At 51.9% G+C, this 144,179-nt stretch overlaps 3 protein-coding genes and 1 long non-coding RNA gene across 25 annotated transcripts; 2 read left to right on the top strand and 2 right to left on the bottom strand.

Moving 5' to 3' along the window:
• Window positions 1-10: 10 nt before the first annotated feature.
• On the bottom strand, window positions 11-25,815 carry LOC142908413 (derlin-2-like). Of its 2 annotated transcripts, XM_076059108.1 has the most exons (7): window positions 25,258-25,815; window positions 21,716-21,781; window positions 15,894-15,967; window positions 12,857-12,950; window positions 10,786-10,981; window positions 4,818-4,908; window positions 11-913 (listed from the first exon to the last, which is right to left on the bottom strand). In XM_076059108.1, the coding sequence occupies exons 1-7, from the start codon at window positions 25,348-25,350 to the stop codon at window positions 739-741; spliced, it is 789 nt and encodes a 262-aa protein (XP_075915223.1). In that variant the 5' UTR covers window positions 25,351-25,815; the 3' UTR covers window positions 11-738. The 2 variants fall into 2 exon arrangements, with proteins under 2 accessions (XP_075915223.1, XP_075915222.1); XM_076059107.1 differs by lacking the exons at window positions 11-913; window positions 4,818-4,908; window positions 15,894-15,967; window positions 21,716-21,781; window positions 25,258-25,815 and adding exons at window positions 4,915-5,007; window positions 15,101-15,876.
• Window positions 25,816-36,632: 10,817 nt separating this feature from the next.
• Window positions 36,633-82,031, bottom strand: LOC142908412 (T-complex protein 1 subunit zeta-like). 2 transcript variants are annotated; one of them, XM_076059105.1, is made up of 14 exons: window positions 81,709-82,021; window positions 74,826-74,889; window positions 72,486-72,620; window positions 70,857-71,030; window positions 69,880-69,983; window positions 66,669-66,779; window positions 63,105-63,264; window positions 61,408-61,490; window positions 60,064-60,160; window positions 56,801-56,948; window positions 54,417-54,550; window positions 53,672-53,774; window positions 50,077-50,149; window positions 36,633-46,793 (listed from the first exon to the last, which is right to left on the bottom strand). In XM_076059105.1, the coding sequence occupies exons 1-14, from the start codon at window positions 81,843-81,845 to the stop codon at window positions 46,721-46,723; spliced, it is 1,596 nt and encodes a 531-aa protein (XP_075915220.1). In that variant the 5' UTR covers window positions 81,846-82,021; the 3' UTR covers window positions 36,633-46,720. The 2 variants fall into 2 exon arrangements, with proteins under 2 accessions (XP_075915220.1, XP_075915221.1); XM_076059106.1 differs by lacking the exons at window positions 36,633-46,793; window positions 50,077-50,149; window positions 53,672-53,774; ... (3 more) ...; window positions 61,408-61,490; window positions 63,105-63,264 and adding an exon at window positions 63,618-64,215 and having other exon boundaries at window positions 81,709-82,031.
• A 2,023-nt stretch (window positions 82,032-84,054) lies between these two features.
• On the top strand, window positions 84,055-126,085 carry LOC116936869 (dynein light chain Tctex-type 5-B-like). Of its 20 annotated transcripts, none has more exons than XM_076059101.1 (6): window positions 88,566-88,735; window positions 90,558-90,614; window positions 92,218-92,347; window positions 98,754-98,845; window positions 115,093-115,217; window positions 125,602-126,084. In XM_076059101.1, exons 3-6 carry the CDS (start codon window positions 92,220-92,222, stop codon window positions 126,046-126,048), a joined length of 792 nt encoding a protein of 263 aa, XP_075915216.1. In that variant the 5' UTR covers window positions 88,566-88,735; window positions 90,558-90,614; window positions 92,218-92,219; the 3' UTR covers window positions 126,049-126,084. The 20 variants fall into 20 exon arrangements, with proteins under 20 accessions (XP_075915206.1, XP_075915199.1, XP_075915201.1 ...); XM_076059103.1 differs by lacking the exon at window positions 88,566-88,735 and adding an exon at window positions 90,402-90,418; XM_076059091.1 differs by lacking the exons at window positions 88,566-88,735; window positions 90,558-90,614 and adding an exon at window positions 84,055-84,181 and having other exon boundaries at window positions 125,602-126,085.
• Window positions 126,086-126,603: 518 nt separating this feature from the next.
• On the top strand, window positions 126,604-132,384 carry LOC142908411 (uncharacterized). The gene is made up of 2 exons (XR_012931736.1): window positions 126,604-129,567; window positions 129,642-132,384. It is a non-coding gene; the product is annotated as an uncharacterized LOC142908411 (long non-coding RNA).
• Window positions 132,385-144,179: the final 11,795 nt, after the last annotated feature.

Raw genomic sequence — 144,179 nt, 5'->3', positions numbered from 1 at the left:
GATGTTGACGGTGTTGATGTTGTTGTCAATGCTGATGGTGTTCATGTTGTTGTCGTTGTTGACGATGTTGTTAATGTTGATATTGTTGACAATGTAGATGTTGTTGACGGTGATGTTGTTGTTGTTGACGATGTTAAGATGTCGCTGTCTGTCGCCGTGTCTGCGAGAGGCCCCTTGGCCCCGCTAGGCGAGGCCTAGGCCCCGCTAGGCAAGGCCTAGGCCCACTAGGCGAGGTCTTAGCCCCGCTAGGCGAGGCCTAGTGGGGCCTATGCCCCTGCTAGGCGAGGCCTAGCCCCGCTAGGCGAGGCCTTGACCCCGCTAGGCGAGGCCTTGACCCCGCTAGGCGAGGCCTTGACCCCGCTAGGCGAGGCCTAGGCCCCGCTAGGCGAGGCCTTGACCCCGCTAGGCGAGGCCTTGGCCCCGCTAGGCGAAGCCTTGGCCCCGCTAGGCGAGGCCTTGGCCCCGCTAGGCGAGGCCTTGGCCCCGCTAGGCGAGGCCTAGGCCCCGCTAGGCGAGGCCTAGGCCCCGCTAGGCGAGGCCTAGGCCCCGCTAGGCGAGGCCTAGGCCCCGCTAGGCGAGGCCTTGGCCCAGCTAGGCGAGGCCTAGGCTCCACTAGGTGAGGCCTTAGCCCCGCTAGGCGAGGCCTAGCCCAGCTAGGCGAGGCCTTTAGCCCCACTAGGCGAGGCCTTAGCCCCGCTAGGCGAGGCCTAGCGGGGCCTAGGCCTCGCTAGGCGAGGCCTAGGCCCCGCCGTTCTCCTCCCCGTCGCCTGGCCGCCCTCCCCCATTGGGCGCCCCTGCGGGGGGGGGGCGCTGTGCCGCCGCCCCCCCCCCGCCCCAGCGGTACCCCCCCGGCGCGTCCTCCGGTAGGGGGGTGTAGTCCGGCTCCTCCTCAGGGGGGTCAAACAGCAGGTGCCTGGGGGGGGTAGGGGAGGGGGGTGAGAGGGGGGGGTAGGGGAGGGGGTGAGAGGGGGGAGAGATGGGGTGAGAGGGGGTAAATCTCTATGCATCATTTCCATGCATCTCTCGGACGGGCAACTCTGTCGTGGACAGTGCTGTGGGGGGAGGTGCCAATTTTGATTGGCTCCTCCCCTCATGGCGTCTGTGTCCACCACAGGGGCTACACGGGGGCTCTGGACGGGTGCGAGGGGCTGGTAACCCCTCCACCTTCAATTAATTACCACTAAACCGCGAGTTAAACTGAAATATGTAACTAATAAGCTTGTGCCGGAGGCCCCGGGGGGCCAGGCGTCTATGACGTCTCCTGGCCAAACCCCAATTGGCGGAGCCAGGGGATTGAATCTCTACCCTCGGGGCTCCTCCAGAAACAACGAAAAACCACTACGGGTGGCCACGTGGAATGTTCGAACGCTCACTGCGGAGGAGAGGCTGCCACTCCTCTGTCGGGAGCTGGACCAGTACCGCCTGGATCTATGTGGCATTCAGGAGGTCCGGTGGACCGGTTCTGGCTCCTGCCACCGAGAGGTGTGGACAGTCCTCTACTCGGGGCAGCAGACTGCCAAACAACAGGGTGTGGCTCTTCTTTTGAACAAAAGAATGAAGGGGGCGTGGGAGCGTGGCGGTGAGGTGTGGGAAGCTGTAAGCCCCAGGCTACTTTGAGCTCGCCTTCCCATCAACCGGAGGCGAGGAATGGTGGTCGTGGTTACTTATGCCCCCACCGAAGATGAACATCTGTGGAGGGATGCAGGCAAAGCCGATGAGTCAGATGCCTTCTATGACCTCCTGTCACAGGTGCTGGCTAAAGTGGCCCCTCGGGATAGAGTCATCATGTTGGGTGACTTCAATGCCGGAGTTGGTCTTGATGCTGGCACCTGGTCCGGAGTGCTTGGAGGGCATGGGCCAGATCAGCTCAATAACAACGGTAGGAGGCTGCTAGATTTTTGTGCAGCCCATGGGCTTGTAATTACCAACACGCTGTTCCGGCATCGGCGCATCCACACAACATCATGGATGCATGCCGGGTCCAAGCAAGAACATCTGCTGGACTACATAGTGACGGACCAGCAGATGCGAGCCCATGTCCTTGACACCAGGACCTACCGTGGAGCTGATCTGCCATTCTTCCACTCCGGTGGTGGGTGTACACCCAGGACCCCATTCCAACCTAAAGTGGCCTGGTCTCAGTTATCTGATGAAAGTTGCAAGCGAGAATTTCATCATCGCTTGCGGCTGGGATTGGCATCGTCCCCGACTCCTCCTGATGTCGAGGGTAAACGGGCGAGGTTTAGGACTGTGACTCATGCAGCTGCAATGGCTGCTGTGGGTACGCGGTCCAGACCTCCCCAGAGACCCTGGCTGACAGAGGTGTTCAGGATGGTTGAGAAAAAGCGACAGGCCCACTGTCATCGGCTACAGAATCCCACGTCAAAGAATGAGGAGGCTTACCGCAGCCTTCGCTCGGAGGTTCGGAGAGCCGTGAGGCGCTGCAAGGATGGGTGGTGGTCGCAGGTTGCTGAGGAGATGGAGTCTGCCTCAGTGGCCCGTGATCACAAATCTCTCTTTAACTCCATAAAAAAAGTAACCTGCAGCGCCACACCTATTATCATCATTAGGCGAAAAAACGGTGATCCAATCTCCGACCCCCAGGAACAGGTTTGCAGATTTGCTGAGCATTTCTGTGAGGTCCTGGGGGAGGGGAAATCCCTCAGCCAGGAAAACATCGTGGCACAAAGTGGGGATGACCCTGCTGAGGCTGCGGTGCCTCAAATATTGGAAGAAGTCACCCCCTGTGAGTGGCTGGCTGAGGTGCCATCTGTTGAGGAAGTACTAAAGGCGATCCGGAGTCTGAGACCAGGAAAGGCAGCGGGCAGAGATGATCTCCCAAGCGAAATGCTGAGGGAGGGTGGCGTTTGTGCACAGACTGCCCTATATGACATCATAACAACAGTCTGGACCACTGGACGGGTTCCGCAGGATTGGAAGGATGCCCTGGTGGTCCCCCTCTTAAAGAAGGGGGACCGCACAGACTGTAACAACTACAGGGGCATCTCACTCCTCAGTGTGCCGGGAAAGGTCCTGGCAAGGATTATTCAACATCGCCTTGCCAGGCACGCTGAGGAGAGGCTTGTGGAGCCCCAATGCGGTTTCAGGAAAGGGCGGTCCTGCACAGATGCCATATTTTCTGTCCGTCTGCTACAGCAGAGGTGTAGGGAATTCCAACAAGACCTACATCTCTGCTTTATTGACCTGGTCAAGGCCTATGATACCATCAGTAGGCCTGGGCACTGGGTTGTTCTTCGTGCTTTTGGAGTACCTGACCCTCTGCTCACGATCATTAAGGACCTTCATGATGGTGAGCGGGCCCGGGTAAAACTACGTGGCCGGGAGTCAGAGCCATTCCCTGTACACCTTGGGGTGCGACAGGGATGTCCTCTGGCTCCCACATTATTTAACATCTATTTTGACCACGTAGTTCGTGAAGCCTTCAATAGCTGTACCGGGGGAATCTCCAAATGGTACAGATATAATGGGAGGCTGATCGATGCCCGGGTGCGGTCAAGGGATAGCTCCCTATTGCTCAACCACGTTATGTATGCAGATGATTTGGTAATAGCTGCTCATTCAGAGGAGGAGTTGGAGATGCTGTTGCTGAGACTGGAGCGTGCCACTAAGAGGTGGGGCCTTACCATCAGCCCCACCAAAACTAAGCACCTGCCTGGGTATTTTGTACCATCGGACACTCCACCCCCACAACTCCCAATCGGTGATAGGGCAGTTGTGGGCAAGGCTGCGATGGATGGGTCATGTAGCCCGCATGCCCAGCCACCGCATGCCGAAACAGCTTTTGTTCGGCCGGATTGAGGGGGCTAAATGGGCGCGGCACGGGCTAGAGAAGAGATGGAGTGATGTGGTACAGGAGGACGTGGAGCTGAGTGGACTTGCCGATGACTGGTACCAGCGGTGTCAAGATCGGCCTCTGTGGAGGAGGCTCGTGAAGGACGCTACTGGGCAATTGGAGGCAATCGCCCTCCAACAACAACGGAGGGCGGAGGAGCGACGCTCAGAACAACGAGCGGAGCGCCGGGTGGCTAAAGCACAGCAGGTTGGCACAGTAGGGGGCACAGGTGGTGCATCAGCCAGTCATCTCAGTCAGTCGACCCGTGGCACCTGGGTCTGCCCAGTGACCTCCTGCCAGCGGGCGTTCGACACTTCACGTGGCCTCACGGTGCACATAGCCTGGCACAAGCGTCGTGGTGACGTCACCGCCACTTAGTGGCGAATGGCGGTTGTTGTTGTTGTGTCTGTGTGTGTCTGTGTGTGTGTGTGTCTGTGTGTGTCTCTGTGTGTGTCTGTATGTGTCAGTCTGTGTGTCTGTGTGTGCGTGTCTGTGTGTGTGTGTGTCTGTGTGTGTGTCTCTGTGTGTGTGTGTCTGTGTGTCTGTGTGTGTGTGTCTGTGTGTGTGTGTGTGTCTGTGTGTGTGTCTCTGTGTGTGTGTGTCTGTGTGTGTGTGTCTGTGTGTGTGTGTCTGTGTGTGTGTGTGTCTCTGTGTGTGTCTCTGTGTGTGTGTGTCTGTGTGTCTGTGTGTGTGTGTCTGTGTGTGTGTGTCTGTGTGTGTGTGTGTCTCTGTGTGTGTCTATGTGTGTGTGTGTCTCTGTGTGTTTCTGTGTGTGCCTGTGTGTGTGTGTCTGTGTGTGTGTGACTGTGTGTGTGTGTGACTGTGTGTGTGTGTGACTGTATGTGTGTCTCTGTCTGTGTGTCTGTGTGTGTGACTGTGTGTGTGTGACTGTGTGTGTGTGTGTCTGTGTGTGTGTGTCTCTGTGTGTGTGTCTCTGTGTGTGTGTGTCTCTGCCGCGTCTCACAGGAGGTGCGGTGTCTTGAGGAGGCGAGTCCCTCCGGGCTGCGTGGGGAAGACGTCCTCCAAGAAGTAGTACACGTGACCCACCGCTATACCTACACACATGTAACACGCGTGTCACACACACGTAACACGTGACCCACCGCTACACCTACACACATGTAACACGTGTAACACGTGACCCACCGCTATACCTACACACATGTAACACACATGTAACACGTGTGTCACACACACGTAACACGTGACCCACCGCTACACCTACACACATGTAACACGTAACACGCGTGTCACACCATCACACAACACCACCATCACAACACCACCATCACAATACCACCATCACAATACCACGCCCACAACACCACCCTCACAATACCACCATCACAACACCACCATCACAACACCACCATCACAATACCACACCCACAATACCACCATCACAATACCACCATCACAACACCACCATCACAACACCACCATCACAATACCACCATCACAACACCACCATCACAATACCACGCCCACAACACCACCCTCACAATACCACCATCAAAACACCACCCTCACAATACCACCATCACAATACCACCATCACAACACCACCATCACAACACCACCATCACAATACCACACCCACAATTCCACCATCACAATACCACCATCACAACACCACCATCACAATACCACCATCACAACACCACCATCACAATACCACCATCACAATACCACCATCACAACACCACTATCACAACACCACTCTCACAACACCACCATCACAATACCACCATCACAATAGCACGCTCACAATACCACCCTCACAACACCACCATCACAATACCACGCTCACAACACCACCCTCACAACACCACCATCACAATACCACGCTCACAATACCACCATCACAACACCACCATCACAACACCACGCTCACAATACCACGCCCACAACACCACCCTCACAATACCACCATCACAACACCACCATCACAACACCACCATCACAACACCACCATCACAACACCACCATCACAACACCACCATCACAATACCACCATCACAACACCACCCTCACAACACCACCCCCACAACACCACCATCACAACAACACCACCATCACAACACCACCATCACAACACCACCACCACAACACCACCAACACAACACCACCATCACAACACCACCATCACAATACCACGCCCACAACACCACCCTCACAATACCACCATCACAACACCACCATCACAACACCACCATCACAACACCACCATCACAATACCACACCCACAATACCACCATCACAATACCACCATCACAACACCACCATCACAACACCACCATCACAATACCACCATCACAACACCACCATCACAATACCACGCCCACAACACCACCCTCACAATACCACACCCACAATTCCACCATCACAATACCACCATCACAACACCACCATCACAATACCACCATCACAACACCACCATCACAATACCACCATCACAATACCACCATCACAACACCACTATCACAACACCACTCTCACAACACCACCATCACAATACCACCATCACAATAGCACGCTCACAATACCACCCTCACAACACCACCATCACAATACCACGCTCACAACACCACCCTCACAATACCACCCTCACAACACCACGCTCACAATACCACCATCACAACACCACCATCACAACACCACCATCACAACACCACGCTCACAATACCACCCTCACAACACCACCATCACAACACCACCATCACAACACCACCATCACAACACCACCATCACAACACCACCATCACAACACCACCATCACAACACCACCATCACAATACCACCATCACAACACCACCCTCACAACACCACCCCCACAACACCACCATCACAACAACACCACCATCACAACACCACCATCACAACACCACCACCACAACACCACCAACACAACACCACCATCACAACACCACCATCACAATACCACGCCCACAACACCACCCTCACAATACCACCATCACAACACCACCATCACAACACCACCATCACAACACCACCATCACAATACCACACCCACAATACCACCATCACAACACCACCATCACAACACCACCATCACAATACCACCATCACAACACCACCATCACAATACCACGCCCACAACACCACCCTCACAATACCACCATCACAACACCACCCTCACAATACCACCATCACAATACCACCATCACAACACCACCATCACAACACCACCATCACAATACCACCATCACAACACCACCATCACAATACCACCATCACAATACCACCATCACAACACCACTATCACAACACCACTCTCACAACACCACCATCACAATACCACCATCACAATAGCACGCTCACAATACCACCCTCACAACACCACCATCACAATACCACGCTCACAATACCACCATCACAACACCACCATCACAACACCTCCCTCACAACACCACCATCACAACACCTCCCTCACAACACCACCATCACAATACCACCATCACAATAGCACGCTCACAATACCACCCTCACAACACCACCATCACAATACCACGCTCACAACACCACCCTCACAATACCACCCTCACAACACCACCATCACAATACCACGCTCACAATACCACCATCACAACACCACCATCACAACACCACCATCACAACACCACGCTCACAATACCACGCCCACAACACCACCCTCACAATACCACCATCACAACACCTCCCTCACAACACCACCGTCACAACACCTCCCTCACAATACCACCCTCACAACACCACCATCACAACACCACCAACACAACACCACCCTCACAACACCACCAACACAACACCACCATCACAACACCACCATCACAACACCACCATCACAATACCACCATCACAACACCACCATCACAACACCACCCTCACAACACCACCATCACAACACCACCATCACAACACCACCCTCACAACACCACCATCACAACACCACCAACACAACACCACCATCACAACACCACCATCACAACACCACGCTCACAACACCACGCTCACAACACCACCATCACAACACCACCATCACAACACCACCCTCACAACACCACCACCACAACACCACCATCACAACACCACCATCACAATACCACCATCACAACACCACCCTCACAATACCACGCTCACAACACCACCATCACAACACCACCCTCACAACACCACCATCACAATACCACCATCACAACACCATCCCCAGAACACCACCATCACAACACCACCCTCACAACACCACCCCCACAACACCACCAACACAACACCACCATCACAACACCACCATCACAACACCACCATCACAACACCACCATCACAACACCACCATCACAATACCACGCCCACAACACCACCCTCACAATACCACCATCACAACACCTCCCTCACAACACCACCGTCACAACACCTCCCTCACAATACCACCCTCACAACACCACCATCACAACACCACCATCACAACACCACCAACACAACACCACCATCACAACACCACCATCACAACACCTCCCTCACAACACCACCATCACAACACCTCCCTCACAACACCACCATCACAATACCACCATCACAATAGCACGCTCACAATACCACCCTCACAACACTACCATCACAATACCACGCTCACAACACCACCCTCACAATACCATCCTCACAACACCACCATCACAATACCACGCTCACAATACCACCATCACAACACCACCATCACAACACCACCATCACAACACCACGCTCACAATACCACGCCCACAACACCACCCTCACAATACCACCATCACAACACCTCCCTCACAACACCACCGTCACAACACCTCCCTCACAATACCACCCTCACAACACCACCATCACAACACCACCAACACAACACCACCCTCACAACACCACCAACACAACACCACCATCACAACACCACCATCACAACACCACCATCACAATACCACCATCACAACACCACCATCACAACACCACCCTCACAACACCACCAACACAACACCACCATCACAACACCACCATCACAACACCACCCTCACAACACCACCATCACAACACCACCAACACAACACCACCATCACAACACCACCATCACAACACCACGCTCACAACACCACGCTCACAACACCACCATCACAACACCACCATCACAACACCACCCTCACAACACCACCACCACAACACCACCATCACAACACCACCATCACAATACCACCATCACAACACCACCCTCACAATACCACGCTCACAACACCACCATCACAACACCACCCTCACAACACCACCATCACAATACCACCATCACAACACCATCCCCAGAACACCACCATCACAACACCACCCTCACAACACCACCCCCACAACACCACCAACACAACACCACCATCACAACACCACCATCACAACACCACCATCACAACACCACCATCACAACACCACCATCACAATACCACGCCCACAACACCACCCTCACAATACCACCATCACAACACCTCCCTCACAACACCACCGTCACAACACCTCCCTCACAATACCACCCTCACAACACCACCAACACAACACCACCATCACAACACCACCATCACAACACCACCAACACAACACCACCATCACAACACCACCATCACAACACCACGCTCACAACACCACCATCACAACACCACCATCACAACACCACCCTCACAACACCACCACCACAACACCACCATCACAATACCACCATCACAACACCACCATCACAACACCACCACCACAACACCACCACCACAACACCACCATCACAACACCACCATCACAATACCACCATCACAACACCACCCTCACAATACCACGCTCACAACACCACCATCACAACACCACCCTCACAACACCACCATCACAACACCACCATCACAACACCATCCCCAGAACACCACCATCACAACACCACCCTCACAACACCACCCCCACAACACCACCAACACAACACCACCATCACAACACCACCCTCACAATACCACGCTCACAACACCACCATCACAACACCACCATCACAACACCACCATCACAACACCACCATCACAATACCACCACCATCACAACACCACTCCCACAACACCACCACCACAACACCACCAACACAAAACCACCATCACAACAACACCAACACCACCATCACAACAACACCACCATCACAACACCACCATCACAACACCACCATCACAACACCACCCTCACAACACCACCACCACAACACCACCATCACAACGCCACCCTCACAACACCACCATCACAACACCACCACCATCACAACAACACCACCATCACAACACCACCATCACAACACCACCATCACAGCAACACCACCATCACAACACCACCATCACAACACCACCATCACAACACCACCATCACAATACCACCACCATCACAACACCACCCCCACAACACCACCACCACAACACCACCAACACAACACCACCATCACAACAACACCAACACCACCATCACAACAACACCACCATCACAACACCACCATCACAACACCACCATCACAACACCACCCTCACAACACCACCACCACAACACCACCACCACAACGCCACCCTCACAACACCACCATCACAACACCACCACCATCACAACAACACCATCACAACACCACCATCACAACACCACCATCACAACACCACCATCACAACAACACCACCATCACAACACCACCATCACAACACCACCATCACAACACCACCATCACAATACCACCACCATCACAACACCACCCCCACAACACCACCACCACAACACCACCAACACAACACCACCCTCACAACACCACCACCACAACACCACCATCACAACGCCACCCTCACAACACCACCATCACAACACCACCACCATCACAACAACACCACCTCCTCCACCCCCACAATGCCCTGCTGGTGTCCCACATGTACCGAGCAGGTCCACAATGACGGAGTTCCCCAGCAGGAGGGAGAATCCCATGAGCACCCACGGCAGGAAGGGCGCCTGGAAGTTGAGAAGGCCGAAGAAGTTCATCCGCACGTAAGGGTTCCGTCGGCTCCACACATACACCAGCATGATGGTGAACGCCTGGCCCAGGAACACGAGGTTCACACACAGGCCGCACAGCTGTGTCGTGGTGTGTGGTGTGTGTGGTGTGTGACCAACGTGGGGATGGATTGTCAAGGTTTAGACAACGTGGTGATTGTGTGGTGTGGTGTGTGTGGTGTGTGTGGTGTGTGGTGTGTGTGTGTTGTGTGTAATGTGGTGAGTGTGTGTGTGTGTGTGTGGTGTGTGTAGTGTATAGTGTAGTAGTGTATAGTGTAGTAGTGTAATAGTGTAGTAGTGTAATAGTGTAGTAGTGTATAGTGTAGTAGTGTATAGTGTAGTAGTGTATAGTGTAGTAGTGTATAGTGTAGTAGTGTATAGTGTAGTAGTGTATAGTGTAGTAGTGTATAGTGTAGTAGTGTATAGTGTAGTAGTGTATAGTGTAGTAGTGTATAGTGTAGTAGTGTATAGTGTAGTAGTGTATAGTGTAGTAGTGTATAGTGTAGTAGTGTATAGTGTAGTAGTGTATAGTGTAGTAGTGTATAGTGTAGTAGTGTATAGTGTAGTAGTGTATAGTGTAGTAGTGTATAGTGTAGTAGTGTATAGTGTAGTAGTGTATAGTGTAGTAGTGTATAGTGTAGTAGTGTATAGTGTAGTAGTGTATAGTGTAGTAGTGTATAGTGTAGTAGTGTATAGTGTAGTAGTGTATAGTGTAGTAGTGTATAGTGTAGTAGTGTATAGTGTAGTAGTGTATAGTGTAGTAGTGTATAGTGTAGTAGTGTATAGTGTAGTAGTGTATAGTGTAGTAGTGTATAGTGTAGTAGTGTATAGTGTAGTAGTGTATAGTGTAGTAGTGTATAGTGTAGTAGTGTAATAGTGTAGTAGTGTAATAGTGTAGTAGTGTAATAGTGTAGTAGTGTATAGTGTAGTAGTGTATAGTGTAGTAGTGTATAGTGTAGTAGTGTATAGTGTAGTAGTGTATAGTGTAGTAGTGTATAGTGTAGTAGTGTATAGTGTAGTAGTGTATAGTGTAGTAGTGTATAGTGTAGTAGTGTATAGTGTAGTAGTGTATAGTGTAGTAGTGTATAGTATAGTAGTGTATAGTGTAGTAGTGTATAGTGTAGTAGTGTATAGTGTAGTAGTGTATAGTGTAGTAGTGTATAGTGTAATAGTGTATAGTGTAGTAGTATAGTAGTGTATATAATAGTATTATATGTAAGAGAGGATACGCTCATGAGCAGTAGTATAGTAGTGTATATAGTGTAGTGTATAGTAGTATATAGTATATATAGTGTAGTGTATAGTGTAGTATATATAGTATAGTATTATATGTAAAAGAGGATACGCTCATGAGCAGTAGTTTAGTAGTGTATATAGTAGTGTGTATAGTAGTATATAGTATATATAGTAGTGTGTATATAGTGTAGTGTATAGTAGTATATAGTGTAGTATATATAGTGTAGTGTATTATATGTAAAAGAGGATACGCTCATGAGCAGTAGTTTAGTAGTGTATATAGTAGTGTGTATAGTAGTATATAGTATATATAGTAGTGTGTATATAGTGTAGTGTATAGTAGTATATAGTGTAGTGTATAGTGTAGTATATATAGTGTAGTGTATTATATGTAAAAGAGGATATGCTCATGAGCAGTAGTATAGTAGTGTATATAGTAGTGTGTATAGTAGTATATAGTATATATAGTAGTGTGTATATAGTGTAGTGTATAGTAGTATATAGTATATAGTGTAGTGTATAGTGTAGTATATATAGTGTAGTGTATTATATGTAAAAGAGGATACGCTCATGAGCAGTAGTTTAGTAGTGTATATAGTAGTGTGTATAGTAGTATATAGTATATATAGTAGTGTGTATATAGTGTAGTGTATAGTAGTATATAGTGTAGTGTATAGTGTAGTATATATAGTGTAGTGTATTATATGTAAGAGAGGATACGCTCATGAGCAGGCCGCCGAACAGGAACATGAAGACAAAGTCGGCCGTCCGTCCACGGAACGACCCCTCCTCCAACATCCGGCAGTAGCGGTAACTATGGCAACGTTAAGTCAACAACAACCACAACAACAGCCACAACAACAACAACCACAACAACAACCACAACAACAACAACAACCACAACAACAACAACCACAACAACCCCTCCTCCAACATCCGGCAGTAGCGGTAACTATGGCAACGTTAAGTCAACAACAACCACAACAACAGCCACAACAACAACAACCACAACAACAACCACAACAACAACCACAACAACAACAGCCACCACAACCACAACAACCACTCCTCCAACATCCGGCAGTAGCGGTAACTATGGCAACGTCAAGTCAACAACAACCACAACAACAGCCACAACAACAACAACCACAACAACAACCACAACAACCACAACAACAACCACAACAACAACAGCCACCACAACCACAACAACACCTCCTCCAACATCCGGCAGTAGCGGTAACTATGGCAACGTCAAGTCAACAACAACAACAGCCACAACAACAACAACAACCACCACAACAACAACCACAACAACCACCACCACGACCCCTCCTCCAACATGCGGCAGTAGCGGTAACTATGGCAACGTTAAGTCAACAACAACAACCACAACAACAACCACAACAACAACCACAACAATAGCCACAACAACAACAACCACAACAACAACCACCACAACCCCTCCTCCAGCATCCGGCAGTAGCGGTAACTATGGCAACGTCAAGTCAACAACAACCACAACAACAACAACAACCACAACAACAACAACCACAACAACAACCACAACAACAACAGCCACCACAACCACAACAACCCCTCCTCCAACATCCGGCAGTAGCGGTAACTATGGCAACATCAAGTCAACAACAACAACAGCCACAACAACAACAACCACAACAACCACCACAACAACAACCACAACAACCACCACCACGACCCCTCCTCCAACATGCGGCAGTAGCGGTAACTATGGCAACGTTAAGTCAACAACAACCACAACAACAACCACAACAACAACCACAACAACAACAACCACAACAACCACAACCACAACAACAATCACAACAACAACCACCACAACCCCTCCTCCAGCATGCGGCAGTAGCGGTAACTATGGCAACGTAAAGTCAACAACAACAACAACCACAACAACAACAACCACAACAACAACAATCACAATAACAACCACCACGACCCCTCCTCCAGCATGCGGCAGTAGCGGTAACTATGGCAACGTTAAGTCAACAACAACCACAACAACCACCACCACAACAACCCCCACCGACTCATGCATGATCACTCACGATGAGGCTGATGATGATGATTGATGATGTTGATGATGATGTTGATGATGACGATGCTGCTGATGATGCTGCTGATGACGATGCCATTGATGACGATGTTGATGATGTTGATGATGATGATGTTGATGATGTTGATGATGATGCTGCTGATGATGATGTTGTTGATGATGATGCTGCTGATGATGATGTTAATGATGTTGATGTTGATGATGATTCTGTTGATGATGCTGTTGATGATGCTGCTGCTGCTGATGCTGTTGATGATGCTGTTGATGATGTGGCTGATGATGCTGCTGCTGATGATGCTGCTGATGCTGCTGATGATGCTGCTGATGATGATGCTGAGGCTGATGATGCTGCTGCTGATGATGCTGATGATGATGTTGATGATGATGTTGATGATGTTGATGATGATGTTGTTTATGATGTTGATGATGCTGCTGATGATGTTGATGATAATGTTGATGATGATGTTGATGATGTTGATGTTGATGCTGCTGCTGATGATGATGCTGCTGATGTTGATGATGTTGATGATGATGATGTTGTTGATGATGTTGATGATGTTGATGATGTTAATGATGATGATGATGTAGGATACAGGAAGACCATGATGATGTTGATGATGTTGATGATGATGATGATGTTGATGATGATGTTAATGATGATGTTGTTAAGGATGATGATGTTGATGCTGTTGATGATGTTGATGATGATGTAGGATACAGGATGACCATGATGATGATGTTGATGATGTTGATGATGATGATGCTGCTGCTCCTGATGATGATGCTGATGTTGATGATGTAGGATACAGGAAGACCATGTTAAAGATGCTGCTGATGATGATGATGATGCTGATGATGATGTAGGATACAGGAAGACCATGTTGATGATGATGTAGGATACAGGAAGACCATGTTGATGATGATGATGTTGATGTAGGATACAGGAAGACCATGTTGATGATGATGATGTTGATGTAGGATACAGGAAGACCATGTTGATGATGATGATGTTGATGTAGGATACAGGAAGACCATGTTGATGATGATGATGCTGATGATGATGTAGGATACAGGGAGACCATGTTGATGATGATGCTGATGATGATGTAGGATACAGGAAGACCATGTTGATGATGATGTTGATGATGTTGATGCTGATGATGATGTTGATGTAGGATACAGGAAGACCATGTTGATGATGATGTAGGATACAGGAAGACCATGTTGATGATGATGATGCTGATGATGATGTAGGATACAGGAAGACCATGTTGATGATTATGATGTTGATGATGTTGATGCTGATGATGATGTAGGATACAGGAAGACCATGTTGATGATGATGATGTTGATGATGTTGATGATGTAGGATACAGGAAGACCATGTTGATGATGATGTTGATGATGTAGGATACAGGAAGACCATGATGTTGATGATGATGCTGATGAAGGATACAGGAAGACCATGATGTTGATGATGATGCTGATGAAGGATACAGGAAGACCATGATGATGATGCTGATGATGTAGGATACAGGAAGACCATGTTGATGATGATGATGATGCTGATGATGTTGATGTAGGATACAGGAAGACCATGATGATGATGTTGATGATGATGTTGTTAATGATTATGTTGTTAATGATGTTGATGTAGGATACAGGAAGACCATGTTGAAGAGGAAGTTGAATCCCACCGGTCCAAAGAAAAGAAAATTGGTGATCAACCTCCAGACCTGCACACAAAGACACACAGACACACACACAGTCACACACACAGACACACACACAGTCACACACACACAGTCACACACACACAGTCACACACAGTCACACACACAGACACACACACAGTCACACACACACACAGTCACACACACACAGTCACACACAGACACACACACAGTCACACACACAGTCACACACAGTCACACACAGTCACACAGTCACAGTCACACACAGTCACACACACAGACACACACACAGTCACACACACAGACACACACACAGACACACACACAGTCACACACACAGTCACACACACACAGTCACACACACACAGTCACACACACAGTCACACACAGTCACACACACAGTCACACACACACACACAGTCACACAGTCACACACACAGTCACACACACACAGTCACACACACACAGACACACACACAGTCACACACACAGTCACACACAGACACACACACAGTCACACACACAGTCACACACACAGTCACACACACAGTCACACACACAGTCACACACACAGTCACACACACAGTCACACACACAGTCACACACAGTCACACACAGTCACACACACAGTCACACACACAGTCACACACAGTCACACACACACAGTCACACACACAGTCACACACACAGTCACACACACAGTCACACACAGACACACAGACACACACACACAGACACACACACACAGACACACACACACAGACACACACACACAGACACACACACAGTCACACACACAGTCACACACAGACACACACACACAGTCACACACACAGTCACACACAGACACACACACACAGACTCACTCTCAGACACACACACACACAGACACAGACACACACACAGACACACAGACACACACACACAGACACAGACACACAGACACACACAGTCACACACACACACAGACACACACACACACACAGTCACACACAGACACACACACACAGACACACACACACAGACACACACACACACAGACACACACACACAGACACACACACAGTCACACACACACAGTCACACACAGATACACACACACACAGACACACACACACAGACTCACTCTCAGACACACACACTAGGACAACAACAACAAACGCCATTCGCCACTAAGTGGCGGTGACATCACCACGACGCTTGTGCCAGGCCATGTGCACCCTGAGGCCAGGTGAAGTGTCGAACGCCTGCTGGCAGGAGGTCACGGGGCAGACCCAGGTGCCACGGGTCGACTGACTGAGATGACTGGCTGGTGCACCACCTGTGCCCCCTACTGTGCCAACCTGCTGTGCTTCAGCCACCCGGCGCTCCGCTCGTTGTTCTGAGCGTCGCTCCTCCGCCCTCCGTTGTTGTTGGAGGGCGACTGCCTCCAACTGCCCAGTAGCGTCCTTCACGAGCCTCCTCCACAGAGGCCGATCTTGACACCGCTGGTACCAGTCATTGGCAAGTCCACTCAACTCCACGTCCTCCTGTACCACATCACTCCATCTCTTCTATAGCCCGTGCCGCGCCCGCTTAGCCCCCTCAATCCGGCCGAACAAAAGCTGTTTCGGCATGCGGTGGCTGGGCATGCGGGCTACATGACCCAGCCATCGCAGCCTTCCCCGCCGGAGGAGCTCACCGATGGGACCTTGCCCAGATCTTTCAAGGATTTTTGAGCTCCTCACACAATCCAGTCTGGTTAAACCCAGGATGGATCGTAGGCAGGCAAGCCTAAATGTTTCTAACCGGCGAAGATGTTCCATTAGGGGGGTCCACGTTTCGCAAGTGTAGAGAAGGGAGGGAATGACCGTGGCCGAGAAGACCTGAAGCTTAGTGCGGAGCGACAGACCAGGTAGCTTCCACACAGCGTTACGCAACCGATGAAAAGATATTGCCGCTCGACTGATTCGGAGTGAGACCTCTGCTGTTAAACTGGAGCCAGTCATAAGCACACTGCCCAGGTATGGGAAACTCTCCACTCTCTCCACAACTGCCCCATCACCAATTGGGAGTTGTGGGGGTGGAGTGTCCGATGGTACAAAATACCCAGGCAGGTGCTTAGTTTTGGTGGGGCTGATGGTAAGGCCCCACCTCTTAGTGGCACGCTCCAGTCTCAGCAGCAGCGTCTCCAACTCCTCCTCCGAATGTGCAGCTATTACCAAATCATCAGCATACATAACATGGTTGAGCAATAGAGAGCCATCCCTTGACCGCACCCGGGCATCGATCAGCCTCCCATTATATCTGTACTATATGGAGATTCCCCCGGTACAGCTATTGAAGGCTTCACGAACTACGTGGTCAAAATAGATGTTAAATAATGTGGGAGCCAGAGGACATCCCTGTCGCACCCCAAGGTGTACAGGGAATGGCTCTGACTCCCGGCCACGTAGTTTTACCCGGGCCCGCTCACCATCATGAAGGTCCTTAATGATCGTGAGCAGAGGGTCAGGTACTCCAAAAGCACGAAGAACAACCCAGAGCCCAGGCCTACTGATGGTATCATAGGCCTTGACCAGGTCAATAAAGCAGAGATGTAGGTCTTGTTGGAATTCCCTACACCTCTGCTGTAGCAGACTGACAGAAAAAATGGCATCTGTGCAGGACCGCCCTTTCCTGAAACCGCATTGGGGCTCCGCAAGCCTCTCCTCAGCGTGCCTGGCAAGGCGATGTTGAATAATCCTTGCCAGGACCTTTCCTGGCACACTGAGGAGTGAGATGCCCCTGTAGTTGTTACAGTCTGTGCGGTCCCCCTTCTTAAAAAGGGGGACCACCAGGGAATCCTTCCAATCCTGTGGAACCCGTCCAGTGGTCCAGACTGTTGTTATGATGTCACACACACACAGACACACACAGACACACACACACACACACAGACACGCACGCAGAAACACACACACAGACAGACACACAGACAGACACAGTAAAACACACACACAGACACACACACACAGACACACACACACACCGTGAACCCAGTCATGGTGAGTCTATGGGTCTCTGTGTGGTGAGTCTGTGGGTCTCTGTGGGTGAGTCTGTGGGTCTTTGTGTGGTGAGTCTGTGGGTCTCTGTGTGGTGAGTCTGTGGGTCTCTGTGTGGTGAGTCTGTGGGTCTCTGTGGGTGAGTCTGTGGGTCTATGTGTGGTGAGTCTATGGGTCTCTGTGTAGTGAGTCTATGGGTCTCTGCGTGTTGAGTCTCTGTGTGGTGAGTCTGTGGGTCTCTGTGTGGTGAGTCTGTGGGTCTATGTGTGGTGAGTCTATGGGTCTCTGTGTGGTGAGTCTATGAGTCTCTGTGTGGTGAGTCTATGGGTCTCTGTGTGGTGAGTCTATGGGTCTCTGTGTGATGAGTCTATGGGTCTCTGTGTGGTGAGTCTATGGGTCTCTGTGTGGTGAGTCTGTGAGTCTCTGTGTGATGAGTCTGTGGGTCTCTGTGTGGTGAGTCTATGGGTGTCTGTGTGGTGAGTCTGTGGGTCTCTGTGTGGTGAGTCTGTGGGTCTCTGTGTGGTGAGTCTGTGGGTCTCTGTGTAGTGAGTCTGTGGGTCTCTGTGTGGTGAGTCTGTGGGTCTCTGTGTGGTGAGTCTGTGGGTCTCTGTGTGGTGAGTCTGTCGGTCTCTGTGTGGTGAGTCTGTGGGTCTCTGTGTGGTGAGTCTGTGGGTCTCTGTGTGGTGAGTCTGTGGGTCTCTGTGTGGTGAGTCTGTGGGTCTCTGTGTGGTGAGTCTGTGGGTCTCTGTGTGGTGAGTCTGTGGGTCTCTGTGTGGTGAGTCTGTGGGTCTCTGTGTGGTGAGTCTGTGGGTCTCTGTGTGGTGAGTCTGTGGGTCTCTGTGTGGTGAGTCTGTGGGTCTCTGTGTGGTGAGTCTGTGGGTCTCTGTGTGGTGAGTCTATGGGTCTCTGTGTAGTGAGTCTGTGGGTCTCTGTGTGGTGAGTCTATGGGTATCTGTGTGGTGAGTCTGTGGGTCTCTGTGTGGTGAGTCTGTGGGTCTCTGTGTGATGAGTCTGTGGGTCTCTGTGTGGTGAGTCTGTGGGTCTCTGTGTGGTGGGTCTATGGGTCTCTGTGTGGTGAGTCTGTGGGTCTCTGTGTGGTGAGTCTGTGGGTTTCTGTGTGGTGAGTCTGTGGGTCTTTGTGTGGTGAGTCTGTGGGTCTCTGTGTGGTGAGTCTATGGGTATCTGTGTGGTGAGTCTGTGGGTCTCTGTGTTGTGAGTCTGTGGGTCTCTGTGTGGTGAGTCTGTGGGTCTCTGTGTGGTGAGTCTGTGGGTCTCTGTGTGGTGAGTCTGTGGGTCTCTGTGTGGTGAGTCTGTGGGTCTCTGTGTGGTGAGTCTGTGGGTCTCTGTATGGTGAGTCTGTGGGTCTCTGTGGAGAGTCTGTGGGTCTCTGTGTGGTGAGTATGTGGGTCACTGTGTGGTGAGTCTATGGGTCTCTGTGTGGTGAGTCTGTGGGTCTCTGTGTGGTGAGTCTATGGGTATCTGTGTGGTGAGTCTGTGGGTCTCTGTGTGGTGAGTCTGTGGGTCTCTATGTGGTGAGTCTGTGGGTCTCTGTGGTGAGTCTGTGGGTCTCTGTGTGGTGAGTCTGTGGGTTTCTGTGTGGTGAGTCTGTGGGTCTTTGTGTGGTGAGTCTGTGGGTCTCTGTGTGGTGAGTCTGTGGCTATCTGTGTGGTGAGTCTGTGGGTCTCTGTGTGGTGAGTCTGTGGGTCTCTGTGTGGTGAGTCTGTGGGTCTCTGTGTGGTGAGTCTGTGGGTTTCTGTATGGTGAGTCTGTGGGTCTTTGTGTGGTGAGTCTGTGGGTCTCTGTGTGGTGAGTCTGTGGGTCTCTGTGTGGTGAGTCTGTGGGTCTCTGTGTGGTGAGTCTGTGGGTTTCTGTGTGGTGAGTCTGTGGGTCTCTGTGTGGTGAGTCTGTGGGTCTCTGTGGTGAGTCTGTGGGTCTCTGTGTGGTGAGTCTGTGGGTCTCTGTGTGGTGAGTCTGTGGGTCTCTGTGTGGTGAGTCTATGGGTCTCTGTGTGGTGAGTCTGTGGGTCTCTGTGTGGTGAGTCTATGGGTATCTGTGTGGTGAGTCTGTGGGTCTCTGTGTGGTGAGTCTGTGGGTCTCTGTGGTGAGTCTGTGGGTCTCTGTGTGGTGAGTCTGTGGGTTTCTGTGTGGTGAGTCTGTGGGTCTTTGTGTGGTGAGTCTGTGGGTCTCTGTGTGGTGAGTCTGTGGCTATCTGTGTGGTGAGTCTGTGGGTCTCTGTGTGGTGAGTCTGTGGGTCTCTGTGTGGTGAGTCTGTGGGTCTCTGTGTGGTGAGTCTGTGGGTTTCTGTATGGTGAGTCTGTGGGTCTTTGTGTGGTGAGTCTGTGGGTCTCTGTGTGGTGAGTCTGTGGGTCTCTGTGTGGTGAGTCTGTGGGTCTCTGTGTGGTGAGTCTGTGGGTTTCTGTGTGGTGAGTCTGTGGGTCTCTGTGTGGTGAGTCTATGGGTCTCTGTGTGGTGAGTCTATGGGTCTCTGTGTGGTGAGTCTGTGGGTCTCTGTGTGGTGAGTCTGTGGGTTTCTGTGTGGTGAGTCTGTGGGTCTCTGTGTGGTGAGTCTGTGGGTCTCTGTGTGGTGAGTCTATGGGTCTCTGTGTGGTGAGTCTGTGGGTTTCTGTGTGGTGAGTCTGTGGGTCTCTGTGTGGTGAGTCTGTGGGTCTCTGTGTGGTGAGTCTATGGGTCTCTGTGTGGTGAGTCTGTGGGTCTCTGTGTGGTGAGTCTATGGGTCTCTGTGTGGTGAGTTTATGAATCGACTCACCTGAAAGTGCCTGAATATGAGGTCTGGGTTGTAGTACAGCTGGAATGGGGTTATGATCTCCAGCTGCTGCTCACACACACACAGACACACACACACAGACACACACACACAGACACACACACACACAGAGACACACACACAGACACACACACAGACACACACACACAAGGACACACACACACAAGGACACACACACACAGGACTAGTAATGGTAGCGATGATGGGAGCGATAGTGGTGGTGATAGTGATGATGGTGGTGACAGTGATGGTGGTGGTGACAGTGATGATGGTGGTGGTGACAGTGATGATGGTGGTGATAGTGATGATGGTGGTGACAGTGATGATGGTGGTGACAGTGATGATGGTGGTGGTGGTGATAGTGATGATGGTGGTGGTGATAGTGATGATGGTGGTGGTGATAGTGATGATGGTGGTGGTGATAGTGATGATGGTGGTGGTGACAGTGATGATGGTGGTGGTGACAGTGATGATGGTGGTGGTGACAGTGATGATGGTGGTGGTGATAGTGATGTAGTAGTGATGTAGTAGTGATGGTAGTAGTGATGTAAGTGATGTAATAGTGATGTAGTAGTGATGTAGTAGTGATGGTGATGTAGTAGTGATGGTGATGTAATAGTGATGTAGTAGTGATGGTGATGTAATAGTGATGTAGTAGTGATGGTGATGTAATAGTGATGTAGTAGTGATGGTGATGTAATAGTGATGTAGTAGTGATGGTGATGTAATAGTGATGTAGTAGTGATGTAGTAGTGATGTAATAGTGATGGTGATGTAATAGTGATGTAATAGTGATGTAGTAGTGATGTAGTAGTGATGGTGATGTAATAGTGATGTAGTAGTGATGGTGATGTAGTAGTGATGGTGATGTAGTAGTGATGGTGATGTAGTAGTGATGGTGATGTAGTAGTGATGTAGTAGTGATGTAGTAGTGATGGTGATGTAGTAGTGATGGTGATGTAGTAGTGATGTAGTAGTGATGTAGTAGTGATGGTGATGTAGTAGTGATGGTGATGTAGTAGTGTAATAATGATGTAGTAGTGATGTAGTAGTGATGTAGTAGTGATGGTGATGTAGTAGTGATGGCGATGTAGTAGTGATGTAGTAGTGATGTAGTAGTGATGTAATAGTGATGTAGTAGTGATGTAATAGTGATGGTGATGTAGTAGTGATGTAATAGTGATGGTGATGTAGTAGTGATGGTGATGTAGTAGTGATGGTGATGTAGTAGTGATGTAGTAGTGATGGTGATGTAGTAGTGTAGGTGATGTAGTAGTGATGTAGTAGTGATGTAGTAGTGATGTAATAGTGATGGTGATGTAATAGTGATGTAATAGTGATGTAGTAGTGATGTAGTAGTGATGTAATAGTGATGTAGTAGTGATGGTGATGTAGTAGTGATGGTGATGTAGTAGTGATGGTGATGTAATAGTGATGTAGTAGTGATGTAGTAGTGATGGTGATGTAATAGTGATGTAATAGTGATGTAGTAGTGTAGTAGTGATGTAATAGTGATGTAGTAGTGATGTAATAGTGATGTAGTAGTGATAGTGATGTAATAGTAATGTAGTATTGATGTAGTAGTGATGGAGATGTAGTAGTGATGTAGTAGTGATGGTGTTGTAATAGTGATGTAATAGTGATGTAGTAGTGTAGTAGTGATGTAATAGTGATGTAGTAGTGATGTAGTAGTGATGTAGTAGTGATGGTGATGTATTAGTGGTGGTGATGTAGTAGTGATGTAGTAGTGATGGTGATGTAGTAGTGGTGGTGATGTAATAGTGATGGTGATGTAGTAGTGATGTAATAGTGATGTAGTAGTGATGTAATAGTGATGGTGATGTAATAGTGATGTAGTAGTGATGGTGATGTAGTAGTGATGTAGTAGTGACGTAATAGTGATGTAATAGTGATGTAGTAGTGATGGTGATGTAGTAGTGATGTAGTAGTGATGTAGTAGTGATGGTGATGTAGTAGTGATGTAGTAGTGATGTAGTAGTGATGGTGATGTAGTAGTGATGGTAGTAGTGATGTAGTAGTGATGGTGATGTAGTAGTGATGGTGATGTAGTAGTGATGTAGTAGTGATGTAATAGTGATGTAGTAGTGATGTAATAGTGATGTAGTAGTAGTGTAGTAGTGATGGTGATGTAGTAGTGATGGTGATGTAGTAGTGATGATGATGTAGTAGTGATGGTGATGTAGTAGTGATGGTGATGTAGTAGTGGTGGTGATGTAGTAGTGATGTAGTAGTGATGTAGTAGTGATGGTGATGTAGTAGTGATGGTGATGTAGTAGTGATGTAATAGTGATGGTGATGTAGTAGTGATGTAGTACTGATGTAATAGTGATGTAATAGTGATGTAGTAGTGATGTAGTAGTGATGTAGTAGTGATGGTGATGTAGTAGTGATGTAGTAGTGATGGTGATGTAGTAGTGATGTAGTAGTGATGTAGTAGTGATGGTGATGTAATAGTGATGGTGATGTAGTAGTGATGTAGTAGTGATGGTGATGTAGTAGTGATGGTGATGTAGTAGTGATGGTGATGTAGTAGTGATGGTGATGTAGTAGTGATGTAATAGTGATGGTGATGTAGTAGTGATGTAGTACTGATGTAATAGTGATGTAATAGTGATGTAGTAGTGATGTAGTAGTGATGTAGTAGTGATGGTGATGTAGTAGTGATGTAATAGTAGTGATGTAGTAGTGATGTAGTAGTGATGTAGTAGTGATGTAGTAGTGATGGTGATGTAGTAGTGATGGTGATGTAGTAGTGATGTAATAGTGATGTAGTAGTAGTGTAGTAGTGATGTAGTAGTGATGGTGATGTAGTAGTGGTGGTGATGTAGTAGTGATGGTGATGTAGTAGTGATGTAGTAGTGATGTAGTAGTGGTGGTGATGTAGTAGTGATGGTGATGTAGTAGTGACGTAGTAGTGATGGTGATGTAGTAGTGATGTAGTAGTGATGTAGTAGTGATGGTGATGTAGTAGTGATGTAGTAGTGATGTAGTAGTGATGGTGATGTAGTAGTGATGTAACAGTGATGTAATAGTGATGTAATAGTGATGTAGTAGTAGTGATGGTGATAGTGATGTAGTAGTGATAGTGATGTAGTAGTGATGGTGATAGTGATGTAGTAGTGATGGTGATGTAATAGTGATGGTGATGTAGTAGTGATGGTGATAGTGATGTAGTAGTGATGGTGATGTAGTAGTGATGTAACAGTGATGTAATAGTGATGTAGTAGTTATGTAGTAGTGATGGTGATGTAGTAGTGTAGTAGTGATGTAGTAGTGATGGTGATGTAGTAGTGATGGTGATGTAGTAGTGATGGTGATGTAGTAGTGATGGTGATGTAGTAGTGATGGTGATGTAGTAGTGATGTAGTAGTGATGGTGATGTAGTAGTGATGTAGTAGTGATGGTGATGTAGTAGTGATGGTGATGTAGTAGTGATGTAATAGTGATGTAGTAGTGATGTAGTAGTGATAGTGATGTAATAGTGGTGGTGATGTAGTATTCACCACGGCAGCTGTAGTGATGACACAGGCACTGGTGTAAACCCTGGTGACAGGAGGCATCACGAGGTATTCGTGCTGCAGCGGCTGAAAGGCCATGGCGTGGCGATAGGGGAAGCCACCACCACAACAACTACCACAACAACAACCACAACAACTACCACCACCACAACAACCACAACAACTACCACCACTACTACAACCACCACAACAACCACAACGACTACAACCACACCACCACAACAACCACACCACAACAACAACCACACCACTACAACAACCACACCACAACAACCACCACCACAACAACCACCACCACAACAACCACAACAACAACTACCACCACACCACCACCACTACTACAACAACCACCACTACTACAACAACAACCACGTCAACCACCACGACAACAACCACCACCACCACTCCCCGTTACGCTGTCAGAGCCTTGTCAACTGTCAACTCCTCCTCCTCAGCGAGGCCCCGTGCCCGGATCGTCGTCTTCTCCCCAAAGCGCCGTGGCCGCTTTATTGGCAACGTCTCTACCGATTACGGTAGACATCTTCCGGAAGATCGGTAGCAGGCGTAACAGGTCTACCGATTACGGAAGATGTCTTCCGGAAGATCGGTAGTAGGGTGACGGGTCTACCGATTACGGTAGACAACTTCTGGAAGATCGGTAGCAGGCGTAACAGGTCTACCGATTACGGAAGATGTCTTCCGGAAGATCGGTAGTGGGGTGATGGGTCTACCGATTACGGTAGATATCTTCCGGAAGATCGGTAGCAGGCGTAACAGGTCTACCGATTACGGAAGATCTCTTGCGGAAGATCGGTTGATAGGGTGAAATGTCTACCGAATACGGAAGATACCTTCCGGAAGATCGGTAGCAGGCGTAACAGGTCTATCGGTTACGGAAGATGTCTTCCGGACGATCGGTAGATAGGTGACAGGACTACCGAATACGGAAGATGTCTTCCGGAAGATCAGTAGTAGGGTGATGGGTCTACCGATTACGAAAGGTCTCTTCCGGATGATCGGTAGATGGGGTGAAGGGTCTACCGATTACGGTAGACATCTTCCGGAAGATCGGTAGCGGGCGTAACAGGTCTACCGATTACGGAAGATGTCTTCCGGAAGATCGGTAGATGGGGTGACGGGTCGCCCGATTACGGGAGACGTCTTCCGGAAGATCAGTAGATAGGCGACAGATCTACCGAATACGGAAGATATCTTCCGGAAGATCAGTAGCTGGGGCCACGGATCTACCGATTACGGAAGATGTCTTCCGGAAGATCTGTAGATGGGTGACGGGTCTACCGATTACGGAAGACGTCTTCCGGAAGAGTGGTAGAAGGCGTGAGAGTCTACCGAATACGGAAGACGTCTTCCGGAAGACGCAAGTCCCCACGCTGAGCAATATTTGAGTTTGTGTTTTATTGGTGGGCAGGAAGGCTTCTTCCGGAATAAGGGCACGCGTTTAGCAGCTTCCGCAAGATGGAGTGGTGGGTAGAGATCTTCCGGAAGATCTCCTCCGCTTCTAGCAGAGGTGTGCCCTGTTCATAAATCCGTTTAACAATCTTCTGCTTCTGGAAGATGACGTCGTCAAAGCCACGTGGTGGAGATATCGATTACGTCGTGGCCAGCCCTTATTGGTCCGCTCGACGTCACGTGATCGCTTAGAACAGCCTTTATGTCGTCACAGAAAACTCGGTTGGCCACGTGGAGGTGACTCGGAAGCTCGTTGCAGTTAAATGATTCACTCATTCATTCACTCAATCATTCATTCACTCATTCACTCACTCATTCACTCACTCGTTCACTCATTCATTAATTCACTCACTCATTCATTCACTCACTCATTCAATCATTCACTCAGTCATTAATTCACTCACTCATTCAATCATTCACTCAGTCATTAATTCACTCATTCATTCACTAATTCATTCACTCACTCATTCATTCACTCACTCATTCACTCACTCGTTCACTCATTCATTCACTCACTCATTCACTCATTCACTCACTCATTCATTCACTCACTCGTTCATTCAATAATTCACTCATTAATTCATTCAATCATTCACTCATTCAATTGTTCACTCATTCATTCACTCAATCGTTCATTCATTCACTCATTCATTCACTCATTCACGCATTCATTCACTCATTCATTCACTCATTCACTCCGCTTGTAAGGTTTTGCCATATCAATGATAAGCGAATTCAATCAGGAATTTGATATTTCCGGCAATTGAACAGCATGTTTTATCGGGGGGCCTTGTTTAAGAACCTTCAAACACTCCACCGCTATCCGCCCACCCACCACTACCACTGGCCTTGTTTACATGAATATATATGTGGGGTGGGTGATTGATTCAAAACAAGGGATAACATTGACCGACACACAGACAACGAATCAATTCGGACCAGGCACTTTCATTGAATAAAGGGCCCTCAGTCAAACCCTCAATCCTGACATCGGACCCCTGTTTAGTACGGCCTGTCTTTACAAGATGCAGCCCGGCCTGACATCGACAATAACACTCCCAGCAAGGCTGCGAATTCTATTTGACCATACTTCACCACGGCTGGCCACTAACGCGTTTGTAAAGGCGTGGGAGCATAGATCGGGGCGGGGAGGGGGCATAGAAGTGCAGAGAGGTACAGCACAACGTGCATTCTGCTGCACTGACGATACTCAACGTCGTAATGGCGACCGCACGTGGGATGGTGTGAGTCTGAGTGTGTGTGGGTCTGAGTGTGTGTGAGTGTGTCTGAGTGTGTGTGGGTCTGAGTGTGTGTGAGTGTGTCTGAGTGTGTGTGGGTCTGAGTGTGTGTGTGTCTGAGTGTGTGTCTGAGTGTGTGTGGGTCTGAGTGTGTGTAGGTCTGAGTGTGTGTGTCTGAGTGTGTGTGTCTGAGTGTGTGTGGGTCTGAGTGTGTGTAGGTCTGAGTGTGTGTGTCTGAGTGTGTGTGTCTGAGTGTGTGTGGGTCTGAGTGTGTGTAGGTCTGAGTGTGTCTGAGTGTGTGTGGGTCTGAGTGTGTGTGAGTGTGTCTGAGTGTGTGTGTGTGTCTGAGTGTGTGTGTGTCTGAGTGTGTGTAGGTCTGAGTGTGTGTGGGTCTGAGTGTGTGTGTGTGTCTGAGTGTGTGTGTCTGAGTGTGTGTGGGTCTGAGTGTGTGTAGGCCTGAGTGTGTGTGGGTCTGAGTGTGTGTCTGAGTGTGTGTGTGAGTGTGTGTGGGTCTGAGTGTGTGTGTGTCTGAGTGTGTGTGTGAGTGTGTGTGGGTCTGAGTGTGTGTGGGTCTGAGTGTGTGTGGGTCTGAGTGTGTCTGAGTGTGTGTGGGTCTGAGTGTGTGTGAGTGTGTCTGAGTGTGTGTGTGTGTCTGAGTGTGTGTGTGTCTGAGTGTGTGTAGGTCTGAGTGTGTGTGGGTCTGAGTGTGTGTGTGTGTCTGAGTGTGTGTGTCTGAGTGTGTGTGGGTCTGAGTGTGTGTAGGCCTGAGTGTGTGTGGGTCTGAGTGTGTGTCTGAGTGTGTGTGTGAGTGTGTGTGGGTCTGAGTGTGTGTGTGTCTGAGTGTGTGTGTGAGTGTGTGTGGGTCTGAGTGTGTGTGGGTCTGAGTGTGTGTGGGTCTGAGTGTGTGTGTGGGTCTGAGTGTGTGTCTGAGTGTGTGAGTGTGTCTGAGTGTGTGTATCTGAGTGTGTGTGCGGAGCCCCAATGCGGTTTCAGGAAAGGGCGGTCCTGCACAGATGCCATATTTTCTGTCCGTCTGCTACAGCAGAGGTGTAGGGAATTCCAACAAGACCTACATCTCTGCTTTATTGACCTGGTCAAGGCCTATGATGTCATCAGTAGGCCTGGGCTCTGGGTCGTTCTTCGTGCTTTTGGAGTACCTGACCCTCTGCTCACGATCATTAAGGACCTTCATGATGGTGAGCGGGCCCGGGTAAAACTACGTGGCCGGGAGTCAGAGCCATTCCCTGTACACCTTGGGGTGCGACAGGGATGTCCTCTGGCTCCCACATTATTTAACATCTATTTTGACCACGTAGTTCGTGAAGCCTTCAATAGCTGTACCGGGGGAATCTCCATATGGTACAGATTTAATGGGAGGCTAATCGATGCCCGGGTGCGGTCAAGGGATGGCTCCCTATTGCTCAACCACGTTATGTATGCTGATGATTTGGTAATAGCTGCTCAGTCAGAGGAGGAGTTGGAGACGCTGCTGCTGAGACTGGAGCGTGCCACTAAGAGGTGGGGCCTTACCATCAGCCCCACCAAAACTAAGCACCTGCCTGGGTATTTTGTACCATCGGACACTCCACCCCCACAACTCCCAATCGGTGATGGGGCAGTTGTGGAGAGAGTGGAGAGTTTCCCATACCTGGGCAGGGTGCTTATGACTGGCTCCAGTTTAACAGCAGAGGTCTCCGAATCAGTCGAGCGGCAATATCTTTTCATCGGTTGCGTAACGCTGTGTGGAAGCTACCTGGTCTGTCGCTCCGCACTGAGCTTCAGGTCTTCTCGGCCATGGTCATTCCATCCCTTCTCTACGCTTGCGAAACGTGGACCCCCCTAATGGAACATCTTCGCCGGTTAGAAACATTTAGGCTGGCCTGCCTACGATCCATCCTGGGTTTAACCACACTGGATTGTGTGAGGAGCTCACAAATCCTTGAAAGATCTGGGCAGGGTCCCATCGGTGAGCTCCTCCGGCAGGCAAGGCTGCGATGGCTGGGTCATGTAGCCCGCATGCCCAGCCACCGCATGCCGAAACAGCTTTTGTTCGGCCGGATTGAGGGGGCTAAACGGGCGCGGCACGGGCTAGATAAGAGATGGAGTGATGTGGTACAGGAGGACGTGGAGCTGAGTGGACTTGCCGATGACTGGTACCAGCGGTGTCAAGATCGGCCTCTGTGGAGGAGGCTCGTGAAGGATGCTACTGGGCAGTTGGAGGCAGTCGCCCTCCAACAACAACGGAGGGCGGAGGAGCGACGCTCACAACAACGAGCGGAGCGCCGGGTGGCTAAAGCACAGCAGATTGGCACAGTAGGGGGCACAGGTGGTGCATCAGCCAGTCATCTCAGTCAGTCGACCCGTGGCACCTGGGTCTGCCCCGTGACCTCCTGCCAGCGGGCGTTCGACACTTCACGTGGCCTCAGGGTGCACATAGCCTGGCACAAGCGTCGTGGTGACGTCACCGCCACTTAGTGGCGAATGGCGGTTGTTGTGGGTGTCTGAGAGAGTGTAAGGTAATAATCAATAAATGTTCTCATGGAACATTCTTAATCTATAAGTAAATTAAACGTTATTAAGGATTCAGGCTTTGCCTAGAAACAGGTTAGTAGGCCTCAAGCCTTAGGCCTAACGGTTTAAACTTTAATTTGGTTACTCGACTAAGGTGTTTAATAACTTAACAATTACAGAGATCGTTAGATGGCAGATCTTCAGTCACCCCTATATCTCTCAGTGCATTTTTAACTCATTTGAGGATTAATTCTAACGCCACAGGCTTCGTCTAATAACAGGTTATTAGGCCTCAGGCCTAAAGATTTAGACTTTAATTTAGTGCCCCATCTAAGGTATTTAATAACTTAATTTTACAGGAACAGAGGTCCTTCGATGGAAAATTATCAGTCACCTCTTAATCTATAGGTATTTTAAAAACAAATTCAGGATCAATTATCTTGCCGCAGGCTTCGCCTAGTACCAGATGAGTAGGCCTAAATGTATAAACTTTAAATCTGTTTACTCATAGGTGTTTAATAACTTAACAATTTTTTTACCGAGATCCATAAATTGCAGATTATAAGTCACCCCTTAAAATCTATAAGAAATCATGTTAAATGTAATTTGGGGATAAATTATCCGTCGTGTTATTTGTTATTACGGCTGTTTATGAATGTTGCAGAGGTAAAGGCGCAGCCCTGCAACTGCCGGCAGGAGAGGAAGCTCTCGAAAGCCTGAGGAGATATTCCTCAAATCACTGCTGTGTTTGTGTATAGCACGTAACATCCTCTCGGCCTTCACGGGGTTAACCAACAAGGTAACATGATTACACTCAACTTGGATATGAAGGAACAAGACATTATGACTCTTCAATGAGCAGCTCATAACATCTGTGGCTATCACATGCAGTATTTTTTTTTTATAAAATAGAGCGTCATTCATGCGAATAGCAATCCCATAAGGCAGTCTATGTCTGAACTGTTACTCCCTGTGTCTGTCTGAGCTGTAACTCCCTGTGTCTACCTGAGCTGTTACTCCCTGTGTCTGTCTGAGCTGTTACTCCCTGTGTCTGAGCTGTTACTCCCTGTGTCTACCTGAGCTGTTACTCCCTGTCTGAGCTGTTACTCCCTGTCTGTCTGAGCTGTTACTCCCTGTGTCTGAGCTGTAACTCCCTGTGTCTACCTGAGCTGTTACTCCCTGTGTCTGTCTGAGCTGTTACTCCCTGTGTCTGTCTGAGCTGTTACTCCCTGTGTCTACCTGAGCTGTTACTACCTGTGTCTGAGCTGTTACTCCCTGTGTCTGTCTGAGCTGTTACTCCCTGTGTCTGAGCTGTTACTCCCTGTGTCTGCCTGAGCTGTTACTCCCTGTCTGTCTGAGCTGTTACTACCTGTGTCTGAGCTGTTACTCCCTGTGTCTGTCTGAGCTGTTACTCCCTGTGTCTGTCTGAGCTGTTACTCCCTGTGTCTGTCTGAGCTGTTACTACCTGTGTCTACCTGAGCTGTTACTCCCTGTGTCTGTCTGAGCTGTTACTCCCTGATGTCTGAGCTGTTACTCCCTGTGTCTGTCTGAGCTGTTACTCCCTGTGTCTGAGCTGTTACTCCCTGTGTCTGTCTGAGCTGCTACTCCCTGCGTCTGCCTTAATCTGCTGCCGCCTGGTTTGCTCAGAAACGCCCTCCGTCATCAAGGAGCCGAAGCTTCTGCAGGAAGCCATCGACCGTCTTGACCCGCTCCCGTTGAGGGTTTTACCCTTCACCTGCGTGATCAGGTTATTGCCCTGTTCGCGAAGATGCCCCTTGAAAACAAAACAAAAAGACTTATTACGTCACATGCACGCTAGCGTAGAGAAACGGCAACGCACCAGGGTGTGCTTTACACACTTGAGCAAGAACTTGAACGGCTAGTCAACTCCGTGACCGGGAGCTGACCGCCGCCAGAAACTCGAGCACGCGGGCGAGAAGCCGTACACGGGGCCACGAGTACGGCAAGACGACATCTTCTTTGGTTCTCTCGGTAGAGTCACCGGGTAGGATGAGAAGAAAATAATACATTGATGAAATAAAATAACACGGTGAAATTCTCACGACGTTTCGGCCACAACACAAGCGGCCTTCATCCGGTGAAGGGACGAGACCGTCTGGAGGACAGCGCTGGAGCGAAAAAAAGACACGCTCAGATCGCGACCTTTACCGAAAGAACCAAAGAAGATGAATCCTTGCAGTCACGAAAGCTTTAAATCGAAATTTAACTGCATCTACGGAGAGGGATTTCACACAACCTTAAGATCATTCAACAGACTCCGGGATAAGAAGGCTCAACTAATCGAGTCTCTCACCTTTCTGAAGAGATGCCGCGACTCTAAGGCGCTTTGTTCCTCTCACACAGCTTAAAGGTCGTGATCTGAGCGTGGCTTTTTCGCTCCAGCGCTGTCCTCCAGACGGTCTCGTCCCTTCACCTGATGAAGGCCGCTTGTGTTGTGGCCGAAACGCCGTGAGAATTTTTATCGTGTTATTTTATCAATTGATTATTTTATTCTCATTATACCTACGTGACTTTACCGAAAGAACCAAAGAGGACGAATCCTTGCAGTCACGAAAGCTTTCAATCAAGGCAAGACATCGCTCGCGCTCGGCCTACCGGTACGTGTTTCACTTGTGTGTATCTTAAAGATGGCAATTCTCCCGCTGTGTATCATACTGCCGTCCCTCCCGGCCATATCTCGTGCCACACTCAACTCTACAAACGGCTACCCCCGTTACTTTGCGTCAATAGCTGTTGCTCGATTTGCCACTACAACCTGCAAATGAAACACAGCTCATGGACACTTCTACACTCCATCATTGTATCCTTTTAAACCATATCTTCGTCCCATTGCTTCACCAGCACTCCTTCCAAACTTCATTCTGCTCTTAAAAATAACACCATCTGCGAGCTGCTATTCGTCCAAGGTTCGCCGCTCTTCATCCTTTCACAGAAAATACTTGTGCAAACCGTTAATTCTACTTTTCTTATTTCTGGGCGGTATTGAGCTTCATCCTGGCCCAAACATAAAGAACTCGTATAATTCTGTAGATTTTTCGGGCAGGAAAGGTGTTGGCGTTCTACGCGTCAACATCAGAGGGCTTGTGATTAAATTAAGTCGACTAAAACTAGAGGTGGCAAATCTTGACCCGGACATTTTTTGCCTAACATAAACATTTCTCACTCCTGCCGTCAATGACTTGCAGATTACGATTGACAACTACAACCTTTTTCGGCTTGACCGAGGATCTAAAGGAGGTGGAATTGCCATCTATGTTCGGAACACTATTGCATGTTCACCAGCTCACTCCTTGTTTAAAAAATGTTGCTTTGAAGGTTTTGGCTCTCAGAATAACTCTCCCAAATAACCAACAGATATTGGTAGTGTGCTGCTATAGACCGCCTAGTGGGAAGGATGTTGAAGCTGCATCTGCACTGAGAGGGCTTTTTGAGGGCCTCCCTAAAGGTGAAATAATTTTAGTGGGTGATCTAAATTGGAATTGGCTAAACCCGCCGGCCGTGGCCACACATTTTTTACAGATGAATTTAACCTGTTTCAATTAATGTCCCCACAAGACCCAACCTAAAAAATCCGGGACAGTCATCTCTGCTTGACGTCCTATTGACAAATGCCCCTCACAATTTCACACCGACTGGTGTTCTGAGTAATAACCTTACTGATCACTCCTTCATTTTTGGTGTGAGATCATCAGCCAGACCCAAAGTCCCCCCCCAAAATTGGTTGAGAAGCACTCTATGAGACACTTCAGCACTCAGGCATTTACTAATGATGTGCTTCACTCGGATATTGACAAGGTCTGTGATATCCCCAACCTAAGGCTTGGGAGACCTTCAGATACACGTTTCTCCAAATTCTTAACAAACATGCTCCATTGGTTAGATTTAAAACTAAAGGCAAGCGCCCACCATGGTTTGATCCTTTGATTACAAAGCTCATGAAAACTAGGGACAAGGCTTGGGCATGTGCTCAGAAAAGTAATTTGGTCAATAACTGGCTAAAATACAGGATTTTAAGGAATAGATGCGTCAAAAAAATACGGCATGCAAAAAATGCCTATTTCAATTCCACTCTTCCTGGAATCACATGGAAATGCCAGGATGTTCTGGAAAACAATCAAATCTATCGAAAAGGCATCCAAAACAGACAATCTGCCCATTGAGCTTAACCAAAATGGGGAACATTTTTCAGATCCCAAAGAAATAGTTGACAATTTTAACCTTCATTTTTCTGAAGCCGGTAATCTTCTTGATAATGTATTGGGAGTCACCCCTGCTCATGCAAATCCCTACACCCCTGTCCAAACATTACACGAATTTAGTTTGCAGCCAATCCACGAAAGTAATGTTCTGAAACAGCTATCCTACCTCAAAGGGTCCTCCTCTGCCGGAGCGGATAGTTTTCCCGTCTTTGCTCTACTAACTGTTAGTCACCTAATATACAAACCTATAGCCCATATTTTCAACCTGTCCATCAAAGAAGCATCAGTTCCTCGAGAATGGAAACATTCCTATGTCCGTCCACTTCACTAAGGGGGCCCTAAAGATGACCCAAATAACTACAGACCTATCTCAATTTTGTCCCCGTTGATGAACATTTTTGAAAAATTATTGAACTGCCAAATTAGCAGTTTTCTGTCCACCAACAATCTACTACATCCAAAACAATCTGGGTTCCGGAAAAAATACAGCACCACATTTGCTGCATTAGACTCTCTGAATCACATTTACAATAGCCTTGATAATAAGCAGTACTGTGCCTGTCTTTTTCTTGACCTGTCCAAAGCTTTTGATACAGTAGACCACAACACCCTGCTTAGTAAACTAAGTTGCCTCGGTTTTTCCGAGAACACAGCAAAATGGTTAAAAAATTACCTCTTTTCTCGCACCCAAACTGTATTCACAGATGGTTGGAGGTCAAACAGCGTTAAGATAACAAAAGGGGTTCCACAGGGTTCCATCCTCGGCCCCCTCTTGTTCTCTCTTTACGTCAATGACTTGGGCACTGACCCGGATCATTCCAGGGTAAATCTTTTTGCAGATGACACGATACTGGTTACCGCTGGCCGCTCTCCGGATGACGTGATTGCTAAGCTCCAGGGTGATTTCAACAAACTACAACATCAGCTAGTTGCTCTTAAACTAGTCCTGAATACCTCCAAAACCAAGGTGCTATGCTTCTCACCGGGACTAAAGCAGGAAATTATTTTTCCCCAATTACATTCCTTAAATAATTGTCAAATAGAGCACGTCAAGATCTATAAGTATCTTGGGGTCATCCTGGATTCAAAACTGAATTTTGAAGATCACATTGAATATATTGGTAAAAAGACAAAAATAAAAATTGGTTTTCTGTATCAACACAAGCACTGCTTCCCCCAAATGTTCCGTTTGGAATTGATAAAAGCTACCATACTGCCTCTACTTGACTCCTGTGACATCGTGTATAAATCAGCCCCAAGTACTATACTGAAGAAGCTTGATTCCATCTATCACTCGGCGTTAAGATTTGCAATGAACTGCCCATATAGGACTCACCACTGTGATCTCTACATTGGGTCAAACTTAACATCTCTTAATGTTCGACGGCTTGTGCACCGGATCTTATTGATTCACGATGTACTTACAGACTACCTACTGGATCTCCTCTCTGTTTCAAAGAACTCACTCACTCAATCATTCACTCACTCAATCACTCACTCATTCAGACATTCCAGACGATCCTGAACACGTGACGGGTTCCAGCTTAAATACCCCAGGGCGACATGACATCACCGTCCCGCCCCCTGTGAACGACGTCACAAGGTGTGACGTCATCACACCAGAGGGCAAGCGTGACATGACATCACTAACTACTCTACAATTTGTGTTGATACTCTGGTGATTTTCGGTAAAGTCACGACGTAGGTAAAATGAAAACAATTAAATCACGACGTTTCGGAGGCAACACCAAGCTTCCGTCTTCAGATGGAACAGTCACAGCAAAAGAGCTGTATCAAGTGTGGTGAGTCTATGGGTCTCTGTGTGGTGAGTTTGTGGGTCTCTGTGTGGTGAGTCTGTGGGTCTCTGTCTCTGTGATCTTGGAAGAAGCAAGCAAGATCATCACCATCACCACCACCACCATCAGGTTGCTGTGTTTATTGTCGTCATCGCTCGCCCTGCCACACCCAGCGCACTCAGCTGCTACAGCAACAACAACACCACCAACAACACCACCAGTGGTGGGGCACCACCACCAACAACAACACGAGTGGTGGGGCACCACCAACAACACCACCACCACTGGTGGAGCACCACCAACACCAACAACACGAGTGGTGGTTAGTGGGTGGGGGGTAGGGGGTAGTGGGTGGTGGTGTGGGGTAGTGGGTGGCTGGTGTGGGGTAGTGGGTGGGTGGTGGGGGGTAGTGGGTGGGTGGTGGGGGGTAGTGGGTGGGTGGTGGGGGGTAGTGGGTGGGTGGTAGTGGGGGATGGTGGTGGGTAGTGGGTGGTGGTGGGGGGTAGTGGGTGGTGGGGGGGGGTAGTGGGTGGTGGTGGGTGGTAGTGGCTGGTGTGGGGTAGTGGGTGGTGGTAGTGGGTGGTGGGGGGTAGTGGGTGGGTGGTAGTAGGGGATGGTGGTGGGGGGTAGTGGGTGGGTGGTAGTGGGTGGGTGGTGGGGGGTAGTGGGTGGGTGGTGGTAGGTGGAAGAGCCCCATACACGTTGGAGACAGCTTGGGATGGGGGTCTAGGGGTGGGGGTCTAGGGGTGGGGGTCTAGGGGTGGGGGTCTAGGGGTGTAGGGTCTAGGGTCTAAGGGTCTAGGGGTTTAGGGGTGTAGGGTCTAGGGGTGTAGGGTCTAGGGGTGTAGGGTCTAGGGGTGTAGGGTCTAGGGGTGTAGGGTCTAGGGGTGTAGGGTCTAGGGGTTTAGGGTCTAGGGGTGTAGGGTCTAGGGGTGTAGGGTCTCGGGGTGTAGGGTCTCGGGGTGTAGGGTCTCGGGGTTTAGGACGAGGGTTGTGTATGTTAGGGGTTGAGGGTTATAGGTGACAGGTATGGGAGGGATTTATGGTCTCTCCCCTAAGCCCCTACACACGGGGTGTGACAGGTGCATTGCCGATGGCTGGGGGTGTTGTGAGTGGTTGAGGGTTAGGGGGTTGGTGTACATATGTGTGTGTGTATGTGTGTGTGTACGTGTGTGTGTACGTGTGTGTGTCACTGTGTGTGTCACTGTGTGTGTGTCACTGTGTGTGTGTCACTGTCTGTGTGTCACTGTGTGTGTCACTGTGTGTCACTGTGTGTGTGTGTCACTGTGTATCACTGTGTGTGTGTCACTGTGTCACTGTGTGTGTGTCACTGTGTGTGTGTCACTGTGTGTGTGTGTCACTGTGTGTGTGTAGCGGTTAGCGCGCTGCGCTATGAACCTGGCGACCCGGGTTCGATTCCCGCTCACGGCCAACACCAGTGACGATTATCTGAACCGGTACCGGGCCTCCCCTAGGTCGACTCAGCCTCAAATGAGTACCTGGTGCGGTGTGTAAACATTGCCACTAGGGAGACAAAGGCGGTCGGGCGTGGTGCTGGCCACCCACCCCCTCGTGTACCGTTCCGGCCTTCATAGGTGCTCGCTAACAGCACTTGCCCCTACAGTCTGTTAAGGCTATATGGGGGATCTTTGTCACTGTGTGTGTCACTGTGTGTGTGTGTCACTGTGTGTGTGTCACTGTGTGTGTGTGTCACTGTGTGTGTCACTGTGTGTGTCACTGTGTATGTGTGTGTCACTGTGTGTGTGTCACTGTCTGTGTGTCACTGTGTGTGTGTCACTGTGTGTCACTGTGTGTGTGTGTCACTGTGTATCACTGTGTGTGTCACTATGTCACTGTGTGTGTCACTGTGTGTGTGTCACTGTGTGTCACTGTGTGTGTGTGTCACTGTGTGTGTGTGTCACTGTGTGTGTGTGTCACTGTGTGTGTCACTGTGTGTGTGTCACTGTGTATGTGTGTGTCACTGTGTGTGTCACTGTGTGTGTGTCACTGTGTCACTGTGTGTGTGTCACTGTGTGTGTCACTGTGTGTGTCACTGTGTGTGTGTCACTGTGTATGTGTGTGTGTCACTGTGTGTATCACTGTGTGTGTGTCACTGTGTGTATCACTGTGTGTGTGTCACTGTGTGTGTCACTGTGTGTGTGTCACTGTGTCACTGTGTGTGTGTCACTGTGTGTGTGTGTCACTGTGTGTGTGTCACTGTGTGTGTGTCACTGTGTGTGTCACTGTGTGTGTGTCACTGTGTATGTGTGTGTGTCACTGTGTGTATCACTGTGTGTGTGTCACTGTGTGTATCACTGTGTGTGTGTCACTGTGTGTGTCACTGTGTGTGTGTCAGTGTGTGTGTGTCACTGTGTGTGTGTGTCACTGTGTCACTGTGTGTGTCACTGTGTGTGTCACTGTGTGTGTCACTGTGTGTGTGTCACTGTGTCACTGTGTGTGTGTGTCACTGTGTCACTGTGTGTGTGTCACTGTGTGTGTCACTGTGTGTGTGTCACTGTGTGTGTCACTGTGTGTGTCACTGTGTGTGTGTGTCACTGTGTGTGTCACTGTGTGTGTGACACTGTGTGTCACTGTGTGTGTCACTGTGTGTGTCACTGTGTGTGTGTCACTGTGTGTGTGTCACTGTGTGTGTGACACTGTGTGTCACTGTGTGTGTGTCACTGTGTGTGTGACACTGTGTGTCACTGTGTGTGTGTGTCACTGTGTGTGTGTCACTGTGTGTGTCACTGTGTGTGTGTCACTGTGTATGTGTGTGTGTCACTGTGTGTGTGTGTGTCACTGTGTGTATCACTGTGTGTGTGTCACTGTGTGTGTGTGTCACTGTGTGTGTGTCACTGTGTGTATCACTGTGTGTGTGTCACTGTGTCACTGTGTGTATCACTGTGTGTGTGTCACTGTGTCACTGTGTGTGTCACTGTGTGTGTGTCACTGTGTCACTGTGTGTGTCACTGTGTGTGTCACTGTGTCACTGTGTGTGTCACTGTGTGTGTCACTGTGTGTGTGTGTCACTGTGTGTGTGTGTCACTGTGTGTGTCACTGTGTGTGTCACTGTGTGTGTGACACTGTGTGTCACTGTGTGTGTCACTGTGTGTGTCACTGTGTGTGTGTCACTGTGTGTGTGTCACTGTGTGTGTGACACTGTGTGTGTCACTGTGTGTGTGACACTGTGTGTGTCACTGTGTGTGTGTGTGTGTCACTGTGTGTGTGTCACTGTGTGTGTGTGACACTGTGTGTGTGTCACTGTGTGTGTCACTGTGTGTGTCACTGTGTGTCTCACTGTGTGTGTGTCACTGTGTGTGTCACTGTGTCACTGTGTGTGTCACTGTGTGTGTCACTGTGTGTGTGACACTGTGTGTGTGACACTGTGTGTCACTGTGTGTGTCACTGTGTGTGTGACACTGTGTGTGTCACTGTGTGTGACACTGTGTGTGTGTGTCACTATGTGTGTGTGACACTGTGTGTGTGTCACTGTGTGTGTGACACTGTGTGTGTGTGTCACTGTGTGTGTGTCACTGTGTGTGTGTCACTGTGTGTGTCACTGTGTGTGTGTCACTGTGTGTGTGTGTCACTGTGTGTGTGTCACTGTGTGTGTCACTGTGTGTGTCACTGTGTGTGTGTGTCACTGTGTGTGTGTGTCACTGTGTGTGTCACTGTTTCACTGTGTGTGTGTCACTGTGTGTGTGACACTGTGTGTGTCACTGTGTGTGTGACACTGTGTGTCACTGTGTGTGTCACTGTGTGTGTCACTGTGTGTGTGTGTCACTGTGTGTGTGTGTCACTGTGTGTCACTGTGTGTCACTGTGTGTGTGTCACTGTGTGACACTGTGTGTGTGACACTGTGTGTCACTGTGTGTGTGTGTCACTGTGTGTGTGTCACTGTGTGTCACTGTGTGTGTGTGTCACTGTGTGTGTGTCACTGTGACACTGTGTGTGTCACTGTGTGTGACACTGTGTGTGTGTCACTGTGTGTGTCACTGTGTGTGTGTCACTGTGTGTGTCACTGTGTGTGTCACTGTGTGTGTGTGTCACTGTGTGTCACTGTGTGTCACTGTGTGTGTGTCACTGTGTGACACTGTGTGTGTGACACTGTGTGTCACTGTGTGTGTGTGTCACTGTGTGTGTGTCACTGTGTGTCACTGTGTGTGTGTGTCACTGTGTGTGTGTCACTGTGACACTGTGTGTGTCACTGTGTGTGACACTGTGTGTGTGTCACTGTGTGTGTCACTGTGTGTGTCACTGTGTGTGTGTGACACTGTGTGTGACACTGTGTGTGACACTGTGTGTGTGACACTGTGTGTGTCACTGTGTGTGTGTGTGTCACTGTGTGTGTCACTGTGTGTGACACTGTGTGTGTCACTGTGTGTGTGTGTCACTGTGTGTGTGTCACTGTGACACTGTGTGTGACACTGTGTGTGTCACTGTGTGTGTGACACTGTGTGTCACTGTGTGTGTGTGTCACTGTGTGTGACACTGTGTGTGTCACTGTGTGTGTGACACTGTGTGTGTCACTGTGTGTGTGTCACTGTGTGTGTCACTGTGTGTGTCACTGTGTGTGACACTGTGTGTCACTGTGTGTGTCACTGTGTGTGTGTGACACTGTGTGTGTCACTGTGTGTGTGTGTCACTGTGTGTGTCACTGTGTGTGTGACACTGTGTGTGTGTCACTGTGTGTCACTGTGACACTGTGTGTGTCACTGTGTGTGTCACTGTGTGTGACACTGTGTGTGTGAGTGTCACTGTGTGTGACACTGTGTGTCACTGTGTGTGTCACTGTGTGTGTGTCACTGTGTGTGTGTGTCACTGTGTGTGACACTGTGTGTGTGAGTGTCACTGTGTGTGACACTGTGTGTCACTGTGTGTGTCACTGTGTGTGTCACTGTGTGTGTGTGTGTGTGTCACTGTGTGTGACACTGTGTGTGTCACTGTGTGTGTGTGTGTCACTGTGTGTGACACTGTGTGTGTGTGTGTCACTGTGTGTGACACTGTGTGTGTGTGTCACTGTGTGTGACACTGTGTGTGTCACTGTGTGTGTGTGTCACTGTGTGTGACACTGTGTGTGTGAGTGTCACTGTGTGTGACACTGTGTGTGTGAGTGTCACTGTGTGTGACACTGTGTGTCACTGTGTGTGTCACTGTGTGTGTGTGTCACTGTGTGTGTCACTGTGTGTGTGTGTGTCACTGTGTGTGACACTGTGTGTGTCACTGTGTGTGTGTGTGTCACTGTGTGTGACACTGTGTGTGTGTCACTGTGTGTGACACTGTGTGTGTGTGTCACTGTGTGTGACACTGTGTGTGTCACTGTGTGTGTGTGTCACTGTGTGTGACACTGTGTGTGTGAGTGTCACTGTGTGTGACACTGTGTGTGTGAGTGTCACTGTGTGTGACACTGTGTGTCACTGTGTGTGTCACTGTGTGTGTGTGTCACTGTGTGTGTCACTGTGTGTGTGTGTGTCACTGTGTGTGACACTGTGTGTGTCACTGTGTGTGTGTGTGTCACTGTGTGTGACACTGTGTGTGTGTGTGTCACTGTGTGTGACACTGTGTGTGTGTGTCACTGTGTGTGACACTGTGTGTGTCACTGTGTGTGTGTGTCACTGTGTGTGACACTGTGTGTGTGAGTGTCACTGTGTGTGACACTGTGTGTGTGTCACTGTGTGTGTCACTGTGTGTGACACTGTGTGTGTCACTGTGTGTGTGTGTCACTGTGTGTGACACTGTGTGTGTGAGTGTCACTGTGTGTGACACTGTGTGTGTGTCACTGTGTGTGTCACTGTGTGTGACACTGTGTGTGTCACTGTGTGTGTGTGTCACTGTGTGTGACACTGTGTGTGTGAGTGTCACTGTGTGTGACACTGTGTGTGTGAGTGTCACTGTGTGTGACACTGTGTGTGACACTGTGTGTGTCACTGTGTGTGTGACACTGTGTGTGTCACTGTGTGTCACTGTGTGTGTGTGTCACTGTGTGTGTGTCACTGTGTGTGTGACACTGTGTGTGTGACACTGTGTGTGTGACACTGTGTGTGACACTGTGTGTGTGTGACACTGTGACACTGTGTGTGTCACTGTGTGACACTGTGTGTGTGACACTGTGTGTGTGACACTGTGTGTGACACTGTGTGTGTGTGACACTGTGACACTGTGTGTGTCACTGTGTGTGTCACTGTGTGTGTGTCACTGTGTGTGTGTCACTGTGTGTGTGACACTGTGTGTCACTGTGTGTGTGTCACTGTGTGTGTGACACTGTGTGTCACTGTGTGTGTGTGTCACTGTGTGTGTGTCACTGTGTGTGTCACTGTGTGTGTGTCACTGTGTATGTGTGTGTGTCACTGTGTGTGTGTGTGTCACTGTGTGTATCACTGTGTGTGTGTCACTGTGTGTGTGTGTCACTGTGTGTGTGTCACTGTGTGTATCACTGTGTGTGTGTCACTGTGTCACTGTGTGTATCACTGTGTGTGTGTCACTGTGTCACTGTGTGTGTCACTGTGTGTGTGTCACTGTGTCACTGTGTGTGTCACTGTGTGTGTCACTGTGTCACTGTGTGTGTCACTGTGTGTGTCACTGTGTGTGTGTGTCACTGTGTGTGTGTGTCACTGTGTGTGTCACTGTGTGTGTCACTGTGTGTGTGACACTGTGTGTCACTGTGTGTGTCACTGTGTGTGTCACTGTGTGTGTGTCACTGTGTGTGTGTCACTGTGTGTGTGACACTGTGTGTGTCACTGTGTGTGTGACACTGTGTGTGTCACTGTGTGTGTGTGTGTGTCACTGTGTGTGTGTCACTGTGTGTGTGTGACACTGTGTGTGTGTCACTGTGTGTGTCACTGTGTGTGTCACTGTGTGTCTCACTGTGTGTGTGTCACTGTGTGTGTCACTGTGTCACTGTGTGTGTCACTGTGTGTGTCACTGTGTGTGTGACACTGTGTGTGTGACACTGTGTGTCACTGTGTGTGTCACTGTGTGTGTGACACTGTGTGTGTCACTGTGTGTGACACTGTGTGTGTGTGTCACTATGTGTGTGTGACACTGTGTGTGTGTCACTGTGTGTGTGACACTGTGTGTGTGTGTCACTGTGTGTGTGTCACTGTGTGTGTGTCACTGTGTGTGTCACTGTGTGTGTGTCACTGTGTGTGTGTGTCACTGTGTGTGTGTCACTGTGTGTGTCACTGTGTGTGTCACTGTGTGTGTGTGTCACTGTGTGTGTGTGTCACTGTGTGTGTCACTGTTTCACTGTGTGTGTGTCACTGTGTGTGTGACACTGTGTGTGTCACTGTGTGTGTGACACTGTGTGTCACTGTGTGTGTCACTGTGTGTGTCACTGTGTGTGTGTGTCACTGTGTGTGTGTGTCACTGTGTGTCACTGTGTGTCACTGTGTGTGTGTCACTGTGTGACACTGTGTGTGTGACACTGTGTGTCACTGTGTGTGTGTGTCACTGTGTGTGTGTCACTGTGTGTCACTGTGTGTGTGTGTCACTGTGTGTGTGTCACTGTGACACTGTGTGTGTCACTGTGTGTGACACTGTGTGTGTGTCACTGTGTGTGTCACTGTGTGTGTGTCACTGTGTGTGTCACTGTGTGTGTCACTGTGTGTGTGTGTCACTGTGTGTCACTGTGTGTCACTGTGTGTGTGTCACTGTGTGACACTGTGTGTGTGACACTGTGTGTCACTGTGTGTGTGTGTCACTGTGTGTGTGTCACTGTGTGTCACTGTGTGTGTGTGTCACTGTGTGTGTGTCACTGTGACACTGTGTGTGTCACTGTGTGTGACACTGTGTGTGTGTCACTGTGTGTGTCACTGTGTGTGTCACTGTGTGTGTGTGACACTGTGTGTGACACTGTGTGTGACACTGTGTGTGTGACACTGTGTGTGTCACTGTGTGTGTGTGTGTCACTGTGTGTGTCACTGTGTGTGACACTGTGTGTGTCACTGTGTGTGTGTGTCACTGTGTGTGTGTCACTGTGACACTGTGTGTGACACTGTGTGTGTCACTGTGTGTGTGACACTGTGTGTCACTGTGTGTGTGTGTCACTGTGTGTGACACTGTGTGTGTCACTGTGTGTGTGACACTGTGTGTGTCACTGTGTGTGTGTCACTGTGTGTGTCACTGTGTGTGTCACTGTGTGTGACACTGTGTGTCACTGTGTGTGTCACTGTGTGTGTGTGACACTGTGTGTGTCACTGTGTGTGTGTGTCACTGTGTGTGTCACTGTGTGTGTGACACTGTGTGTGTGTCACTGTGTGTCACTGTGACACTGTGTGTGTCACTGTGTGTGTCACTGTGTGTGACACTGTGTGTGTGAGTGTCACTGTGTGTGACACTGTGTGTCACTGTGTGTGTCACTGTGTGTGTGTCACTGTGTGTGTGTGTCACTGTGTGTGACACTGTGTGTGTGAGTGTCACTGTGTGTGACACTGTGTGTCACTGTGTGTGTCACTGTGTGTGTCACTGTGTGTGTGTGTGTGTGTCACTGTGTGTGACACTGTGTGTGTCACTGTGTGTGTGTGTGTCACTGTGTGTGACACTGTGTGTGTGTGTGTCACTGTGTGTGACACTGTGTGTGTGTGTCACTGTGTGTGACACTGTGTGTGTCACTGTGTGTGTGTGTCACTGTGTGTGACACTGTGTGTGTGAGTGTCACTGTGTGTGACACTGTGTGTGTGAGTGTCACTGTGTGTGACACTGTGTGTCACTGTGTGTGTCACTGTGTGTGTGTGTCACTGTGTGTGTCACTGTGTGTGTGTGTGTCACTGTGTGTGACACTGTGTGTGTCACTGTGTGTGTGTGTGTCACTGTGTGTGACACTGTGTGTGTGTCACTGTGTGTGACACTGTGTGTGTGTGTCACTGTGTGTGACACTGTGTGTGTCACTGTGTGTGTGTGTCACTGTGTGTGACACTGTGTGTGTGAGTGTCACTGTGTGTGACACTGTGTGTGTGAGTGTCACTGTGTGTGACACTGTGTGTCACTGTGTGTGTCACTGTGTGTGTGTGTCACTGTGTGTGTCACTGTGTGTGTGTGTGTCACTGTGTGTGACACTGTGTGTGTCACTGTGTGTGTGTGTGTCACTGTGTGTGACACTGTGTGTGTGTGTGTCACTGTGTGTGACACTGTGTGTGTGTGTCACTGTGTGTGACACTGTGTGTGTCACTGTGTGTGTGTGTCACTGTGTGTGACACTGTGTGTGTGAGTGTCACTGTGTGTGACACTGTGTGTGTGTCACTGTGTGTGTCACTGTGTGTGACACTGTGTGTGTCACTGTGTGTGTGTGTCACTGTGTGTGACACTGTGTGTGTGAGTGTCACTGTGTGTGACACTGTGTGTGTGTCACTGTGTGTGTCACTGTGTGTGACACTGTGTGTGTCACTGTGTGTGTGTGTCACTGTGTGTGACACTGTGTGTGTGAGTGTCACTGTGTGTGACACTGTGTGTGTGAGTGTCACTGTGTGTGACACTGTGTGTGACACTGTGTGTGTCACTGTGTGTGTGACACTGTGTGTGTCACTGTGTGTCACTGTGTGTGTGTGTCACTGTGTGTGTGTCACTGTGTGTGTGACACTGTGTGTGTGACACTGTGTGTGTGACACTGTGTGTGACACTGTGTGTGTGTGACACTGTGACACTGTGTGTGTCACTGTGTGACACTGTGTGTGTGACACTGTGTGTGTGACACTGTGTGTGACACTGTGTGTGTGTGACACTGTGACACTGTGTGTGTCACTGTGTGACACTGTGTGTGTGTCACTGTGTGTGTGTCACTGTGTGTGTGTCACTGTGTGTGTGTGTCACTGTGTGTGTGTCACTGTGTGTGTGACACTGTGTGTGTGACACTGTGTGTGTGACACTGTGTGTGACACTGTGTGTGTGTGACACTGTGACACTGTGTGTGTCACTGTGTGACACTGTGTGTGTGACACTGTGTGTGTGACACTGTGTGTGACACTGTGTGTGTGTGACACTGTGACACTGTGTGTGTCACTGTGTGACACTGTGTGTGTGTCACTGTGTGTGTGTCACTGTGTGTGTCACTGTGTGTGACACTGTGTGTGTGTCACTGTGTGTGTGTCACTGTGTGTGTGTCACTGTGTGTGTGTCACTGTGTGTGTGTCACTGTGTGACACTGTGTGTGTGTCACTGTGTGTGTGTCACTGTGTGTGTGTCACTGTGTGTGTGACACTCGAGTTGGAGGCTGCTGTGCTCAGCCCTTGAGTGACGACATCCCGGCCCTCATGATCTCATCCACCAACAGCAGGTTACTGGCGATGGACGTGCTGCATCACACACACAGGCATCACACACACAGGCATCACACACAGGCATCACACACAGGCATCACACACAATCACACACAGGCATCACACACACAGGCATCACACACACAGGCATCACACACACAGGCATCACACACACAGGCATCACACACAATCACACACAGGCATTACACACATCACACACACAGGGATCACACACACAGGCATCACACACACAGGCATTACACACACAGGCATTACACACATCACACACACAGGGATCACACACATCACACACAGGCATTACACACATCACACACACAGGCATCACACACACAGGCATCACACACACAGGCATTACACACATCACACACACAGGGATCACACACATCACACACAGGCATTACACACATCACACACACAGGCATCACACACACAGGCATCACACACAATCACACACAGGCATTACACACATCACACACACAGGGATCACACACAATCACACACACAGGCATCACACACAATCACACACAGGCATTACACACATCACACACACAGGGATCACACACAATCACACACACAGGCATCACACACAATCACACACAGGCATTACACACATCACACACACAGGCATCACACACAATCACACACACAGGCATCACACACAATCACACACAGGCATTACACACATCACACACACAGGCATCACACACATCACACACAGGCATCACACACATCACACACACAGGGATCACACACATCACACACAGGCATCACACACAATCATACACACAGGCATCACACACATCACACACACAGGCATCACACACATCACACACAGGCATTACACACATCACACACACAGGCATCACACACATCACACACAGGCATCACACACATCACACACACAGGCATCACACACATCACACACAGGCATCACACACATCACACACACAGGCATCACACACACAGGGATCACACACAGACACACACAACAACAACAACCGCCATTCGCCACTAAGTGGCGGTGACGTCACCACGACGCTTGTGCCAGGCTATGTGCACCCTGAGGCCACGTGAAGTGTCGAACGCCCGCTGGCAGGAGGTCACGGGGCAGACCCAGGTGCCACGGGTCAGCAAAAACAACCCCCTACCTCCTCGCGGTGCCGGACGGGCAACTCTGTCGTGGACAGTGCTGTGGGGGGAGGTCTAATTCCGATTGGCTCCTCCCCTCATGGCGTCTGTGTCCACCACAGTGGCTAAACGGGGGCTCTGGACGGGTGCCAGGGGCTGGTAACCCCTCCACCTTCAATAAATTACCACTAAACTACGACTGAAATATGTAACACAGGCATCACACACACACACATCACACACACAGGCATCACACAGCCACGTAGTTTTACCCGGGCCCGCTCATGTGAAGGTCCTTAATGATCATGAGCAGAGGGTCAGGGACTCCAAAAGCACGAAGAACAACCCAGAGCCCAGGCCTACTGATGGTATCATAGGCCTTGACCAGGTCAATAAAGCAGAGATGTAGGTCTTGCTGGAATTCCCTACACCTCTGCTGTAGCAGACGGACAGCAAATATGGCATCTGTGCAGGACCGCCCTTTCCTGAAACCGCATTGGGGCTCCGCAAGCCTCTCCTCAGCGTGCCTGGCAAGGCGATGTTGAATAATCATTGCCAGGACCTTTCCTGGCACACTGAGGAGTGAGATGCCCCTGTAGTTGTTACAGTCTGTGCGGTCCCCCTTCTTAAAGAGGGGGACCACCAGGGCATCCTTCCAATCCTGCGGAACCTGTCCAGTGGTCCAGACTGTTGTTATGATGTCATGTAGGGGGTCATCCTCACTTTGTGCCACGATGTTTTCTAGGCTGAGGGATTTACCCTCCCCCAGGACCTCACAGAAATGTTCAGCAAATCTGCAAACCTGTTCCTGGGGGTCGGAGATTGGGTCACCGTTTTTTCCCCTAATGATGGTAATAGGTGTGGCGCTGCAAATTACTTTTTTGATGGAGTTAAATAGAGATTTGTGATCACGGGCCACTGAGGCAGACTCCATCTCCTCAGCAACACGCGACCACCACCCATCCTTGCAGCACCTCACGGCTCTCCGTACCTCCGAGCGAAGGCTACGGTAAGCCTCCTCATTCTCTGACATGGGATTCTGTAGCCGATGACAGTGGGCCTGTCGCTTTTTCTCAACCATCCTGAACACCTCCTCTGTCAGCCAGGGTCTCTGGGGAGGTCTGGACCGCGTACCCAAAGCAGCCATTGCAGCTGCATGAGTCACAGTCCTAAACCTCGCCCATTTACCCTCGACATCAGGAGTCGGGGAGGATGCCAATCCCAGCCGCAAGCGATGATGAAATTCTCGCTTGCAACTTTCATCAGATAACTGAGACCAGGCCACTTTAGGTTGGAATGGGGTCCTGGGTGTACACCCACCACCAGAGCGGAAGAATGGCAGGCGCATCTTACAGATGACTAGTCGATGGTCAGAGGGCAGATCAGCGCCACGGTAGGTCCTGGTGTCAAGGACATGGGCTCGCATCCGCTGGTCCGTCACTATGTAGTCCAGCAGATGTTCTTGCTTGGACCCGGCATGCATCCATGATGTTGTGTGGATGCGCCGATGCCGGAACAGCGTGTTGGTAATTACAAGCCCATGGGCTGCACAAAAATCTAGCAGCCTCCTACCGTTGTTATTGAGCTGATCTGGCCCATGCCCTCCAATCACTCCAGACCAGGTGCCAGTATCATGACCAACTCGGGCATTGAAGTCACCCAACATGATGACTCTATCCCGAGGGGCCACTTTAGCCAGCACCTGTGACAGGAGGTCATAGAAGGCATCTGACTCATCGGCTTTGCCTGCATCCCTCCACGGATGTTCATCTTCGGTGAAGGCATAAGTAACCACGACCACCATTCCTCGCCTCCGGTTGATGGGAAGGCGAGCCCAAAGTAGCCTGGGGCTTACAGCTTCCCACACCTCACCGCCACGCTCCCATGCCCCCTTCATTCTTTTGTTCAAAAGAAGACCCACACCCTGTTGTTTGGCAGTCTGCTGCCCCGAGTAGAGGACTGTCCACCCCTCATGGTGGCAGGAGCCAGAGCCGGTCCACCGGACCTCCTGAATGCCGCATAGATCCAGGCGGTACCGGTCCAGCTCCCGACAGTGACACACACACACAGTGACACACACACAGTGACACACACACAGTGACACACACACACAGTGACACACAGTGACACACACAGTGACACACAGTGACACACACAGTGACACACTCACCACGAGTGGAGCATCTGCTTCTTAACACAGTAGTTGTCCCACACTCCGGCATCCTTCGCTACCATGGGCTCCCCTGTGACAGACACACAGCACACACACACAGCACACACAGACACAGCACACACACACAGCACGCACACACACAGCACGCACACACACACACAGTCACACACACACAGACACACAGCACGCACACACAGCACACACACACACAGCACACACACACAGTCACACACACACAGTCACATACACACACACACAGACACACAGTGTTATGGCAGGAACTGCTGCTACTGACTACTGACTGCTACTGACTGCTACTGACTGACTACTGACTGCTACTGACTGCTGATGACTGCTACTGACTGCTACTGACTGCTACTGACTACTGACTGCTACTGACTGCTGCTACTGACTACTGACTGCTACTGACTGCTACTGACTACTGACTGCTACTGACTGCTGCTACTGACTGCTACTGACTACTGACTGCTACTGACTACTGACTGCTACTGACTGCTGCTACTGACTGCTGATGACTGCTACTGACTACCGACTGCTACTGACTGCTGCTACTGACTGCTACTGACTGCTACTGACTACTGACTGCTACTGACTGCTGCTACTGACTGCTACTGACTACTGACTGCTACTGACTGCTACTGACTGCTGACTGCTACTGACTGCTACTGACTGCTGCTACTGACTGCTACTGACTACTGACTGCTACTGACTGCTGCTACTGACTGCTACTGACTGCTACTGACTACTACTGACTGCTGACTGCTACTGACTGCTGCTGACTGCCACTGACTGCTGCTACTGACTGCTGCTGACTGCTGCCTGCTACTGACTGCTACTGACTGCTGCCTGCTACTGACTGCTACTGACTGCTGCTACTGACTGCTGATGACTGCTACTGACTACCAACTGCTACTGACTGCTACTGACTGCTACTGACTACTGACTGCTACTGACTGCTACTGACTGCTGCTACTGACTGCTACTGACTACTGACTGCTACTGACTGCTACTGACTACTACTGACTGCTGACTGCTACTGACTGCTGCTGACTGCCACTGACTGCTGCTGACTGCTGCCTGCTACTGACTGCTACTGACTGCTGCCTGCTACTGACTGCTGCTGACTGCTGACTGCTGCTGACTGCTACCGACTGCTGACTGCTACTGACTGCTGCCTGCTACTGACTGCTGCTACTGACTGCTACTGACTACTGACTGCTACTGACTGCTACTGACTGCTGCCTGCTACTGACTGCTACTGACTGCTGCTGACTGCTGACTGCTACTGACTGCTGCTGACTGCTACCGACTGCTGACTGCTACTGACTGCTGCCTGCTACTGACTGCTGCTACTGACTGCTACTGACTGCTGACTGCTACTGACTGCTGCTACTGACTGCTACTGACTGCTGACTGCTGCTACTGACTGCTACTGACTGCTAGGTATTGTGCTGGTGACTGCTGCTGGTGACTAGTGGTGACTAGTAGTGACTACTAGTGACTAGTGGTGACTAGTGGTGACTGCTGCTGGTGACTAGTGGTGACTAGTGGTGACTACTAGTGACTAGTGGTGACTGCTAGTGACTAGTGGTGACTACTAGTGACTAGTGGTGACTACTAGTGACTAGTGGTGACTGCTGCTGGTGACTAGTGGTGACTAGTGGTGACTAGTGGTGACTAGTGACTAGTGGTGACTAGTGGTGACTGCTACTAGTGACTAGTGACTAGTGGTGACTAGTGGTGACTAGTGACTAGTGGTGACTGCTGCTGGTGACTAGTAGTGACTAGTGGTGACTAGTGGTGACTGCTGCTGGTGACTAGTGGTGACTAGTGGTGACTAGTGGTGACTGCTGCTGGTGACTACTGGTGACTACTAGTGACTACTAGTGACTAGTGGTGACTAGTGGTGACTACTAGTGACTACTAGTGACTAGTGGTGACTAGTGGTGACTACTAGTGACTACTAGTGACTAGTGGTGACTAGTGGTGACTAGTGACTACTGGTGACTACTGGTGACTAGTAGTGACTAGTGGTGACTAGTGGTGACTACTGGTGACTAGTGGTGACTACTAGTGACTACTAGTGACTACTGGTGACTAGTGGTGACTAGTGGTGACTAGTAGTGACCAGTAGTGACTAGTGACTACTGGTGACTAGTGGTGACTACTGGTGACTACTAGTGACTACTGGTGACTAGTGGTGACTAGTGGTGACTAGTGACTACTGGTGACTACTGGTGACTAGTGGTGACTACTAGTGACTACTAGTGACTAGTGGTGACTACTAGTGACTACTAGTGACTACTAGTGACTAGTGGTGACTAGTGGTGACTAGTGACTACTGGTGACTACTGGTGACTAGTAGTGACTAGTGGTGACTAGTGGTGACTACTGGTGACTAGTGATGACTAGTGGTGACTACTAGTGACTACTAGTGACTACTAGTGACTACTGGTGACTACTGGTGACTAGTGGTGACTAGTAGTGACTAGTGACTACTGGTGACTAGTGGTGACTAGTGGTGACTACTAGTGACTAGTGGTGACTAGTGGTGACTAGTGACTACTGGTGACTAGTAGTGACTAGTGGTGACTACTAGTGATTAGTGGTGACTAGTGGTGACTACTAGTGACTAGTGGTGACTACTAGTGACTAGTGGTGACTAGTGGTGACTACTAGTGACTACTGGTGACTAGTGGTGACTACTGGTGACTACTAGTGACTACTGGTGACTAGTGGTGACTAGTAGTGACTACTGGTGACTAGTGGTGACTAGTGACTAGTGGTAACTAGTGGTAACTAGTGACTAGTAGTGACTACTAGTGACTACTAGTGACTAGTGGTGACTAGTGGTGACTACTAGTGACTAGTGGTAACTACTAGTGACTAGTAGTGACTAGTGGTAACTAGTGGTAACTACTAGTGACTAGTGATTACTAGTGGTGACTAGTGGTGACTAGTGGTGACTAGTGGTGACTAGTGGTGACTACTGGTGACTACTGGTGACTAGTGGTGACTACTAGTGACTACTGGTGACTACTAGTGACTACTAGTGACTAGTGGTAACTACTAGTGACTAGTAGTGACTAGTGGTAACTAGTGGTAACTACTAGTGACTAGTGATTACTAGTGGTGACTAGTGGTGACTAGTGGTGACTAGTAGTGACTAGTGGTGACTAGTGGTGACTACTGGTGACTACTGGTGACTAGTGGTGACTACTAGTAACTACTGGTGACTACTAGTGACTACTAGTGACTAGTGGTAACTACTAGTGACTAGTAGTGACTAGTGGTAACTAGTGGTAACTACTAGTGACTAGTGATTACTAGTGGTGACTAGTGGTGACTAGTGGTGACTAGTGGTGACTAGTAGTGACTAGTGGTAACTACTAGTGACTAGTGGTGACTAGTGGTGACTAGTGGTGACTAGTGACTAGTAGTGACTAGTGGTAACTACTAGTGACTAGTGGTGACTAGTGGTGACTACTGGTGACTAGTGGTGACTAGTGGTGACTAGTAGTGACTAGTGGTGACTAGTGGTGACTAGTGGTGACTAGTGGTGACTGTGTACCGGTGTTCAGGTCCACCCCGACCAGCTGTTTCGTCTGCGCCAACTCTGCCTTGAGTTTCACCACCGTGTCCAGAGCATCGTAGCCCGCGTTGTGAGACAAAGTCTACTCAGACACACACACAGACACATACACTTAGACACACACACTTAGACACACACACACTTAGACACACTTAGATATACACACACAGACACACACACTTAGACACACACACAAAGATAACAAAGATCCCCCGTATAGCCTTAACAGACTGTAGGGGCAAGTGCTGTTAGCGAGCACCTATGAAGGCCGAAACGGTACACGAGGGGGTGGGTGGCCAGCACCACGCCCGACCGCCTTTGTCTCCCTAGTGGCGATGTTTACTACACACCGCACCAGGTACTCATTTGAGGCTGAGTCGACCTAGGGGAGGCCTGGGACCGGTTCAGATAATCGTCACTGGTGGTGTTGGCCGTGAGCGGGAATCGAACCCGGGTCGCCAGGTTCATAGCGCAGCGTAGCGCTAACCGCTACACTATCGCTCCCCACACACACAGACACACACACTTAGACACACACACAGACACAGACACTTAGACACACTTAGACACACACACACACTTAGACACACACACACACAGACACACTGACACACACACACACAGACACAGACACACACACAGACACAGACACACACACAGACAGTGACACAGTGTCTAGTGAGTGTCTAGACAGTGTGTAGTGAGTGTGTAGGGATTCGCCCACCTTGGGGATGATCAGCAAGGCCTCGGCGAAGGCCTGGATGCCCAGCTGTGCACGGCCCTTCACCTGTGGCTGGAAGGCCGTCAGCTCCTGCCAAGCGGCCACCTCAAACGCACCGGCACCCGGAATCACACAGCCTGGAGCACAGCGTGTACACACACAGCGTGTACACACACAGCACACAGTGTGTACACACAGCACACAGTGTGTACACACACACACAGCGTGTACACACACACAGCGTGTACACACACACAGCGTGTACACACACAGCGTGTACACACACACAGCGTGTACACACACAGCGTGTACACACACAGCGTGTACACACACACAGCGTGTACACACACAGCGTGTACACACACAGCGTGTACACACACAGCGTGTACACACACAGCGTGTACACACACACAGCGTGTACACACACACAGACACACAGCGTGTACACACACAGCGTGTACACACACACAGCGTGTACACACACACAGCGTGTACACACACAGCGTGTGTACACACACAGCGTGTGTACACACACAGCGTGTACACACACAGCGTGTACACACACACAGCGTGTGTACACACACAGCGTGTACACACACACACAGCGTGTACACACACAGCGTGTACACACACACACACAGCGTGTACACACACAGCGTGTACACACACACACACAGCGTGTACACACACACAGCGTGTACACACACAGCGTGTACACACACACAGCGTGTACACACACACAGCGTGTACACACACAGCGTGTACACACACACAGCGTGTACACACACAGCGTGTACACACACAGCGTGTACACACACAGCGTGTACACACACAGCGTGTACACACACACAGCGTGTACACACACACAGACACACAGCGTGTACACACACAGCGTGTACACACACACAGCGTGTACACACACACAGCGTGTACACACACAGCGTGTGTACACACACAGCGTGTGTACACACACAGCGTGTACACACACAGCGTGTACACACACACAGCGTGTGTACACACACAGCGTGTACACACACACACAGCGTGTACACACACAGCGTGTACACACACACACACAGCGTGTACACACACAGCGTGTACACACACACACACAGCGTGTACACACACACAGCGTGTACACACACACAGCGTGTACACACACACAGCGTGTACACACACACAGCGTGTGCACACACACAGCGTGTGCACACATAGCGTGTACACACACAGCGTGTACACACACACACAGCGTGTACACACACAGCGTGTACACACACAGCGTGTACACACACGCAAACACACATGCATGTGTACGTGTGTGTGTCTGTGCCAGTGCGTGTGTCTGTGCCAGTGCGTGTCCGTGTGTCCGTGTCCGTGCCAGTGCGTGTCTGTGTCCGTGCCAGCGTGTCCGTGCCAGTGCGTGTGTGCCAGTGCGTGTCTGTGTCCGTGCCAGTGCGTGTCCGTGCCAGTGCGTGTGTGTGCCAGTGCGTGCGTGCGTGCCAGTGTGTGTGTGTGTGCCCGTGTGTGTGTGCGTGTCCGTGCCAGTGTGTGTGTGTATGTCAGTGTGTGTGTGTGCCAGTGTGTGTGTGCCCGTGTGTGTGTGCCCGTGTGTGTGTGTGTGTGCCCGTGTGTGTGTGCGAGTGTGTGCCCATGTGTGTGTGTGTGCCCGTGTGTGTGTGCGAGTGTGTGCCCGTGTGTGTGTCCGTGTGTGTGTGTGCCCGTGTGTGTGTGCGAGTGTGTGCCCGTGTGTGTGTGTGCCAGTGTGTGTGTGTGCCCGTGTGTGTGTGTGTGTCCGTGTGTGTGTGTGCCCGTGTGTGTGTGTGTGCCCGTGTGTGTGTGTGTCCGTGTGTGTGTGTGCCCGTGTGTGTGTCCGTGCCAGTGTGTGTGTGTGTGCCAGTGTGTGTGTGTGCCAGTGTGTGTGTGCCCGTGTGTGTGTGCCCGTGTGTGTGTGTGTGTGCCCGTGTGTGTGTGCGTGCCCGTGTGTGTGTGCGAGTGTGTGCCCGTGTGTGTGTCCGTGTGTGTGTGTGCCCGTGTGTGTGTGCGAGTGTGTGCCCGTGTGTGTGTGCCAGTGTGTGTGTGTGTATCCGTGTGTGTGTGTGTGCCCGTGTGTGTGTGTGTGTCCGTGTGTGTGTGTGTGCCCGTGTGTGTGTGCCAGTGTGTGTGTGCCCGTGTGTGTGTGTGTGCCAGTGTGTGTGTGCCCGTGTGTGTGTGTGTGTGTGTGTCTGTGTGTGTGTCTGTGTGTGTGTGTGTGCCAGTGTGTGTCCGTGTGTGTGCCAGTGTGTGTGTGTGTGCCCGTGTGTGTGTGCCAGTGTGTGTGCCCGTGTGTGTGTGTGTGTCTGTGTGTGTGTCTGTGTGTGTGCCAGTGTGTGTGTGTCCGTGCCTCTCACCATCCTCGATGGCGTTCTTGACGGCCCTCAGGCCGTCCCGCGCTGCGTCCCGAACCTGTTGCAGGGCATGGCGGCTGGGCCCTCGCACCAGCAGGGTGACGGACTGCGGCACCCTGCACTCCTCCACGAACGTGAACTTCTCCTCACCCTGCACACACAGTCACACACAGTCACACACAGTCACACACACAGTCACACACACACACAGTCACACAGTCACACACAGTCACACACACGCAGTCACACAGTCACACACAGTCACACACAGTCACACAGTCACACACAGTCACACACACAGACACACACTGCGGCACCCTGCACTCCTCCACGAACGTGAACTTCTCCTCACCCTGCACACACAGTCACACAGTCACACACAGTCACACACAGTCCCACACACACAGTCACACACACACACAGTCACACACAGTCACACACACACAGACAGTCACACACACACACAGTCACACACACACAGTCACTGCGGCACCCTGCACTCCTCCACGAACGTGAACTTCTCCTCACCCTGCACACACAGTCACACGCAGTCACACGCAGACAGTCACACACACACACACACAGTCACACACACACAGTCACACAGTCACACAGACACACAGTCACACAGTCACACACACAGTCACACACACAGACAGTCACACACAGTCACACACACAGTCACACAGTCACACACAGTCACACACACACAGTCACACACACACAGTCACACACACACAGTCACACACACACACAGTCACACACACACACAGTCACACACACACAGTCACACACACAGCCACACACACAGTCACACACACACAGTCACACACAGTCACACAGTCTCACACACACACAGTCACACACAGTCTCACACACACACAGTCACACACACACACAGACACACACAGAGTCACACACACACACACACTGCGGCACCCTGCACTCCTCCACGAACATGAACTTCTCCTCACCCTGCACACACAGTCACACAGTCACACACACAGTCACACACAGACAGTCACACACACACACAGTCACACACAGTCACACACACACACAGTCACACGGTCACACACAGTCACACACATGCAGTCACACAGTCACACAGACACACAGTCACACACAGTCACACACACACAGTCACACAGACACAGTCACACACAGTCACACACACACAGTCACACACACCGACACACACACACAGTCACACACACAGTCACACACACCACACACACACCACACACACACACAGTCACACACACAGTCACACACACCACACACACACCACACACACACACAGTCACACACACACTGCGGCACCCTGCACTCCTCCACGAACGTGAACTTCTCCTCACCCTGCACACACAGTCACACGCAGTCACACGCAGTCACACGCAGACAGTCACACAGACAGTCACACACACACACAGTCACACAGACACACACAGACACACAGTCACACACACACAGTCACACGCACACACAGTCACACGCGCACACACAAACAAAGATCCAAAGATCCCCCGTATAGCCTTAACAGACTGTAGGGGCAAGTGCTGTTAGCGAGCAGCTATGAAGGCCGTAACGGTACACGAGGGGGTGGGTGGCCAGCACCACGCCCGACCGCCTTTGTCTCCCTAGTGGCGATGTTTACACACCGCACCAGGTACTCATTTGAGGCTGAGTCGACCTAGGGGAGGCCCGGGACCGGTTCAGATAATTGTCACTGGTGTTGGCCGTGAGCGGGAATCGAACCCGGGTCGCCAGGTTCATAGCGCAGCGTAGCGCTAACCACTACACTACCGCTCCCCACACAGTGACACACACACAGAGTGACACACACACAGAGTGACACACACACAGAGTGGCACACACACACAGACACACACACACAGTCACACAAACACACACACATACACACAGTCACACATACACACAGACACACACACAGTCACGCAGTCACACAGACACACACATGCATACACACAGACACACAAACACACAGACACACACAGACACATACAGTCACACACAGACACACACAGACACACAGTCACACACAGACACACACACGGACACACAGCGGTGGTGGTGAGCGGCGGTGGTGAGTGGCGGTGGTGGTGAGCGCGGGTGTTAAGTGTGTAGTGGTGAGGTGAGAGTGGGGGCAGGATTGATTGGGAAGGAGATGTGGATCTGTCTATGTGTGTGTGTGTTTATGTGTGTGTTTCTGTGTGTGTCTATGTGTGTGTCTATGTGTGTGTCTATGTGTGTGTCTATGTGTGTGTGTCTATGTGTGTGTCTATGTGTCTATGTGTGTGTGAGTGTTTTTTTTATCTTTGTGTGTAGGGGGTACAGCCTGTCATATCAGTCATCTCAGTCAGTCGACCCGTGACTGGCTCCAGTTTAACAGCAGAGGTTTCATTCCGAATCAGTCGAGCGGCAATATCTTTTCATCGGTTGCGTAACGCTGTGTGGAAGCTACCTGGTCTGTCGCTCCGCACTAAGCTTCAGGTCTTCTCGGCCACGGTCATTCCCTCCCTTCTCTACGCTTGCGAAACGTGGACCCCCCTAATGGAACATCTTCGCCAGTTAGAAACATTTAGGCTGGCCTGCCTACGATCCATCCTGGGTTTAACCAGACTGGATTGTGTGAGGAGCTCACAAATCCTTGAAAGATCTGGGCAAGGTCCCATCGGTGAGCTCCTCCGGCGGGAAAGGCTGCGATGGCTGGGTCATGTAGCCCGCATGCCCAGCCACCGCATGCCGAAACAGCTTTTGTTTGGCCGGATTGAGGGGGTTAAGCGGGCGCGGCACGGGCTAGAGAAGAGATGGAGTGATGTGGTACAGGAGGACGTGGAGCTGAGTGGACTTGCCGATGACTGGTACCAGCGGTGTCAAGATCGGCCTCTGTGGAGGAGGCTCATGAAGGATGCTACTGGGCAGTTGGAGGCAGTCGCCCTCCAACAACAACGGAGGGCGGAGGAGCGACGCTCACAACAGCGAGCGGAGCGCCGGGTGGCTAAAGCACAGCAGGTTGGCACAGTAGGGGGCACAGGTGGTGCATCAGCCAGTCATCTCAGTCAGTCGACCCGTGGCACCTGGGTCTGCCCCGTGACCTCCTGCCAGCGGGCGTTCGACACCGCCACTTAGTGGCGAATGGCGGTTGTTGTTGTTGTTGACTGTGTGTGTGTGTGTGACTGTGTGTGTGACTGTGTGTGACTGTGACTGTGTGTGACTGTGTGTGACTGTGTGTGACTGTGTACCAGGGTCTGCTCGTAGACAAGGCCCGCGTAGCCCAGGCAGTCCACCGTGAGGTCGTCCACAGAGTTCATGGCCTGGCCTCCACACGCCAGCATCAGCCTGACACACAAACAGTGGTGGTGGTGGTGGTGAGCGACTGGTGAGTGTCGGGTGGCGAGTGCACGGTGGTGAGTGCATGGCAGTGAGTGGTGTGTGTGTGTTGGTGAGCGTGTGGTGGTGAGCGTGTGGTGGTGAGCGTGTGGTGGTGAGTGGTGAGCGTGTAGTGTGTGTGGTGAGTGGTGTGTGTGGTGAGCATGTGTTGGTGCGCATGTTGGTGAGCGTGTGGTGGTGAGCGTGTGCTGGTGAGCGTGTGCTGGTGAGCGTGTGGTGGTGAGCGTGTGCTGGTGAGCGTGTGCTGGTGAGCGTGTGCTGGTGAGCGTGTGGGGGTGAGCGTGTGGTGGTGAGCGTGTGTTGGTGAGTGGTGGTGATTGTGTGGTGGTGAGCGTGTGGTGGTGAGTGGTGGTGAGTGTGTGGTGGTGAGCGTGTTGTGGTGAGCGTGTGGTGGTGAGTGGTGGTGAGCGTGTGCTGGTGAGCGTGTGCTGGTGAGCGTGTGGTGGTGAGCGTGTGGTGGTGAGCGTGTGTTGGTGAGCGTGTGGTGGTGAGCGTGTGGTGGTGAGCGTGTGGTGGTGAGCGGTTGTTGGTGAGCGTGTTGGTGAGCGTGTGGTGGTGAGCGTGTGGTGGTGAGCGTGTTGGTGAGCCTGTGGTGGTGAGCGTGTGTTGGTGAGCGTGTGTTGGTGAGCGTGTTGGTGAGCGTGTTGGTGAGCGTGTGTTGGTGAGCGTGTGTTGGTGAGCGTGTGCTGGTGAGCGTGTGTTGGTGAGCGTGTGCTGGTGAGCGTGTGCTGGTGAGTGTGTGCTGGTGAGCGTGTGTTGGTGAGTGGTGGTGAGCGTGTGTTGGTGAGCGTGTGGTGGTGAGCGTGTGTTGGTGAGTGGTGGTGAGCGTGTGTTGGTGAGCGTGTGGTGGTGAGCGTGTGTTGGTGAGCGTGTGTTGGTGAGCGTGTGGTGGTGTGCGTGTGTTGGTGAGCGTGTGGTGGTGAGCGTGTGTTGGTGAGCGTGTGGTGGTGAGTGTGTGGTGGTGAGCGTGTGTTGGTGAGCGTGTGGTGGTGAGCGTGTGGTAGTGAGGTGTGCTGGTGAGCGTGTGTTGGTGAGCGTGTGTTGGTGAGCATGTTGGTGAGTGTGTGGTGGTGAGCGTGTGTTGGTGAGCGTGTGGTGAGCGTGTGTTGGTGAGCGTGTGGTGGTGAGTGTGTGTTGGTGAGTGTGTGTGTTGGTGAACGTGTGGTGGTGAGCGTGTGGTGGTGAGGTGTCCTCACCGCTCCATGTTGCGTCTCTTTGCCCGTCTCAATGCCACGATGCCTTCCTTGGCAAGCATGTCCAGAGAGTTGGGGTCTATTCCCTGCTCACCACACGCGGTGAGGAGGTGGTGAGTAGGTGGTGAGTACACTCACCCACTCACTCACCCACCCACTCACCCACCCACTCACTCACCCATCCACTCACCCACCCACTCACTCACTCACCCACCCACTCACTCACCCACCCACCCACCAACCCTTGGCAAGCATGTCCAGAGAGTTGGGGTCTATTCCCTGCTCACCACACGCGGTGAGGAGGTGGTGAGTAGGTGGTGAGTACACTCACCCACTCACTCACCCACCCACTCACCCACCCACTCACTCACCCATCCACTCACCCACTCACTCACTCACTCACCCACCCACTCACTCACCCACCCACCCACCAACCCTTGGCAAGCATGTCCAGAGAGTTGGGGTCTATTCCCTGCTCACCACACGCGGTGAGGAGGTGGTGAGTAGGTGGTGAGTACACTCACCCACTCACTCACCTACCCACTCACTCCCTCACCCACCCACCCACTCACTCACTCCCTCACCCACTCACTCACCCACCACTCACCCACTCACTCACCTACCCACCCACTCACCCACCCACTCACTCACCCACCACTCACCCACTCCCGCACCTACTCCCACTCCCTCACCCACTCACCCACCAACCCATCCACCCACCCACTCACCCATCCACCCACCCACTCACCCACCAACCCACCCACTCACCCACCAACCCACCCACTCACCCACCAACCCACCCACCCACCCACTCACCCACCAACCCACCCACTCACCCACCAACCCACCCACTCACCCACCAACCCACCAACCCACCCACTCACCCACCAACCCACTCAATCACCCACCCACTCACTCATCCACCCACCCACTCACTCATCCACCCACTCACCCACCCACCCACTCACCCACCCACCCACCCACTCACCCACCCACTCACCCACCCACCCACTCACCCACCCACTCACTCACCCACCCACCCACTCACCCACCCACCCACCCACTCACCCACCCACCCACCCACCCACCCACCCACTCACCCACCCACCCACTCACCCACCCACCCACTCACCCACCCACCCACCCACCCACTCACCCACCCACCCACCCACTCACCCACCAACCCACCCACTCACCCACCAACCCACTCACTCACCCACCCACTCAATCACCCACCCACTCACTCATCCACCCACTCACTCACTCATCCACCCACTCACCCACCCACCCACTCACCCACCCACCCACCCACTCACCCACCCACCCACCCACTCACCCACCCACCCACTCACCCACCCACCCACCCACTCACCCACCCACCCACCCACCCACTCACCCACCCACCCACCCACCCACTCACCCACCCACCCACTCACCCACCAACCCACCCACTCACCCACCAACCCACTCACTCACCCACCCACTCAATCACCCACCCACTCACTCATTCACCCACTCACTCACTCACTCATCCACCCACTCACCCACCCACCCACTCACCCACGCACTCACCCACCCACCCACCCACTCACCCACCCACCCACCCACTCACCCACTCACCCACCCACCCACCCACTCACCCACCCACCCACCCACTCACCCACCCACCCACCCACTCACCCACCCACCCAGCCACCCACCTTCTGGTTGATGAGTACAAATCCGTGGTCTGTGCCGTCACAAGCTGCACGCTTCAGTGCCACCACCTTGCGGATTCTCTCCTCCGTGAAGCGGCGCTCGGCGCTCACCAGCGCCTCGCGCTCCGCAGCAGACTTGTAGAAGAAGCCGGCGTTCACTTCGCTGCACACACAGAGACACACACACACACACAGAGACACACACACAGCGTGAGACACACACAGACACACACACAGCGTGAGACACACACACACAGCGTGAGACACACACAGAGACACACACACACACACACAGAGACACACAGACACAGACACAGCGTGAGACACACACACAGAGACACACACACACAGAGACACACACAGACACACACACACAGCGTGAGACACACACACAGACTTGTAGAAGAAGCCGGCGTTCACTTCGCTGCACACACAGAGACACACACACACACAGAGACACACACACAGCGTGAGACACACAGACACACACAGCGTGAGACACACACAGAGACTTGTAGAAGAAGCCGGCGTTCACTTCGCTGCACACACAGAGACACACACACACACAGAGACACACACACAGCGTGAGACACACAGACACACACAGCGTGAGACACACACAGAGACTTGTAGAAGAAGCCGGCGTTCACTTCGCTGCACACACAGAGACACACACACACACACAGAGACACACACACAGCGTGAGACACACAGACACACACAGCGTGAGACACACACAGAGACTTGTAGAAGAAGCCGGCGTTCACTTCGCTGCACACACAGAGACACACACACACACAGAGACACACACACAGCGTGAGACACACAGACACACACAGCGTGAGACACACACAGAGACTTGTAGAAGAAGCCGGCGCTCACTTCGCTGCACACACAGAGACACACACAGAGACACACACACAGCGTGAGACACACACAGAGACACACACACAGCGTGAGACACAGAGACACACACAGAGCACACACACAGCGTGAGACACACACACACACAGCGTGAGACACACTCAGAGACACACAGACACACACAGAGACACACACAGCGTGAGACACAGAGACACACACAGACTTGTAGAAGAAGCCGGCGTTCACTTCGCTGCACACACAGAGACACACACAGAGACACACACAGAGACACACAGACACACAGCGTGAGACACACAGACACACACAGAGACACACAGACACACAGCGTGAGACACACAGACACACAGCGTGAGACACACACACAGCGTGAGACACACAGAGACACACAGACACACAGCGTGAGACACACACACAGCGTGAGACACACACACACAGCGTGAGACACAGAGACACACAGCGAGACACACAGCGTGAGACACACACACAGCGTGAGACACACACAGACACACACACACACAGCGTGAGACACACACACACAGCGTGACACACACACAGCGTGAGACACACAGCACACACAGCGTGAGACACACACAGCGTGTGACACACACACACACAGCGTGAGACAGACACACACACACAGCGTGAGACACACACAGCGTGACACACACAGCGTGACACACACACACAGCGTGACACACACACAGCGTGAGACACACACACACACAGCGTGACACACAGAGACACACAACTTGAGACACACACACAGCGTGAGACACACACACACAGCGTGAGACACACACACACACACAGCGTGACACACAGAGACACACACAGCGTGACACACAGAGACACACACAGCGTGAGACACACACACAGCGTGAGACACAGTGGTGGTGAGTGGTGGTGGTGAGTGGTGGTGGTGAGTGGTGGTGGTGAGTGGTGGTGGTGAGTGCTGGTGGTGGTGAGTGGTGGTGAGTGCTGGTGAGTGGTGGTGGTGAGTGGTGCTGGTGAGTGCTGGTGAGTGGTGGTGGTGGTGAGTGGTGGTGGTGAGTGGTGGTGGTGAGTGCTGGTGGGGAGTGGTGGTGGGGAGTGGTGGTCAGTGGTGGTGAGTGGTGCTGGTGAGTGGTGGTGAGTGGTGGTGAGTGGTGGTGGTGAGTGGTGGTGAGTGGTGGTGAGTGGTGGTGGTGAGTGGTGGTGAGTGGTGGTGAGTGAGTGGTGGTGAGTGGTGGTGAGTGGTGGTGGTGAGTGGTGGTGGTGAGTGGTGGTGGTGAGTGGTGGTGGTGAGTGGTGGTGGTGAGTGGTGGTGGTGAGTGGTGAGTGCTGGTGAGTGGTGGTGGTGAGTGGTGGTGAGTGGTAGTGAGTGGTGGTGGTGAGTGGTGCTGGTGAGTGGTGGTGAGTGGTGGTTAGTGGTGGTGGTGAGTGGTGGTGGTGAGTGGTGGTGGTGAGTGGTGCTGGTGAGTGGTGGTGAGTGGTGGTTAGTGGTGGTGAGTGGTGCTGGTGAGTGGTGGTGAGTGGTTAGTGGTGGTGAGTGGTGCTGGTGAGTGGTGGTGAGTGGTGGTGAGTGGTGGTGGTGAGTGGTGGTGGTGAGTGGTGGTGGTGAGTGGTCGTGGTGAGTGCTGGTGAGTGGTGGTGAGTGGTGGTGAGTGGTGGTGAGTGGTGAGCGGTGGTGAGTGGTGGTGGTGAGTGGTGGTGAGTGGTGGTGGTGAGTGGTGGTGAGTGGTGGTGAGTGGTGGTGGTGAGTGGTGGAGAGTGGTGGTGAGTGGTGGTGGTGAGTGGTGGTGAGTGGTGGTGAGTGCTGGTGGTGAGTGGTGGTGAGTGGTGGTGAGTGCTGGTGAGTGGTGGTGAGTGGTGGTGGTGAGTGGTGGTGCTGGTGAGTGGTGCTGGTGAGTGGTGGTGAGTGGTGGTGAGTGGTGGTGAGTGGTGGTGAGCGTCACCTCTTCTCATACTCCAGCGACACGTTACACGTCAGGATGAATGCTCTCTCCACGCGTGAGTGGTGGTGGTGAGTGGTGGTGAGTGGTGGTGAGTGGTGGTGGTGAGTGGTGGTGAGTGGTGGTGAGTGGTGGTGAGTGGTGGTGAGCGTTACCTCTTCTCATACTCCAGTGACACGTTACACGTCAGGATGAATGCTCTCTCCACGCGAGAGTGGTGAGTGGTGGTGGTGAGTGGTGGTGAGTGGTGGTGGTGAGTGGTGGTGGTGAGTGGTGAGTGAGTGGTGAGTGAGTGGTGAGTGGTGGTGGTGAGTGGTGGTGAGCGTCACCTCTTCTCATACTCCAGCGACACGTTACACGTCAGGATGAATGCTCTCTCCACGCGTGAGTGGTGAGTGGTGGTGGTGAGTGGTGGTGGTGAGTGGTGGTGGTGAGTGCTGGTGAGTGGTGGTGGTGAGTGGTGGTGAGTGGTGGTGGTGAGCGTCACCTCTTCTCATACTCCAGCGACACGTTACACGTCAGGATGAATGCTCTCTCCACGCGTGAGTGGTGGTGGTGAGTGGTGGTGAGTGGTGAGTGGTGGTGAGTGGTGGTGGTGAGTGGTGGTGAGTGGTGGTGGTGAGTGGTGGTGAGTGGTGGTGAGTGGTGGTGAGTGGTGGTGGTGAGTGGTGGTGGTGAGTGGTGGTGAGTGGTGGTGAGTGCTGGTGAGTGGTGGTGAGTGGTGGTGGTGAGTGGTGGTGGTGAGCGTCACCTCTTCTCATACTCCAGCGACACGTTACACGTCAGGATGAATGCTCTCTCCACGCGTTTCTTCATGTCCGGGTGTCTTGCCCCATGGTCCAGCACCAGACCACGGACCAAGCTACACAACAACAACAACAACCACGTCAACAACAACAACAACCACAACCACAACAACAACAACCACGTCAACAACAACAACAACCACGTCAACAACAACAACCACGTCAACAACAACAACCACGTCAACAACAACCACGTCAACAACAACCACGTCAACAACAACCACGTCAACAACAACAACAACCACGTCAACAACAACAACCACAACAACAACCACGACAACAACAACCACGTCAACAACAACAACAACCACGTCAACAACAACAACCACAACAACAACCACGTCAACAACAACCACGTCAACAACAACAACCACGTCAACAACAACCACAACAACAACCACGTCAACAACAACAACAACAAAAATCACCACTAAAGTAGCCTGAACAGACTGTTGGGGCAAGTGCTGTCAGTAGTGAGTAGCACCTACACTGACACACACACACATACAGTGACACACACACAGTAACACACAGTGACACACACACAGTAACAGTGACACACAGTGACACGCAGTGACACAATACACAGTGACACACACACACAGTGACACAATACACAGTGACACACACACAGTGACACACAGTGACACACACACACAGTGACACACACACACAGTGACACACACACTGACACACACAGTGACACAAAGATAAAAGACAAAGATCCCCCATATAGCCTGTAACAGACTGTAGGGGCAAGTGCTGTTAGCGAGCACCTATGAAGGCCAGAACGGTACACGAGGGGGTGGGTGGCCAGCACCACGCCCGACCGCCTTTGTCTCCCTAGTGGCGATGTTTACACACCGCACCAGGTACTCATTTGAGGCTGAGTCGACCTAGGGGAGGCCCGGGACCGGTTCAGATAATCGTCACTGGTGTTGGCCGTGAGCGGGAATCGAACCCGGGTCGCCAGGTTCATAGCGCAGCACGCTAACCGCTACACTATCGCTCCCCACACAGTGACACACACACAGTGACACACACACACAGTGACACACACAGTGACACACACAGTGACACACACAGTGACACACACACAGTGACACACACAACACACAGTGACACACAACACACAGTGACACACACAGTGACACACACACACAGTGACACACACACACAGTGACACACACACACATCTCTACTGTGTGAGTTAGTAGTAGTGGTGGTAGTGGTGGTAGTAGTAGTGGTAGTAGTGGTGGTAGTAGTAGTAGTAGTGGTGGTAGTGGTAGTAGTAGTGGTAGTAGTAGTAGTGGTAGTAGTAGTGGTGGTAGTAGTAGTGCTAGTAGTGGTAGTAGTAGTAGTGGTAGTAGTAGTAGTGGCGGTAGTAGTAGTGGCGGTGATAGTAGTAGCGGTGGTAGTAGTGGCGGGAGTAGTAGTGGCAGTAGTAGTGGTAGTTATAGTGGTAGTTTTAGTGGTAATTTTAGTGGTAGTTAGTGGTAGTAGTAATGGTATTTGTAGTGGTAGTTAGTAGTAGTTAGTAGTAGTTATACTGGTATTGTAGTTAGTGGAAGTTAGTGGTGGTAGTGATAGTTGTTGGTAGTTGGTAGTGGTTGTGGTGGTCTTGGTGGTAGTAATAGTTAGTAGTAGTTAGTAGTGGTAGTTAGTTGTAAGTTAGTGGTAGTTAGTAGTGGTCGTTAGTAGTGGTAGTTAAGAAGTAGGAGTTGTAGTGGTAGTTAATGGTAGTAGTGGTAGTTAGTAGTAGTTAGTAGTTGTAGTAATAGTGGTAGTTAGTAGTGGTAATTAAGAGGTAGTAGTAGTTGTATTGGTAGTTAGTGGTAGTAGTGGTAGTTAGTGGTATAGTAGTTAGTGGTAGTTAGTAGTGGTAGTTAAGAGGTAGTAGTAGTGGTAGTTAAGAGGTAGTAGTAGTGGTAGTTAAGAGGTAGTAGTAGCGGTAGTTAAGAGGTAGTAGTAGTGGTAGTTAAGAGGTAGTAGTAGTGGTAGTTAAGAGGTAGTAGTAGTGGTAGTTAGTAGTTTTAGTTGAGAGGTAGTAGTAGTGGTAGTTAAGAGGTAGTAGTAGTGGTAGTTAAGAGGTAGTTAGTAGTGGTAGTTAAGAGGTAGTTAGTAGTGGTAGTTAGTAGTTTTAGTTAAGAGGTAGTAGTAGTGGTAGTTAAGAGGTAGTAGTAGTGGTAGTTAAGAGGTAGTAGTAGTGGTAGTTAAGAGGTAGTAGTAGTTAGTAGTTTTAGTTAAGAGGTAGTAGTAATGGTAGTTAAGAGGTAGTTAGTAGTTGTATTGGTAGTAGTGGTAGTTAGTGTTATAGTAGTTGGTGGTAGTTAGTGGTATAGTAGTTAGTGGTAGTTAGTAGTGGTAGTTAAGAGGTAGTAGTGGTAGTTAAGAGGTAGTAGTGGTAGTTAGTAGTGGTAGTTAGTAGTGGTAGTTAAGAGGTAGTAGTGGTAGTTAAGAGGTAGTAGTGGTAGTTAAGAGGTAGTAGTAGAGGTAGTAGTAGTGGTAGTTAAGAGGTAGTAGTAGTGGTAGTTAAGAGGTAGTAGTAGAGGTAGTAGTAGTGGTAGTTAAGAGGTAGTAGTAGCGGTAGTTAAGAGGTAGTAGTGGTAGTTAGTAGTGGTAGTTAAGAGGTAGTAGTAGTGGTAGTTAGTAGTGGTAGTTAAGAGGTAGTAGTAGTGGTAGTTAGTGTTATAGTAGTTGGTGGTATAGTAGTTAGTGGCAGTTAGTAGTGGTAGTTAAGAGGTAGTAGTAGTGGTAGTTAAGAGGTAGTAGTAGTGGTAGTTAGTGTTATAGTAGTTGGTGGTAGTTAGTGGTATAGTAGTTAAGAGGTAGTTAGTAGTGGTAGTTAGTAGTGGAAGTTAAGAGGTAGTTAGTAGTGGTAGTTAAGAGGTAGTTAGTAGTTGTATTGGTAGTAGTGGTAGTTAGTGTTATAGTAGTTGGTGGTAGTTAGTGGTATAGTAGTTAAGAGGTAGTTAGTAGTGGTAGTTAGTAGTGGTAGTTAAGAGGTAGTTAGTAGTGGTAGTTAAGAGGTAGTTAGTAGTTGTATTGGTAGTAGTGGTAGTTAGTGTTATAGTAGTTGGTGGTAGTTAGTGGTATAGTAGTTAGTGGTAGTTAGTAGTGGTAGTTAAGAGGTAGTAGTAGTGGTAGTTAACTCACGTAGTGTCACAGTCGGTCCGATGTTTCATCTCAACGATCTCCACCATGAAGAGGTCAATTGGCTCTCCCTCCTTCCTCACCGCCAACACCGCATCCACAACCGCCTGTAACCACAACCACAACAACCTGTAACCACAACAACCACAACTACCACGTCAACATCCACAACCGCCTGTAACAACAACCACAACCACAACAACCACAACCTGTAACAACAACCACAACCACAACAACCACGTCAACATCCACAACCGCCTGTAACCACAACCACAACCACAACAACCACAACCTGTAACAACAACCACAACAACAACCACGTCAACATCCACAACCGCCTGTAACCACAACAACCACAACAACCACGTCAACATCCACAACCGCCTGTAACAACAACCACAACAACCACGTCAACATCCACAACCGCCTGTAACCACAACAACCACGTCAACATCCACAACCGCCTGTAACAACAACCACAACCACAACAACAACAACCACGTCAACATCCACAACCGCCTGCAACAACAACCACAACAACAACCACGTCAACATCCACAACCGCCTGTAACAACAACCACAACCACAACAACCACAACAACCACAACCTGTAACCACAACAACCACAACCGCCTGTAACCACCACAAGAACCACAACAACCACATCAACATCCACAACCTGTAACAACCACAACAACCACAACTACCACGTCAACATCCACAACCTGTAACCACCACCACGCTGTGTGTACCACACGCTGTGTGTACCACACGCTGTGTACCACACGCTGTGTGTACCACACACTGTGTGTACCACGCTGTGTGGTACACACAGTGTGTGTGGTACACAGTGTGTGTACACCACACACACAGTGTGTGGTACACACACTGTGTGTGTGTACCACACACACAGTGAGTGGTACACACAGTGTGTGTGTACCACACACTGTGTGGTGTACCACTCCGCGCGTGCCACCCACCTCAGTGAGGATGTCTGCCAGGCTGCGGGTGACTTTGGTGCGGAGGGAGGAGCGGGCGACTTCCACGAGGGTGTCCCTCGGCATGGAGGACGACTCCCTCACAGAGTCCAGCAGCTGCAGGGCACGGTCACGGGCAGCCTCAATCCCCTCCGTCACCAGGCGAGGGTGGACGCCCTGCGGAGTCGCCCACGCACACAGTCACCCACAGAGTCGCCCACACACACAGTCACCCACAGAGTCGCCCACACACACAGTCACCCACAGAGTCGCCCACACACACAGTCACCCACAGAGTCGCCCACACACACAGTCACCCACAGAGTCGCCCACACACACAGTCACCCACACAGTCGCCCACACACACAGTCACCCACAGAGTCGCCCACGCACACAGTCACCCACACAGTCGCCCACACACACAGTCACCCACAGAGTCGCCCACACACACAGTCACCCACAGAGTCGCCCACGCACACAGTCACCCACACAGTCGCCCACACACACAGTCACCCACAGAGTCACCCACACAGTAGCACGGCGAGTGGGTAGACGAGCGAGCGAGCTGGTGAGCGAGCTGGTGAGCGAGTTGGTGAGCGAGCTGGTGAGCGAGTTGGTGAGCGAGTTGGTGAGCGAGTTGGTGAGCGAGTTGGTGGGCGAGTGAGCGAGTTGGTGAGCGAGTTGGTGAGCGAGCTGGTGAGCTGGTGAGCGAGCTGGTGAGCGAGTGATCGAGTTGGTGAGCAGGCTGGTGAGCGAGCTGGTGAGCGAGTTGGTGGGCGAGTGAGCGAGTTGGTGAGCGAGTTGGTGAGCGAGCTTGTGAGCGAGCTGGTGAGCGAGTGAGCGAGCTGGTGGGCGAGTTGGTGGGCGAGTGAGCGAGCTGGTGAGCGAGCTGGTGAGCGAGTGAGCGAGCTGGTGAGCGAGTTGGTGAGCGAGTTGGTGAGCGAGTTGGTGGGCGAGTGATCGAGTTGGTGAGCGAGTTGGTGAGCGAGTTGGTGGGCGAGTGATCGAGTTGGTGAGCGAGTTGGTGAGGGAGTTGGTGAGCGAGTTAGTGAGCGAGTTGGTGAGCGAGTTGGTGAGCGAGTTGGTGAGCGAGTTGGTGAGCGAGTTGGTGAGCGAGTTGGTGGGCGAGTTGGTGGGCGAGTTGGTGGGCGAGTGATCGAGTTGGTGAGCGAGTGATCGAGTTGGTGAGCGAGTTGGTGAGCGAGTTGGTGAGCGAGTTGGTGGGCGAGTGAGCGAGTTGGTGAGCGAGTTGGTGAGCGAGTGGGAGAGTTGGTGAGCTAGTTGGTAAGCGGGTGAACGAGTTGGTGAGCGAGTTGGTGAGTGAGTGACCGAATTGGTGAGCGAGTGATCGAGTTGGTGAGCGAGTGAGCGAGTTTGTGAGCGAGTTGGTGAGCGAGTGAGCGAGTTGGTGAGCGAGCTGGTGAGCGAGTTGGTGAGCGAGTTGGTGAGCGAGTTGGTGAGCGGGTGAGCGAGTGAGCGAGTTGGTGAGCGAGTTGGTGAGTGAGCGAGTTGGTGAGCGAGCTGGTGAGCGAGTGAGCGAGTTGGTGAACGAGTTGGTGAGCGTGCCGGTGAGCGTGCTGGTGAGCGAGTTGGTGAGCGTGCCGGTGAGCGTGCCGGTGAGCGAGGGCTCACCTCTGAGATGAGAGCGTCGGCTTGCTTGAGCAGCTCTCCGATGAGCAGCACGGACGAGGTGGTCCCGTCTCCCGTCACGTCGTCCTGACCCGTCGCTGCCTTGGCGATGAGCGATGCCGTCGGGTGCTGGATTTGCTGGGGGGGGGTGGGGGCAGGGCTCACCATCTCGCTCACCCACACGCTCACCAACACGCTCACCCACACACTCACCCACACGCTCACACGCTCACCCACACGCTCACCCACACACTCACCCACACGCTCACACGCTCACCACACGCTCACCCACAGGCTCACCCACACGCTCACACGCTCACCCACACGCTCACCCACACACTCACCCACACGCTCACACGCTCACCCACACGCTCACCCACACACTCACCCGCACGCTCACCCACACGCTCACCCATACACTCACCCACACGCTCACCCATACACTCACCCACACGCTCACCCACACGCTCACCCACACACTCACCCACACGCTCACACGCTCACCCACACGCTCACCCATACACTCACCCGCTCACCCACCCGCTCACCCACACGCTCACACGCTCACCCACACACTCACCCACACACTCACCCACACGCTCACACGCTCACCCACACGCTCACCCGCTCACCCACACGCTCACCCACACACTCACCCACACGATCACCCGCTCACCCATACACTCACCATCTCGCTCACCCGCACGCTCACCCATACACTCACCCGCTCACCCACACACTCACCCGCTCACCCACACACTCACCCACACGCTCACCCACACGCTCACCCACTCACTCACCCGCATGCTCACCCGCACACCCACACGCTCACCCGCTCACCCACTCACTCACCCGCTCACCCGCACACTCACCCGCACGCTCACCCGCTCAACCGCACACCCACACGCTCACCCACACACTCACCCGCTCACCCGCACACTCACCCGCACGCTCACCCGCCCACCCACATGCTCACCCGCTCACCCACATGCTCACTTGCTCACCCATACACTCACTCACTCACCCACCCGCACATAGTGGTAGTAGTAGTGGTAGTAGTAGTGGTGGTAGTAGTAGTGCTAGTAGTAGTGGTAGTAGTAGTGGTAGTAGCAGTAGTGGTAGTAGTAGTAGTGGTAGTAGTAGTGCTAGCAGTGGTAGTAGTAGTGGTAGTAGTAGTAGTAGCAGTAGTAGCAGCAGTAGTAATAGTAGCAGTAGTAGTAGTTGTTGTGGTAGAAGTAGTGGTAGTAGTGGTAGTAGTAATAAGTGGTAGTTATAGTGGTAGTAGTGGTCGTAGTAGTAATGGTAGTAGTGGTAGTAGTAGTGGTAGTTGTTGTGATAGTAGTAGTGGTAGTTATAGTGGTAGTAGTAGTGGTTGTAGTGGTAGTAGTAGTGGTAATTGTTGTTCTAGTTGTAGTTGTTGTTGGTAGTTGTAGTGGTTGTTGTGGTAGTGGTGGTTGTGGTAGTGGTGGTTGTGGTAGTGGTTGTTGTGGTAGTGGTGGTTGTGGTAGTGGTTGTTGTGGTTGTGGTGGTTGTGGTAGTGGTTGTTGTGGTAGTGGTAGTTGTGGTAGTGGTTGTTGTGGTAGTGGTTGTTGTGGTAGTGGTTGTTGTGGTAGTTGTTGTGGTTGTGGTGGTAGTTGTTGTGGTTGTTGTGGTAGTTGTTGTGGTTGTTGCGGTTGTTGCGGTAGTTGTTATTGTGGTTGTTGTGGTAGTTGTTGTGGTAGTGGTTGTTGTTGTGGTAGTTGTGGTAGTGGTGGTTGTGGTTGTTGTGGTTGTTGTGGTAGTTGTGGTAGTGGTTGTGGTTGTTGTGGTAGTTGTTGTGGTAGTTGTTGTGGTAGTGGTGGTTGTTGTTGTGGTAGTTGTGGTAGTGGTTGTTGTGGTAGTTGTTGTTGTGGTAGTGGTGGTTGTTGTGGTTGTTGTGGTAGTGGTGGTTGTGGTAGTTGTTGTAGTAGTTGTTGTGGTTGTTGTTGTGGTTGTTGTGGTAGTAGTTGTGGTTGTTGTTGTAGTAGTGGTTGTTGTGGTAGTTGTTGTGGTTGTTGTGGTAGTGGTTGTTGTTGTGGTTGTTGTGGTAGTTGTTGTGGTAGTAGTTGTGGTAGTGGTTGTTGTGGTAGTGGTTGTTGTGGTTGTTGTTGTGGTTGTTGTTGTAGTTGTGGTTGTTGTTGTGGTTGTTGTTGTGGTAGTGGTGGTAGTGGTTGTTGTGGTAGTGGTTGTTGTGGTAGTGGTTGTTGTGGTTGTTGTTGTAGTTGTGGTTGTTGTTGTGGTAGTGGTGGTAGTGGTTGTTGTGGTAGTGGTTGTTGTGGTAGTGGTTGTTGTGGTTGTTGTTGTTGTGGTTGTTGTGGTAGTCACCATCTCGTGCAGCAGGACGTTGCCATCCTTGGTGAGTTTGATGTCTCCAGCGCCAGACACCAGCCTGGGACACCACACACACAGATAGAGAGAGTTACTCACCACACTCACCACTCAGAGTTACTCACCACACTCACTCACCACAACCACACACACACACAGATAGTTACTCACCACACTCACTCACCACACTCACCACAACCACTCACCACACTCACCAGCCTGGGACACACACACACAGATAGTTACTCACCACACACTCACCACACTCACCACACTCACCACAACCACACACAGATAGTTACTCACCACACTCACCACTCACAGAGTTACTCACCACACTCACTCACCACAACCACACACACACACACAGATAGTTACTCACCACACTCACTCACCACAACCACTCACCACACTCACCAGCCTGGGACACACACACACAGATAGTTACTCACCACACTCACCACACTCACCACACTCACCACAACCACACGCAGATAGTTACTCACCACACTCACCACTCACAGAGAGTTACTCGCCACACTCAGCACACTCACCAGCCTGGGACACCACACACACAGTTACTCACCACACTCACTCACCACACTCACCACACACACAGTTACTCACCACACTCACTCACCACACACACAGTTACTCACCACACTCACTCACCACACTCACCACAACCACTCACCACACACAGTTACTCACCACACTCACCACATACACAGAGTTACTCACCACACTCACTCACCACACTCACCACAACCACTCACCACAATCACCAGCCTGGGACACAATACACACAGATAGTTACTCACCACAACCACTCACCACACTCACCGCAACCACTCCCCACAATCACCAGCCTGGGACACCATACACAGATAGTTACTCACCACAGTTACTCACCACAACCACTCACCACATGCACCACAACAACTCACCACAACCACTCACCAAGCCTGGGACACACACAGAGTTACTCACCACACTCACATGACTGAATATTATTATGAATACATGACTTAATGACTGAGTGACTGAATCAACCAGTGAATGACTGAATCAACCACTGAGTGACTTAATGACTGAGTGACTGAATCAACCAGCGAGTGACTGAATCAACCTGTGAGTGACTGAATGTCTGAATCAACCACTGAGTGACTGAATCAACCAGTGAGTGACTTAATGACTGAGTGACTGAATCAACCAGTGAGTGACTTAATGACTGAGTGACTGAATCAACCACTGAGTGACTTAATGACTGAGTGCCTGAATCAACCACTGAGTGACTTAATGACCGAGTGACTTAATCAACCAGTGAGTGACTTAATGACTGAGTGACTGAATCAACCAGTGAGTGACTTAATGACTAAGTGACTGAATCAACCACTGAGTGACTTAATGACTGAGTGACTTAATGACTGAGTGACTAAATCAACCACTGAGTGACTTAATGACTGAGTGACTGAATCAACCACTGAGTGACTTAATGACTGAATCAACCACTGAGTGACTTAATGACTGAGTGACTGAATCAACCAGTGACTTAATGACTGAGTGACTGAATCAACCACTGAGTGACTTAATGACTGAGTGACTTAATGACTGAGTGACTTAATGACTGAGTGACTTAATGACTGAGTGACTGAATCAACCAGTGAGTGACTGAACGACTGAGTGACTGAATCAACCAGTGAGTGACTTAATGACTAAGTGACTGAATCAACCACTGAGTGACTTAATGACTGAGTGACTGAATCAACCACTGAGTGACTTAATGACTGAATCAACCACTGAGTGACTTAATGACTGAGTGACTGAATCAACCAGTGACTTAATGACTGAGTGACTGAATCACCCACTGAGTGACTTAATGACTGAGTGACTTAATGACTGAGTGACTGAATCAACCAGTGAGTGACTTAATGACTGAGTGACTGAATCAACCAGTGAGTGACTGAACGACTGAGTGACTGAATCAACCAGTGAGTGACTTAATGACTGAGTGACTGAATCAACCACTGAGTGACTTAATGACTGAGTGACTGAATCAACCACTGAGTGACTTAATGACTGAGTGACTGAATCAACCACTGAGTGACTTAATGACTGAGTGACTTAATGACTGAGTGACTGAATGACTGAGTGACTTAATGACTGAGTGACTGAATCAACCAGTGAGTGACTTAATGACCGAGTGACTGAATCAACCAGTGAGTGACTGAACGACTGAGTGACTGAATCAACCAGTGAGTGACTTAATGACTGAGTAACTGTTACTCACCACACTCACTCACCACACTCACCACAACCACTCACCACACACAGTTACTCACCACACTCACCACATACACAGAGTTACTCACCACACTCACTCACCACACTCACCACAACCACTCACCACAATCACCAGCCTGGGACACAATACACACAGATAGTTACTCACCACAACCACTCACCACACTCACCGCAACCACTCCCCACAATCACCAGCCTGGGACACCATACACAGATAGTTACTCACCACAGTTACTCACCACAACCACTCACCACATGCACCACAACAACTCACCACAACCACTCACCAAGCCTGGGACACACACAGAGTTACTCACCACACTCACATGACTGAATATTATTATGAATACATGACTTAATGACTGAGTGACTGAATCAACCAGTGAATGACTGAATCAACCAGTGAGTGACTGAATCAACCACTGAGTGACTTAATGACTGAATGACTGAATGAACCACTGAGTGACTGAATCAACCAGTGAGTGACTTAATGACTGAGTGACTGAATCAACCAGTGAGTGACTTAATGACTGAGTGACTGAATGACTGAGTGACTTAATGACTGAGTGACTGAATCAACCAGTGAGTGACTTAATGACTGAGTGACTGAATCAACTGGTGAGTGACTGAATCAACCAGTGAGTGACTTAATGACTGAGTGACTTAATGACTGAGTGACTGAATCAACCAGTGAGTGACTTAATGACTAAGTGACTGAATCAACCACTGAGTGACTTAATGACTGAGTGACTTAATGACTGAGTGACTAAATCAACCACTGAGTGACTTAATGACCGAGTGACTGAATCAACCAGTGAGTGACTGAACGACTGAGTGACTGAATCAACCACTGAGTGACTTAATGACTGAGTGACTGAATCAACCAGTGAGTGACTTAATGACCGAGTGACTGAATCAACCAGTGAGTGACTTAATGACCGAGTGACTGAATCAACCACTGAGTGACTTAATGACTGAGTGACTGAATCAACCAGTGAGTGACTTAATGACTGAATCAACCACTGAGTGACTTAATGACTGACTGAATCAACCAGTGACTTAATGACTGAGTGATTGAATCAACCACTGAGTGACTTAATGACTGAGTGACTTAATGACTGAGTGACTGAATGACTGAGTGACTTAATGACTGAGTGACTGAATCAACCAGTGAGTGACTTAATGACTGAATCAACCATTGAGTGACTTAATGACTGAGTGACTTAGTGACTTAATGACTGAGTGACTGAATCAACCAGTGAGTGACTTAATGACTGAGTGACTGAATCAACCACTGAGTGACTTAATGACTGAGTGACTTAATGACTGAGTGACTAAATCAACCACTGAGTGACTTAATGACCGAGTGACTGAATCAACCAGTGAGTGACTGAACGACTGAGTGACTGAATCAACCAGTGAGTGACTTAATGACTGAGTGACTGAATCAACCAGTGAGTGACTTAATGACCGAGTGACTGAATCAACCAGTGAGTGACTTAATGACCGAGTGACTGAATCAACCAGTGAGTGACTTAATGACTGAGTGACTGAATCAACCACTGAGTGACTTAATGACTGAGTGACTGAATCAACCACTGAGTGACTTAATGACTGAATCAACCACTGAGTGACTTAATGACTGACTGAATCAACCAGTGATTTAATGACTGAGTGACTGAATCAACGACTGAGTGACTTAATGACTGAGTGACTTAATGACTGAGTGACTGAATGACTGAGTGACTTAATGACTGAGTGACTGAATCAACCAGTGAGTGACTTAATGACTGAGTGACTGAATCAACCACTGAGTGACTTAATGACTGAGTGACTTAATGACTGAGTGACTGAATCAACCAGTGAGTGACTTAATGACTGAGTGACTGAATCAACCACTGAGTGACTTAATGACTGAGTGACTTAATGACTGAGTGACTGAATCAACCAGTGAGTGACTGAACGACTGAGTGACTGAATCAACCAGTGAGTGACTTAATGACTGAGTGACTTAATGACTGAGTGACTGAATCAACCAGTGAGTGACTTAATGACTGAGTGACTGAATCAACCACTGAGTGACTTAATGACTGAGTGACTTAATGACTGAGTGACTGAATCAACCAGTGAGTGACTTAATGACTGAGTGACTGAATCAACCACTGAGTGACTTAATGACTGAGTGACTTAATGACTGAGTGACTGAATCAACCAGTGAGTGACTTAATGACTGAGTGACTGAATCAACCACTGAGTGACTTAATGACTGAGTGACTTAATGACTGAGTGACTGAATCAACCAGTGAGTGACTTAATGACTAAGTGACTGAATCAACGACTGAGTGACTTAATGACTGAGTAACTTAATGACTGAGTGACTTAATGACTGACTGACTCAACCACTGAGTGACTTAATGACTGAGTGACTGGAATCAACCACTGAGTGACTTAATCGACCACTGAGCGACTATGCCCCTCCCCCCCCCCCCCACGTGGCCTTGGCGGCGACGTTTCGCTCCCGGCGCCTCGCCCAGAAGCGGCTTCTGGAAGCTTCTCGCGGGGCGCAGATTTTGGAATTCCCACAGCGGATGGGCGCGGCGCGGCCTCCCCATTGGCTGGCGGGCACCCCCCTCCCCCGGCCACGTGACCGCCGCGGTGGCCAATGGGGAGGCGGTTGGGCCATGCGGCTGTGAGCCCCACGTGGTCTACAGACCCGTTGGTCTGTATGACCATGGGGTGGGGTGAATGAGTTGATGGGTTGGGGAGAATGAAGGAGGGAATGATTGAATGAAACGCAGGTTTAATAATCATAATACACCACCACGTGAGTGGAGATTTCACCGGTAAGCTATCATCATGATGGGTGGGTGAATGAGTTGATGGGTGGGTGAATGAATGGGTGTGGTGAATCAGTTGATGGTTGGGTGAATGAATGGGTGGGGTGAATGAGTTGATGGTTGGGTGAATGAATGGGTGGGGTGAATGAGGTGATGGGTGGGTGAATGAGTTGATGGGTGGGGTGAATGAGTTGATGGGTGGGTGAATGAGTTGATGGGTGGGTGAATGAGTTGATGGGTGGGTGAATGAGTTGATGGGTGGGTGAATGAATGGGTGTGGTGAATGAGTTGATGGGTGGGTGAATGAGTTGATGGGTGGGGTGAATGAGTTGATGCGTGGGTGAATGAGTTGATGGGTGGGGTGAATGAGTTGGTGGGTGGGTGAATGAGTTGATGGGTGGGGTGAATGAGTTGATGGGTGGGTGAATGAGTTGATGGGTGGGGTGAATGAGTTGATGGGTGGGTGAATGAATGAAACGAGGGGAGGGGTAGGAGAGATGACAAAGAGGGGAATGAATGAATGGAGGAATGAATACTCAAGAGGAATGAATAGAGGAATGACAGAGAGAAGGAAACGAGGAGGGATGGGAGGGATGAAGGGAGGTGACAGCGAGAGAGAGAACGGTCGTGGTGATGGTAGTCATGGTGATGGTAGTCATGGTGATGGTAGTGATGGTAGTTGTGGTGATGGTAGTCGTGGTGATGGTAGTCATGGTGATGGTAGTTGTGGTGATGGGTGAGTGAGGTGGTGATGGTAGTCGTGGTGATGGTAGTTGTGGTGATGGGTGAGTGAGGTGGTGATGGTAGTTGTGGTGATGGTAGTCGTGGTGATGGTAGTTGTGGTGATGGGTGAGTGAGGTGGTGATGGTAGTTGTGGTGATGGTAGTCGTGGTGATGGTAGTCGTGGTGATGGGTGAGGTGGTGATGGTAGTTGTGGTGATGGTAGTCGTGGTGATGGTAGTTGTGGTGATGGTAGTCGTGGTGATGGGTGAGGTGGTGATGGTGAGAGTAGTGGTGATGGTGAGTGTAGTGGTGAGTGATGGTGAGTGTAGAGGTGAGTGTAGTGGTGAGTGATGGTGAGTGTAGTGGTGACTGTTGGTGAGTGATGGTGACTGTTGGTGAGTGTAGTGGTGAGTGATGGTGAGTGATGGTGAGTATAGTGGTGAGTGTAGTGGTGAGTGTAGTGGTGAGTGATGGTGAGTGTGATGGCGAGTGTAGTGGTGAGTGATGGTGAGTGAAGCGAGTGTAGTGGTGAGTGTAGTGGTGAGTGTGATGGTGAGTGTTGGTGAGTGTGGTGGTGAGTGTAGTGGTGAGTGAGGTGGTGAGTGATGGTGAGTGTGATGGTGAGTGATGGTGAGTGTAGTGGTGAGAGTGATGGTGAGTGATGGTGAGTATAGCGGTGAGGTGAGTGTAGTGGTGAGTGTAGTGGTGAGTGTGATGGTGAGTGTTGGTGAGTGTAGTGGTGAGTGAGGGGGTGAGTGATGGTGAGTGTGATGGTGAGTGATGGTGAGTGTGATGGTGAGTGATGGTGAGTATAGCGGTGAGGTGAGTGTAGTGGTGAGTGTAGTGGTGAGTGTTGGTGAGTGTGGTGGTGAGTGTAGTGGTGATTGAGGTGGTGAGTGATGGTGAGTGTAGTGGTGAGAGTGATGGTGAGTGATGGTGAGTATAGCGGTGAGGTGAGTGTAGTGGTGAGTGAGGTGGTGAGTGAGGTGGTGAGTGATGGCGAGTGAGCCACTCACATCTTAAGGGTTCCCTTAGGCCCGAGATTGCTCCTCAAGACGTCTTGGAGGCCGCGCGCGGCGCTCACGTTCACGGCGAGCGCCGCTTGTGCCCGGGCCACCTCCGCCTTGGGGTTCAGACATTTGATGGCCGACATCGTCTGAGGTAAACTACAACAACAACTACAACCACAACAACTACAACCACCACCACTACACGCACAAAGAGGTGGACTACAACAACCACCACGAGGTGGAGGAGGAGGAGGAGCGAGAGGCGGCAGGAGACGCGAGCGGGAGGAGAGAAAGGGCGAGGGCCGAGTGGGCGGGAAACAGCAGAGAGACGGAGGGAGGGAGAGCGGGGGTCGTGACGTCACCGCGTAACGTGCGTGGTGACGTTGCACGCGCGATTGAGAGTGCGTGGTGACGTCGCTCGCGCGGAGGTGGGTGAGTGCGTGGTGACGTCGCTCGCGCGGTGACAGTGCGTGGTGACGTGCTCGCGCAGAGAGTTGCGTGGTGACGTCGCTCGCGCGGAGGGGGTGAGTGCGTGGTGACGTCGCTCTGCGGAGGGGGTGAGTGCGTGGTGACGTTGCTAGCGCGGTTGAGAGTGCGTGGTGACGTCCTCGCGGAGGGGGTGTGAGTGCGTGGTGACGTCGTAACCGCGGTGACAGTGCGTGGTGACGTTGTACTCGCGATGACAGTGCGTGGTGACGTCATTCCGCGGAGAGAGTGCGTGGTGACGTCGCTGTCGCAGGAGGATGGGACTATGCGTGATCACATCACGATCACAGAGGGTTGGTCGTGCGTGTCAACGTCACCACGTACCAGCGCAGTGACGTAATTAAGCACAACGGGTCTCTTCAAGGCGACGTCATCGCGCACAGCTTTAACAGCGAGTTGTGCGCGTGACGTCATCGCGTACCGGCGCAGTGACGTCATCGCGTACGTATACAATTGAATCAGTATTTATGGACTCAGAGACCCACAGACTCATAGAGACCCACAGACTCATAGAGACCCACAGACTCACCAGAGACCCACAGACTCACCACACAGAGACCCACAGACTCACCACACAGATACCCACAGACTCACCACACAGAGACCCATAGACTCACCACACAGAGACCCACAGACTCATCACACAGAGACCCACAGACTCACCACACATACCCACAGACTCACCACACAGAGACCCATAGACTCACCTCACAGAGACCCACAGACTCATCACACAGAGACCCACAGACTCACCACACAGATACCCACAGACTCACCACACAGAGACCCATAGACTCACCACACAGAGACCCATAGACTCACCACACAGAGACCCACAGACTCACCACACAGAGACCCACAGACTCACCACACAGAGACCCACAGACTCACCACACAGAGACCCACAGACTCACACAGAGAGAGCCATAGACTCACACAGAGACCCATAGACTCACCACACAGAGACCCATAGACTCACCACACAGAGACCCACAGACTCATCACACAGAGACACACAGACTCACCACATAGAGACCCATAGACTCACCACACAGAGACCCATAGACTCACCACAGAGACCCACAGACTCACCACACAGAGACCCACAGACTCACCACACAGAGACCCATAGACTCACCTCACAGAGACCCATTTTGTTATATTAAATATTATGTTTGTTGTATTAAATGTTTTGTTATATTACATATTTTGTTGTTAAATTAAATATTTTGCTGTTAAATTAAATATGTTCTTGCTATAGTTAATGTTTTGTTCGTTATATTAAAATATTTTGTTGTCGAATTAAATATTTTGTCGTTGAATAAAATAAACCGAACGTAACAGCTCGTCAATGATTTGTGTTAAAGTTTAAGCTAATTTGGAATGACATTTATATTCTTAGTTTTTTCGGTAAAGTCATGTTGAAGAGAAACAACAAAATAACAAAATATATATAAAACAATAAAAAAATTCTCACGACGTTTCGACCATAACTCAAACGGTCAACCAACACACCTGATGATGACCGTTTGAGTTATGGTCGAAACGTCGTGAGAATTTTTTATTGTTTTATATATATTTTGTTATTTTGTTGTTTCTCTTCAACGTGACTTTACCGAAAAAACTAAGAATATGAATTACTGCAGTCACGAAAGCTTTAAATCAAAATGGAATGACATTGTTAGAGAGACAGTCAGATGCGCTAACTGCCCTCAGGGCGTCACTCACGCTTGCTTGAGGCGTCGTGCTAAACAAAAAGATGCCGTGAGGGCGTTTGGCGAAGCCACTTCATGGAGGGGGGGCGTGGCCCCGTTGCCATGGAGACGCGGCGTCTGGTGTTGCTACGCAGCCCAGCGGTCTGGCGGAAGACGGCATCGTCACCACAGCTCACCACTACTCACCACTACTCACCACTACTCACCACCACTCACCACCACTCACCACCACTACTCACCACTACTCACCACCACTCACCACCACTACTCACCACCAGGTAGTCTACTCACTCACCACTACTCACCACCACTCACCACTACTCACTCACCACTCACCACTACTCACCACTACTCACCACCACTCACCACCACTCACCACCAGGTACTCTACTCACTCACCACAGCTCACCACCACTCACCACCACTCACCACTACTCACCACCAGGTACTCTACTCACTCACCACAGCTCACCACTACTCACCACCACTCACCACCACTCACCACCACTCACCACTACTCACCACCAGGTACTCTACTCACTCACCACAGCTCACCACTACTCACCACTACTCACCACCAGGTACTCTACTCACTCACCACAGCTCACCACTACTCACCACTACTCACCACTACTCACCACAGCTCACCACTACTCGCCACCACTCACCACAGCTCACCACTACTCACCACTACTCACCACCACTCACCACTACTCACCACTACTCACCACCACTCACCACTACTCACCACCACTACTCACCACTACTCACCACTACTCACTCACCACTACTCACCACTACTCACCACTACTCACCACAGCTCACCACCACTCACCACTACTCACCACCACTCACCACCACTCACCACTACTCACCACCAGGTACTCTACTCACTCACCACAGCTCACCACTACTCACCACTACTCACCACCAGGTACTCTACTCACTCACCACAGCTCACCACTACTCACCACTACTCACCACTACTCACCACTACTCACCACAGCTCACCACCACTCACCACCACTCACCACCACTCACCACCACTCACCACTACTCACCACCAGGTACTCTACTCACTCACCACAGCTCACCACTACTCACCACTACTCACCACCAGGTACTCTACTCACTCACCACAGCTCACCACTACTCACCACTACTCACCACCACTCAACACTACTCACCACTACTCACCACAGCTCACCACCACTCACCACTACTCACCACTACTCACCACTACTCACCACAGCTCACCACCACTCACCACTACTCACCACTACTCACCACAGCTCACCACCACTCACCACTACTCACCACTACTCACCACCACTCACCACAGCTCACCACTACTCACCACTACTCACCACCACTCACCACTACTCACCACCACTCACCACTACTCACCACTACTCACCACCACTCACCACTACTCACCACAGCTCACCACCACTCACCACCACTCACCACTACTCACCACCACTCACCACCACTCACCACTACTCACCACTACTCACCACCAGGTAGTCTACTCACTCACCACTACTCACCACTACTCACCACTACTCACCACCAGGTACTCTACTCACTCACCACTACTCACCACTACTCACCACTACTCACTCACCACTACTCACCACCACTCACCACAGTTCACCACTACTCACCACTACTCACCACTACTCACCACAGCTCACCACTACTCACCACCACTCACCACCACTCACCACTACTCACCACCACTACTCACCACCAGGTAGTCTACTCACTCACCACTACTCACCACTACTCACCACAGCTCACCACTACTCAAAACTACTCACCACCACTCACCACTACTCACCACCAGGTAGTCTACTCACTCACCACTACTCACCACTACTCACCACAGCTCACCACTACTCACCACCACTCACCACTACTCACCACTACTCACCACCACTCACCACTACTCACCACCACTCACCACTACTCACCACTACTCACCACCAGGTAGTCTACTCACTCACCACTACTCACCACCAGGTACTCTACTTACTCACCACCACTCACCACCACTCACCACTACTCACCACAGCTCACCACTACTCACCACCACTCACCACCACTCACCACTACTCACCACCACTACTCACCACCAGGTAGTCTACTCAGTCACCACTACTCACCACTACTCACCACAGCTCACCACTACTCAAAACTGCTCACCACCACTCACCACTACTCACCACCAGGTAGTCTACTCACTCACCACCACTCACCACTACTCACCACCAGGTAGTTTACTCACTCACCACTACTCACCACTACTCACCACAGCTCACCACTACTCACCACCACTCACCACTACTCACCACTACTCACCACCACTCACCACTACTCACCACCACTCACCACTACTCACCACTACTCACCACCAGGTAGTCTACTCACTCACCACTACTCACCACCAGGTAGTTTACTCACTCACCACTACTCACCACCACTCACCACCACTCACCACTACTCACCACTACTCACCACTACTCACCACCAGGTAGTCTACTTACTCACCACTACTCACCACTACTCACGACCAGGTACTCTACTCACTCACCACTACTCACCACTACTCACCACCAGGTACTCTACTCACTCACCACTACTCACCACCAGGTACTCTCCTCACTCACCACTACTCACCACTACTCACCACCAGGTAGTCTACTCACTCACCACTACTCACCACTACTCACCACAGCTCACCACTACTCCCACCAGGTAGTCTACTCACTCACCACCACTCACCACTACTCACCACTACTCACCACCACTACTCACCACCAGGTAGTCTACTCACTCACCACTACTCACCACCACTCACCACCACTCACCACCAGGTAGTCTACTCACTCACCACTACTCACCACTACTCACCACCGCTACTCACCACCAGGTAGTCTACTCACTCACCACTACTCACCACTACTCACCACCACTCACCACTACTCACCACTACTCACCACCACTCACCACCACTCACCACCAGGTAGTCTACTCACTCACCACCACTCACCACTACTCACCACCAGGTTCTCTACTCACTCACCACTACTCACCACCACTCACCACCAGGTAGTCTACTCACTCACCACCACTCACCACTACTCACCACCAGGTACTCTACTCACTCACCACTACTCACCACTACTCACCACTACTCACCACCACTCACCACTACTCACCACCAGGTACTCTACTCACTCACCACTACTCACCACTACTCACCACTACTCACCACCAGGTACTCTACTCACTCACCACTACTCACCACTACTCACCACCACTCACCACCAGGTACTCTACTCACTCACCACTACTCACCACTACTCACCACACTCACCACTTCTCACCACTACTCACCACTACTCACCACCAGGTACTCTACTCACTCACCACAGCTCACCACTACTCACCACTACTCACCACCACTCACCACTACTCACCACTACTCACCACCACTCACCACTACTCACCACTACTCACCACTACTCACCACAGCTCACCACCACTCACCACTACTCACCACTACTCACCACAGCTCACCACCACTCACCACTACTCACCACTACTCACCACCACTCACCACAGCTCACCACTACTCACCACTACTCACCACTACTCACCACCACTCACCACTACTCACCACCACTCACCACTACTCACCACTACTCACCACCACTCACCACTACTCACCACAGCTCACCACCACTCACCACCACTCACCACTACTCACCACCACTCACCACCACTCACCACCACTCACCACCAGGTAGTCTACTCACTCACCACTACTCACCACTACTCACCACCAGGTACTCTACTCACTCACCACTACTCACCACTACTCACCACTACTCACTCACCACTACTCACCACCACTCACCACAGTTCACCACTACTCACCACTACTCACCACTACTCACTCACCACTACTCACCACTACTCACCACAGCTCACCACTACTCACCACCACTCACCACTACTCACCACAGCTCACCACTACTCACCACCACTCACCACCACTCACCACTACTCACCACCACTACTCACCACCAGGTAGTCTACTCACTCACCACTACTCACCACTACTCACCACAGCTCACCACTACTCAAAACTACTCACCACCACTCACCACTACTCACCACCAGGTAGTCTACTCACTCACCACCACTCACCACTACTCACCACCAGGTAGTTTACTCACTCACCACTACTCACCACTACTCACCACAGCTCACCACTACTCACCACCACTCACCACTACTCACCACTACTCACCACCACTCACCACTACTCACCACCACTCACCACTACTCACCACTACTCACCACCAGGTAGTCTACTCACTCACCACTACTCACCACCAGGTACTCTACTTACTCACCACCACTCACCACCACTCACCACTACTCACCACAGCTCACCACTACTCACCACCACTCACCACCACTCACCACTACTCACCACAGCTCACCACTACTCACCACCACTCACCACTACTCACCACTACTCACCACAGCTCACCACTACTCAAAACTACTCACCACCACTCACCACTACTCACCACCAGGTAGTCTACTCACTCACCACCACTCACCACTACTCACCACCAGGTAGTTTACTCACTCACCACTACTCACCACTACTCACCACAGCTCACCACTACTCACCACCACTCACCACTACTCACCACTACTCACCACCACTCACCACTACTCACCACCACTCACCACTACTCACCACTACTCACCACCAGGTAGTCTACTCACTCACCACTACTCACCACCAGGTAGTTTACTCACTCACCACTACTCACCACCACTCACCACCACTCACCACTACTCACCACTACTCACCACCAGGTAGTCTACTTACTCACCACTACTCACCACTACTCACGACCAGGTACTCTACTCACTCACCACTACTCACCACTACTCACCACTACTCACCACCAGGTACTCTACTCACTCACCACTACTCACCACCAGGTACTCTCCTCACTCACCACTACTCACCACTACTCACCACCAGGTAGTCTACTCACTCACCACTACTCACCACTACTCACCACTACTCACCACAGCTCACCACTACTCCCACCAGGTAGTCTACTCACTCACCACCACTCACCACTACTCACCACTACTCACCACCACTACTCACCACCAGGTAGTCTACTCACTCACCACTACTCACCACCACTCACCACCACTCACCACCAGGTAGTCTACTCACTCACCACTACTCACCACTACTCACCACCACTACTCACCACCAGGTAGTCTACTCACTCACCACTACTCACCACTACTCACCACCACTCACCACCACTCACCACTACTCACCACTACTCACCACCACTCACCACCACTCACCACCAGGTAGTCTACTCACTCACCACCACTCACCACTACTCACCACCAGGTTCTCTACTCACTCACCACTACTCACCACCACTCACCACCAGGTAGTCTACTCACTCACCACCACTCACCACTACTCACCACCAGGTACTCTACTCACTCACCACTACTCACCACTACTCACCACCACTCACCACTACTCACCACCAGGTACTCTACTCACTCACCACTACTCACCACTACTCACCACTACTCACCACCAGGTACTCTACTCACTCACCACTACTCACCACTACTCACCACCACTCACCACCAGGTACTCTACTCACTCACCACTACTCACCACACTCACCACTTCTCACCACTACTCACCACTACTCACCACCAGGTACTCTACTCACTCACCACTACTCACCACAGCTCACCACTACTCACCACAGCTCACCACTACTCACCACCAGGTAGTCTACTCACTCACCACTACTCACCACTACTCACCACACTCACCACTTCTCACCACTACTCACCACCACTCACCACCAGGTACTCTACTCACTCACCACTACTCACCACAGCTCACCACTACTCACCACAGCTCACCACTACTCACCACTACTCACCACCACTCACCACCACTCACCACCAGGTAGTCTACTCACTCACCACCACTCACCACTACTCACCACCAGGTTCTCTACTCACTCACCACTACTCACCACCACTACTCACCACCAGGTAGTCTACTCACTCACCACTACTCACCACTACTCACCACAGCTCACCACCACTCACCACTACTCACCACCAGGTAGTCTACTCACTCACCACTACTCACCACAGCTCACCACTACTCACCACCAGGTAGTCTACTCACTCACCACTACTCACCACTACTCACCACTACTCACCACCAGGTACTCTACTCACTCACCACTACTCACCACTACTCACCACTACTCACCACCAGGTACTCTACTCACTCACCACTACTCACCACTACTCACTACTACTCACCACCAGGTAGTCTACTCACTCACCACTACTCACCACTACTCACCACCAGGTAGTCTACTCCCTCACCACTACTCACCACTACTCACCACCAGGTAGTCTACTCACTCACCACTACTCACCACTACTCACCACTACTCACCACTACTCACCACCAGGTAGACTACTCACTCACCACTACTCACCACTACTCACCACCACTCACCACTACTCACCACTACTCACCACCACTAGGTAGTCTACTCACTCACCACTTGCTACTCACCACTACTCACCACCACTCACCACCAGGTAATCTAGTCACCACCACTCACTCACCACTCACTACTCACCACCACTCACTCACCACTCACCACTCACTCACCACTCACTCACCACTCACTACTCACTTACCACTCACCACAAATTCACCACTCACTACTCACTCACCACTCACTACTCACTCACCACACACTACTCACTCACCACTCACTCACCACTCACTCACCACTCACTACTCACTCACCACACACTACTCACTCACCACTCACTCACCACTCACTCACTCACCACTCACTCACTCACCACTCACTCACTCACCACTCACTACTCACTCACCACACACTACTCACTCACCACTCACTCACCACTCACTACTCACTCACCACACACTACTCACTCACCACTCACTCACCACACACTACTCACTCACTCACCACTCACTCACTCACTCACCACTCACTACTCACTCACCACACACTACTCACTCACCACTCACTCACCACACACTACTCACTCACCACTCACCACTCACTCACCACTCACTCACTACTCACTACTCACTCGCGACTCACTCACCACTCACTCACCACTCACTCACCACTCACCACTCACTCACCACTCACCACTCACTCACTACTCACTACTCACTCGCGACTCACTCACCACTCACTCACCACTCACTGACCACTCACTCACCACTCACCACTCACTTCTCACCAGGTTAACTCCTCACCACGCTGCTGCTGATGATGATGATGTTAATGATGATGTTGCTGATGATGGTGGTGATGTTGATGATGGTGATGTTGCTGATTATGATGACGTTAATGATGATGATGGTGGTGGTGATGATGGTAATGATGAGGATATTGCTGCTGCTGATGATGATGTTGATGATGATGTTGATGGTGGTGATGTTGATGGTGGTGATGTTGATGGTGGTGATGTTGATGGTGGTGATGTTGATGGTGGTGATGTTGATGGTGGTGATGGTGATGTTGATGGTGGTGATGATGATAATGGTGGTGATGCTGATGGTGATGTTGATGGTGGTGATGTTGATGTTAATGATGGTGATGATGATGGTGGTGGTAAGGATGTTGGTGTTGATGGTGGTGATGGTGTTGTTGATGGTGGTGATGTTGATGGTGGTGATGATGATGGTGTGAATGTTGATGGTGGTGATGTTGATATTAATGATGGTGATGATGGTGGTGGTGATGATGATGGTGGTGATGATGGTGTTGATGTTGGTGATGTTGATGGTGGTGATGATGATGGTGACGATGATAGTGATGATGGTGGTGGTGGTGATGGTGGTGATGTTCTTGATGTTGGTGATGTTGAAGGTGGTGATGTTGATATTAATGATCGTGATGATGATGGTGATGATGGTGATGATGGTGGTGGTGATGGTGGTGGTGATGGTGATGATGGTGATGGTGGTGGTGATGGTGGTGGTGATGTTGGTGATGTTGAAGGTGGTGATGTTGATATTAATGATGGTGATGATGGTGGTGATGATGATGGTGATGATGATGGTGATGATGGTGGTGGTGGTGATGGTGGTGATGATGTTGTTGAAGGTGGTGATGTTGATGGTGGTGATGTTGTTGTTGTTGATGTTGTCTAGCGATGTCGGAGCACGTGATGAGAGACAGGGCAGCGAGGCTGCTGAGGAGGCGCGGGAGTTTGTCCTCGTCTACACAGAGCGCGGAGACACGGAGACACGGAGACACGCGGAGAGAGACACGCAACGTGGAGTGAGTGGGACACGCGGGGAGAGAGACACGGGGAGAGAGACACGGAGACACGGAGACACGCGGAGAGAGACACGGGGAGAGAGACACGGAGACACGGAGACACGCGGAGAGAGACACGCAACGTGGAGTGAGTGGGACACGCGGGAAGAGAGACACGCGGGGAGAGACACGGAGACACGGAGACACGCGGGGAGAGACACGCAACGTGGAATGAGTGGGACACGCGGGGAGAGAGACACGGGGAGAGAGACACGGGGAGAGGGACACGGGGAGAGAGACACGGGGAGAGAGACACGGAGACACGGAGACACGCGGAGAGAGACACGCAACGTGGAGTGAGTGGGACACGCGGGGAGAGAGACACGGGGAGAGAGACACGGGGAGAGAGACACGGAGACACGGAGACACGCGGAGAGAGACACGCAACGTGGAGTGAGTGGGACACGCGGGGAGAGAGACACGGGGAGAGAGACACGGGGAGGGAGACACGGGGAGAGACACGGGGAGAGAGACGCGGGGAGACAGACACGGAGACATGCGGGGAGAGAGACAAGGAGACACGCGGGGAGAGAGACACGGGGAGAGAGACACGGGGAGAGAGACACGGGGAGAGAGACACGGAGACACGCGAGGGGAGAGACGCGGGGGGAGAGACACGGGGAGAGAGACGCGGGGAGAGAGACACGGGGGGAGAGACGCGGGGAGAGAGACACGGAGACACGCGCGGGGAGAGACACGGGGAGAGAGACATGGGGAGAGACGCGGGGAGAGAGTAACGGGGAGAGAGACACGGGGGAGAGACACGGGGGGAGAGACGCGGGTGGAGAGACACGGGGGGCAGACACGGGGAGAGAGACACGGAGACACGGGGGGGAGACACGGGGGGAGAGACACGGGGGGGAGACACGGGGGGAGAGACACGGGGGGGAGACACGGGGAGAGAGACACGGAGACACGGGGAGAGAGACATGGGGAGAGAGACATGGGGAGAGACACGGGGAGAGAGACGCGGGGAGAGAGACGCGGGGAGAGACGTGGGGAAAGAGACACGTGGAGAGAGACACGGGGAGAGAGACGCGGGGAGAGAGACGCGGGGGGAGAGACGCGGGGAGAGAGACACGGAGACCGCGCGGGGAGAGACACGGGGAGAGAGACATGGGGAGAGACGCGGGGAGAGAGTAACGGGGAGAGAGACGCGGGGAGAGAGACGCGGGGGGAGAGACGCGGGGAGAGAGACACGGAGACACGCGCGGGGAGAGACACGGGGAGAGAGACATGGGGAGAGACGCGGGGAGAGAGTAACGGGGAGGGAGACACGGGGGAGAGACACGGGGGTGAGACACGGGGGAGAGACACGGGGAGAGAGACACGGGGAGAGAGATACGGGGAGAGAGACACAGGGAGAGAGACACGGGGAGAGAGAAACGTTGAGAGACACGGGGAGAGACACGGGGGGAGAGACGCGGGGAGAGAGACGCGGGGGAAGAGACACGGGGAGAGGCACACGGGGAGAGACACGGGGAGAGAGACACGGGGAGAGAGACACGGGGAGAGAGACACGGGGAGAGAGACACGGGGAGAGAGACACGGAGACACGCGAGGGGAGAGACGCGGGGGGAGAGACACGGGGAGAGAGACGCGGGGAGAGAGACGCGGGGGGAGAGACGCGGGGAGAGAGACACGGAGACACGCGCGGGGAGAGACACGGGGAGAGAGACATGGGGAGAGACGCGGGGAGAGAGTAACGGGGAGAGAGACACGGGGGAGAGACACGGGGAGAGAGACACGGGGAGAGAGACACGGGGAGAGAGACACGGAGACACGGGGAGAGAGACACTGGGAGAGAGACACGGGGAGAGACGCGGGGAGAGAGAGAAACGGGGAGAGAGACACGGGGGAGAGACACGGGGGAGAGACACGGGGGGGAGACACGGGGAGAGACACGGGTAGAGAGACACGGGGAGAGACACGGGAGAGAGACACGGGGGGAGAGACACGGGGAGAGAGACACGGGGGGTGAGACACGGGGGAGAGACACGGGGGGAGAGACACGGGGGGAGAGACACGGGGGGGAGACACGGGGAGAGAGACGCGGGGAGGGAGACGCGGGGAGAGAGACACGGAGACACGGGGAGAGAGACACGGGGAGAGAGACACGGGGAGAGACACGGGGAGAGAGACACGAGGGGAGAGACGCGGGTGGAGAGACACGGGGGGCAGACACGGGGAGAGAGACACGGAGACACGGGGGAGAGGTCACAGGGGGGAGACACGGGGGGAGAGACACGGGGGGGAGACACGGGGGGAGAGACACGGGGGGGAGACACGGGGAGAGAGACACGGAGACACGGGGAGAGAGACATGGGGAGAGAGACACGGGGAGAGACACGGGGAGAGAGACGTGGGGAGAGAGACGCGGGGAGAGACACGGGGAAAGAGACACGTGGAGAGAGACACGGGGAGAGAGAGACACGGGGGGAGAGACACGGGAGAGAGACACGGGGGGAGAGACACGGGGAGAGAGACGCGGGGGGAGAGACACGGGAGGAGAGACATGGGGAGAGAGACGCGGGGAGAGATACACGGAGAAACGGGGAGAGCGACACGGGGAGAGAGACGCGGGGAGAGAGACGCGGGGAGAGAGACACGGAGAAACGGGGAGAGAGACACGGGGAGAGAGACGCGGGGAGAGAGACGCGGGGAGAGAGACACGGAGAAACGGGGAGAGAGACGCGGGGAGAGAGAGACGCGGGGAGAGAGACATGGGGAGAGAGACGCGGGGAGAGACGCAGGGAGAGAGACATGGGGAGAGAGACACGGAGACACGGGGAGAGAGAGACGGGGAGGGGAGACACGGAGACACAGGGAGAGAGAGACGGGGAGAGACACGGGGAGAGAGACACGGGGAGAGACACGGGGAGAGAGTAACGGGGAGAGAGACGCGGGGAGAGAGACGCGGGGGGAGAGACGCGGGGAGAGAGACACGGAGACACGCGCGGGGAGAGACACGGGGAGAGAGACATGGGGAGAGACGCGGGGAGAGAGTAACGGGGAGGGAGACACGGGGGAGAGACACGGGGGTGAGACACGGGGGAGAGACACGGGGAGAGAGACACGGGGAGAGAGATACGGGGAGAGAGACACAGGGAGAGAGACACGGGGAGAGAGAAACGGGGAGAGACACGGGGAGAGACACGGGGGGAGAGACGCGGGGAGAGAGACGCGGGGGAAGAGACACGGGGAGAGGCACACGGGGAGAGACACGGGGAGAGAGACACGGGGAGAGAGACACGGGGAGAGAGACACGGGGAGAGAGACACGGGGAGAGAGACACGGAGACACGCGAGGGGAGAGACGCGGGGGGAGAGACACGGGGAGAGAGACGCGGGGAGAGAGACGCGGGGGGAGAGACGCGGGGAGAGAGACACGGAGACACGCGCGGGGAGAGACACGGGGAGAGAGACATGGGGAGAGACGCGGGGAGAGAGTAACGGGGAGAGAGACACGGGGGAGAGACACGGGGAGAGAGACACGGGGAGAGAGACACGGGGAGAGAGACACGGAGACACGGGGAGAGAGACACTGGGAGAGAGACACGGGGAGAGACGCGGGGAGAGAGAGAAACGGGGAGAGAGACACGGGGGAGAGACACGGGGGAGAGACACGGGGGGGAGACACGGGGAGAGACACGGGTAGAGAGACACGGGGAGAGACACGGGAGAGAGACACGGGGGGAGAGACACGGGGAGAGAGACACGGGGGGTGAGACACGGGGGAGAGACACGGGGGGAGAGACACGGGGGGAGAGACACGGGGGGGAGACACGGGGAGAGAGACGCGGGGAGGGAGACGCGGGGAGAGAGACACGGAGACACGGGGAGAGAGACACGGGGAGAGAGACACGGGGAGAGACACGGGGAGAGAGACACGAGGGGAGAGACGCGGGTGGAGAGACACGGGGGGCAGACACGGGGAGAGAGACACGGAGACACGGGGGAGAGGTCACAGGGGGGAGACACGGGGGGAGAGACACGGGGGGGAGACACGGGGGGAGAGACACGGGGGGGAGACACGGGGAGAGAGACACGGAGACACGGGGAGAGAGACATGGGGAGAGAGACACGGGGAGAGACACGGGGAGAGAGACGTGGGGAGAGAGACGCGGGGAGAGACACGGGGAAAGAGACACGTGGAGAGAGACACGGGGAGAGAGAGACACGGGGGGAGAGACACGGGAGAGAGACACGGGGGGAGAGACACGGGGAGAGAGACGCGGGGGGAGAGACACGGGAGGAGAGACATGGGGAGAGAGACGCGGGGAGAGATACACGGAGAAACGGGGAGAGCGACACGGGGAGAGAGACGCGGGGAGAGAGACGCGGGGAGAGAGACACGGAGAAACGGGGAGAGAGACACGGGGAGAGAGACGCGGGGAGAGAGACGCGGGGAGAGAGACACGGAGAAACGGGGAGAGAGACGCGGGGAGAGAGAGACGCGGGGAGAGAGACATGGGGAGAGAGACGCGGGGAGAGACGCAGGGAGAGAGACATGGGGAGAGAGACACGGAGACACGGGGAGAGAGAGACGGGGAGGGGAGACACGGAGACACAGGGAGAGAGAGACGGGGAGAGACACGGGGAGAGAGACACGGGGAGAGACACGGGAGAGAGACACGGGGGGAGAGACATGGGGAGAGAGACACGGGGGGTGAGACACGGGGGAGAGACACGGGGGGAGAGACACGGGGGGAGAGACACGGGGGGGAGACACGGGGAGAGAGACGCGGGGAGGGAGACGCGGGGAGAGAGACACGGAGACACGGGGAGAGAGACACGGGGAGAGAGACACGGGGAGAGACACGGGGAGAGAGACACGGGGGGAGTGACGTGGGTGGAGAGACACGGGGGGCAGACACGGGGAGAGAGACACGGAGACACGGGGGGGAGACACGGGGGGAGAGACACGGGGGGGAGACACGGGGGGAGAGACACGGGGGGGAGACACGGGGAGAGAGACACGGAGACACGGGGAGAGAGACATGGGGAGAGAGACACGGGGAGAGACATGGGGAGAGAGACGCGGGGAGAGAGACGCGGGGAGAGACACGGGGAAAGAGACACGTGGAGAGAGACACGGGGAGAGAGAGACACGGGGGGAGAGACACGGGAGAGAGACACGGGGGGAGAGACACGGGGAGAGAGACGCAGGGGGAGAAACACGGGAGGAGAGACATGGGGAGAGAGACGCGGGGAGAGAGACACGGAGAAACGGGGAGAGAGACACGGGGAGAGAGACGCGGGGAGAGAGACGCGGGGAGAGAGACACAGAGAAACGGGGAGAGAGACACGGGGAGAGAGACGCGGGGAGAGAGACGCGGGGAGAGAGACACAGAGAAACGGGGAGAGAGACGCGGGGAGAGAGAGACGCGGGGAGAGAGACATGGGGAGAGAGACGCGGGGAGAGACGCAAGGAGAGAGACATGGGGAGAGAGACACGGAGACACGGGGAGAGAGACGCGGGGAGAGAGAGACGGGGAGAGAGACACGGGGAGACGCGGGGAGAGAGACACACAGAGAGAGACACAGAGAGATACACAAAGACACAGAGAGAGAGACACACAGAGACACAGAGACACACAGAGAGAGACACACAGACAGACAGAGAGAGACACACAGAGACAGACAGAGACACACAGATAGACACACAGAGAGAGACACACAGAGAGAGACACACAGAGACACACAGAGCGAGACACACAGAGACACACAGAGAGAGACACACAGAGACACACAGAGAGACACACAGAGACCCACAGAGACACACAGAGAGAGACACACAGAGACACAGAGAGACACACACATAGACACACAGAGACACACACAGAGACCCACAGAGACACACAGAGAGAGACACACAGAGACACACAGAGAGACACACACAGAGACACACAGAGACACACACAGAGACACACAGAGACACACACAGAGACACACAGAGACACAGAGAGACACACACATAGACACACAGAGACACACACAGAGACACACACAGAGACACACACATAGACACACAGAGACACACACAGAGACACACAGAGACACACACATAGACACACAGAGACACACAGAGAGAGACACACAGAGACACACACATAGACACACAGAGACACACACAGAGACACACACATAGACACACAGAGACACACACATAGACACACAGAGACACAAACAGAGACCCACAGAGACACACAGAGAGAGACACACAGAGACACACACATAGACACACAGAGACACACACAGAGACACACACATAGACACACAGAGAGAGAATCAATGAGAAAGGCTACACAACCTCTTGTGACATTGCTGCTGATGCTGCTGCTGCTGCTGCTCGTGTTGGACTGTAGTTCTATGAGCACCGTCTCGTACATGGACGAGCCGGGTTGCCATGACGATTCGAGCCGCAGCCACATTCAGCTGGAGAACACCTACCACCTGGGTACCATCACACACACACACCTACCACCTGGGTACCATCATACACACACACACACCTACCACCTGGGTACCATCATACACACACCTACCACCTGGGTACCATCACACACACACCTACCACCTGGGTACCATCATACACACACACACCTACCACCTGGGTACCATCACACACACACACCTACCACCTGGGTACCATCACACACACACCTACCACCTGGGTACCATCACACACACCTACCACCTGGGTACCATCATACACACACCTACCACCTGGGTACCATCATACACACACCTACCACCTGGGTACCATCACACACACACACACACCTACCACCTGGGTACCCTCACACACACACACCTACCACCTGGGTACCATCACACACACACCTACCACCTGGGTACCATCATACACACACCTACCACCTGGGTACCATCATACACACACCTACCACCTGGGTACCATCACACACACACCTACCACCTGGGTACCATCACACACACACACCTACCACCTGGGTACCATCATACACACACACCTACCACCTGGGTACCATCACACACACACACCTACCACCTGGGTACAATCACACACACACACCTACCACCTGGGTACCATCATACACACACCTACCACCTGGGTACCATCATACACACACACCTACCACCTGGGTACCATCACACACACACCTACCACCCGGGTACCATCACACACGCACCTACCACCTGGGTACCATCACACACACACCTACCACCTGGGTACCATCATACACACACCTACCACCTGGGTACCATCACACACACACACACCTACCACCTGGGTACCATCACACACACACCTACCACCTGGGTACCATCACACACACACCTACCACCTGGGTACCATCATACACACACCTACCACCTGGGTACCATCATACACACACCTACCACCTTGGTACCATCACACACACACACCTACCACCTGGGTACCATCATACACACACCTACCACCTGGGTACCATCATACACACACACCTACCACCTGGGTACCATCATACACACACCTACCACCTGGGTACCATCATACACACACCTACCAGCTGGGTACCATCACACACACACCTACCACCTGGGTACCATCATACACACACCTACCACCTGGGTACCATCATACACACACCTACCACCTGGGTACCATCATACACACACCTACCACCTGGGTACCATCATACACACACCTACCACCTGGTTACCATCATACACACACCTACCACCTGGGTACCATAATACACACTCACCTACCACCTGGGTACCATCATACACACACCTACCACCTGGGTACCATCATACACACACCTACCACCTGGGTACCATCATACACACACCTACCACCTGGGTACCATCATACACACACCTACCACCTGGGTACCATCATACACACACCTACCACCTGGGTACCATCATACACACACCTACCACCTGGGTACCATCATACACACACCTACCACCTGGGTACCATCACACACACACACCTACCACCTGGGTACCATCATACACACACCTACCACCTGGGTACCATCATACACACACCTACCACCTGGGTACCATCATACACACACCTACCACCTGGGTACCATCATACACACACCTACCACCTGGGTACCATCATACACACACCTACCACCTGGGTACCATCATACACACACCTACCACCTGGGTACCATCACACACACACACCTACCACCTGGGTACCATCATACACACACCTACCACCTGGGTACCATCATACACACACCTACCACCTGGGTACCATCATACACACACCTACCACCTGGGTACCATCATACACACACCTACCACCTGGGTACCATCATACACACACCTACCAACTGGGTACCATCACACACACACACCTACCACCTGGGTACCATCATACACACACCTACCACCTGGGTACCATCATACACACACCTACCACCTGGGTACCATCACACACACACACCTACCACCTGGGTACCATCATACACACACCTACCACCTGGGTACCATCATACACACACCTACCACCTGGGTACCATCATACACACACCTACCACCTGGGTACCATCATACACACACCTACCACCTGGGTACCATCATACACACACCTACCAACTGGGTACCATCACACACACACACCTACCACCTGGGTACCATCATACACACACACACACCTACCACCTGGGTACCATCATACACACACCTACCCCCTGGGTACCATCACACACACACACCTACCACCTGGGTACCATCATACACACACCTACCACCTGGGTACCATCACACACACACCCCTACCACCTGGGTACCATCATACACACACACCTACCACCTGGGTACCATCATACACACACACCTACCAGCTGGGTACCATCATACACACACACACCTACCACCTGGGTACCATCATACACACACCTACCACCTGGGTACCATCATACACACACACACACCTACCTCCTGGGTACCATCATACACACACCTACCCCCTGGGTACCATCACACACACCTACCACCTGGGTACCATCACACACACACACACACCTACCACCTGGGTACCATCATACACACACCTACCACCTGGGTACCATCACACACACACCTACCACCTGGGTACCATCACACACACACCTACCACCTGGGTACCATCATACACACACCTACCACCTGGGTACCATCACACACACACACCTACCACCTGGGTACCATCATACACACACCTACCACCTGGGTACCATCACACACACCTACCACCTGGGTACCATCACACACACACCTACCACCCGGGTACCATCACACACACACCTACCACCTGGGTACCATCACATACACACCTACCACCTGGGTACCATCATACACACACCTACCACCTGGGTACCATCACACACACACACACCTACCACCTGGGTACCATCACACACACACCTACCACCTGGGTACCATCACACACACACCTACCACCTGGGTACCATCATACACACACCTACCACCTGGGTACCATCATACACACACCTACCACCTGGGTACCATCACACACACACACCTACCACCTGGGTACCATCATACACACACCTACCACCTGGGTACCATCATACACACACACACCTACCACCTGGGTACCATCATACACACACCTACCACCTGGGTACCATCATACACACACCTACCACCTGGGTACCATCATACACACACCTACCACCTGGGTACCATCATACACACACCTACCACCTGGGTACCATCATACACACACCTACCACCTGGGTACCATCACACACACACACCTACCACCTGGGTACCATCATACACACACCTACCACCTGGGTACCATCATACACACACCTACCACCTGGGTACCATCATACACACACCTACCACCTGGGTACCATCATACACACACCTACCACCTGGGTACCATCATACACACACCTACCACCTGGGTACCATCATACACACACCTACCACCTGGGTACCATCACACACACACACCTACCACCTGGGTACCATCATACACACACCTACCACCTGGGTACCATCATACACACACCTACCACCTGGGTACCATCATACACACACCTACCACCTGGGTACCATCATACACACACCTACCACCTGGGTACCATCATACACACACCTACCAACTGGGTACCATCACACACACACACCTACCACCTGGGTACCATCATACACACACACACACCTACCACCTGGGTACCATCATACACACACCTACCCCCTGGGTACCATCACACACACACCTACCACCTGGGTACCATCATACACACACCTACCACCTGGGTACCATCACACACACACCCCTACCACCTGGGTACCATCATACACACACACCTACCACCTGGGTACCATCATACACACACACCTACCAGCTGGGTACCATCATACACACACACACCTACCACCTGGGTACCATCATACACACACCTACCACCTGGGTACCATCATACACACACACACACCTACCACCTGGGTACCATCATACACACACCTACCCCCTGGGTACCATCACACACACCTACCACCTGGGTACCATCACACACACACACACACCTACCACCTGGGTACCATCATACACACACCTACCACCTGGGTACCATCACACACACACCTACCACCTGGGTACCATCACACACACACCTACCACCTGGGTACCATCATACACACACCTACCACCTGGGTACCATCACACACACACACCTACCACCTGGGTACCATCATACACACACCTACCACCTGGGTACCATCACACACACCTACCACCTGGGTACCATCACACACACACCTACCACCCGGGTACCATCACACACACACCTACCACCTGGGTACCATCACATACACACCTACCACCTGGGTACCATCATACACACACCTACCACCTGGGTACCATCACACACACACCTACCACCTGGGTACCATCACACACACACCTACCACCTGGGTACCATCACACACACACCTACCACCTGGGTACCATCATACACACACCTACCACCTGGGTACCATCATACACACACCTACCACCTGGGTACCATCACACACACACACCTACCACCTGGGTACCATCATACACACACCTACCACCTGGGTACCATCATACACACACACACCTACCACCTGGGTACCATCATACACACACCTACCACCTGGGTACCATCATACACACACCTACCAGCTGGGTACCATCACACACACACCTACCACCTGGGTACCATCATACACACACCTACCACCTGGGTACCATCATACACACACCTACCACCTGGGTACCATCATACACACACTTACCACCTGGGTACCATCATACACACACCTACCACCTGGGCACCATCATACACACACCTACCACCTGGGTACCATCATACACACACATCTACCACCTGGGTACCATCATACACACACCTACCACCTGGATACCATCATACACACACCTACCACCTGGGTACCATCATACACACACCTACCACCTGGGTACCATCATACACACACCTACCACCTGGGTACCATCATACACACACCTACCACCTGGGTACCATCATACACACACCTACCACCTGGGTACCATCATACACACACCTACCACCTGGGTACCATCACACACACACCTACCACCTGGGTACCATCATACACACACCTACCACCTGGGTACCATCATACACACACCTACCACCTGGGTACCATCATACACACACCTACCACCTGGGTACCATCATACACACACCTACCACCTGGGTACCATCACACACACACACCTACCACCTGGGTACCATCACACACACACACACCTACCACCTGGGTACCATCATACACACACACCTACCACCTGGGTACCATCACACACACACACCTACCACCTGGGTACCATCACACACACACACCTACCACCTGGGTACCATCATACACACACCTACCACCTGGGTACCATCATACACACACACCTACCACCTGGGTACCATCACACACACACCTACCACCCGGGTACCATCACACACACACCTACCACCTGGGTACCATCACACACACACCTACCACCTGGGTACCATCATACACACACCTACCACCTGGGTACCATTACACACACACACCTACCACCTGGGTACCATCACACACACACCTACAACCTGGGTACCATCACACACACACCTACCACCTGGGTACCATCATACACACACCTACCACCTGGGTACCATCATACACACACCTACCACCTTGGTACCATCACACACACACACCTACCACCTGGGTACCATCATACACACACCTACCACCTGGGTACCATCATACACACACACCTACCACCTGGGTACCATCATACACACACCTACCACCTGGGTACCATCATACACACACCTACCAGCTGGGTACCATCACACACACACCTACCACCTGGGTACCATCATACACACACCTACCACCTGGGTACCATCATACACACACCTACCACCTGGGTACCATCATACACACACCTACCACCTGGGTACCATCATACACACACCTACCACCTGGGTACCATCATACACACACCTACCACCTGGGTACCATCATACACACACCTACCACCTGGGTACCATCATACACACACCTACCACCTGGGTACCATCATACACACACACCTACCACCTGGGTACCATCATACACACACCTACCACCTGGGTACCATCATACACACACCTACCACCTGGGTACCATCATACACACACCTACCACCTGGGTACCATCATACACACACCTACCACCTGGGTACCATCACACACACACACACCTACCACCTGGGTACCATCATACACACACACCTACCACCTGGGTACCATCACACACACACACACCTACCACCTGGGTACAATCACACACACACACCTACCACCTGGGTACCATCATACACACACCTACCACCTGGGTACCATCATACACACACACCTACCACCTGGGTACCATCACACACACACCTACCACCCGGGTACCATCACACACACACCTACCACCTGGGTACCATCACACACACACCTACCACCTGGGTACCATCATACACACACCTACCACCTGGGTACCATCACACACACACACACCTACCACCTGGGTACCATCACACACACACCTACCACCTGGGTACCATCACACACACACCTACCACCTGGGTACCATCATACACACACCTACCACCTGGGTACCATCATACACACACCTACCACCTTGGTACCATCACACACACACACACCTACCACCTGGGTACCATCATACACACACCTACCACCTGGGTACCATCATACACACACACCTACCACCTGGGTATCATCATACACACACCTACCACCTGGGTACCATCATACACACACCTACCAGCTGGGTACCATCACACACACACCTACCACCTGGGTACCATCATACACACACCTACCACCTGGGTACCATCATACACACACCTACCACCTGGGTACCATCATACACACACCTACCACCTGGGTACCATCATACACACACCTACCACCTGGGTACCATCATACACACACCTACCACCTGGGTACCATCATACACACACACCTACCACCTGGGTACCATCATACACACACCTACCACCTGGGTACCATCATACACACACCTACCACCTGGGTACCATCATACACACACCTACCACCTGGGTACCATCATACACACACCTACCACCTGGGTACCATCATACACACACCTACCACCTGGGTACCATCATACACACACCTACCACCTGGGTACCATCATACACACACCTACCACCTGGGTACCATCACACACACACACCTACCACCTGGGTACCATCATACACACACCTACCACCTGGGTACCATCATACACACACCTACCACCTGGGTACCATCATACACACACCTACCACCTGGGTACCATCATACACACACCTACCACCTGGGTACCATCATACACACACCTACCAACTGGGTACCATCACACACACACACCTACCACCTGGGTACCATCATACACACACACACACCTACCACCTGGGTACCATCATACACACACACACACCTACCACCTGGGTACCATCATACACACACCTACCCCCTGGGTACCATCACACACACACCTACCACCTGGGTACCATCATACACACACCTACCACCTGGGTACCATCATACACACACCTACCACCTGGGTACCATCACACACACACCCCTACCACCTGGGTACCATCATACACACACACCTACCACCTGGGTACCATCATACACACACACCTACCAGCTGGGTACCATCATACACACACACACCTACCACCTGGGTACCATCATACACACACCTACCACCTGGGTACCATCATACACACACACCTACCACCTGGGTACCATCATACACACACCTACCACCTGGGTACCATCACACACACCTACCACCTGGGTACCATCACACACACACACACACACACCTACCACCTGGGTACCATCATACACACACCTACCACCTGGGTACCATCACACACACACCTACCACATGGGTACCATCACACACACACCTACCTCCTGGGTACCATCATTCACACACCTACCACCTGGGTACCATCACACACACACACCTACCACCTGGGTACCATCATACACACACCTACCACCTGGGTACCATCACACACACCTACCACCTGGGTACCATCACACACACACCTACCACCCGGGTACCATCACACACACACCTACCACCTGGGTACCATCACATACACACCTACCACCTGGGTACCATCATACACACACCTACCACCTGGGTACCATCACACACACACACACCTACCACCTGGGTACCATCACACACACACCTACCACCTGGGTACCATCACACACACACACCTACCACCTGGGTACCATCATACACACACCTACCACCTGGGTACCATCATACACACACCTACCACCTGGGTACCATCACACACACACACCTACCACCTGGGTACCATCATACACACACCTACCACCTGGGTACCATCATACACACACACCTACCACCTGGGTACCATCATACACACACCTACCACCTGGGTACCATCATACACACCTACCAGCTGGGTACCATCACACACACACCTACCACCTGGGTACCATCATACACACACCTACCACCTGGGTACCATAATACACACACCTACCACCTGGGTACCATCATATACACACCTACCACCTGGGTACCATCATACACACACCTACCACCTGGGTACCATCATACACACACCTACCACCTGGGTACCATCATACACACACATCTACCACCTGGGTACCATCATACACACACCTACCACCTGGGTACCATCATACACACACCTACCACCTGGGTACCATCATACACACACCTACCACCTGGGTACCATCATACACACACCTACCACCTGGGTACCATCACACACACACACCTACCACCTGGGTACCATCATACACACACCTACCACCTGGGTACCATCATACACACACCTACCACCTGGGTACCATCATACACACACCTACCACCTGGGTACCATCATACACACACCTACCACCTGGGTACCATCACACACACACACCTACCACCTGGGTACCATCACACACACACACCTACCACCTGGGTACCATCATACACACACACCTACCACCTGGGTACCATCACACACACACACCTACCACCTGGGTACCATCACACACACACACACCTACCACCTGGGTACCATCATACACACACCTACCACCTGGGTACCATCATACACACACACACCTACCACCTGGGTACCATCACACACACACCTACCACCCGGGTACTATCACACACACACCTACCACCTGGGTACCATCACACACACACCTACCACCTGGGTACCATCATACACACACCTACCACCTGGGTACCATCACACACACACACCTACCACCTGGGTACCATCACACACACACCTACAACCTGGGTACCATCACACACACACCTACCACCTGGGTACCATCATACACACACCTACCACCTGGGTACCATCATACACACACCTACCACCTTGGTACCATCACACACACACACCTACCACCTGGGTACCATCATACACACACCTACCACCTGGGTACCATCATACACACACACCTACCACCTGGGTACCATCATACACACACCTACCACCTGGGTACCATCATACACACACCTACCAGCTGGGTACCATCACACACACACCTACCACCTGGGTACCATCATACACACACCTACCACCTGGGTACCATCATACACACACCTACCACCTGGGTACCATCATACACACACCTACCACCTGGGTACCATCATACACACACCTACCACCTGGGTACCATCATACACACACCTACCACCTGGGTACCATCATACACACACACCTACCACCTGGGTACCATCATACACACACCTACCACCTGGGTACCATCATACACACACCTACCACCTGGGTACCATCATACACACACCTACCACCTGGGTACCATCATACACACACCTACCACCTGGGTACCATCATACACACACGTACCACCTGGGTACCATCATACACACACCTACCACCTGGGTACCATCATACACACACCTACCACCTGGGTACCATCACACACACACACCTACCACCTGGGTACCATCATACACACACCTACCACCTGGGTACCATCATACACACACCTACCACCTGGGTACCATCATACACACACCTACCACCTGGGTACCATCATACACACACCTACCACCTGGGTACCATCATACACACACCTACCACCTGGGTACCATCGCACACACACACCTACCACCTGGGTACCATCATACACACACACACACCTACCACCTGGGTACCATCATACACACACCTACCCCCTGGGTACCATCACACACACCTACCACCTGGGTACTATCACACACACACCTACCACCTGGGTACCATCATACACACACCTACCACCTGGGTACCATCATACACACACCTACCACCTGGGTACCATCACACACACACCCCTACCACCTGGGTACCATCATACACACACCTACCACCTGGGTACCATCATACACACACACCTACCAGCTGGGTACCATCATACACACACACACCTACCACCTGGGTACCATCATGCACACACCTACCACCTGGGTACCATCATACACACACACCTACCACCTGGGTACCATCATACACACACCTACCACCTGGGTACCATCACACACACCTACCACCTGGGTACCATCACACACACACACACACCTACCACCTGGGTACCATCATACACACACCTACCACCTGGGTACCATCACACACACACCTACCACCTGGGTACCATCACACACACACCTACCACCTGGGTACCATCATACACACACCTACCACCTGGGTACCATCACACACACACACCTACCACCTGGGTACCATCATACACACACCTACCACCTGGGTACCATCACACACACCTACCACCTGGGTACCATCACACACACACCTACCACCCGGGTACCATCACACACACACCTACCACCTGGGTACCATCACACACACACCTACCACCTGGGTACCATCATACACACACCTACCACCTGGGTACCATCACACACACACCTACCACCTGGGTACCATCACACACACACCTACCACCTGGGTACCATCACACACACACCTACCACCTGGGTACCATCATACACACAGCTACCACCTGGGTACCATCATACACACACCTACCACCTGGGTACCATCACACACACACACCTACCACCTGGGTGCCATCATACACACACCTACCACCTGGGTACCATCATACACACACCAGCTGGGTACCATCACACACACACCTACCACCTGGGTACCATCATACACACACCTACCACCTGGGTACCATCATACACACACCTACCACCTGGGTACCATCATACACACACCTACCAACTGGGTACCATCATACACACACCTACCACCTGGGTACCATCATACACACACCTACCACCTGGGTACCATCATACACACACCTACCACCTGGGTACCATCATACACACACCTACCACCTGGGTACCATCATACACACACCTAGCACCTGGGTACCATCATACACACACCTACCACCTGGGTACCATCATACACACACCTACCACCTGGGTACCATCACACACACACACCTACCACCTGGGTACCATCATACACACACCTACCACCTGGGTACCATCATACACACACCTACCACCTGGGTACCATCATACACACACCTACCACCTGGGTACCATCATACACACACCTACCACCTGGGTACCATCATACGCACACCTACCACCTGGGTACCATCACACACACACACCTACCACCTGGGTACCATCATACACACACACACACCTACCACCTGGGTACCATCATACACACACCTACCCCCTGGGTACCATCACACACAACTACCACCTGGGTACTATCACACACACACACCTACCACCTGGGTACCATCATACACACACCTACCACCTGGGTACCATCATACACACACCTACCACCTGGGTACCATCATACACACACCTACCACCTGGGTACCATCACACACACACACCTACCACCTGGGTACCATCATACACACACACACACCTACCACCTGGGTACCATCATACACACACCTACCCCCTGGGTACCATCACACACACCTACCACCTGGGTACTATCACACACACACACCTACCACCTGGGTACCATCATACACACACCTACCACCTGGGTACCATCATACACACACCTACCACCTGGGTACCATCACACACACACCCCTACCACCTGGGTACCATCATACACACACACCTACCACATGGGTACCATCATACACACACACCTACCAGCTGGGTACCATCATACACACACACACCTACCACCTGGGTACCATCATACACAGACCTACCACCTGGGTACCATCATACACACACACCTACCACCTGGGTACCATCATACACACACCTACCACCTGGGTACCATCACACACACCTACCACCTGGGTACCATCACACACACACACACCTACCACCTGGGTACCATCATACACACACCTACCACCTGGGTACCATCACACACACACCTACCACCTGGGTACCATCACACACACCTACCACCTGGGTACCATCATACACACACCTACCACCTGGGTACCATCACACACACACACCTACCACCTGGGTACCATCATACACACACCTACCACCTGGGTACCATCACACACACCTACCACCTGGGTACCATCACACACACACCTACCACCTGGGTACCATCATACACACACCTACCACCTGGGTACCATCATACACACACACCTACCACCTGGGTACCATCATACACACACCTACCACCTGGGTACCATCACACACACCTACCACCTGGGTACCATCACACACACACACACCTACCACCTGGGTACCATCATACACACACCTACCACCTGGGTACCATCACACACACACCTACCACCTGGGTACCATCACACACACACCTACCACCTGGGTACCATCATACACACACCTACCACCTGGGTACCATCATACACACACACCTACCACCTGGGTACCATCATACACACACCTACCACCTGGGTACCATCACACACACCTACCACCTGGGTACCATCACACACACCTACCACCTGGGTACCATCATACACACACCTACCACCTGGGTACCATCATACACACACCTACCAGCTGGGTACCATCATACACACACCTACCACCTGGGTACCATCATACACACACCTACCACCTGGGTACCATCACACACACCTACCACCTGGGTACCATCATACACACACCTACCACCTGGGTTACCATCATACACACACCTACCAGCTGGGTACCATCATACACACACCTACCACCTGGGTACCATCATACACACACCTACCACCTGGGTACCATCACACACACACCTACCACCTGGGTACCATCACACACACACACCTACCACCTGGGTACCATCATACACACACACCTACCACCTGGGTACCATCACACACACACCTACCACCTGGGTACCATCATACACACACCTACCACCTGGGTACCATCATACACACACACCTACCACCTGGGTACCATCACACACACACACCTACCACCTGGGTACCATCATACACACACACCTACCACCTGGGTACCATCATACACACACCTACCACCTGGGTACCATCATACACACACCTACCAGCTAGGTACCATCATACACACACCTACCACCTGGGTACCATCACACACACCTACCACCTGGGTACCATCACACACACCTACCACCTGGGTACCATCACACACACACACACCTACCACCTGGGTACTATCATACACACACCTACCACCTGGGTACCATCACACACACACCTACCACCTGGGTACCATCACACACACACCTACTACCTGGGTACCATCATACACACACCTACCACCTGGGTACCATCACACACACACCTACCACCTGGGTACCATCATACACACACCTACCACCTGGGTACCATCATACACACACACCTACCACCTGGGTACCATCATACACACACCTACCACCTGGGTACCATCATACACACACCTACCAGCTGGGTACCATCACACACACACCTACCACCTGGGTACCATCATACACACACCTACCACCTGGGTACCATCATACACACACCTACCACCTGGGTACCATCATACACACACCTACCACCTGGGTACCATCATACACACACCTACCACCTGGGTACCATCATACACACACCTACCACGTGGGTACCATCATACACACACACCTACCACCTGGGTACCATCATACACACACCTACCACCTGGGTACCATCATACACACACCTACCACCTGGGTACCATCACACACACACCTACCACCTGGGTACCATCACACACACACCTACCACCTGGGTACCATCATACACACACCTACCACCTGGGTACCATCATACACACACCTACCACCTGGGTACCATCACACACACACCTACCACCTGGGTACCATCACACACACACCTACCACCTGGGTACCATCACACACACACCTACCACCTGGGTACCATTATACACACACCTACCACCTGGGTACCATCACACACACACCTACCACCTGGGTACCATCACACACACACCTACCACCTGGGTACCATCATACACACACCTACCACCTGGGTACCATCATACACACACCTACCACCTGGGTACCATCATACACACACCTACCACCTGGGTACCATCATACACACACCTACCACCTGGGTACCATCATACACACACCTACCACGTGGGTACCATCATACACACACACCTACCACCTGGGTACCATCATACACACACCTACCACCTGGGTACCATCATACACACACCTACCACCTGGGTACCATCACACACACACCTACCACCTGGGTACCATCACACACACACCTACCACCTGGGTACCATCATACACACACCTACCACCTGGGTACCATCATACACACACCTACCACCTGGGTACCATCACACACACACCTACCACCTGGGTACCATCACACACACACCTACCACCTGGGTACCATCACACACACACCTACCACCTGGGTACCATTATACACACACCTACCACCTGGGTACCATCACACACACACCTACCACCTGGGTACCATCACACACACACACACCTACCACCTGGGTACCATCATACACACACTCACTCATACACACACTCACTCATACACTCACTCACACACACCTACCAACTGGGTACTATCACACATACACTCCCTCACTCATACACTCACACACTCATACACGCACTCATACATACACTCATACACACACTCACTCACTACTCACTCATACACTCACACACTCATACACACACTCATACATACACTCACTCACACACTCACTACTCACACACTCACTACTCACTCACTACTCACTCATACACTCACTCACTACACACTCACTCACTACTCACTCATACACACACTCACTCACTACTCACTCACACAATCACTCACACACTCACACGAAGACATATCGCCTGTAACAGACTGTTGGGGCAAGTTCTGTTCGTGTCTCACCCCCCCGTGTCTCTCACCACCCCCCGTGTCTCTCACCCCCCCCCGTGTCTCTCACCCCCCCCGTGTCTCTCACCCCCCCCCCCGTGACTCTCACCCGTGTCTCTCCCCCCGTGTCCCACCCCCTGTCCCACCCCCCGTGTCTCTCCCCCCGTGTCTCTCCCCCCGTGTCTCTCCCCCCGTGTCTCTCTCCCGTGTCTCTCTCCCCCGTGTCTCTCCCCCCGTGTCTCTCACCGCCCGTGTCTCTCCCCCCGTGTCTCTCACCCCGTGTCTCACCCCCCGTGTCTCACCCCCCGTGTCTCACCCCCCCGTGTCTCACCCCCCGTGTCTCTCCCCCCGTGTCTCTCTCCCCGTGTCTCTCCCCCCGTGTCTCTCCCTCCCTGTCCCACCCCTGTCTCCCCCCTGTCCCACCCCCTTGTCTCTCACCCCCCCCGTCCCACCCCCCTGTCCCACCCCACGTGTCTCTCCCCCCCTGTTTCCCCCTTGTCCCACCCCCTGTCCCACCCCCGTGTCTCACCCCCACGTGTCTCTCCCCCCCTGTCCCACCCCCCTGTCCCACCCCCCGTGTCTCTCCCCCACGTGTCCCACCCTTGTCCCACCCCCCCTTGTCCCACCCCCCCGTGTCTCACCCCCCCTGTCCCACCCCCCCTGTCCCACCCCCCCTTGTCCCACCCCCCCGTGTCTCACCCCCCTTGTCCCACTCCCCGTGTCCCAGCTCCGCCCCGCGTGTTCCCCGTACTGTCGGCACGTCTCATCGCCCTGGACGTGCTCAGCAGCTACCTGGTGAGCGAGCGATACGAACCCGAACTCTGCCGACAGATCTCAAAGACCGTGTCCGAGGTGAGCGCCACGTGACCAGCCGTGTCACAGTGTGTGTGTGTGTCACTGTGTGTGTGTGTCACTGTGTGTGTGTCACTGTGTGTGTCACTGTGTGTCACTGTGTGTGTCACTGTGTGTGTGTCACTGTGTGTGTGTGTCACTGTGTGTGTGTGTCACAGTGTGTGTGTCACTGTGTGTCACTGTGTGTGTGTGTCACACTGTGTGTGTCACTGTGTGTGTGTGTCACTGTGTGTGTGTGTCACAGTGTGTGTGTCACTGTGTGTCACTGTGTGTGTCACTGTGTGTGTCACAGTGTGTGTGTCACTGTGTGTGTCACTGTGTCACTGTGTGTGTGTCACTGTGTGTGTCACAGTATGTGTGTGTGTCACTGTGTGTGTCACTGTGTGTCACTGTGTGTGTAACTGTGTGTGTCACACACAGTGTCACAGTGTGTGTGTGTCACTGTGTGTCACTGTGTGTGTGTCACTGTGTGTGTAACTGTGTGTGTCACACACAGTGTCACAGTGTGTGTCACTGTGTGTCACTGTGTGTGTCACTGTGTGTGTGTCACTGTGTGTGTCACAGTGTGTCACTGTGTGTGTCACAGTGTGTGTATCACTGTGTGTGTCACAGTGTGTGTGTCACTGTGTGTCACAGTGTGTGTCACTGTGTGTGTCACTGTGTGTGTCACTGTGTGTGTGTCACTGTGTGTGTCACAGTGTGTGTCACTGTGTGTGTCACTGTGTGTGTGTCACAGTGTCAGTGTGTGTCACAGAGTGTGTCACTGTGTGTGTCACTGTGTGTGTCACACTGTGTGTGTCACTGTGTGTGTGTATCACTGTGTGTGTCACCGTGTGTGTGTCACTGTGTGTCACTGTGTGTGTGTCACTGTGTGTGTCACTGTGTCACAGTGTGTGTCACTGTGTGTGTCACTGTGTGTGTGTCACTGTGTGTGTCACTGTGTGTGTCACTGTGTGTGTCACTGTGTCACTGTGTGTGTGTCACGGTGTGTGTCACTGTGTCACAGTGTGTGTCACTGTGTGTGTCACTGTGTGTCACTGTGTGTGTCACTGTGTGTGTCACTGTGTGTGTCACTGTGTCACTGTGTGTGTGTCACTGTGTGTGTCACTGTGTCACAGTGTGTGTCACTGTGTCACTGTGTGTCACTGCGTGTCACACTGTGTGTGTCACTGTGTGTCACAGTGTATGTCACAGTGTGTGTCACAGTGTGTGTGTCACAGTGTGTGTGTGTCACTGTGTCACTGTGTGTGTCACTGTGTGTCACAGTGTGTGTCACAGTGTGTGTCACAGAGTGTGTCAGTGTGTGTCACTGTGTGTGTCACTGTGTGTGTCACACTGTGTGTGTCACAGTGTGTCACTGTGTCACTGTGTGTGTCACAGTGTCACAGTGTGTGTCACTGTGTGTGTCACAGTGTGTGTGTCACACTGTGGGGAGCGATAGTGTAGCGGTTAGCGCTACGCTGCGCTATGAACCTGGCGACCCGGGTTCGATTCCCGCTCACGGCCAACACCAGTGACGATTATCTGAACCGGTCCCGGGCCTCCCCTAGGTCGACTCAGCCTCAAATGAGTACCTGGTGCGGTGTGTAAACATTGCCACTAGGGAGACAAAGGCGGTCGGGCGTGGTGCTGGCCACCCACCCCCTCGTGTACCGTTCCGGCCTTCATAGGTGCTCGCTAACAGCACTTGCCCCTACAGTCTGTTAAGGCTATATGGGGGATCTTTGTCTTTGTCTTTGTGTCACACTGTGTGTGTCACAGTGTGTCACTGTGTGTTTCACAGTGTGTGTCACTGTGTGTTTCACAGTGTGTGTCACTGTGTGTGTCACTGTGTGTCACAGTGTGTCACAGTGTGTCACTGTGTGTCTCTGTGTCACAGTGTCACAGTGTCGCTGTGTGTCACAGTGTGTGTCACTGTGTGTGTCACTGTGTCACTGTGTGTCACTGCGTGTCACACTGTGTGTGTCACTGTGTGTCACAGTGTATGTCACAGTGTGTGTCACAGTGTGTGTCACAGTGTGTGTGTGTCACTGTGTCACTGTGTGTGTCACTGTGTGTGTCACAGTGTGTGTCACAGTGTGTGTCACAGAGTGTGTCAGTGTGTGTCACTGTGTGTGTCACTGTGTGTGTCACACTGTGTGTGTCACAGTGTGTCACTGTGTCACTGTGTGTGTCACAGTGTCACAGTGTGTGTCACTGTGTGTGTCACAGTGTGTGTGTCACACTGTGTGTGTCACAGTGTGTCACTGTGTCACTGTGTGTGTCACTGTGTGTGTCACTGTGTGTTTCACAGTGTGTGTCACTGTGTGTGTCACTGTGTGTCTCTGTGTCACAGTGTCACAGTGTCGCTGTGTGTCACAGTGTGTGTCACTGTGTGTGTCACTGTGTGTGTCACACTGTGTGTGTCACTGTGTGTGTGTGTCACTGTGTGTGTCACAGTGTGTTTCACTGTGTGTGTCACTGTGTGTGTCACAGAGTGTGTCACTGTGTGTGTCACTGTGTGTGTCACAGAGTGTGTCAGTGTGTGTCACTGTGTGTGTCACTGTGTGTGTCACACTGTGTGTGTCACAGTGTGTCACTGTGTCACTGTGTGTGTCACAGTGTCAGTGTGTGTCACACTGTGTGTGTCACAGTGTGTCACTGTATCACTGTGTGTGTCACTGTGTGTTTCACAGTGTGTGTCACTGTGTGTGTCACTGTGTGTCACAGTGTGTCACTGTGTGTCTCTGTGTCACAGTGTCACAGTGTCGCTGTGTGTCACAGTGTGTGTCACTGTGTGTGTCACTGTGTGTGTCACACTGTGTGTGTCACTGTGTGTGTGTGTCACTGTGTGTGTCACAGTGTGTGTCACTGTGTGTGTCACAGTGTGTGTCACTGTGTGTCACTGTGTGTGTCACAGTGTCACAGTGTGTGTCACAGAGTGTGTCACTGTGTGTCACTGTGTGTGTCACAGTGTGTGTCACTGTGTGTCACTGTGTGTGTCACAGTGTCACAGTGTGTGTCACAGTGTGTGTCACTGTGTGTGTCTCTGTGTGTCACAGTGTGTCACACTGTGTCTCTGTGTGTCACAGTGTGTCTCTGTGTGGCACAGTGTCTCTGTGTGTCTCTGTGTGTCTCAGTGTGTCTCTGTGTGTCTCTGTGTCTCTGTGTGTCACAGTGTGTCACAGTGTGTCTCTGTGTGTCACAGTGTGTCACAGTGTGTCACTGTGTGTCACAGTGTCACAGTGTCACAGTGTGTCAGTGTCACACTGTGTCACAGTGTGTCACTGTGTCACAGTGTGTCACAGTGTGTCACAGTGTGTCTCTGTGTGTCACAGTGTCACAGTGTGTCACAGTGTGTCTCTGTGTGTCACAGTGTGTCTCTGTGTGTCACAGTGTCTCTGTGTGTCTCTGTGTGTCTCAGTGTGTCTCTGTGTGTCTCTGTGTGTCACAGTGTGTCACAGTGTGTCTCTGTGTGTCACAGTGTGTCACAGTGTGTCACAGTGTGTCTCTGTGTCTCTGTGTGTCACAGTGTGTCTCTGTGTGTCACAGTGTGTCACAGTGTCTCTGTGTGTCTCTGTGTGTCTCAGTGTGTCTCTGTGTGTCTCTGTGTCTCTGTGTGTCACAGTGTGTCACAGTGTGTCTCTGTGTGTCACAGTGTGTCTCTGTGTGTCACAGTGTGTCACAGTGTGTCTCTGTGTGTCTCTGTGTGTCACAGTGTCACAGTGTGTCACAGTGTGTCACTGTGTGTCACAGTGTCACAGTGTGTCACAGTGTGTCTCTGTGTGTCACAGTGTGTCACAGTGTCACAGTGTCTCTGTGTGTCTCTGTGTGTCTCTGTGTGTCACTGTGTGTATCTGTGTGTCTCTGTGTGTCACAGTGTCACAGTGTGTCTCTGTGTGTCACAGTGTCACAGTGTGTCTCTGTGTGTCACAGTGTGTCACACTGTGTGTCACACTGTGTGTCACAGTGTGTCACAGTGTGTCACTGTGTGTCTGTGTGTGTCACAGTGTGTGTCACTGTGTGTCACTGTGTCACAGTGTGTCTCTGTGTGTCTCTGTGTGTCACAGTGTCACAGTGTGTCACTGTGTGTCACAGTGTGTCACAGTGTGTCACAGTGTGTCACTGTGTGTCACACTGTGTGTCACACTGTGTGTCACAGTGTGTCTGTGTGTCACAGTGTCACTGTGTCACAGTGTGTCTCTGTGTGTCACAGTGTGTCACAGTGTGTCACTGTGTGTCACAGTGTGTCTCTGTGTGTCACAGTGTGTCTAAGTGTGTCACTGTGTCACAGTGTGTCTCTGTGTGTCACAGTGTCACAGTATCACAGTGTGTCACAGTGTGTCTCTGTGTGTCACAGTGTGTCTCTGTGTGTCTCTGTGTGTCACAGTGTCACAGTGTGTCACAGTGTGTCACTGTGTGTCACAGTGTCACAGTGTGTCACAGTGTGTCTCTGTGTGTCACAATGTGTCACAGTGTGTCACAGTGTGTCACAATGTCACAGTGTGTCAGTGTCACACTGTGTCACTGTGTGTCACTGTGTCACAGTGTGTCACTGTGTGTCACAGTGTCACAGTGTGTCTCTGTGTGTCACAGTGTGTCACTGTGTGTCACAGTGTGTCTCTGTGTGTCACAGTGTGTCTCTGTGTGTCACTGTGTGTCACAGTGTGTCTCTGTGTGTCTCTGTGTGTCACAGTGTCACAGTGTGTCACAGTGTGTCACTGTGTGTCACAGTGTCACAGTGTGTCACAGTGTGTCTCTGTGTGTCTCTGTGTGTCACAATGTGTCACAGTGTGTCACAGTGTCACAGTGTGTCAGTGTCACACTGTGTCACTGTGTGTCACTGTGTCACAGTGTGTCACTGTGTGTCACAGTGTCACAGTGTGTCTCTGTGTGTCACAGTGTGTCACAGTGTGTCACAGTGTGTCTCTGTGTGTCACAGTGTGTCTCTGTGTGTCTCTGTGTGTCACAGTGTGTCACTGTGTGTCTCTGTGTGTCACAGTGTCACAGTGTGTCACTGTGTGTCACAGTGTGTCACTGTGTGTCACAGTGTCACAGTGTGTCACAGTGTGTCTCTGTGTGTCACAATGTGTCACAGTGTGTCACAGTGTGTCACTGTGTCACACTGTGTCACAGTGACACACTGTGACACAGTGTGTCACTGTGTCACAATGTGTCACTGTGTGTCACAGTGTGTCACAGTGTGTCTCTGTGTGTCACAGTGTCACAGTGTGTCACAGTGTCACAGTGTGTCACAGTGTGTCACTGTGTCACACTGTGTCACACAGTGACACACTGTGACACAGTGTGTCACTGTGTGTCACAGTGTGTCACAGTGTGTCACTGTGTGTCACAGTGTCACAGTGTGTCTCTGTGTGACACAGTGTGTGTCACAGTGTCACAGTGTGTCACAGTGTGTCACTGTGTGTCACAGTGTCACAGTGTGTCTCTGTGTGTCACAGTGTGTCACTGTGTGTCACAGTGTGTCTCTGTGTGTCACAGTGTGTCTCTGTGTGTCACTGTGTGTCACAGTGTGTCTCTGTGTGTCTCTGTGTGTCACAGTGTCACAGTGTGTCACAGTGTGTCACTGTGTGTCACAGTGTCACAGTGTGTCACAGTGTGTCTCTGTGTGTCACAATGTGTCACAGTGTGTCACAGTGTGTCACAGTGTCACAGTGTGTCAGTGTCACACTGTGTCACTGTGTGTCACTGTGTCACAGTGTGTCACTGTGTGTCACAGTGTCACAGTGTGTCTCTGTGTGTCACAGTGTGTCACAGTGTGTCACAGTGTGTCTCTGTGTGTCACAGTGTGTCTCTGTGTGTCTCTGTGTGTCACAGTGTGTCACTGTGTGTCTCTGTGTGTCACAGTGTCACACAGTGTGTCACTGTGTGTCACTGTGTGTGTCACAGTGTGTGTCACTGTGTGTCACTGTGTGTGTCACAGTGTCACAGTGTGTGTCACAGTGTGTGTCACTGTGTGTGTCTCTGTGTGTCACAGTGTGTCACACTGTGTCTCTGTGTGTCACAGTGTGTCTCTGTGTGGCACAGTGTCTCTGTGTGTCTCTGTGTGTCTCAGTGTGTCTCTGTGTGTCTCTGTGTCTCTGTGTGTCACAGTGTGTCACAGTGTGTCTCTGTGTGTCACAGTGTGTCACAGTGTGTCACTGTGTGTCACAGTGTCACAGTGTCACAGTGTGTCAGTGTCACACTGTGTCACAGTGTGTCACTGTGTCACAGTGTGTCACAGTGTGTCACAGTGTGTCTCTGTGTGTCACAGTGTCACAGTGTGTCACAGTGTGTCTCTGTGTGTCACAGTGTGTCTCTGTGTGTCACAGTGTCTCTGTGTGTCTCTGTGTGTCTCAGTGTGTCTCTGTGTGTCTCTGTGTGTCACAGTGTGTCACAGTGTGTCTCTGTGTGTCACAGTGTGTCACAGTGTGTCACAGTGTGTCTCTGTGTCTCTGTGTGTCACAGTGTGTCTCTGTGTGTCACAGTGTGTCACAGTGTCTCTGTGTGTCTCTGTGTGTCTCAGTGTGTCTCTGTGTGTCTCTGTGTCTCTGTGTGTCACAGTGTGTCACAGTGTGTCTCTGTGTGTCACAGTGTGTCTCTGTGTGTCACAGTGTGTCACAGTGTGTCTCTGTGTGTCTCTGTGTGTCACAGTGTCACAGTGTGTCACAGTGTGTCACTGTGTGTCACAGTGTGTCACAGTGTGTCTCTGTGTGTCACAGTGTGTCACAGTGTCACAGTGTCTCTGTGTGTCTCTGTGTATCTCTGTGTGTCACTGTGTGTATCTGTGTGTCTCTGTGTGTCACAGTGTCACAGTGTGTCTCTGTGTGTCACAGTGTCACAGTGTGTCTCTGTGTGTCACAGTGTGTCACACTGTGTGTCACACTGTGTGTCACAGTGTGTCACAGTGTGTCACTGTGTGTCTGTGTGTGTCACAGTGTGTGTCACTGTGTGTCACTGTGTCACAGTGTGTCTCTGTGTGTCTCTGTGTGTCACAGTGTCACAGTGTGTCACTGTGTGTCACAGTGTGTCACAGTGTGTCACAGTGTGTCACTGTGTGTCACACTGTGTGTCACACTGTGTGTCACAGTGTGTCTGTGTGTCACAGTGTCACTGTGTCACAGTGTGTCTCTGTGTGTCACAGTGTGTCACAGTGTGTCACTGTGTGTCACAGTGTGTCTCTGTGTGTCACAGTGTGTCTAAGTGTGTCACTGTGTCACAGTGTGTCTCTGTGTGTCACAGTGTCACAGTATCACAGTGTGTCACAGTGTGTCTCTGTGTGTCACAGTGTGTCTCTGTGTGTCTCTGTGTGTCACAGTGTCACAGTGTGTCACAGTGTGTCACTGTGTGTCACAGTGTCACAGTGTGTCACAGTGTGTCTCTGTGTGTCACAATGTGTCACAGTGTGTCACAGTGTGTCACAGTGTCACAGTGTGTCAGTGTCACACTGTGTCACTGTGTGTCACTGTGTCACAGTGTGTCACTGTGTGTCACAGTGTCACAGTGTGTCACTGTGTGTCACAGTGTGTCTCTGTGTGTCACAGTGTCACAGTGTGTCACAGTGTGTCACTGTGTGTCACAGTGTCACAGTGTGTCACAGTGTGTCTCTGTGTGTCACAATGTGTCACAGTGTGTCACAGTGTGTCACAGTGTCACAGTGTGTCAGTGTCACACTGTGTCACTGTGTGTCACTGTGTCACAGTGTGTCACTGTGTGTCACAGTGTCACAGTGTGTCTCTGTGTGTCACAGTGTGTCACAGTGTGTCACAGTGTGTCTCTGTGTGTCACAGTGTGTCTCTGTGTGTCTCTGTGTGTCACAGTGTGTCACTGTGTGTCTCTGTGTGTCACAGTGTCACAGTGTGTCACTGTGTGTCACAGTGTGTCACTGTGTGTCACAGTGTCACAGTGTGTCACAGTGTGTCTCTGTGTGTCACAATGTGTCACAGTGTGTCACAGTGTGTCACTGTGTCACACTGTGTCACAGTGACACACTGTGACACAGTGTGTCACTGTGTCACAATGTGTCACTGTGTGTCACAGTGTGTCACAGTGTGTCTCTGTGTGTCACAGTGTCACAGTGTGTCACAGTGTCACAGTGTGTCACAGTGTGTCACTGTGTCACACTGTGTCACAGTGACACACTGTGACACAGTGTGTCACTGTGTGTCACAGTGTGTCACAGTGTGTCACTGTGTGTCACAGTGTCACAGTGTGTCTCTGTGTGACACAGTGTGTGTCACAGTGTCACAGTGTGTCACAGTGTGTCACTGTGTCACACTGTGTCACAGTGACACACTGTGACACAGTGTGTCACTGTGTGTCACAGTGTCACAGTGTGTCTCTGTGTGTCACAGTGTGTCACTGTGTGTCACAGTGTGTCTCTGTGTGTCACAGTGTGTCTCTGTGTGTCACAGTGTGTCTCTGTGTGTCTCTGTGTGTCACAGTGTCACAGTGTGTCACAGTGTGTCACTGTGTGTCACAGTGTCACAGTGTGTCACAGTGTGTCTCTGTGTGTCACAATGTGTCACAGTGTGTCACAGTGTGTCACAGTGTCACAGTGTGTCAGTGTCACACTGTGTCACTGTGTGTCACTGTGTCACAGTGTGTCACTGTGTGTCACAGTGTCACAGTGTGTCTCTGTGTGTCACAGTGTGTCACAGTGTGTCACAGTGTGTCTCTGTGTGTCACAGTGTGTCTCTGTGTGTCTCTGTGTGTCACAGTGTGTCACTGTGTGTCTCTGTGTGTCACAGTGTCACAGTGTGTCACTGTGTGTCACAGTGTCACAGTGTGTCACAGTGTGTCTCTGTGTGTCACAATGTGTCACAGTGTGTCACAGTGTGTCACTGTGTCACACTGTGTCACAGTGACACACTGTGACACAGTGTGTCACTGTGTCACAATGTGTCACTGTGTGTCACAGTGTGTCACTGTGTCTCTGTGTGTCACAGTGTCATAGTGTGTCACAGTGTCACAGTGTGTCACAGTGTGTCACTGTGTCACACTGTGTCACAGTGACACACTGTGACACAGTGTGTCACTGTGTGTCACAGTGTGTCACAGTGTGTCACTGTGTGTCACAGTGTCACAGTGTGTCTCTGTGTGACACAGTGTGTGTCTCTGTGTCACAGTGTGTCTCTGTGTGTCTCTGTGTGTCACTGTGTGTCACAGTGTGTCTCTGTGTGTCACTGTGTGTCACAGTGTGTCACTGTGTGTCACAGTGTGTCACTGTGTGTCACAGTGTGTCTCTGTGTGTCACAGTGTCACAGTGTGTCTCTGTGTGACACAGTGTGTGTCTCTGTGTCACAGTGTGTCTCTGTGTGTCTCTGTGTGTCACTGTGTGTCACAGTGTGTCTCTGTGTGTCACTGTGTGTCACAGTGTGTCTCTGTGTGTCTCTGTGTGTCACAGTGTGTGTCTCTGTGTGTCACTGTGTGTCTCTGTGTGTCACTGTGTCACTGTGTGTCTCTGTGTGTCACTGTGTCACAGTGTGTCTCTGTGTGTCACAGTGTCACAGTGTGTCTCTGTGTGTCACAGTATGTCACAGTGTGTCACAGTGTGTCTCTGTGTGTCACAGTGTCGCAGTGTGTCTCTGTGTGTCACAGTGTCACAGTGTGTCACAGTATGTCACAGTGTATCTCTGTGTGTCACAGTGTCACAGTGTGTCACTGTGTCTGTTTGTCACAGTGTCACAGTGTGTCTCTGTGTGTCACAGTATGTCACAGTGTGTCACAGTGTGTCTCTGTGTGTCACAGTGTCGCAGTGTGTCTCTGTGTGTCACAGTGTCACAGTGTGTCACAGTGTCACAGTGTGTCACTGTGTCTCTGTGTGTCACAGTGTGTCACAGTGTATCTCTGTGTGTCACAGTGTCACAGTGTGTCACTGTGTCTGTTTGTCACAGTGTCACAGTGTGTCACTGTGTGTCACAGTGTGTCTCAGTGTGTCACAGTGTCACAGTGTGTCACAGTGTGTCTCAGTGTGTCACAGTGTCACAGTGTGTCTCTGTGTCTCTGTGTCCGTGTCACCGTGTCTCCGTGTCTCCGTGTCTCAGTGTCTCCGTGTCACCGTGTCTCTGTGTCTCAGTGTCTCAGTGTCTCTGTGTCTCTGTGTCTCAGTGTCTCAGTGTCACCGTGTCTGTGTCTCAGTGTCTCTGTGTCTCTGTGTCTCAGTGTCTCAGTGTCACCGTGTCTCTGTGTCTCAGTGTCTCCGTGTCTCAGTGTCTTCGTGTCTCTGTCTCTCCGTGTCTCAGTGTGTCTGTGTCTCTGTGTCTCAGTGTCACTGTGTCTCAGTGTCTCCGTGTCTCAGTGTCTTCGTGTCTCTGTCTCTCCGTGTCTCTGTGTCTCTCTCACCGTGTCTCTCTCACCGTGTCTCCGTCTCTCCGTGTCTCCGTGTCCGTGTCTCCGTCTGCAGGTGATCAAGGCCAGGGTGAAGGATCTGGAGGTCTCTCGTTTCAAATTGGCCGTCCTGGTCCACATTGGCGGTGGTGGTGGTGCTGTTGGTGGTGCTGTTGGTGGTAGTAGTGGTGGTGCTGTTGGCGGTAGTGGCAGTGGTGGTGGCGGTAGTGGTGGTGGTGTTGGTAGTGGTGGTGGTGTTGGTAGTGGTAGTGGCGGTTGTGGTGGTGTTGGTAGTGGTGGTGGTGTTGGTAGTGGTGGTGTTGGTAGTGGTGGTGTTGGTAGTGGTGGTGTTGGTGTTGGAGTGAAGGGAGTGGAGGCGACAGCCGGCCGGGCCTGTGAGGGCGCTGTCCGTGTTGTGTCTCGCTGCCTCTGGGACCCCTCCACGGACACCGTGGTGAGCGCCACGCTCACACGGCACGGCCTCTATGCCGTGGCCACTGTCTACGCCGTGTACTATGAGTAGTAGTACTAGTACTACTAGTACACTAGTACACTAGTAGTACTAGTACTAGTGTACTAGTAGTACTAGTGTACTAGTAGTACTAGTACTAGTGTACTAGTAGTACTAGTGTACTAGTAGTACTAGTGTACTAGTAGTACTAGTGTAGTAGTAGTAGACACGGACACCGTGGTGAGCGCCACGCTCACACGGCACGGCCTCTATGCCGTGGCCACCGTCTACGCCGTGTACTATGAGTAGTAGTACTAGTACTACTAGTGTACTAGTACACTAGTACTAGTACACTAGTAGTACTAGTGTACTAGTACACTAGTACTACTAGTGTACTAGTACACTAGTACACTAGTAGTACACTAGTGTACTAGTACTACTAGTGTACTAGTGTACTAGTACTACTAGTGTACACTAGTAGTACTAGTGTACTACTAGTGTACACTAGTAGTACACTAGTACTAGTAGTACTAGTACTACTAGTACACTACTACTAGTAGTACTAGTGTACTAGTACTACTAGTAGTACTAGTACTAGTGTACTAGTACTACTAGTACTAGTGTACTAGTAGTACTAGTGTACTAGTAGTACTAGTGTACTAGTAGTACTAGTACTACTAGTACACTAGTACTACTACTAGTACACTAGTACTACTAGTACTAGTACACTACTAGTACTAGTGTAGTAGTGTACTAGTAGTACTAGTAGTACTACACTACTAGTACTACTAGTACTAGTGTACTAGTACTACTAGTAGTAGTGTACTACTACTAGTAGTAGTACAGTAGTACTAGTAGTGTAGTAGTAGTGTAGTAGTAGTGTAGTACTACTAGTAGTAGTACTAGTAGTGTAGTAGTAGTGTAGTAGTACTAGTAGTAGTGTAGTAGTAGTAGTGTAGTAGTGTAGTAGTAGTGTAGTAGTAGTAGTGTAGTAGTGTAGTAGTAGTGTAGTAGTAGTAGTGTAGTAGTAGTGTAGTAGTAGTGTACTAGTAGTAGTATAGTAGTAGTGTAGTAGTACTAGTAGTAGTGTAGTAGTAGTGTAGTAGTACTAGTAGTAGTGTAGTAGTAGTGTAGTAGTAGTGTAGTAGTAGTAGTGTAGTAGTGTAGTAGTAGTGTAGTAGTAGTAGTGTAGTAGTAGTGTAGTAGTAGTGTAGTAGTAGTGTAGTAGTGTAGTAGTAGTGTAGTAGTACTAGTAGTAGTGTAGTAGTAGTGTTGTAGTAGTAGTGTAGTAGTACTAGTAGTAGTGTAGTAGTAGTAGTGTAGTAGTAGTGTAGTAGTAGTGTAGTAGTAGTAGTGTAGTAGTAGTGTAGTAGTAGTAGTGTAGTAGTAGTGTAGTAGTAGTAGTGTAGTAGTAGTGTACTAGTAGTAGTGTAGTAGTAGTGTAGTAGTAGTAGTGTAGTAGTGTAGTAGTAGTAGTGTAGTAGTAGTGTAGTAGTAGTGTAGTAGTGTAGTAGTAGTGTAGTAGTACTAGTAGTAGTGTAGTAGTAGTGTTGTAGTAGTAGTGTAGTAGTACTAGTAGTAGTGTAGTAGTAGTAGTGTAGTAGTAGTGTAGTAGTAGTGTAGTAGTAGTAGTGTAGTAGTAGTGTAGTAGTAGTAGTGTAGTAGTAGTGTAGTAGTGTAGTAGTAGTGTACTAGTAGTAGTGTAGTAGTAGTGTAGTAGTAGTAGTGTAGTAGTAGTGTAGTAGTAGTAGTGTAGTAGTAGTGTAGTAGTAGTGTACTAGTAGTAGTGTAGTAGTAGTGTAGTAGTACTAGTAGTAGTGTAGTAGTAGTGTAGTAGTAGTGTAGTAGTAGTAGTGTAGTAGTGTAGTAGTAGTGTAGTAGTAGTAGTGTAGTAGTAGTGTAGTAGTAGTGTAGTAGTGTAGTAGTAGTGTAGTAGTAGTGTAGTAGTACTAGTAGTAGTGTAGTAGTAGTGTTGTAGTAGTAGTGTAGTAGTACTAGTAGTAGTGTAGTAGTAGTGTAGTAGTGTAGTAGTAGTGTAGTAGTAGTAGTGTAGTAGTAGTGTAGTAGTAGTAGTGTAGTAGTAGTGTAGTAGTAGTGTACTAGTAGTAGTGTAGTAGTAGTGTAGTAGTACTAGTAGTAGTGTAGTAGTAGAGTAGTAGTGTAGTAGTAGTGTAGTAGTAGTGTAGTAGTAGTAGTGTAGTAGTGTAGTAGTAGTGTAGTAGTAGTAGTGTAGTAGTAGTGTAGTAGTAGTGTAGTAGTGTAGTAGTAGTGTAGTAGTACTAGTAGTAGTGTAGTAGTAGTGTTGTAGTAGTAGTGTAGTAGTACTAGTAGTAGTGTAGTAGTAGTAGTGTAGTAGTAGTGTAGTAGTAGTGTAGTAGTAGTAGTGTAGTAGTAGTGTAGTAGTAGTAGTGTAGTAGTAGTGTAGTAGTAGTAGTGTAGTAGTAGTGTACTAGTAGTAGTGTAGTAGTAGTGTAGTAGTAGTAGTGTAGTAGTGTAGTAGTAGTGTAGTGTAGTAGTGTAGTAGTAGTGTGTAGTAGTACTACTACTACTACACACTACTACTAGTAGTACTAGTAGTAGAGTGTAGTAGTAGTACTGTAGTAGTACTAGTAGTAGTACTAGTAGTACTACTACTAGTAGTAGTACTACTAGCAGTAGTACTACTACTAGTACTACTACTAGTAGTACTAGTAGTACTACTACTAGTAGTGTACTACTACTACACAACTACTACTACACTACTACTAGTAGTATTAGTACTACTAGTAGTAGTGTAGTACACTACTACTACATTACTACTACTAGTAGTAGTACTACTAGTAGTAGTACTACTAGTAGTACTACTAGTAGTAGTACTACTAGTAGTATTAGTACTACTAGTAGTAGTGTAGTACACTACTACTACATTACTACTACTAGTAGTAGTACTACTAGTAGTAGTACTACTACTAGTAGTGTAGTACACAACTACCACTACACTAGAAGTTTAGCGATTATCTGCGGAATCTCCAGATGGACAGGGGATGATTTCACAAACACACCGCTCTGATGGACAGCCTCCAGGTTCACCAAGAGGGGAGGCGAACTTCCATAGAGAGAGAGCCTCCCGGCCGCCTTTGTCTTCCCGCAGCACGAGAAAGGAATTCAACCCCGAGCGAGGAATTGCTCGATGATGTTGCAGGGAGGGAGGGGGGCCATCTGTGGCCCCCCGGGTGAAGGGATACCTTGGGGAGGGGACGGTGATCGATGGGGGGACACGCAGGATGGCTTGATGGGATGACGCACACACACACGCACACACACACACACTAGTGTACTAGTACTACTAGTAGTAGTGTACTACTACTAGTACTAGTAGTAGTACAGTAGTACTAGTAGTGTAGTAGTAGTGTAGTAGTAGTGTAGTACTACTAGTAGTAGTACTAGTAGTGTAGTAGTAGTGTAGTAGTACTAGTAGTAGTGTAGTAGTAGTAGTGTAGTAGTGTAGTAGTAGTGTAGTAGTAGTAGTGTAGTAGTGTAGTAGTAGTGTAGTAGTAGTAGTAGTGTAGTAGTAGTGTAGTAGTAGTGTACTAGTAGTAGTGTAGTAGTAGTGTAGTAGTACTAGTAGTAGTGTAGTAGTGTAGTAGTAGTGTAGTAGTAGTAGTGTAGTAGTAGTAGTGTAGTAGTAGTGTAGTAGTAGTGTAGTAGTAGTGTAGTAGTAGTGTAGTAGTACTAGTAGTAGTGTAGTAGTAGTGTAGTAGTACTAGTAGTAGTGTAGTAGTAGTAGTAGTGTAGTAGTAGTGTAGTAGTAGTAGTGTAGTAGTAGTGTAGTAGTAGTAGTGTAGTAGTAGTGTAGTAGTAGTGTAGTAGTAGTAGTAGTGTAGTAGTAGTGTACTAGTAGTAGTGTAGTAGTAGTAGTGTAGTAGTGTAGTAGTAGTGTAGTGTAGTAGTAGTGTAGTAGTGTGTAGTACTACTACTACTACACACTACTACTAGTAGTACTAGTAGTAGAGTGTAGTAGTAGTACTGTAGTAGTACTAGTAGTAGTACTAGTAGTACTACTAGTAGTAGTACTACTAGCAGTAGTACTACTACTACTAGTACTACTACTAGTAGTAGTACTAGTAGTACTACTACTAGTAGTGTACTACTACTACACAACTACTACTACACTACTACTAGTAGTATTAGTACTACTAGTAGTAGTGTAGTACACTACTACTACATTACTACTACTAGTAGTAGTACTACTAGTAGTAGTAGTACTACTAGTAGTACTACTAGTAGTAGTACACATACTACTAGTAGTATTAGTACTACTAGTAGTAGTGTAGTACACTACTACTACATTACTACTACTAGTAGTAGTACTACTAGTAGTAGTACTACTACTAGTAGTGTAGTACACAACTACCACTACACTAGAAGTTTAGCGATTATCTGCGGAATCTCCAGATGGACAGGGGATGATTTCACAAACACACCGCTCTGATGGACAGCCTCCAGGTTCACCAAGAGGGGAGGCGAACTTCCATAGAGAGAGAGCCTCCCGGCCGCCTTTGTCTTCCCGCAGCACGAGAAAGGAATTCAACCCCGAGCGAGGAATTGCTCGATGATGTTGCAGGGAGGGGGGGGGGGGGCATCTGTGGCCCCACGGGTGAAGGGATACCTTGGGGAGGGGACGGTGATCGATGGGGGGACACGCAGGATGGCTTGATGGGATGACGCACACACACACGCACACACACACGAACACACACACACACGCACACACACGCACGAACACACGCACACACACACACGCACACACACACACACACGCACACACACACGAACACACACACACGCATACACACACACACGCACACACACACACACGCACGAACAAAGATAAAGATCCCCCATGTAGCCTTAACAGACTGTAGGGGCAAGTGCTGTTAGCGAGCACCTATGAAGGCCGGTAATGGTACACGAGGGGGTGGGTGGCTACCAGCACCACGCCCGACCGCCTTTGTCTCCCTAGTGGCAATGTTTACACACCGCACCAGGTACTCATTTGAGGCTGAGTCGACCTAGGGGAGGCCCGGGACCGGTTCAGATAATCGTCACTGGTGTTGGCCGTGAGCGGGAATCGAACCCGGGTCGCCAGGTTCATAGCGCAGCGTAGCGCTAACCACTACACTATCGCTCCCCACTAGACACACACACACACGAACACACACACGAACGCACACACACGAACACACACACGCACACACGAACGCACGAACACACGAACGCACGAACACACGAACAGCCCAACCATCGCCTCGACAGTTCAGTCCAACGAGCAACAGCGAGCTCAACAAGCTGTCGATCCGGGCCGAGCCGCCGCCGAGTGCTGCTAGCGGCCGGCCCCGGCCGGGGTGACCACCCGCCCCCCGGCGTGGCCAGCTGAGAATGTCGAGGCACGCCGGGTGCCAGCGTACCACGAGAGGCAGAAGCGTCGCTCAAAGGCCGTCGCTCCTAGCGAGAGGGCCCGCGGGCTCGGCCGACACTCGCGCCGACCGGCCAATCGGCCGGCCGGCGGCGGCGGCTCGGGAACCGGGACGGCGGACGGATCACCGCGGAGCCGACGGCGGGCGGCGGGGCCGACTCCTCCAGCCGGCCGCGGGCGGAAGCTGCGGCCGCCCCGTGCGGAGTGCCACGCTGTCCGTGTGACACACACACACGTACACACACACGCACGCACACACGCACACACGCACACACACACACACACGCACACACACACACCACGCTCACGAGCCCCCACCGCTCCCCGCGGGGAGCAAACAGAAATTCTCGACACGTGCAGGGAGGCTCGTGGCGAGGGCGCCAGCTAGTCGCCGCTAACGGCGGCCACTGGGGGCCCGCTGAGCTGCGTGGATGAGTTCACTTAGAAGTGTTCGAGTCGTTCGTTTTTGTAATTGCGTAATCCTGCAGGAGTATCCACGAACGGACGTGGCGGGCCTACTGACGGACGCCTGCACTTTTTGGGAAATAATAATTGTTCGATCGCCTCGTCATATGAATATCATCGCGTAATAATCAATCGGCCTGCTGCCCTGTTAGCAACGTGACAAGAATGGCATTAAGGGTTGCGTTTGATCAATAATGAGTGCAGTACTGTGTGGGCAATTCAAGTATAATCATTCAGAATAGAGTCTTAAGGTTTTTGTTAGAACAGCGTGCCTGGATGCTTTAACGACTCTCCTCTCTCTCTCGCTCTCGCTCTCTCTCACCAAGCGAGCTCGCGCATCGCGGTGGAATGGGTCACATGTGCCGTCGCCAAGGTGAATCAACGCAGCCGTTGATGACGCTGTGTTGATACTGCGTTGGAATTCCAAGCCGAGAGTTGCAGCTTCTGGAGCTGAAGTTTGGTCGGGAGTAAAATTGATGAACGCAGAAGCGGCCGTGCGTCTCTTTCCGAAGTTGCATGCATGAGAGCCGAATCCTGCGTTGAGATCTGCATCTTGAGACGTGAACACGCCAATGCGTACTCGGTAAATGTTAAAGCGCGAATAATTGCATTGCCGAGCGTTAAGACGAAATGAAACAACGGAGCCGAGTTGGCTCTGGCATGCTCACAGCACCTGCATAACTCCATACGACGAATTGCCTTATCCCGATTGGATAGGACCCTGGTCAGCGAGGCGGGGCCTAATTACCATAAAGGATCGCATTAGGATAAGCACACACGCGCGCATAAATCAATACGATTATCTCTCGAATTAGCATAATCTATGCACGTAATTACTCCAATTACCATAATTTCGGATAATTACGCAATTTCCAAATTTTATTAAATTTTTATTCTTTTCATCAAATTTTCATAACCTACATATACACACACACATAGACACACACACAGACACACAACAACAACCGCCATTCGCCACTAAGTGGCGGTGACGTCACCACGACGCTTGTGCCAGGCTATGTGCAACCTGAGGCCACGTGAAGTGTCGAACGCCCGCCGGCAGGAGGTCACGGGGCAGACCCAGGTGCCACGGGTCGACTGACTGAGATGACTGGCTGATGCACCACCTGTGCCCCCTACTGTGCCAACCTGCTGTGCTTTAGCCACCCGGCGCTCCGCTCGTTGTTGTGAGCGTCGCTCCTCCGCCCTCCGTTGTTGTTGGAGGGCGACTGCCTCCAACTGCCCAGTAGCATCCTTCACGAGCCTGCTCCACAGAGGCCGATCTTGACACTGCTGGTACCAGTCATCGGCAAGTCCACTCAGCTCCACGTCCTCCTGTACCACATCACTCCATCTCTTCTCTAGCCCGTGCCGCGCCCGTTTAGCCCCCTCAATCCGGCTGAACAAAAGCTGTTTCGGCATGCGGTGGCTGGGCATGCGGGCTACATGACCCAGCCAACGCAGCCTTCCCTGCCGGAGGAGCTCACCGATGGGACCTTGCCCAGATCTTTCAAGGATTTGTGAGCTCCTCACACAATCCAGCCTGGTTAAACCCAGGATGGATCGTAGGCAGGCTAGCCTAAATGTTTCTAACCGGCGAAGATGTTCCATTTGGGGGGGGGTCCACGTTTCGCAAGCGTAGAGAAGGGAGGGAATGACCGTGGCCGAGAAGACCTGAAGCTTAGTGCGGAGCGACAGACCAGGTAGCTTCCACACAGCGTTACGCAACCGATGAAAAGATATTGCTGCTCGACTGATTCGGAGTGAGACCTCTGCTGTTAAACTGGAGCCGGTCATAAGCACACTGCCCAGGTATGGGAAACTCTCCACTCTCTCCACAACTGCCCCATCACCGATTGGGAGTTGTGGGGGTGGAGTGTCCGATGGTACAAAATACCCAGGCAGGTGCTTAGTTTTGGTGGGGCTGATGGTAAGGCCCCATCTCTTAGTGGCATGCTCCAGTCTCAGCAGCAGCGTCTCCAACTCCTCTGACTGAGCAGCTATTACCAAATCATCGGCATACATAACATGGTTGAGCAATAGGGAGCCATACCTTGACCGCACCCGGGCATCGATCAGCCTCCCATTATATCTGTACCATATGGAGATTCCCCCGGTACAGTTATTGAAGGCATCACGAACTACGTGGTCAAAATAGATGTTAAATAATGTGGGAGCCAGAGGACATCCCCGTCGCACCCCAAGGTGTACAGGGAATGGCTCTGACTCCCGGCCACGTAGTTTTACCCGGGCCCGCTCACCATCATGAAGATCCTTAATGATCGTGAGCAGAGGGTCAGGGACTCCAAAAGCACGAAGAACAACCCAGAGCCCAGGCCTACTGATGGTATCATAGGCCTTGACCAGGTCAATAAAGCAGAGATGTAGGTCTTGTTGGAATTCCCTACACCTCTGCTGTAGCAGACGGACAGAGAATATGGCATCTGTGCAGGACCGCCCTTTCCTGAAACCACATTGGGGCTCCGCAAGCCTCTCCTCAGCGTGCCTGGCAAGGCGATGCTGAATAATCCTTGCCAGGACCTTTCCCGGCACATTGAGGAGTGAGATGCCCCTGTAGTTGTTACAGTCTGTGCGGTCCCCCTTCTTAAAGAGGCGGAACCCGTCCAGACACACACACACATACACACAGAGACACACACACAGAGACACACACACATAGACACACACATAGACACACACACAGACACACACACATAGACACACACACAGACACACAGAGACACAGAAAGAGACACAGAGACAGAGACACAGAGACACACACAGAGAGACACACAGAGAGACACACAGAGAGTGACACACAAAGAGAGACACACACAGAGACACACACAGAGACACACACAGAGACACACAGAGACACAGAGAGACACACAGAGAGACACGCAGAGACAAACAGAGACATACAGAGACACACACAGAGACACACAGAGAGACACAGACACACACAGAGACACACAGAGAGACACACAGAGACACAGACACACACAGAGACAGAGAGACACAGACACACAGAGACACAAACACACACAGAGACACAGAGAGAGACACACAGACACAGAGACTGCCAGTGTCAAGGACAGCAGGGCACACACCACCACCATCACCACCACCATCACCACCACCATCACCACCACCACCATCACCGCCACCATCACCATCATCACCACCATCATCACCACCATCATCACCACCACCACCACCCTCACCACCCTCACCACCACCCCCACCACCATCACCACCACCACCACCATCACCCCCACCACCACCCTCACCACCACCCTCACCATCACCACCACCCTCACCACCACCACCACCCCCACCACCACCACCACCCTCACCACCACCACCACCCTCACCACCACCACCACCACCCTCACCACCACCATCACCACCACCACCCTCACCACCACCATCACCACCACCCTCACCACCCCCACCACCCTCACCACTACCCTCACCACCACCCTCACCACCACCACCACCACCACCCTCACCACCACCCTCACCACCACCACCCCCACCACCACCACCACCCTCACCCCCACCACCACCCTCACCACCACCCTCACCACCACCACCACCCCCACCACCACCCTCACCACTACCCTCACCACCACCACCCCCACCACCACCCTCACCACCACCCTCACCACCACCACCCCCACCACCACCATCACCCTCACCACCACCCTCACCACCCCCACCACCCTCACCACCACCCTCACCACCACCCTCACCACCACCACCACCACCACCCTCACCACCACCCTCACCACCCCCACCACCACCACCACCCTCACCCCCACCACCATCACCCCCACCACCATCACCCCCACCCTCACCACCATCACCACCCTCACCACCATCACCACCACCATCACCACCACCACCCTCACCACCACCCTCACCACCACCACCCTCACCACCACCATCACCACCACCACCCTCACCACCACCATCACCACCACCACCACCCTCACCACCACCCTCACCACCATCACCACCCTCACCACCACCACCACCCCCACCATCACCCTCACCACCACCCTCACCACCACCACCACCACCCTAGCCACCACTCTCACCACCATCACCACCCTCACCACCATCACCACCACCATCACCACCACCACCCTCACCACCACCCTCACCACCACCACCCCCACCACCACCCTCACCACCACCCTCACCACCACCATCACCACCCTCACCACCATCACCACCACCATCACCACCACCACCCTCACCACCACCACCCTCACCACCACCACCACCCTCACCACCACCACCACCACCCTCACCACCATCACCACCACCCTCACCACCACCACCACCCTCACCACCCTCACCACCACCACCACCACCACCACCCTCACCACCACCACCACCACCACCCTCACCACCACCCTCACCACCACCCTCACCACCACCACCACCACCACCCTCACCACCACCACCACCACCCTCACCACCACCACCACCACCCGCACCACCACCATCACCACCACCATCACCACCACCACCCTCACCACCACCATCACCACCACCATCATCACCACCACCACCATCATCACCACCCCCACCACCACCATCACCACCACCATCACCATCACCACCACCCTCACCACCACCACCATCACCACCACCCTCACCCCCACCACCACCCTCACCACCACCACCCTCACCACCACCACCACCCTCACCACCACCATCACCACCACCACCCTCACCACCACCATCACCATCACCCTCACCACCACCACCACCCTCACCACCACCACCCTCACCACCACCACCACCCTCACCATCATCACCCCCACCACCACCATCACCACCATCACCACCACCACCACCCCCACCACCACCCTCACCACCATCACCACCACCACCACCCCCACCACCACCCTCACCACCACCCTCACCACCAGCATCACCCTCACCACCACCACCACCCTCACCACCACCACCACCATCACCACCACCCTCACCACCAGCATCACCCTCACCACCACCACCACCCTCACCACCACCCTCACCACCACCCTCACCACCACCACCCCCACCACCACCACCACCACCCTCACCACCACCCCCACCACCACCCTCACCACCACCCTCACCACCACCACCACCACCACCCCCACCACCACCCTCACCACCACCCTCACCACCACCACCCCCACCACCACCCTCACCACCATCACCACCCTCACCACCATCACCACCACCATCACCACCACCACCCTCACCACCACCCTCATCACCACCACCCCCACCACCACCCTCACCACCACCACCACCCTCACCACCACCACCACCACCCTCACCACCATCACCACCACCCTCACCACCACCACCACCACCACCCTCACCACCCTCACCACCACCACCCTCACCACCACCATCACCACCACCACCCTCACCACCACCACCCTCACCACCACCCTCACCACCACCACCACCCTCACCACCACCCTCACCACCCTCACCACCACCATCACCACCACCACCCTCACCACCACCACCACCCTCACCACCACCACCCCCCTCACCACCACCACCACCCTCACCACCCTCACCACCACCATCACCACCACCACCCTCACCAACACCCTCACCACCACCCTCACCACCACCACCACCCTCACCACCCTCACCACCCTCACCACCACCATCACCACCACCCTCACCAACACCCTCACCACCACCCTCACCACCACCACCACCACCCTCACCACCACCATCACCACCACCACCCTTACCACCACCACCACCACCACCACCCTCACCACCACCACCACCACCCTCACCACCACCACCACCCTCACCACCACCACCACCACCCTCACCACCCTCACCACCACCATCACCACCACCCTCACCAACACCCTCACCACCACCCTCACCACCACCACCACCACCCTCACCACCACCATCACCACCACCACCCTTACCACCACCACCACCACCACCCTCACCACCACCACCACCACCCTCACCACCACCACCACCCTCACCACCATCACCACCACCACCAACACCCTCACCACCCCCACCACCCTCACCACCACCCTCACCACCACCCTCACCACCACCCTCACCACCACCACCACCACCCTCACCACCACCACCACCAACACCCTCACCACCACCCTCACCAGTACCCCGCGGTGCGCCTGTACAGTGCGCGGCACAGCAGTACAGTGCGGCACGTGTGTTTATACTGTACAGCAGCACGCGCATATACAGTGCGGCGTGCGCGTGATTGTACTGTACGGCGGCGCGCGTGCACGACGCACTGTAGACGAGACGGCTGTGGGTCTCTGTGAGGTGAGTCTATGGGTGTGTGTGGTGAGTCTATGGGTCTCTGTGTGGTGAGTCTATGGGTCTCTGTGTGGTGAGTCTATGGGTCTCTGTGTGGTGAGTCTGTGGGTCTCTGTGTGGTGAGTCTGTGGGTCTCTGTGTGGTGAGTCTATGGGTCTCTGTGAGGTGAGTCTGTGGGTCTCTGTGTGGTGAGTCTATGGGTCTCTGTGTGGTGAGTCTGTGGGTCTCTGTGTGGTGAGTCTATGGGTCTCTGTGTGGTGAGTCTATGGGTCTCTGTGTGGTGAGTCTGTGGGTCTCTGTGAGGTGAGTATGTGGGTCTCTGTGTGGTGAGTCTGTGGGTCTCTGTGTGGTGGTGAGTCTGTGGGTCTCTGTGTGGTGAGTCTGTGGGTCTCTGTGTGGTGGTGAGTCTGTGGGTCTCTGTGTGGTGAGTCTATGGGTCTCTGTGTGGTGAGTCTCTGTGTCTCTGTGTGGTGAGTCTGTGGGTCTCTGTGTGGTGAGTCTGTGGGCCTCTGTGTGGTGAGTCTGTGGGTCTCTGTGTGGTGAGTCTGTGGGTCTCTGTGTGGTGAGTCTATGGGTCTCTGTGAGGTGAGTCTGTGGGTCTCTGTGTGGTGAGTCTATGGGTCTCTGTGTGGTGAGTCAATGGGCCTCTGTGTGGTGAGTCTATCGGTCTCTGTGTGGTGAGTCTGTGGGTCTCTGTGTGGTGAGTCTGTGGTTCTCTGTGTGGTGAGTCTATGGGTCTCTGTGTGGTGAGTCTGTGGGTCTCTGTGTGGTGAGTCTGTGGGTCTCTGTGTGGTGAGTCTATGGGTCTCTGTGTGGTGAGTCTGTGGGTCTCTGTGTTGTGAGTCTATGAGTCTCTGTGAGTCTATGGGTCTCTGTGTGGTGAGTCTGTGGGTCTCTGTGTGGCGAGTCTGTGGGTCTCTGTGTGGCGAGTCTGTTGGCCTCTGTGTGGTGAGTCTGTGGGTCTCTGTGTGGTGAGTCTGTGGGTCTCTGTGTGGTGAGTCTATGGGTCTCTGTGAGGTGAGTCTGTGAGTCTCTGTGTGGTGAGTCTATGGGTTTCTGTGTGGTGGGTCTATGGGTCTCTGTGTGGTGAGTCTATGGTCTCTGTGTGGTGAGTCTGTGGGTCTTTGTGTGGTGAGTCTGTGGGTCTCTGTGTGGTGAGTCTATGGGCCTCTGTGTGGTGAGTCTGTGGGTCTCTGTGTGGTGAGTCTGTGGGTCTCTGTGTGGTGAGTCTATGGGTCTCTGTGTGGTGAGTCTGTGGGTCTCTGTGTGGTGAGTCTATGGGTCTCTGTGTGGTGAGTCTGTGGGTCTTTGTGTGGTGAGTCTGTGGGTCTCTGTGTCTCTGTGTGGTGATTCTGTGGGTCTCTGTGTGGTGAGTCTTTGGGTCTCTATGTGGTGAGTCTACGGGTCTCTGTGTGGTGAGTCTATGGGTCTCTGTGTGGTGAGTCTGTGGGTCTCTGTGTGGTGAGTCTATGGGTCTCTGTGTGGTGAGTCTGTGGGTCTCTGTGACGTGAGTCTATGGGTCTCTGTGTGGTGAGTCTGTGGGTCTCTGTGTGGTGAGTCTGTGGGTCTCTGTGAGGTGAGTCTATGGGTCTCTGTGTGGTGAGTCTGTGGGTCTCTGTGTGGTGAGTCTGTGGGTCCCTGTGTGGTGAGTCTGTGGGTCTCTGTGTGGTGAGTCTGTGGGTCTCTGTGTGGTGAGTCTATGGGCCTCTGTGTGGTGAGTCTGTGGGTCTCTGTGTGGTGAGTCTGTGGGTCTCTGTGTGGTGAGTCTATGGGTCTCTGTGTGGTGAGTCTGTGGGTCTCTGTGTGGTGAGTCTATGGGTCTCTGTGTGGTGAGTCTGTGGGTCTTTGTGTGGTGAGTCTGTGGGTCTCTGTGTCTCTGTGTGGTGATTCTGTGGGTCTCTGTGTGGTGAGTCTTTGGGTCTCTATGTGGTGAGTCTACGGGTCTCTGTGTGGTGAGTCTATGGGTCTCTGTGTGGTGAGTCTGTGGGTCTCTGTGTGGTGAGTCTATGGGTCTCTGTGTGGTGAGTCTGTGGGTCTCTGTGACGTGAGTCTATGGGTCTCTGTGTGGTGAGTCTGTGGGTCTCTGTGTGGTGAGTCTGTGGGTCTCTGTGAGGTGAGTCTATGGGTCTCTGTGTGGTGAGTCTGTGGGTCTCTGTGTGGTGAGTCTGTGGGTCCCTGTGTGGTGAGTCTGTGGGTCTCTGTGTGGTGAGTCTGTGGGTCTCTGTGTGGTGAGTCTGTGGGTCTCTGTGTGGTGAGTCTGTGGGTCTCTGTGAGGTGAGTCTATGGGTCTCTGTGTGATGAGTCTATGGGTCTCTGTGTGGTGAGTCTGTGGGTCTCTGTGTGGTGAGTCTATGGGTCTCTGTGAGGTGAGTCTGTGAGTCTCTGTGTGGTGAGTCTATGGGTTTCTGTGTGGTGGGTCTATGGGTCTCTGTGTGGTGAGTCTATGGTCTCTGTGTGGTGAGTCTGTGGGTCTTTGTGTGGTGAGTCTGTGGGTCTCTGTGTGGTGAGTCTATGGGCCTCTGTGTGGTGAGTCTGTGGGTCTCTGTGTGGTGAGTCTGTGGGTCTCTGTGTGGTGAGTCTATGGGTCTCTGTGTGGTGAGTCTGTGGGTCTCTGTGTGGTGAGTCTATGGGTCTCTGTGTGGTGAGTCTGTGGGTCTTTGTGTGGTGAGTCTGTGGGTCTCTGTGTCTCTGTGTGGTGATTCTGTGGGTCTCTGTGTGGTGAGTCTTTGGGTCTCTATGTGGTGAGTCTACGGGTCTCTGTGTGGTGAGTCTATGGGTCTCTGTGTGGTGAGTCTGTGGGTCTCTGTGTGGTGAGTCTATGGGTCTCTGTGTGGTGAGTCTGTGGGTCTCTGTGACGTGAGTCTATGGGTCTCTGTGTGGTGAGTCTGTGGGTCTCTGTGTGGTGAGTCTGTGGGTCTCTGTGAGGTGAGTCTATGGGTCTCTGTGTGGTGAGTCTGTGGGTCTCTGTGTGGTGAGTCTGTGGGTCCCTGTGTGGTGAGTCTGTGGGTCTCTGTGTGGTGAGTCTGTGGGTCTCTGTGTGGTGAGTCTGTGGGTCTCTGTGTGGTGAGTCTGTGGGTCTCTGTGAGGTGAGTCTATGGGTCTCTGTGTGATGAGTCTATGGGTCTCTGTGTGGTGAGTCTATGGGTCTCTGTGTGGCGAGTCTGTGTGTCTCTGTGTGGTAAGTCTGTGAGACTCTGTGTAGTGAGTCTATGGGTCTCTGTGTGGTGAGTCTGTGGGTCTCTGTGTGGTGAGTCTGTGGGTCTCTGTGTGGTTAGTCTGTGGGTCTCTGTGAGGTGAGTCTATGGGTCTCTGTGTGGTGAGTCTATAGGTCTCTGTGTGGTGAGTCTGTGGGTCTCTGTGAGGTGAGTCTGTGGGTCTCTGTGTGGTAAGTCTGTGAGTCTCTGTGTAGTGAGTCTATGGGTCTCTGTGTGGTGAGTCTGTGGGTCTCTGTGTGTTGAGTCTGTGGGTCTTTGTGTGGTTAGTCTGTGGGTCTCTGTGAGGTGAGTCTATGGGTCTCTGTGTGGTGAGTCTGTGGGTCTCTGTGTGTTGAGTCTGTGGGTCTTTGTGTGGTTAGTCTGTGGGTCTCTGTGAGGTGAGTCTATGGGTCTCTGTGTGGTGGGTCTATAGGTCTCTGTGTGGTGAGTCTATGGGTCTCTGTGTGGTGAGTCTATAGGTCTCTGTGGTGGATGGTAACGCTGTGGTGAGCAGTGCCATTCGCCTTCACGGCGTTTGTAGCCACAACAGCGGCCAAACGGGGGCTTGAGACAAGTGGGAAATATTCCGCTAAGCTGAATATTCATGACGCCTCCTGGCCAAACCCCAATTAGCGGAGCCAGGAGATTGAATCCCAACCCTCGGGGCTCCTCCAGAAACAGAAAAAAGCCACTTCGTGTGGCCACGTGGAATGTTCGAACGCTCACTGCGGAGGAGAGGCTGCCACTCCTCTGTCGGGAGCTGGACCGGTACCGCCTGGATCTCTGTGGCATTCAGGAGGTCCGGTGGACCGGCTCTGGCTCCTGCCACCATGAGGGGTGGACAGTCCTCTACTCGGGGTAGCAGACTGCCAAACAACAGGGAGTGGCTCTTCTTTTGAACAAAAGATTGAAGGGGGCGTGGGAGCGTGGCGGTGAGGTGTGGGAAGCTGTAAGCCCCAGGCTACTTTGGGCTTGACTTTCCATCAACCGGAGGCGAGGAGTGGTGGTCGTGGGTACTTATGCCCCCAACGAAGATGAACATCCGTGGAGGAGATGCAGGCAAAGCCGATGAGTCAGATGCCTTCTATGACCTCCTGTCACAGGTGCTGGCTAAAGTGGCCTCTCGGGATAGAGTTATCTTGTTGGGTGACTTCAATGCCCGAGCTGGTCATGATGCTGGCACCTGGCCTGGAGTGACTGGAGGGCATGGGCCAGATCAGCTCAATAACAACGGTAGGAGGCTGCTAGATTTTTGTGCAGCCCATGGGCTTGTAATTACCAACACGCTGTTCCGGCATCGGCGCATCCACACAACATCATGGATGCATGCTGGGTCCAAGCAAGAACATCCGCTGGACTACATAGTGACGGACCAGCGGATGCGAGCCCATGTCCTTGACACCAGGACCTACCGTGTAGCTGATCTGCCCTCTGACCATCGACTTGTCATCTGTAAGATGCGTCTGACATTCTTACACTCCGGTGGTGGGTGTACACCCAGGACCCCATTCCAACCTAAAGTGGCCTGGTCTCAGTTATCTGATGAAAGTTGCAAGCGAGAATTTCATCATCGCTTGCGGCTGGGATTGGCATCGTCCCCGACTCCTCCTGATGTCGAGGGTAAATGGGCTAGGTTTAGGACTGTGACTCATGCAGCTGCAATGGCTGATTTGGGTACACGGTCCAGACCTCCCCAGAGACCCTGGCTGACAGATGAGGTGTTCAGGCTGGCTGAGAAATAGCGACAAGCCTACTCTCATCATCTACAGCATCCCACGTCGGAGAATGAGGAGGCTTACTTCAGCCTTCGCTCGGAGGTTCGGAGAGCCGTGAGGCGTTGCAAGGATGGGTGGTAGTCGCGGGTTGCTGTGGAGATGGAGTCTGCCTCAGTGGCCCGCGATCACAAATCCCTATTTTTCTCCATCAAAAAGTAACCTGCAGCACCACACCTATTACCATCATTATTGGAAAGAACGGTGATCCAATCTCCGACCCCCAGGAACAGGTTTGCAGATTTTCTGAGCATTTCCGTGAGGTCTTGGGGGAGGGCAAATCCCTCAGCCAGGAAAACATCATGGCACAAAGTGAGGATGACCCTGCTGAGGCTGCGGTGCCTCAAATATTGGAAGAAGTCACCCCCTATGAGTGGCTGGCTGATGTGCCATCTGTTGAGGAAGTACTGAAGGCGATCCGGAGTCTGAGACCAGGGAAAGCACCGGGCAGAGATGATCTCCCAAGCAAAATGCTGAGGGAGGGTGGCGTTTGTGCACAGACTGCCTTACATGACATCATAACAACAGTCTGGACCACTGGCTGGGTCATGTAGCCCACATGCCCAGGCATCGGATTCCCAAACAGCTTTTGTTCGGCCGGATCGAAGGGGCTAAAAGGGCGCGACACTGGCTAGAGAAGAGATGGATTGACGTGGTACAGGAGAACGTGGAGCTGAGTGGACTTGCCGATGACCTGTACCAGCGGTGTCAAGATCGGCCTCTGTGGAGGAGGCTCGTGAAGGATGCTACTGGGCAGTTGGAGGCAGTCGCCCTCCAACAACAACGGAGGGCGGAGGCAGTCATCTCAGTCGACCCGTGGCACCTGCTGGGTCTCTCCCGTGACCTCCTGCCAACCGGCGTTTGACACTTCACGTGGTAGCCTCAAGGTGCACATGGCCTGGCACAAGCGTCGTGGTGACGTCACCGCCACTTAGCGGCAAATGGCGGTTGTTGTTGTTGTTGTGGTGAGTCCGT

The sequence above is a fragment of the Petromyzon marinus genome, assembly GCF_048934315.1.
Source record: "Petromyzon marinus isolate PM22_M1 ecotype Great Lakes invasive population chromosome 84 unlocalized genomic scaffold, UKy_Petmar_22M1.pri1.0 chr84_unloc.2, whole genome shotgun sequence".
Taxonomy (NCBI): Eukaryota; Metazoa; Chordata; class Hyperoartia; order Petromyzontiformes; family Petromyzontidae; genus Petromyzon; species Petromyzon marinus.
Note: the sequence above shows the minus strand (reverse complement) of the source record. Positions and strands in the feature narration are given on the sequence as shown.

What these genes read in the sequence shown, in the direction of transcription:
- LOC142908413 (XM_076059107.1), bottom strand. Translation starts at nt 15,777, where the DNA reads ATGGTCTTCCTGTATCCTACATCATCAGCATCATCATCATGGTCTTCC. An exon ending in ATCATCAACATGGTCTTCCT is followed by an intron (nt 12,951 to 15,100) that starts GTATCCTACATC and finishes ACGTTGCCATAG; the next exon opens with TTACCGCTACTGCCGGATGT. An exon ending in CGTCATTGTGGACCTGCTCG is followed by an intron (nt 5,008 to 10,785) that starts GTACATGTGGGA and finishes ACATGTGTGTAG; the next exon opens with GTATAGCGGTGGGTCACGTG.
- LOC142908412 (XM_076059105.1), bottom strand. Translation starts at nt 81,845, where the DNA reads ATGTCGGCCATCAAATGTCTGAACCCCAAGGCGGAGGTGGCCCGGGCA. An exon ending in TCGCTGGAGTATGAGAAGAG is followed by an intron (nt 63,265 to 66,668) that starts GTGACGCTCACC and finishes CTGTGTGTGCAG; the next exon opens with CGAAGTGAACGCCGGCTTCT. An exon ending in TTGTACTCATCAACCAGAAG is followed by an intron (nt 61,491 to 63,104) that starts GTGGGTGGCTGG and finishes TGTGGTGAGCAG; the next exon opens with GGAATAGACCCCAACTCTCT.
- LOC116936869 (XM_076059091.1), top strand. Translation starts at nt 92,220, where the DNA reads ATGTCGGAGCACGTGATGAGAGACAGGGCAGCGAGGCTGCTGAGGAGG. An exon ending in GGAGAACACCTACCACCTGG is followed by an intron (nt 98,846 to 115,092) that starts GTACCATCACAC and finishes CCCGTGTCCCAG; the next exon opens with CTCCGCCCCGCGTGTTCCCC. An exon ending in TCTCAAAGACCGTGTCCGAG is followed by an intron (nt 115,218 to 125,601) that starts GTGAGCGCCACG and finishes CTCCGTCTGCAG; the next exon opens with GTGATCAAGGCCAGGGTGAA.